The sequence below is a fragment of the Ambystoma mexicanum genome, chromosome 9 (genome assembly GCF_040938575.1).
Source record: "Ambystoma mexicanum isolate Mex_15411 chromosome 9, UKY_AmexF1_1, whole genome shotgun sequence".
Taxonomy (NCBI): Eukaryota; Metazoa; Chordata; class Amphibia; order Caudata; family Ambystomatidae; genus Ambystoma; species Ambystoma mexicanum.
The window spans coordinates 270,875,190-271,019,368 of NC_090931.1; positions in this window are offsets into that span (position 1 = coordinate 270,875,190).

A 144,179-nucleotide genomic window follows, 5' to 3' on the forward strand; every position below is an offset into this window, starting at 1 on the left:
CACCGATACCCATTCGGGAAAGAACATCGGCCTTTCCGTTTTTGACTCCTGGTCAAAACGTGATCACATAATCATATTCAGTGAAGAAAAGGGCCCTGCATAGTGGCTGTGAAGATTGAGCCTTTGCTGTTTTTAAGTACTGTAAATTTCGATGGTCCGTTATTAGGGTGATTGTGTGTCTGGCGCCTAAGAGATAATGTCGCCAGGCCTTAAAGGGTGACTTGATGGCTAGGAGTTCTTTGTCCCTTATAGCGTAATTGAGCTCAGGTGGTGTAAATTTACGCGACCAGAAGGTGACAGGGTGTAATTGACCCGTTTCTGGGTCCTTCTGCGAGAGAACACCTCCCATTGCCATACTTGAAGCATCCGTCTTCCTCACGTATGGGAGGTCTGGGCGAGGATGCTGTAGAATCGGGGCAGAAGTTAACCTCACCTTCAGTTCCCGGAAGGCTTTTTCTGCTTCTTCTGTCCATTGGAACTTCTTGTTGCATTTTCTTAGCAATGATGTAATTGGATGTACTATTTGCGAAAACCCCAGGATGAATCGGCGGTAAAAGTTGGCAAAACCTAACATGCTCTAGACTCCTTTGAATTAATTTGGTGATGGCCAAATTAGGATAGCATCTACCTTGTGTACATCCATTCAAATTCCTTTTGGGGTGAGGACGAAACCAAGAAACTCCACTATGGAGACATGAAATGAGCATTTTTAGAGTTTGGCATAGAGTTGATGTTGGCAGAGTTTTGCCAGGATGGATCGAACATGCCTGACGTCGTCCTGTTTTGAGGCGGAGTATACCAGGATACCGTCTATATAAACTAGGGCACAGACGCCGATTAACTCTCTTAAGACATCGTTCATGAAGTATTGAAATGCAGCGGGAGAGTTGCAAAGGCCAAAGGGCATTACCTGATATTCATACAGGCCATACTTGGTACAAAAGGCGGTTTTCCATTTGTCTCCCTTTGTCACTCAAACAAGATTGTACACTCCTCTAAGGTCTAATTTTGTGTAGATTTGGGCGTCTTTAACCTGATCTAGTAATTCTGGAATATGTGGTAGTGGGTAGCGATTTTTTATGGTGATTTGGCTTAATGCACGATAGTCGATGCACGTCCTCAAGTTCCCTTCCTTCTTCGGCACGAAGAATAGAGAGGAGGCTGCTGGTGACCTCGAGGGGCGAATGAATCATTTTGCCAGGTACTGCTCTAAATAGGACTTTAAATGCTGGTTTTATGGTTCTGTGAGTGCGTAGATTCGCCCACAAGGGATCTGTGCACCGGGTATCAGGTCGATCTGGCAATCGTATGGTCTGTGTGGTGGTAAGGTGTTAGCTTGTTCTTTCTGAAACACATCTTGAAAGTCCTGGTATTCACTTGGTAGGGTACCGGTTACCCCCAGAGCTGTTGTTGCTGTTCCATGAGCAAGAGTTCTAGTATCAGTTGGCTTCTTCCCTTGGTAACAAGTGTGAGCACAACTTCCGGAAAAGGCCAACTCTTTTGCACGCCAATCTATTTGAGGATTATGAGCTACCAACCAGGGCATTCCTAAAATCAATCGGAACTGGGGTGCCTTGATGAGGTCGAAAGCGATAGATTCCCGGTGTCCATCCTGGCACAGAAGAGTTAACACTGTTGTGCTTTGGGATACTGGACCAGAAGCTATTTCCATACCATCAACAGTGGTGACAGTGTCAGTGGTTGACTTAGGGCATAAGGGAAGCCCCATCTTTGCTGCGAGATCTTGGTCCATATAGTTCCCAACTGCTCCACTGTCAATGTACGCTTTTACGGCATACATCCGAGATGGTTGTTGGTGGTTGATCAAGATCACAGACAATGCAAAATGGGAGGTCTATAGTTCACTTTCTTTGCTCGACAAGTGGACCACTACACTTGCCAGGCTTGGTACTTTTCCGACTCTTTGATAGTATCTTCTTTGTCCGTGGCAACTACGGTTCTCCTTGGTGGTTTGACTGGACACTCTTTAAGGATATGATCTGACTTTCCACAGTACAAACATAACTGCTGCTGCCTTCTCTTGTCCCTTTCAGCCTTAGTCAAGGGGGCCCTAACCCCTCCGATATGCATTGGTTCCCCTGAACTTTCTGTTGTTCGTGAAACATTGTCCTTTGATCGCACCTACATAGGGCGAGTGTCCAGTCTGATTCGATCTGCTCTTCAGTCTTGCAACCTATGATCTAATTGACCCACCAGGTTAATGAACTCTGCACAGTCTTTTGGGGATCCACCACTTGTGCAAGAACATCTTTTAGCTCCCCTCGTAGGCCCCGATGAAATAATGTGGTTCTCTTCTCCTCCGGCCATCCGGCTTCGACCACGAGCCTATTGAAGGTTGCTATATAAGTTAATAGATCTTGGATTCCTTGACGAAGGGACAAAAGTTTGTTGTCTAATGCCTGTCCATGGGTACAACGAGCGAAGAGTTTCTCCATCTCCTGCTGAAAACCCCTGAAGTCATGTAGCAAAGGATCATCCTGACTGACAAAGGGTCCAGACCAATCTGCAGCACTGCCGTTCAGATAGGATAGAACGAAACCGACCCGTGACTGGTCATTTGGAAAGGCCCCAGGCCTACAAAGGAAATTCAGATGGTATTGGTTCATAAATGTTGCATACTTCTTGGGATCTCCCGTGAATTGCTCAGGTGGGGCCAAAGGAACTGCCCCAGGAAGGGTTATCTGTACAGGATTGGCTGATGTTACTGGCATCGCTGAAGCGTTACCGGGCAACGGTGCATGTCCCGCCTGTGACTGGAGAAGTTGCTGTCCTAAGTCATCAGTGCGTTCTTTAGCGACTATCAACTGTCTCCTCAGGGTATTGGTCTCCTCCCTGGCTGCATGTACTTCAGCACGTAAGTGCCCCAGCAGTTGGGCCAACTGGTCGGTTTCTGACGTTTCCATGATGTCCAGGTGGGTTATGGTATGGGGCTTTGCATTCTGTAACGCTCACCTGATATCCACAGGGACGCCACTCAGCCTGCTCGGACCAACCACAATCTCAAACCCTTCCCTGGAATCCATTCAACTGGGAACTGGGTCTAAAATACAGGATTTCTAGATTTTAGCTTTATAGTCTCAAGTTATTTGACCCCCACTTCCCTTGAGGACCAATCCTTCCCCTATGTCCTCTCCTCACCTTGTTTTCTTATGTAGTGTGCTCTCCGTCCTGCTCTTCGGTGCAGGGTTGCGTCGGTTGATGTGGGTGCTGCGCGACCTTGTTGCTCCACTGGTGCGGCCCCAATGAGTCTGGGCTTGTTGTAACTCCAGCCTGATAAGGCAGGTTTGTTGTTCTTATGATGACCTATGTCTCTCTTTGTCCCTTGCCAACCACTACCATGTCCCAGTACGGCTGCCGGTTGAGAGAATAAGATGCGGTGAGTAAGCGCGATGTGCAGCGCCTTATTGTCCTTTATGTGCTAAACTGTGTTGTCTTTTCCTTTTGTAGGTCGATGGCATGCTCCGAAGCTGAAGTTACCAAGAGCGACTTGAGTTCAGGTAAGCGTTTGACTCTTCTTGTTGTCGAGATAAGAGAATGCTTACTAATGTCTTTTCTCTCGTTCCTTTTCTTCTCAGGATGCAGCATTCCGGGATGAAGATGATGAGGCCGAAATGCTGTCCGCAGGAATGGAGGAGCGCTGGATAGAAGCAGGATTCTCCTCGGTAAGTATGATATTAATGCTGTTCTTGTTCTTGCAGGTGCACGGGATACGGAGGAAAGGCGATGGCCTCCAGGAGAGCGATCCGAACACAGTGAGTGTCACGCTGCAGGCGCAGAGTAACGCAAAGCGTGTTTCTCTGTCCGGGCGTGGTTTATATAGCCTCCAGGTATCACAAGCATCCCTAGGTCAGACCACACCCAAAAAGCTAGACCGCATAACTCAGTTCATGGAACTGAGTTATGTGGGGGCATCCATATTGCCCCAAGTGCAATGCCAAGTCCAGTTCCAAGTCAGTCTTCTGCATCATGTATGAGCCTGGCGCCACAGGCGCAAGGTCTGGCTCTAAGTGAGTTTCTGAGGAGATAGGGAGGCCCTCATGGTCCATGTGTGGGATCGTGGCCTGGCTCCAGTGTTTTGCCTAAGGGGGCTAGGAACAGGGATCATGACAGCGTGTGGACTAAGATCCCACCACACACCTCTAAATAATAAACTATGCAAAAAATATATACAAGGGATTTACAACACAATCACAATCACTCTTTCAAAAACATCCCCTTTTCCATTCCCCGCAACCTCAACTACTTTCACACCCACACTCCAAGTCTACCCTTATAAAAAAAACTTAAATCAAAGAAACCCTTTTTTACCACTATTTTCCCTCTTGCTTTACACTCGAAGTGTGCACTCACATGAACCCAAGGCGCTCTGATGTGGTGCTCCATCAAGTCATCCTCCACAGCTAGGCCATGGCACCACGACTCTGGGAAGCAGACAGACCTTTAACCAAAATGCTGACCACAGACCTAATTTTCACTGTGCATAAAGACCGGTCTCTGCAGTGAGGTGTCGCAGCTAAGTGGTGTGGACAGAAGACCACCAATGTCTCGGAAAGCCTGGGCTCCTGGCTGGCTTGCAACATTTGTGGGGGCAGACCCCTAATCACCTCAGCCCAAATCAGGTCCACCACCTGATGATCAAATGTACGCTTTGTACAAAATGCACATTTTTTTATTGTACAATTATCCGGGAGCAGTTAGAAGGTGTTATAGGACCAATCTAATGTAAGTCTCAACAAACCGCATCAGTTCACATCTTATATACATTTTTGCAACAGTTAAAACAATCCCATTTGGTATTTACTTTATTACCATCCATCCCCCATCTATGAATGGAAAACATCATCTTCAAACAAACCCCATCTTTTCCCAATTACTACATTTTTATTGGCCAGTTTTTTTGTATTTGTCATCTTCAGATCAGATGTAAAACACAACTCTTCTTAGGATTTGGCTTGGCCGTGGTAGGTCATGACATCTGCACATGGTTAAACATTGGTATTGAAACATAATTCATTACTAGCAATAACTGGCCTAAGCTCTTTAACCTTAAGTGTGATTTGCACAAAATCCACTCAGATATTGTAGCAATACGAGGAAGGCCTGAACAAACAGGTTCTTCTTTGAACTACTGATTGCTATCTCATACACCCCAGACTCCTGGCTCCTTCTAAAACATTAAAATTTATGTGAGCACTACTCCAGCACGTACAGCCTCTAGTTTCACCCTGTGAAAACAATTGAACATTGGAAACCCTGGCTTCGGGCCCAATCATTATTGTCAGCCCAAATAAATAGTCAATCACTTCTACGCAAGTCCAATGAAACAAGCAAGATTACATATGCTCCTTCCTAAACTGTTAAACCATAAACCTTTGTCCGGCTCGCAAGCTGACCTTCTACTGAATGACTCATTCATCCTTCTTCAGCCCAATGGACCCAAAAAAAATCAAATGTCCCAGCTGCCTAAAAATGAACCGTGTAACTGCTAACTGCAAAGTTCGAATAAACTCACAAAGCCCCAGCATGCAGATTTATATAAACTCCTTATTTAACGTTTTCCATATGCTTCTCTGTGTGATCAAAATCTCCTTTTATATATTCCCCTGTGTGTATATTTTATAAATGTTATTCCTTCTTTACCTTGGGATCTGTGGACAGGCCGTATCATGCATGTACATTGAGATACTCTCCCTTTTCCAGTTTCCATGTTCTTCAGAGCACACTGCGTGTAAATCGTGTTCATGTTGCTTTTGTGGTTTTAACATTGTATCTTTCTAACCATTTGTAACTCCAATATTTATTGTTTCTAGACAACAGTAACAGTAAAAAATAACACACCCATCCACAATTAACTACGTGCTATACATATGACAGTGCAACAGCGCACCTAGTTCGCCGCCACTCCAAGTCATAAATATGGCATGCACAACATCAGGGGTGTTGCTAGGTCTGTAAAAGATCCGGAGCTATGCTAATGTCGAGACTGTCGGGACTTGGGGCTAGCTAACCTTTTGGTTGTAGCCCCTGAGATTCTATCCGGGGCTACAACCAAAAGTCCAGGGACTATAGCCCCGTGAGCCCCCCCCCCTAGCAACGCCTCTACACAACATGAACCCCTTGTAATCATGGGGACCCTTCCTGACCACCCCAACAAACCTTATTTTCCTCTAGGAACTGGGATAATTCAACAAGCTGCTATATTATTTCAAAGTGAAGAGCATTAATAGTTTTGTGGACATTTGTCATGTCCAATTAACTGAAGTTTTCTTTATAAGCAATTACTGATTTAAAGGAGAAGACAGAAACATTTTCCTTGACAGAACCATGCGTGCATTAAACAAGATTTTATACTCTCCCTTAACACGTAGGGGGCGTTATACCAATAGCTATTTGCAGAAGGTAGACTCACTAGCTATTATGGTGGGAGCCATGTTCTGCAGATTTTGTGGTCTTTATTTTATCATTTTTGTTGCATTAAGACAATTGATCATTTATAACATAGCTAAACCAGTAAACCTATTGCAGCTCCGGTGGTCATGACAGTCAAGCTAACTCCAGAAGAATCCCCTTCAATGACCACACAGAATATAAGATTGAAAAGAAGTGTACTAGATGACTCAAGTCAATTGAGCAAGTATATGGATGATTCTCTCCATGCCACCAATAACTTGTGGTACCAGCATATGAGCAAAGTGGGAAGAGAGACTTCTTCTGAGAGATGTTTCGTATGTTCACTCATCCCCTATGCCATAAGTGCCTCCAGAATGTTCACAGCAAAAGAAATACCTGCACACACAGAACATTATTTAATTTAAATGTTTTCCATTTGTAGAACGCACTAACAGCCCATGGGCATCGAGGCGCTGTTGCATGAGATTGTCTTAGTTACAGTAGGGTTACATTGATCATGGTTACATTGAGCGTTCAAAGCAAGATTTTAGAAATAGAAGGTTACAACATAGGTGTTTACAGGTAAGTGTATCAAATCGAGAGCAATTGTATCAAACACAGAGCAATTGGGACCATTGCATAATACAACTAGAACTATGTATAACCCTAGGGCCAAACAGCTTCCATAGTACGGGTAACAAAGGCAGATTCCCAAAGGGTGGATGATTTTATAAAAACATCGACTATGATGATAAGCGCAAAAATATAAAACAAGGTGATGAAATACGCACTACTAGAGACCAGTGGGGGGGGGGATTAAAAAAGAAGATCACAAAATGCTGCAATGTAACGATGTACAAGGAAAAGAAATATGTGGGTGTTGGAATAGATGCCAGTTACAAATAAAAGGAAATGTACTTACTGATGACGGTTGGGAGGAAGGATTGATAGGATCCAATGCATTGCCACTTATAGGGCAGAATAAAGAGGTTGTGCAGAACACAAATGCCTAGTGCCTTCGACACTGGCCTGTCTATATGAAACAGTTCACATCGTTGGAAGATGAGAGGGGACCAGTGCCAATATGACCACTGAAAAATGCAACCCTGTGTTTTTTAAATGAAGGGGCAGTAAAGGTGGGAAATAATAAGTTATGGGAATGCATCTTTGACGTACCTGGCATGAAAGTAGGTACAGCAGTAGTAATTGACCACTATATGAAATAGGATAGCTCAGGGGCACCACATTTGTCTTGGAAGCAAGACAATGCAGGGCAATGCAGGGCAACATAGGTTTGAATGCCAATCCAATGCTTAGAAGCCACTCATTGGTATTAAGCGTTTTATACATGAACAATTAAATTTGGCCTGTGGTTCAAAAGCATACATGCAACTTCCCCCAAATTGGGAACGCCTGTGCTCCTTGGTGGTGATAAGCTCACTAGCGTTAGTAGTGCCCCAGAGTGAGGTGCCGATTGGGGATTTTCTCCTGATGAAACCTAAGAAATAAAAGGTCTTTACCCTTTAAGCGCATGAAAAGAAGCAATTACCTGTCAATAAAATCAATAACGTCACACAGAGACATACCAGATGTGCTTAAATTGCTCAGCAAAATGGAAACGTTTTTCGGGTCCTGCTTTGTCGATGGGTTGCAGGCCCAAGTGAATGCCAGATGGCTGCAAATAACCAGTTGGGAGCTGTTGCAAACTATTAACACAAAAATACGAGGATTTAATGTCATAAAGGAAGAGCTGAGAGCAATAAGGCTTATGACCCTAAAAAATAGGTTATGTCCTCGATCTGATTATGACTATGGAAGGGGGGCATGTGCACAAAAATTGATCCATCTTGCTGCATGTGCACACCCACTAATGATCAGGAAATTGGGACCCTCACAGAAACAATAGCCACATTGACTGAATTGTACGCTAAAATGGAGGAGGAGGTGGGAGACATTGTGGTTTAGCTATATTTCTCCTGGATGATTTGCTGGTTATCTAATGCCTTCACGATTCTATTGGCTATACTAGTACTGATATTAGTGGCCTTCTGTACCCTAAGACAAACAATAAACCAAAGCAAAAAGACTGGTAAAAAGGCAGTAGGGATGAAAATAGTGATAACCCTGGATAGTCACATGCATGAGTACTCCCAAACTGATGGCTTAATCCGTACCCAAACATAGACAGTCGTCTAGCCCCTCAAGTGTCAAAGTTTAAGCACCCTCCAGATACCCAGAATTACACAGATGACTGGGTCAAGGGTGATGTCTCTGGGGTGTGTAACTACCTACCATACAGCCTTGATGAACACATGATATGGAACTAGCTTGAGGGGGGTGAGTAAAATACAGGTACCCAAATAATCCTATCTGGGGGAGAGCAGAAGGAAGAATGTGGTTGATGACTTGACCAGGGGGGAGAGTGTCAGGAGGCAGATGTATACGTCATCTGTAGCTTCTGGCCTGCCCCAATCAAATATCATACAAGTGAGAAGCATTACTCACTAAGACAACTGTATTTCCCTCATCCAAGGCAGGTACAAGACATAGAAACAATCTGAACTTAAGATGGCAAAAGGAATCAAGCTAACGTTGCAACATTAGTAGGTGCACATAGTCGACACGAAGTAGATATGCACTCCACATGAAGAATACGTACACTAGGTCAATTATACATTTATACATGAAGAATAATAACATGGCAACCACAAGACATGAAGAACACTAATATAACCAGTGTATACGTTAAATGCAACATGGACGACACACAAGTATAGCTCATTAACATTTAAACCAGAGTATAACATAACAGCCATTTTCTTTAAAACTGATGTTGCAGCATGCAGAGGCCTGAAGACTCAAAGGACTAGAAATGCTGAATCTGCAGAAATACATTGCTGTGCAGAGCTCAGACAGTAGCCGGCAGTTAGAGCCAAGGTTACAGTGAGATAGGGAGGATGAGAATGGCAGAGCGAAAGCACGAGAGCATTTCCCCAGATGCAAGCAGAATACTCCTAATGGCATTAAAGGTATATATTAATAATACCCTCCTTTGTTTAACAGGTACACTAGAATAGTAAGCCAACAAACTTAATGAAGAATAACTTAAGAGGGTCCCTGGTGGAAGCAGAAAAACTACACACGTTAGAATTAGCTAAAATCCCAATAAAACACATGACTCCTATGTGAACAATACTGGCTATTCATTAGCTGCAAGCACAAGATAGGACACTTGCAAGACTCCCTAAAAGTACACACAGACATAAGCCACCATGGAAGGTCAAGTACAAAGTAATTGCTCAGTCTCATGGCCTGAGGATGAGGGATGGTAACTTCATGGGCCTCTCTCCGCCTACACCCTGTCTAGCTCATATCTTGACAACCTATCAAGTGACCAAGGTTGGTTAGTAAGATGCCAACCAATTAAACTCTGTAGTGTCATGCCGCCCATTGAGTCAAAGGCCAACCAATCCCCTAACCAATAGATGATGTAGTTGTACCTTTATCAAAATTAGGGTGGTCTCCAGGTGGAGCCATCAGATACAATTTACCCAATTAAATGTGTAACTCCTATGTGATCCATATGTAGACATGTCCCTTAACCAATCCCCATTCCCTGTAGGTTTTGTAAAATTGTAATGATGTATGATTCCATATATGACGGGTCCAAGGTACTTAAAGTGTTGTTTTGTATGTATTAGACGAGAACCTCGATGTTTGTATGCTGTCTCTGCTTTATTTGGATGATAATAAAGCTGTGTTTTGCCTTGCAGTTTGTCTATTTCATCTTTGAGTCCGGTTTCGCATGGCTCCAGAACCTCTGGCATACCCGAGGGCATTTAGGGTTGCTAAACATGTGTATGCTAACTGCAAGGTGACTCACAATGTCATTTTACCATATAATAGTCGTTGCTGCATTGCTTGTAGCACATGAACACACCACAATCTCCTTTTAATTCTTCGTTTTTTGATCCTTCTGATTCGAGAATCTGTTTGTGTACAAAAAAAACACTCCAATATGCAGCTTGTAATGTATTTCAAACACATATTGTTAGAATTTTAATAAAAATGCATCTATTTGTGACTTGGTGGTTTAAAGAAAATGATAACACGTAGATGGGTTCCAGCGCCCCTGAACTAAAGTCTAGCACTGAATAAACATACTCTATTGAATTACTCCTCAGGAGGAATCGGAAAAGCTTCTCACAACCTTAAATATTTGGTTTGCTTCTTGAATTCAGCAGAGAGAGCTGTTTTTCACACACTGTGTTGCTTAACTCGCTCATGTATCCTTCACCCACACCAGTCTCTTACCCAGGCACTCACGAAAACATCAGCACAGCAGCAAAGCTATCTTGCATTGTCCCTCTCTCCTTGCTAACCTAACCCACCCCCTCTCGCTCAGATCCACCACAGTGCCTGGAGACTATACAAATGGCAGCTTTGCCCTTCTCCCTTGTCCTGTATTTCCCAACTCCCCACTCACCTTCTGCCTCCCTCTCCTGGACTTTGAAGAGTACTGAAGCGGCTTTAAAAGGCTACCCAAAAAACGTACCTGAAAAGTCTATTTATGGATAGGCTGCTACAAAAAGCTCAAGTTGTGATTTCATGATGGAAACTATTAAGCATGTGGGCCTCATCACGAGTTGGGCGGTAACGCCGGCGATAATAGCGCTGGTACTATCTGCCCTATCGCCAAACCCACCGGCGCTATTAGCGCCGGATCACGGGTTTGGCGGATTTGGAAATCCCCATTCCCCATTGAGCCCATTTGGGAATGCCCCATTCCCCATTGGGCTCAATGGGGAAATTTTGCGCTCATACCGCTGGTGGATTTCCCGCCGGTGGTATGTGCGCGAATTTTCGGCGGATTTCCCCCCAGCTAAGAGCTGGGGAGAAATCCGCCAAAGCCCTGATTTGGCGGACCCTTAAATCCGGCGGTAACAACGCTACCGCCGGATTTAAGGGTTACCTCCAAACTCGTGATGAGGCCCACAATGTTGGATTCATAGTAGGAAAAGGACCAATCAAGTTTGTCTTCGGAGGCCCAGAAAACTCCCAGATCTGTTTTCAAGCCGTGCTCTTGCACACACGAACAGCCTGTGTTTCAGAAGACTCTGCACTGCAGAATGAATACAAAAACAATGAAAGCCTCACATACTGCTACGGCTGTCCAAATTGATATATATGTCTTGCAATATACAGCCATTTTGTTGGATACGGTGAGTATTGTGACAATTGAAAACAGCAGAGTACAACCTCCATTATTCGATCAAAAGGGTTTCTTATTGAATCACAACCAGACATGTTTCAATTTTAAATTTTGTGGCATTCTTATGTTCCCATAACGCTCTTTGCTTTTATGCAAATCGTCACGATTGGGTTCTATGAAGAGCTACTTTCTTCACTGGGTTAATGGGGACCCCTGCGGTGCGGGGGGCCCATGCTACCCAAGCACAGCAGGATGGCCCAGTGTGCGGTGGGGGAGGGGCCCTCAGCAGGGCTTGCAGGGGGCCCTCACATGTTATGTTACGCCACCTACTGTATTGTGTGGCCTGGCGCCACCCCCCCCCCCTTTTGCCCTCCAAGGAGGGGAGGGAGCCCTGAGTACATTTTGTCCATTTCCAGCGCTGGGAGAACTCACAAGCGTTGGCATTAGAGAAGCCGTGTACCACCAAGCTGCCACTGTGGTCTCCAACACCAACATGTCTTTTAGAACAGGAGTGGGGATCCTCCACAAAGTCGCAAATGCCATCTGTTCTAACTTCCCTGGCAAAAATCACCATGTCATCTTTCACGTGATGTCCTTACTCATTAAACCATTAAAGGTGAGTTCATGTCTAAATGAAAGCAACCTCGGCTCATGGGGAAATAAAAATGTAATAATCTTACCTATCCTGGCATAGGTCAACTCACTATAAACAGCAAAATGGAGTCGATTGAAAGTGTTGAGTAAAGCATGCCCAATGGCACTTTATCCGGGAATCGTTCTTTCCCTCATGTGATGAGGTCACGTGTTTATCCGCCCTAAAGCATTTCTGAGGAGTCCTAGGGGCCAGGAAGTGCCACGTGCTCTGTGATGCAACCCCTGGAAGCGGTACACAGAGAATCCTCAGAGCCCCTCCCCCATGGAAACCAGGGTTCAAGAGGGGATTAGGAGGGTGCAAGATCCCTGTGAGGATAGAGGAATTATCCATTCTTTAATTGCCAGTTGGAGGCATGTAGGGCGACCCCCAAGAACTACCACTGCCACCTCATGAGAAAATCTCAAAAAATAGACCTTGGAACAAGGATTTGACATTGACTGTGGTGACAGATCAGTATACGCAGCACACAGATCTCATTTGCAGGTCCATGTTCCAGCCGGAAGCCTAGGCTGAACGTATGCTGGGTGCACCGACTCCGGATCAGGACTCCATTACACTAAAGCCCCAGGCAGCAAACTCTCATGCCTGGCTCAGACATGGCTCCCAAGCCAGATCCATTGGCCACCATTACTTGGCATCCTGACCCCAACATTGCAGACAGTTTGTATCACTTCGGGCGGCGCGGCACAGGCTGATCATTAGTGAATAATCAAGCACCACAGAAGCAGGCAATTATAAACATGGTCAGTAGGGTGGACAAGAGGTGGAGTAATTTACCAGAACTACTCCGAGGACATGAAGCTTGCAGGAAAGCAGACCCATGGTTCAGGAAGCACTGTGAATCAATTACCCAATCAGCCAGAGTATAAAAGGGGGCAGAAGCGGGCTGAATATGTGAGAGATAGGACGACGTCATTCTAGTCGAGTTGTGACTTCAGTGAAAGGCTAGTGAAAGGCTAGTGAGATATGAAGGAGGAGCAGAGCAGTGACAGCCCAAGAGGGCCCAAGAGGGCCTCAGAGAGAGTAATAGTAAGTAGGGGTGGGCGAAAATGGCTAATTCGGTTCAGCAGGAACATTAGAGGAGTCATGTCAAAGGAGCGGAATTGGCCGAAATTCTGGCCGTGAAGAGCACGCTCCATCTCTTTGTTTCGTTTTTCTCCAAAATTTGTTTTTATTGTGTGTTTTCTGAACTCGCAAAAAAAGAAATTTCGAGGAAAAATGAAATTTCCCCTGGAAAAAAATCCCCCAAAAGTGCAGCAGAAAAGGTGCAAAATCTCTCAGCTGGCAGAACTGAATTGTTGGTGAATTTCACCAATTTCGTTTTGACAGCGAGATTTCACCCACCCCTAACAGCGAGAAGGACAATAGGCTGCACCCGTTGTTCACAGTTTAAGGAAAGCCAGGATTAGTATGCACGAGAGCTGGAGAAGTTTGTTCTCTTGGGCTCAGGGATTAGTAAACCACCGTAAGTAAGGGCACGGAAAAGCTAGCTGGGAGGTACAGTCCAGACCCGGGTCAGTATAGCAATCCACCAGGCCAACTAAACTAAGACTTTTTGGTTCAGGGCTAGGAATTCTAATAGGAAGTACCCAAGTAGGTGCAGAATACATAAACATGCTGATCTTTAAAATACACCTAAGGAAAGTGGGTGATCCATGGTGTAATTGCTCATTTTTCCATTAGAAGCGTTCATGTACATTGGGGAGAGGATTAAATAGGTTAAGATATTCTTGGATTTGCCAGACCTTAAAATGCCAAAATATTGGATTCCTTTCTTGTACCATACCTGGACCAATTAATGAGATGTGCATAATATCTGGTGACACAGCAATATATCGTATACAACTAAAGAGTAAGGGTCAGATATCAATATGGAAATTATTAAATCACAACAAACATTAATGTGAATGATTGTTTATGAGTTTCAACATAAGCACATAACTCATAAGGACAGTCGACACATGTTTCAATCCCCCCACCCCCCCAGGTCTTTTGCAAGGCTGAAGTGTTTTGTATCATTAAGAATGCAACTGACAAGACCTGAACACAGTGTTTCAAACCTACCAGGTCTTTTTCAAGGATTTAAGAAATACAATGCATTGCTGAAAACAAAGACAAAGTCACATAACATGCATTAAAAACATAAATTAAAAACACCAATTCACCAGCAGAACAGAGGAGTGCATAGGGATGGGGGCAAGAAAGTAGAGAACAAACAACTGTTTATTCATATAGAGAAAGCATAATGCGTTTTAAAGTAACAGAATATTAGTGTAAACCACCAATTCTTATTGAAACAGTACTTCACACACGCTCAATTTTAGAAGCATACCTATGCGTAACTTATTGGATTAAAACCAACGAACCAATAGTAAAACTGAAAAATAAACCAAAGTGAATTGTAAACTAACTGCATTAGATAACATATTTAATTGCACCCCTTGGCAATGCCAACCCGTGCCACGCTCAACTCATGTGAAACAATCTTTCAACACTTTTAATTCATTGTATGATAATATAATAAATTATCCTTGTTAGCTAATGTGTTTTGGATGATTAAGAATGCAACTGACAAGGACCGGATGTAAACATGCTGCATTAGTGTGCTCTTATACTCGCCTTCAGAAAATGAGATTAAAAATGTGTAAGGCGTCCACCTGCGCCAATGCCCTAATTTCAAGAGTGAGCGTAAACATACAGGGAGAAAGAACTCCTACCAGCGTGAATCAGAAGATTCAACTAAACCACAAGATCATTTGTGTTATGAAAAAGATTCCCAAAAATGTCAAGGAGATCCTAACGAGAGAATTAATGTATGAATTCACGCATCTGAAATATAAACAATGAATACACGACAGAGTTAAAGAGTAAGGGACTCAGCTTGTAAATGATCCGGCGTCATTACGAGTCTGGCAGTAGCTCGCCGGTGCTAGCGGCGGGTTGCTATGGGACTCGTAACACTGTTTCTGCCACCTGAGATCCTGGTGCCACCGGAACATACAACTCCCGGTGGCCCGGGATATCAGGCACCGGAAAGTGTAAGTTTCCATTCCCATCGAATCCAATAGGACTCCATGGGAATGGGGACATGGAAGCACCAGCACCCTTGCTAATGGTGCCAGTGCTTCCGTGACAACTCTGCCTACCAGGGCCGTTGCACCCGGCAGGTCAGACCTGCTGGCTGCAACGGCCCAGGAAGGTTGAGTTGTAGTGTGGTGGTACGGAAAGGGTGCCGCCACGGTGTGACTGGTACCTTATTTCCAGACTGCCACATTTGTAATGAGGCTGCTGCCAGCTGGTAAAACTCACCACAGTTCAAGGGTCTCATTATCCAGGCCGTGTTCGCCATACCATCGGCGTACTCCGACTCGTCGAAACCAGCAGGCTCAATTTTGAATTAATTATATTAGCTGGGATGCAGTCACGTGATACGCGCTACGTGCGATGTGAACTAAATTACGTCATACATCAAAAGACTGCCATGCTATAGGTTAATCGAGAGACATCCTGGCACCTAATGTTGAGAAACACCCAAGAATAATGAATCTTTGAAACAAGAAAAGGACCATGTTTCTGTTTAAAAATGTTATGGCAGAATGTTAGGGAAATTCATTAAAAAAAAATCTCTCAAGGAAAGTGACTGGCATAATGTGAGGAATGATGGAATAATATCAAAGCAGAAACATGCTGCAAAAATGCATATACAATAGTAATATCATGCTAAAACACATGAATTGTAAATCAGCGATTCCAGGCCAACAGGTAAATTAAAGAACCTGACTGGGCTAATTATCAATTACTAATTCAAAAGCGTGTGCAACCCATACATTAAGACTTCACAGCCATCTATATGTTCTAAAGCCAATAAAGAGCCTTTCTAATTTTACAGAATAGTAAAATAACACCTGAATAACCTGCCATAGATACAGCCGCAAAGTGCTATCAAAATTAAAACTGTATTAACATTTCCCAGATCCAAACCATGCACATATTCGAATAAGACTTACAATGCTGGTTAGCATAAACTAATTGAAAGATATCTGTCACCCAGCAGAAGAAAACTCAAAGTCATCTATAGCTTCTCAAAACGTTGGAGATAATGCTCTGATGTTAGAGTGTACGGCTTAATGTCTTCAATTAGTAACAAGCAATGTGATCCTGATTAGTGAGTCCAGTAATCCCTTCATCATAGGAAAACGTTGTATTCATGTTCCTTGTTCAGTCCATGAAGGACAGTCCAAAATGTGCAGATATATTGTGATTTGCGTTGATGGAGTTTCAATTCACAGTCTCCTCCTCGGGCCTCACATGTCATCTGTGCCAGTCTCACGAATTTCAAATTCTGTTTGTCTTCCATCTGGTGGCAAGACTGCCAGTGTGTTGCCAGAGGTAACTTTGGATCCTGGCTGCCAATTAGAGTAAGGAGCTCCTGAATCCTAATTCGCAGTTCACAAATTGTACTACCAATGTACACAAGTTTACGAATGCATAAAATTGCATAAATAACATACTTAGGGGGTCATTCCGAGTTGAGCGGTAAGGGTTTACAGGCACCGGTAAGGATGCCGCTGCCGGTAAACATTTATCGCCCTATTCCGAGGTCCCCTAGCGGGTCCCAGCAGGAATGGCTGGTCTGACCAGCCGTTTTTTGGGTGACTCGTTAAGGGACCCTGGAGCTAATAACGGGCCCGCAATTTGTGGGCCCATTATTAGCCCCTTCCCCATTCCCATTGAGCCCTATGGGGGCTCAAATGGGAATGGGGAATGGTTTACTGAATGGGGACTTACCAGGTCCGCATAGGTCCGCATAGGTCGGAATGTCCCGGTAAGTCCCCATTCAGTGAGACCAGACCCGGACCCGGTTTGGAGGCAGCCATGGCACCATGGCGTGCATGACCACTGAAGCCACCACCCTCGCTAGAGATTTATACACCTGCTTAATAGACATACTTTACAGAGGTTGGGGCTCAGCGGTAACATTTTTACAATGAGATAAACAATTGCTAAGTACCCTACAAAGAACCCAAAGGTTGTAGAATTGTGAAGGATATTTCAGGGTAGGGAACGTAATGAGCTGCAGAGCTCGACATTTTCATTGGATAAGCAGGGGCTAAAAGCAGGTCAAATACATGTCAGTGATTATAACAATGAAAAGCATGCTGTTAATCTGACAAAAGAAACAAACTTGTGTGGTGAGTTACCGGACTTAGAGGGGAGCATATTGCCTAATTCCAACTCATTGAATTCTTCAATGTCAGGCAGTGGTACTGGTAACGAGTCAACAGTGATTGGGCCTGCGGCAATGGAGGATCTGAACAAACATATCAGTCACTCCATCGGCGTGCTGACCCCCTTGCTGCAACGTTCTCGGGGTATTAATGGCCACCTGGAACAAGCTACTTTTCCCCCTATTGGAAATACTGCACAATTTCTACAATATTCTAGTCCCATGTTGAAGAACAATGTTGCCAAGTGCAACGCGGCTGAGGTGAACAACTCATAGTATCTGGATCTGATGCTAGCTGTACTCCCAGTCATAACATCAGCATTGACCCCTGACCCACACGGAGAAGAATGGAATGCAAACCCACTGTCTGCATCCATCACAGAGAGTCCTTATTCCTTCCCTGTCATCATAAGAATACTTGATTTATTGGACAAAGGCCGCAATTTCTCACATCATCAAATTCGTGAGCTAAAGACAGCATCCAATGACATTCTAATGAAATTAAATCGATTGGAAGGATTTATTATGGCAAAAGAATCTAAAAGATTAATTATGGAAAAAAATCTCTGTGATCATTCTAATCACTCCCAGCCTCTACGAAATACCGAACAGGCTTGATGATTGAAACAAAAAGTACACACAGTATGGAGAAACCCCTGATCCTATGGGGTGCCTAGAGGGGAATGTGGATATACTCCAAATACTGCCTGTTCCCCCTGCATTCTCTTTGGGTGTCAACTGGGAAGTTTTTTCCTCTGATATTAACTCCATTAAAAATGATGTAGAGGAAATCAAGACTAATATTCTAGTTCTTAAATCCTCTAGGATAACACCACCTACTCAGCATGATGAAACAACCCCTGACAGTACCTCCACCCTTACGAAAATAATAGAGCAGATGGAAACAAAGAGGACTCAGGGATCCCTTAAAAGAAAAGACAGGCTTTCTTTCACGACGCTCCAAAAAAAAAAGGTCACCAAAGAGCAATCAAAAGAGTGGATAAATGTAGGAAAGACAGCATAGATCCCAGTAAGACCAAAAACATTAAAAAAAATAACAAAAAGGAAAATAAATGAGCTGGGGCTGAGATTCAAATTTTGAAAACCACTGAAAACAAATCAGAAGATCTTCCGGTTGACAGAGATATAATTGATGTTGATCAACTCACTGAGGAGAGTCAGGGCGCTTTTGTTGCCACCCAATGTTGTTGTGGGTTCTGACATCTTGGACCTGCCTGCTAATAAGACAAAAAACAAAGCGAAAACGGCTGCTACACATAAGACAGGGAATGGAAAGGTGATGTGCGATTCGGATAGGAAAGATTTCAGTTCTTTACCTATTGCTGACACTTCTAAAAAACAGATGAATCTGTTGAATTACTTTCCCACCGATTGTAGGAAGAGGTCAATAGTGTCCCGTAACGGCAATATTGATTGCAAACATAGGGATTTGGTGATGAGTAGCCATGCACCTGAATTAAATGTGGGTAATCCTGATGTCTCTCTAGGTGCCACATACGCACAAGCATGTAGCACACTACCCACGCAGCCAAAGTCTAAAAATCTACTAACACAAAAAGAATATGTGATAGTTAGTGGGCCTGGGAAGTCAAGACCTCTTCCTATGCAATATACCGTTTCTACTACTGACATGGAAACGGTTGGGCAAAGCAGTGTCTGGCTATTGGTTCTATTCCATCTGTCCCCTCGACGAGCTGGCGTGATTCTCCGCCCGTCCAGTGCCAATCAGATAGTGGTATCCATAGAGAGAAATTGGTCACAACTTCAAATAATACCTTAGCATGCCCAGCTAACAACTTAGACCCTCACGCCGCATTAATGTGCTCCTTGAAAGCAGCCTTGGAGTGTGGGGTGCTTAAGGCAGAAACATTAATGAAAGAACTCAATTTAGATTGGTCCATAGCGTTAGCACCTCAACTTGAAAATGCGGTAGGCCTTCATGAGTCCCAAAAAAATGATGGTTTGGTATCGGATGGTACTGTTCAGCTTGTCCGTGGAGGCCTGGTTGCTTCCCAAGATGATCACTTTGTTCAAGAACTGTTAACTAAAGGGACTAACCATATGACTTTCGAGATGACACTGCGTCAATTAAAAAGGTGGCCAATGGTCAATCGGACTATAACATTACTGGACTAGAGGGCAATCCGGACACCTTGCAAGGAGCAAGAATTAACTGTGGTTATCTATTAGAGCTGATTGCCCATATTCCTTCCCTTCGAATGTTAATTAGTAGGGACTTTGAATCTTTTCTGCAGGTGGTGGGCCAGTGCTCCAGTAACAGTGTGCCCTACCATTTTGCCATCACACCGGTCCTTCTCCCATGGCTTGTTACATGATATGGTTCCATGTTCTATTTTGATTTGTACAAGATGTGCAGTGATCACAGCTAGTTCGTATTGCATATTGTTTTAAAATAGTCTCCACTTTTTATGTCTATCATAAAAAAAAGAGAAATAATGTATTATTTGCTCCTAACATGTGAACAGTACTGCATGCAACGTGGTTCTTTCTGAAGTGTTTTCTACAGATTGGATTCTCTGTGTCCACGCATCGCTCTTCTACATGTTCCCTCACTTTTTTCTTTCTGCCTGGCATTCCTCTTATGTTTTGGTTCTCAACCTACTCTCAGCCTACTTGGAATGTAACCTCCAGCCTCTGCGTTTGTGGGTAGACCCACAAAACTTTGGACGCCTGTCTGTCTTACCATTGTGCTAACACCAAGCACATTGAAGCAAGCTAACTGCTGCATGCAGCGTGGTTCAAATATCAAATAAGATAACTACAGGATGCTTTGTTACTTGCCAACCGCTAATGTTCTGAAATACATCTGGGGATATCGAGCTGATCTGTTGGAATTGGGCTTTCGATTGCACGCCTTTAACAAAGAGTTGATAGCGAATGAGTTTCTTGCCTTACCTGGTCCTCAGCGAGTAAGCACCACAAGGAGGTTCCGGGGGATCCACATATGAGAAATTACGTATATCACAACTGATCTCAATTGCTTGAGGAAAAACTTGGGTGAAACCGTTATTACGCTCAATATTTGCTAACAAAATAGACAAGCCTTTGAACTAGCAAACAACCAATCAAGGGTTGTCCATTATTTCATGGAACCCATGCGGCCTCCTCAACCTCTATAAATGGATGGCTTCCCTCCCCTCCTCGCAATCGTATACCATCATTTTTTTCCAAGAAACCATGAGTACCATGGAATTAGCGTTGGATGGTTTTACCATCTATTATACCCAGGCAATCAAAGGTAATGAGGGTTGACCAATGGGTGGGTTAGCAATTGTAATAAACAACCACATGAAATGCAAAACGCGATGCATGTATAAGGCTGTAAATATCCTCACTGTAGAACTCGATGTACATGATAAATCACAGTATTTTATTTTGCTGCTAACGTTATACTAGAATCCCTTGAAGGTGTCTATAGATGATAGGTTTGATGAATCAGATCATTGTTTTGAGAGCATATTGTCTCATAACACTAACTATAAAATCATCATAGGTGTGAATTTTAATTCTATGTGTTTGCTTAATAATGTGGACATCGAGAACAAACAATCTGATGGCACAATTAGGGCTATGCAAAGAGGCCAAAGATGGTTGTCATGTCTTGATATTGGGAGATCACCTTTGTAAACTGTGATGTGTCATGCCCCAAATACCCATGGAGCCGGGGACGGTTTGTCTCCGCGATCAACTTTTTTGCAATATCGAACTCTTCAATTCACTGAGCCACCCCAGTAATGGTCCACCCGATTGTCCATGGAGACCATGCTCCCATTCGATTATCAAAGAGAGTAGCGCACTCTGGATTTTCTATTGAGGAGTTTCTACCACTGTGTGAGACTGATCGTCCTAATATTTCCCTCAGATGGAGCTCTGTCCTCTGACATAAACTAGCTGAGAAAGTGCGGATAGAACTTAACAACATTGCCGATCAGATAGTGCACCCTATGATCTGTTGTTACTTGATGGAAAATATTGTAGGCGATATAGTCTCCAATGGAATTAGATCTGTCCAGGTGAAACACAAACCCAAATCTATAACAACAACGTATAAGTTTGATCATGAAGTAAAGCAACTTAAAAGTAAGAAAAACAAGGAGCTCGGATCCCTCAAAAAGGAATTGGTAAATAACGATCAGTACTTATACTTAAAAAAGTGTATTCTTCAACATTATAAAAACAAACTCAGATCCCTTCGAATTACTAAAACAAACAAAAAAAACTGTGATCTGATTAGAGCTATTTGTAACCATGACACAAAATCTATTTGGTCAGTGATACGTAAACCAAATCTAGATGGGATACAATATATTGATAATGCTATTCCAACCGATGTTTTGGAAAAGGGTTCCATGTGATAATATCGCGGCAAAAATATCGCCATACAAAAATATTGCCATATTTTTGCAGGAAAATTCACAAAGGACCCTGCGGGGGACACCCCCGAAACCCCTGCATCACTTTTTAATGTGCGGGGGACTCCCCCGCAACCACCGCTCCCACATAATATCCCCAATAAAAATATCGCCTATGGCGAACCAAACGGCCAAATTTATGGCAATATTTTTGTTGGGGATATTATTACCTGATACAGGGAAAAGTATATATCGGAGACATGTAGCTTGCCTCATTGTTTTACTGCTATCAAACATCATCATGCGACTGATGAGGATAAGGAATGCTTTTCATGGTCCAAACATGATATTGAATGGGCAATTAGCAAGCTCAAGCAGTCCAAAGCCCCCGGCCCTGATGGAATTCCCTCTTGTATATACAAGACAGACCCATCCCTACGGGCTGACATTCTTAAAGATAAATTTCATATAATCTTGCAGACCGGCAACATCCCAGAGAAGTGGGGTACATCAATAATTGTACTCATCAATAAAAAGGGGACCATAAATATCCTAATAATTATCGTCCCATCTCTGTAATAGATATCGTCACAAAAATATTTGCGATTTTAGTACTCCACGATTTGGATAAAATCATAGGACAGCACAACATCCTGTACAAATTCCAAATAGGATTTAGGAGGGAGATGGGTACAACCCTGAACACTACTGTGTCAGCACACATATTGGCAGGAACTAAAAGGGAGCATATCCAGTTTACATAGCTAGTATAGATATGTCCACAGCCTTTGATACTGTAGTGAGAGACCTGCTTTGGATCAAACTGGCGGAAGTAGGCATTCCGGGACCTTTGATCTTCTGGATTGCTATGCTCCACAACTCTACAGCACACAAAGTTAGGATTACTAAGGAGGGGGCGATAACTGGGCCTATAAGAACATACATAGGCCTGAAACAAGGGTGTAATCTAGCTGCAACACTTTTTAACTTGTACTTATGCGACCTGGAGAAACAGTGGCAAAGCATGGGAATAAACCCAGTGAGGTTGGGAGCGTTGCGAATGCACTGGTTAGCATTCGCTGACGACATTATCTTACTGGGCTCGATTCCAGCGGGCCTTCAAGCTAAACTCCATATGTTTGAGATATATCCACATGCTCATAATCTAACTCCGAATGTAACTAAAACTAGTACGATCGTATTTAACGCAGGAAGGAAGTTGAAGGTCTACAAATGGAATATTGGAGGTGAGGTAATTCTCCAAATGCCAGAAATAACATATTTAAGTTATTACTTGAGCAACAATTCTTCCGTTAAATTGTGGAAAGACAGACTTAACCAGAAAGTGCGCACCCTGGCTAGTCAGCTAAAGCTGATTTTTGCCAAATACTGTTGATTTTCCTTAACTCCCCTGCGTGACTTTTTATTAATGAAAGTCCAGGCTGTGTTAATCTACACCTTAGATATGTGTTTGACCTAGGTCAGGTCCTGGACGCGTTACAGGGGTGTTTAATAAAAGGTGCCTTGCACCTAGCACTCTCCATTCCAAACTGCGTAATTCGCTATGAATTAGGCCTAGTCTCGCTTTCATGCAGGGCAGTGTGGCGATCGAAGACGAATTACGCAAAAATCCTGAATCCACCAGATAATTCAGTCTATAAAGATCTGCAGGAGGTAATGGAGTCAAAAGGTGTTGAATCTCTCAATCTATTTCAAAGACGTATGCAGAGGGTACTAGCAGTCCTTTGTGTAACTAACGACGATCTATGTTATCGACCAGCTTTTGTAAAGAAGAAACTGTTTGAGATGGTTTGGTCATCTACATTAGATCGGCTCAGAACTATAGCATGTTCTCAGAGCATGCAAAATGTATGCACATAAGATTGCTGTGTTGCTCATATTTAACTATTTTTCCCTGCATGTATACACAAATGTATTTTATACGTTTTAAATTTAACCAATTTCGTACACGTGAGCGCTGCAAGCACTGGGAAAGCTCTCCGACAAGCTCGCAAGCGGTGAAATGGAGATTTTCTACTTGCTCCAAACCCTTGCAAACCCTTAAACACCTGGTACTAGAATGTCCCCAATTTAGAACACCACGTACAAATCTATTGATATGATTTGTAAACCCAGACTTTGCAGATTGTTTAGAATTTCTGTGGGAAAGGATGATAGGGAATCACAATCCAGTCATTTTCGCTTTGGTGGGTCTATGAAGGATTATTGAGGGCAATCTGGCATTAACTGTATAAATGCGTTTTATCTGGAGGATTGTTATAAACACGTGCTGCGCATAAGTGTACATAGCAATACTGATGACTTATGTATACTATGTATTGTCTTGATGTAAGAGCATCTGATGTGTAGTAATGATCTTTTCTTTTGGTTTTAAGAGGTTTTGTGAACACTCTATGGAATAACACCTTGCAAAAGGCCTGATATCGTAACTGAAATCTGTAAAATGTAAATGGGAACACCTGTTATTATAGAAATGATAAGGAATGATTTTCTTTTTAATGTTGGTTGTTTTATAGGTAGACATTATTTTATTTCGTTGTTTTGAGTATGAAGTCTTAATGAACTAATATGGACGCAAATATATTTAACTTTGTAAAGGTTTTTATTAACCACATACAAATAAAAAAAACAACAAATAAAAAATAAAAAAAAAGCAGCTCCTGGGTATCCAGCATCAACCGGGAGCTACCACTGGGAAACCAGGAGCTAGTACACAGTGTTCCACAAATCTAACTTCCACATAAGCTGGAAACATATCATTTTGTCCATTATTTATGACCACTCATGCTTTTAATGTCTAATAGATATGCTGTGATATTTATTTAACGATTGTCCCAAAAGCACAGACTTAAATTCACACTGGAGTGTTTGTTCGGCATCAGTTGGCCTGGGGGGCCAAAAGGAGCTCCTGGTAGCTGTTGGTGTCAAGCTAACCATGCTCTTCTAGGCTACAAGCAGGAGCTAAATAGCTCCCAGCTCTGCTCGGTTTCGAACTCTGAGCTTCTCAGAGTTGATTGGTAGCTACCCCTTCTGTCATATTCGTAGATTCATGAACTGGCAGATGGCAGTTAAGCATGCCCCCAAAACGTTGCTTCCTATAAAGTATCTTTGAAGTTCATAGCTGAGTTCACCAAATCTCGCTCTTCGCAAAAGAATCTGCCCAAAAATGACTTTAGCTAAATTCACACGAGGGCAAAACAAGGACCCAAGAAAAGTTGCCAGCGAAAGTAGATAAAACTACATTAGAGGTTAAAGCTGAGGAGAAAATGGCCACCTTCTAGGGGGTTGATTATGAGCTGAATTTCGAGCATGCACAAAAGAGAAAAAGTCCAGTGGGAATTTCCCGGTATGATCTGACTGAATGTCAAGAAAGTCTGACCATCTAAGGTCTGCCAAAATCTGCAGCCCTGCTGACATTGCTCTCACACGGAGGCACTGCAGAATGCTGCGTGCAGGCACAATGGAATGGTGTTCTATATTAGCACACAGGGAAGTGGTGTTGGCCAATCAGGAAGCACGGAACGTGGGTTATCTCGCCTGGGAGAAGCCTGAGTTGCATTCTCCCATCTGCATCACTTGACCAAGCCGCCATGTCTGTCGACCGTTCACGCTGCTGTTGCCACCTTTCACACCTCAACCTCCGACTGATAGCAGTGCTCCAGCACTCCTGTTCTACTCACTGTCACTGCGCGCCACCTCCATTTCCCCCACTCCCTCATCTGTCGTCCAGAAGCATTCTCTGCTTCACGGTCATGTCCCGAGGCAGTAGAACTAGCGAAGGAACTTCTGTCATTTTTAGTTTGGGCTATTAGGTGCTTTTGTTTGGTTATTGCACACCCATTGACTGCCCATGGCCATGCTATGGCCATTCCCACACAGTTCCTGCCCCTCCCTGCCCAAAATGCATTCTCATGGAAACTCTTTGAGCTCACTTTACTCAAGCCTTACCTTCAAACCTTGCACTTAAAGTGCCTGGCAGTGTTTACTCAAAGCAGTCTTCTGAGAGTTAATGACTTAATTGGATTTGTAAGCATGATACAGGTCTGATAAAAATATCTTTATCAGGTCTGCCTTCAGTCTGCCTTCAACCATTCGATTTATATGCATTATTCATATCCTCCAATGAAGTCCTGTTAAAAAAAAGCATTGGCAAAGCCAACACTTTTCGCTTGTGTTTAAGTATTAGGTATTTGCCAGGCACTGTTATCAAATGCCCAGTTACTCGCACCATTTTGCACCGGATACCATCAATTGACAGTTAATACCACTAAAGCAGTGCCTGGCAAGTGCCTTTCCCATAACTACACAAAATCCCAAACTGTTGGCATTGCCGATGTTTGATCTACTTCAGTTGCTGGCCATCTTGTAACATCGTTTTTTGTTTTTTTAAGTAATTTGTTTATGCGCAAATTGTGCAGTGCCCATTTTCCTTTACGATAAGTACCCTGGTGAAACAGTGAGAATGCCTGTCCAAGCAGGCAGGCGGGTTATAGTTGCCACCACCGACGTAAGCGTTCCACATAAGCCACCACTCTGTAAAAAAGCCATCCTAATCCTGACTCCATTCCTTTAAGGAACACTCAATTGCATCATCATTTTTTTAAACATAGAGGCAACCACTTGCTGCACCTTGCAGTACAGCAACAGACCCCTTCATTTGAATGCTGTGAAAAGACATTTTAAAGTTATCTTTTTTTCATTTCTTGGTTTGACATAAAAAAAACAAGCATTGTGCCGCAGCTGGGTCCTCGTTAAAATGTTGCAAAAACACACCTTCCGTGCTGGGGGCATTTGTTAAAATCAGAAGCGAAGCAAGTCAGATCTATTTTTGCAACATCATATCGAGAATTCCATTTCGGCTAAGTTTTGTTTTGATACCAAACAAGGAGTCAGAAAAATGAACTGTAAAATCTCTTCTCACAGAATTCAATTTAAAGAGCCTTTTATACCTATTTAGGACAGTTTTAAAAGTATGTTGCTGTTCTCTAAGGTACAGCAGGTGAGTGATTGGAAGTTTCAAAATAAACATGCACCATGCACTCAATTACCCCTTTGATTAATGCTTAAAGATCCAGATGGTCCCTCTGGGTGTCACACTTAAGGGGGAGTAGTGGCCCTCCCACCCATAATGTGAGACTGGACAGTGGCCACCCATTATCAAAGCACTTCCAAGGTCCAGCCATGCAGAACTTCCCCTGCTAAAAAACCTGACGGGGATCTCTGCGCGACAGCGACTCATAATGTCTATGAAGGCAGATGCCCTGTAGACCCTCATCAGGGGAAACAGGTCACACATCCCTTTTGCACTGACTCAATTCACAGTAGCACACAGTACCTGTTGAAAGCTACATCAGTTATCGGCTTTAGCAACAGAGCCTCATTTTGTCCAAAAATATATATTTATTTATCAATTTTCATAAAAACCTTTCATACAAATATCAAAAACTCTTCCTATACTTCTGCATAGACAACATCATTTGTGCCCAGGGGTCAGTATCAGCAATGTGTTTTGTCTTTGCTAAAAATGTCAATCAATACAAAACAGATGTTCAAAATTCTTGAACAAACATACGCCACACATAACACGACTAATACATGGTTCCATGTGTTAAAGTCCCCGCAAAAATATCACCATACAAAAATATCGCCATATTTATGCGGTGATATGAATGCATGGAACATGCGGGGGACACCCCCACAACCCGCATATTATTTTGAAGGGAGCGGGGGACACCCCGACAAACCCCGCTCCCAAAAACCCCAAATATTATCCCCACTAAAAATATCACCTATGGCCGTTCCCGATGACCATATATACGGCAACATTTTTGGTGAGGATAATATTACCTGATGCCTAATACATCAGGCAGAATTTAGTCAATATGACATAACCTCATCCGCTATGACTTTTCTCTTAGTCTAGTAGTGGTTTTGTGATGTACTTCTGTTTAATGTTGTTTAATGTTGTGGAAAGGAGAAATAATTGTCCTTAGTGGAAAAAGACTAGTAAATCGATGGTATCTAGTCAGATGTTGGTTCAGATGGTGTGTTTCGGCCAACCTGTTGAGATACACCTATCACCTGCGTTCTCGCGTTGTTTAGTATCGGGCCTTCATCAGGACAAAATTGCATGCTAGATCTGTGACTCAATCTGGTATACCCTCGTTCATTTGTGCCAAACTATAAGAAATAAATACAGAAACCTATCATTCAAAGAAATGGCTCTGCGCTCTTTGAGGGATTCTCAATGTACAAATGGGCCACCTACTAACCTTTTTCTTGCAGTAACACATGCTGGGAAGTCTCCTAATCTTTACTTAAGGTTTCTGTATTCAATAATCAAGTGTCATTATGTTCCACTGTGTGGATTAACATGAACCATTTATTCAGATACATGTTCAGTTATGTTGTAACTTGTTCTGAAAAGGCAGTACTTTTTATTTCCACTAACCTTTCAGTTGGAATGCCATCATTAGCCACTTGCTGTGAACTTTTTCTTTTCTCTTCTATTTACTTCCAGTACCATTCAGTTTCTTTTTCTGTTCTGGCTGTTCCTATCAAAGAAACCATAAGGCACCAGGAGAGATGATATATTCTGTTCTGTATCTTTCCAGTTTACAGAGATATACATAATTATATCTCTTTTCTAATAGAGCAGGGCTCTATAGTCATTTGTTTCCTGTAAAAACCAAACATTTCTGCATGCAGCCCTTAATATAACATTTCCCCAATGCTATTTCCTACACGCCCATCTACTTAGGCTGTTGGCTTCCTTACTTTTAGCTGCGCTGTCTTCCTCCCACTATTTTCTTGCTGAAAGCTGTTTGCAAACTGAGCGTCTGCACCTGTTAAGAAGGAGGAGAAGCACTGCACGTCATTAGGATGTTGCATCTGCTTATGGTGGCCATCTTGGTGTGGACAAGCTGGAGTGGTGCTTCGTTCTCTTAGATTATTGTCTTAACAACTATTCGCAATGTTTATGTAACAAAGCAAAAGTCCCCTAGATCTTTCTATGGTATTACCCAAATTGACCTTTTACAATTGACGTTTTGCACAATTGACCAAATTATAGTGGTCCTAATTGACCTTCTGCACAATTGACCTTCATATTATTTGAGTTGGTTTTGGATTATAAATAATATAAGGGGATTGGGTGGGGGGTTGCAGGGGCCTTTGAATTGGGAGGGGGGTTGTGGGGGGTTTCCCCCCACATATATGTCCTAATTGACCTCTAAATTAGGTCAATTCTCCTGAGGTCAATTCTCCCGAGGTCAATTGTGAAAAGGTCAATTAGTATACAACCCTTTCTATATATAATTGCTCATATTGGTATAATTTAAGAGGATTCTCAAACATTGTCAAAAAATTGCTGTGTGTTGATTTCGGCACTGTGTTTTCATATGTCAAACACAATTATATCAAGAAGGATTTAGTTTTGCGCTCCTTGAATTGTGGAGCCAAGATGGTCGCCAGAAGCAGTTGGGTTCAACTGGAGCTTATTCTCAAGCATCCACATTCAGATTTATTAGAGAAAAGGTGGGAGAGAAAGTCTGAGATGGGGTGGAGGTGGTGGAGTGGGCAAGAAGACATGAGGTGGGGGAAAAAAGGAGGTGAACAAGGCGGTAGGTCAGGAGGGGGAGGAGGGGAGAAAGAGCAAGCCAGAGAGGTTGGTGCAGAGACTGGAGAGGAGGGGCGTTAGAGAACCAGCTGTAATAAGTGAAGAAGTGGAGAAGTGAAGAGGAAGAATGGCTCAAGGGCGGGCGTGAGAGGAAGAGTGTTTCCAATCATCATGGAGGAAAGGAAGGTGCTTGTCTAAGAGGAAGGGAGGGGACACATAGCATTGCTAGAACAGGATTGCAAAGTGTTCTGCAAGGCAAATTTGTTTCTGGGTGCTCCTTAGCCCATTAAGACATTATAAGTGACCAATCCTTTACAAATGTCAAGGTTTAGCACACAGCAACCTGCATGTGGAGGGTAGGGAAGTCTCCATCAGGAAGGAGCAGGTGGTGACTGAGACAAGGGTCAAGGGCCTGCTTGCAAGCCAGAAGCCCATGTGGCCGAGGAGACTGTAGCAGTGTCTGCCACCAGCACCCAAGGGATTACTCTTGCAAGTCCCTGGGCCCACCAAACTCTGGGAAAGGATCACATGGATCTGACTGTGGCTGACCCACAGCTAGGTGGCCCTAACAACCAGAAGTGGTGGCAGTTGATAGAGAGGAGATTGACATCTTGACAAGATTGACAAACGAGTAAACTCTAATCTGCAAGTGCCAAGTAGGTGGTCCTGGAGCTTAAACATCAAAGAATGTTGTTGTTTTTTTACCATTGGCTATCTGTGCCTGCCTGAAAGAGGGAAGGACTGAGAAACTACAGTCTTCTAGAGAGTTTGCCATCAGTTTGTATAAATTTCTATTGAATCACTGGACACATTTATGTTGTATAATACAGACCCTTGAACCCATAAACCTGGTTTCTTAGTCACCTGTTGATCTCTGGCTGTGACGGTCTTTAGACAATTTTTCACAGTATACAACAGACCTCTCAACTTCCATGCTTTTGACAGGTATTACTCGCCATGGCATCCATCCACTTACTCGTCAACCCCCTAACCCATCCATACATTTCAAAGGACTTTGATTCACTAAAACCAAAATAGTTGTTTTTCCCACTCCCTGGGGAATCAAAAGGTTGGGACGAATGGTGCAACATAAATTACTCTTCACTCTGTCAGTCCTTCTTAAACACTTGCTGAGTCTTTAGACTAGTCTGCCCAGCATGCAGCTCAAATAACTTTGTTTCGGCCATTCAGCCCCTCTTAGATTGCTACTAGGCCTTTGGACTGATTTTCCCAGTGTGCAACTCAAATGGCTCTTTCATACCTCAGTTTGCCACTGGGAATCAGAACTGCTCTTCACATTGTACAAGTTAAATGATTCCTCCATCATTCAGCCCATGATATACAATGGGCCTAATTCTAAGTTTGGTTGTATCTCGCTGGTAAGACTGGCAGGATACCACCAAATGTTAAAACCGTTACCGGCACCTGGTCTGCCGGAATTACCTGCAGATTACAGGTGCCAGTAAGGGTAGGTTCATGCCCATTCCAATTGAGGATTGCCGATATTACTGGGGCCAGTAATACTGGTTGGCAGTACCAGCTGTTTTTTGCCGATGGGGTGCCTGACCTACCTCCAGCATTTGGCTGGAGATAAATCAGGCCACACCACCGGAAAACTTGTACTATGGTGGTCCAGAAACATGCTGGTAAACCGAATTACCTCAAATGGCCCGAGCCCGGACGGTTTGGCAAATACCACATTTAAGTCCAACACTAACCTCTGGGCTGCCATTTTGTATGTTTTATTCACTGAAATTGCTGGGACAAAAATCTTACCTCCATCTTGGAGAAAGGCCAACATTGTTGTAATTTACAAGAAGGTAGATAGCGCTATTCCATCTAACTATCGCCCTATCCCCCTTCTAGATTCTTGAAGTAACATTTTTGGGGCTATTTTTATGGAGCTCTTGCAAAACTGGGCAAACAATAAAAAAGTATGCAATAAATTTCAATCGGGCTTTCGACAAGGTCTAAGCACTGCCCACACCTGTTTTGTAATCAACCTTCTCCAAACACAGGCCAAACATGAATAAAGGTGGTCTATTCTGCCTTCCTGGATATCTCACAGGCTTTTGATCGAATGAATCGACAACACCTATGGGAAAAGCTCAGGGAGATGGAATGCCTGGTGGCCTTGGTTGATATCTTGATGGCTTTACATCCAGACACCAAGGTTGGGGTGCATTTAGACCAACAAGGAAACTATATGAAGTGGGTGCCCAGCCATTGTGGGCTGCGGCAGTGATGTGTGTTGGCTCCCTTTCTGTATAGTCTGTATACCTGTGACTTGGTTAAATCTTTAAAAACATAAGAAATGTTCCTCCTAAGCTAGGGAGCCTATCAAAAGATTATTTGTCATATGCCGATGATATTGTTTTGTTCGATCTGCCACCCATAGGCCTTCAAAGGGCTTTAACAGCGACCAATGAATATTTAGCGACACTGTGCCTGCAATTAAATGATTCTAGTGCTAAATTATGGCAAGAAAAAAAAGCCAAAATTTAAGTGGCCAATAGCAAAAGAAAGTCTGAAAATACTCCAATCTTTCAAATATTTAGGAGGTGAAATTAACTCAAAGGAGATCGAAACAAAGCTATTACAATCGGAGGATGAAAAAAACTAAATTGAACATCTCTGAAACTCTGGTATTTGATAGGAAGTTTGGTAGATTTTCAGCAATTCCAATGATCAAATATTACCACCAAAATATGGTCCCACGTCTTTTGTATGGAGTGGAATCAGATGGCTGGAGCAGTATAGCGTCATTGGTATGGTAATGGGCGCCCATATCAGTGATCAGACATGAGGTAGGCCTAATTTCACTACAAGCACGGGCAGATTGGAAGCATGTTCATTTGTTACGATACGTATTCCTCCGTCCTGTGTTTGTCTTCCAGTTACTCCCTCATTCGTCCCCATTGGCATACTCGTGCTGTTTTCGGTCTGCTTCCCTTCTTTTCTTCTGGCCTGGCCACTGTAACAGCATGCCCGGTTCTCTTTCACCTCTTCCCCTTTTCCTTTGGTTGCAGGGACCCCACCGTTACCACTCTTCCCACCTCTGCGTCCTCAATCCCATTCTCTTCCCTTATTTGTTTCCTGTGGACACTCCTGCCACCTTCACTCCTATGCCTGCAGAGCCGACTCAATGGGAGATCCAATGGTGCGCTCAGGGACGCTCCAGATAAAGGGCGCTGAGAGCTCACACCATGTAAAGTGTCAGTCACTAACTTTCTATTAGTGAATACAGAAAGTCATTGGGCCTCATTATAAGTTTGCCGGTCCAGTAACTACGGCACCGGTAAGCTTGCTGGTACCGTAGTTACCGGACCGGCAAACTACGAGTTCTGCTTGCGGGTGCCTTTTCGCACGCCAGGTCTGACCTGGCGGGCGCACCAGCACCCGCGAGCAGACCATGTCGCATGCACCGGCACCATTTGGATTGGTGCCGGTGCATCTGGCCTCCCCATTCCCATTGAGCACTATGGGGCTCGAATGGGAATGGGGAGAATTTTTTACCGGCTCCCGGGAATGGCCAATTACCGGGTCTGGCGGGGCGCAATGACCCGGTAATTGCCCATTGCCGGGCGCCCCAAAAAATAAATGATACCGGCGGCAGCCGCGCCGATCTTATAACGAGGCCCATTGACTGACACTTTACATGACAGTGAGTGACCAGCACATGTTCGCAGTCATTTCCTGATTTGCGGAAGTGTAGATTGTTGTGTCTCTTTAAAATTCAGCAGCACCCTGCAAACTCTGACCCCAGCGCCCCAGAGAAAGGGGAGCAACTATTCCCATTCCCGCGGTGAACTGTACCTTTTGCCTTCTTTTCATTTTGATTTTTGTTTGTAGTCTACAGAATGTTGAGGGCGGGGTGGCGGGAGGGAGGCGCCCAAAAATCACAGACAGGGTTCTGGTAGACCTGGAGCTGGAACTGCACCCCTACAACTCGTTTTTATTCTTGGGCCTCATTACGACCCAGGCAGAAAACCATGGTGCTAATAGTACCATGGTCCATGCCGGTACCTTACCGACTCCGCCATGGAGAAAGGGGGAATTACCACCCCATTATAAGGTTGGTGGGGCGGTAATTCCCCCTTCCTCCATGGCCCTTCCCCATTCCCATTTTTGCCCCATAGGGCTCTATTGGGAAGGGGGAAGGCGCTAAGTACAGTACCGCAATTTGCGGTACCGTACTTAGCACCAAGGTCCCTTTGCGGGTCCCTAAGGTGGGGTCCGGCAAAGGGACCTCGTAATCAGGCGCTAATGGGTTAACGGCGCCGCAGCCTTTTACGGCGCTGTTAACCCATTAGCGCCAGGGTCCTAATGAGGCCTACATGCAAATCCCCCTTACCCTTTGTAATCCACATGCCCCTCCTCACGGCTCAACCCTAAAAAAAAGTGTTGGCACTCCCACGGGACCATTGGGAAGTGACGTCATAGGAAGGGAACATTTTCTTAAGTTACATATGCAAATTTCATTCAACTTATCTTTCACATTTGAAGAAAGTGCACAGGACATTTGACAATAGAATCTGTTTTTCTATGGCAGTGCTCTTTAATTATAAAACATGCGCAGCTTCCATGTTTAAGAATCACTAACAAAATACGTCCTGAAGAGCAGGATGTCAATATGAGACATTATGGTTCAGTGTCTCGTCTGGCAGCCACACGACCGGGTCCGAATCCCAGCCGCGGCACTGCCCACTTCAATGGGGTGTGTTGTGGGGTCCCCCGTGCCTCGGGGAACCGTCATGCACGCATGCACTCACACACACGCACACGGCAAAGGAGGACACGGGACGCGCTGGTGGTCTGTACGCGTCCCGGCGCGAACTGCCGCACGGGCGCGGTTTATTTCAACTGCGCATGCGTGGCTGGGAACGAGGCCCACGCATGCGCGATAGTGGCGCTGGGACGTCACATCCCTTCTTTTTTTTAACAACAGAACAAAACAAACCTTTGGTGTATGGAACCCTTATAGTGAAACAGAACAGTAACATGACCATGATAACCGGTGACCACAAGTGTAAGTCACCCCTCGCTCAGTCCCCTGAGTCCAGGACATAGTCTTTAAGATGAGCTGGAGGTCTCCTGCTCCCACGCACAGGATATCTCGATGTGACCGTAGGCAAAGGGCGGTCCGCCTCTGGTGCGGGTCCAGGATCCGATGAGGGGACGCCCTCCTGGGCCTCAGATGTTCCTTCCTGGCCCGAAGGGTCATTCAAGACCTGAGTTTCCGCCGGGACATCCACTTTCTTGAAAAAGGATCGATTGCGGGTAACGGTACCCCGTTCACTGGCTGCGGTCACCATCGTGCCCTTCACATGAGTCACTTTCCATGGGCGTGGTTCAAACGGTAAGGACAACTTTCCTTCCGGATGTCGATTCTTGACTAGTACGGAGTCCCCAACTCTCACTTCCTTTTCTTGTAATCCTCTGCGTTCACTCTCCTTCCGGTTGCGCACCGCTCGTTCTTCACGAACTTTATCATTGTCTATGACCCCCGGCCTCCTGTCCTCCGTTTCTGGTAACATCCCCCTCAGGCACTGCCCGAATAGCGCCTCAGCTGGGGCAACCCCTGTGGACTGATGGGGAGTTGAGCGATACACTCGAAGAAACTCCACAACTCTTTTGACAAGATCCTCACCTCTGCTGGCCGAGATCCGCATTACCTTGTTGAGCGTTCTCATCATCCTTTCGGCTTTGCCATTGGCTCGCGGCTATAGCGGGGAGACTCTTCTATGTTGTATCCCCCTCTCTCGTAGATACTGCGCAAACTGGCTGCCAGTAAACGGTGGTCCATTGTCTGAGCAGATGGTATCCGGGAATCCATGCCCAGCGAACATTTTGTCCAACGCCGCCGTGGTGAACTCATTCGCCGTTGACTCAACCACCTCTACCTCCGGGTACCGCGACCATTGATCGACAGCCACCAAAAAGTACATGCCTCGACCTGTCGAACCAAAGTCCACATGGACCGTACCCCACGGCTTCTCACTACGTTCCATCGAGCTAATGGGTGGAGATTTGTCACCCGGTGTCGACGCCTGGCAGACCAGACATCTCTTCACAAAGCTTTCAACTCTCGCCTCCAGATCGGGAAACCAGACTTTGGGCCTTAACCTAGCCTTCGTCTTGACGACACCCTGGTGTCCAATGTGTGCCAGCTCCAGCACACGCAGCCTTAGCTCCCTCGGGATGACGATCTGCTGGCCCCTGAGAAGCAGTCCATCGTCGGAAATCGACAAATCATCTCTCACCCTCCAGAGCGCTTGTAAATCCTTCTGTGCTTCCTCCTGGGGCCTTGAGTTGTTCCGCAGCACTTCTCTCCAGTCCCCGCTTCTCACTGCTGCCTTGATGATGCCGAAGACTTCATCATTGGAGGACTCCGTCGCTACGGTGAGTCTCGATAATGCCATGGGAAGTGCACCTTCTACCACTTGACATAGCAGACCCTTACAGTCCACTTCCCCGTTTTCTACTTCTGCGTTCTCTTTGTTAGGGTGACGCGACAAATAGTCTGCGGGGTTGTTGGTCCCCGGCCTATATACAAGCTTTACCCCATATTCCATTAAGGCCAGCATCCACCTCTCGATTCGGGGTGGCGGCTTCGATGATGCGCCCGCCAGTATCGGCAGCAAAGGCTTGTGGTCGGTGACCACCACAACCGGCTTGCCCAAAATGTACAGGCGGAAGTGCCGACAGCCCCATAGGATGGCCAGTGCTTCCCTTTCTATCTGTGAGTATCTCATCTCTGTACTAGAAAGTGCTTTGCTGGCATAGGCAATGGGTCTCATCTCGCCGCGCTCATCCGGTTGCAGCAACACCACACCTACACCAACGGGGCTGGCATCTACTACCACTTCTGACTCGACGGCCGGGTTGAAGTACGCCATGGTGTCTGCATCTGACAAAGCATTCTTGAGGGCCTGAAATGCCTCTTGTTCTCAGGACTCCCATTTCCACACCGCGTCGTTTCTTGTCAGAGCCCTGAGAGGCTCCGCCATCGAAGCTAGTCCCCTGATAAAACGCCCACAATAGGTCACCATCCCCAAGAAGCTCCTTACCTCCGTGGGGGATTGTGGTGCCGCTGCCTCCTTAATATCTCTGACCTTTGCCGAGTCTGGTGACACTCCTGCAGCCTGAAAGATGAAGCCGAAAAACCCTATCCGGTCTTTAAAAAATTCGCATTTTTGGTGATGTAAAGTGAGACCCAGTTCTTTCAACCTCCTTAGCGTACCTTCCAACCTTCTCAGGTGTTCCGTCTCGGAGTCTGCGAACACTAAGATGTCGTCACTCATGTTTATAACGCCTTGAAGGCCGGCTAGTGCCCCCCTAATAGTGTTCTGAAAAACTTCAGCCGCCGACGAGATGCCGAAGCTCAGGCGCTTAAATTGGTAGAGGCCTTCGTGGGTTGTGAAGGTTGTAATAAATCTGGAGTCCGGGTGGAGTTCCAATTGGTGATAGCCGGCCCGTAGATCCAGCTTTGAGAACACACGTGCCCCTTGAAGTTCCCCCACAATGTCGTCCAGTGTTGGCGTTAAATGTCTCTCCCTCTTAATCGCGGCTTTGGGGAGGCGCATATCAACGCAGATCCTTACCGCTCCTGGCTGCTTTGGTTTGGGAGCGACCACTATAGGTGAAACCCAGGGTGTGGGTCCCTCCACCCTTTCAATAATATCCATGCTGATGAGCGACCTCAGCTCTTCCTCGACCTTCTCCCTGAGATGAAACGGGATCCTCCTATGCTTGAGGGCAACTGGTCTGATGGTGTCGTCAATGTGTAGCCTTATCGGGGGCGCCTTCAACTTCCCGACCCCTTCAAAGATGCCCGCATATTTGTCGAGCAGGCTCTCAATGTCCACTTGATACACCTCCAATGCAAAATGCACCAAGTCGAGGGCTTCTGACGCGGCACAGCTGAGCAACGAATGGGGACTCACGTCTGTGACAAAAAATCGTGCCCTAATGATTCGGTCTCGCTTGGCGACTGGCGTGATAAACACCCCCTTGATGGGCAGTGGGGCATCCCCTCCAAAGGTGAATATCTTTGCTGCCGAACTGTCTAGTGGGGGAGGACCTGGCAACTTCTGATAATGGTCCTCGGCCAACACACATACTGAGGCGCCTGTATCAATCAAGACCTGTGTCGGCACACCTTGAATGTCCACCATGCATTTGGGCTGTCTCTTCTTTCTAGCCCCAGAGGCCAGGTTTGAGATGAAGAACACTTCTTCCTCGTCCTCCTCTTCCTCTTCGGCCAGCTGCAGCCGCTGCATTTCTTGTCCAAGTGCCGCAATGCTCCTTTGCCTTCTGGGTCCACTACCACTACTCCTTGCTGGGCCTCTCGGCACAGAAACGGGAGCTGGAGCACGACACATCTGGGCGTAGTGCCCCGGCTTGCCGCACCGGCCGCACGACCTCGACACGGCTGGGCATTCTTCTGCGTGGGGTAGGTCGTACCCACAAGATGGACACATTGACCCCGACTCGGGAGGATGACGAGTCTCTTGTCTTCTTTGCCCCCACTTGTCCTTTATTCCGGGTCGTTTACTTACGGGAAATGCATCTTCGGACATGCCTGGATGCCTTGCAGCGTCCATTTTGGCGCCTATCAAATCCGCCAGCTCATATATTCTGCCACTGTCCAGGATTTGCAGCAGAGTCCACCCCGGTTCCCTTAGCACTTGCCTTCTTAACTTTCCGGAGTTACAGCCCTGGATGACTTGGTTCCGTATCATTAACTCATCATTTTCCCACCGACACGTGGTGGCCATCAACCTCAACCTGGCGCAGAACTGATCAAGGGATTCTCCTTCTCTCTGCTTCTCGCCACAAAACAGAAACCTCTCGTAGTCAACATTTGAGAGAGGTATGAAATGGTTCTCCAGCGCAGTCTTGACAGTGCTGTACGTCACCACCTGTAGGTTGCATGATTCGAAAATACGTAAGACGTCTAGCCCCGCAGAGTATAGCAGCGTGGCCCTCTTCGCATTATCATCGGTGATGCCGGTTGCTGTAAAGTACATCTCGAGTTTCTTAATCCAAAGCAACCACCTAGGCCCCAATTTGGATGGGGGACCAGACACATCAAACTCTTGCATTGGTAGCAGAGACCCTTGTTGTGGCATCATTGTACCTGTCGCAGTTCCTGCCTCCCCATCGCTGTCTGCCATGATTTCAGGTCGCACAGGCACCTCCTGGTGTCACAGAGGCCGCAAACCTTACTTGGGGGCTCTCTTGTGTTGTTGAAGCTTCTGCCAGATGGTTGCCCACTGTGTCTTGTCTTGGGTTCCTTTCCTGGAAGTGTCAGTTGTCCGGAGAAAAAGGAGTCGTCCCCGGGTTATGGGGAACAACCAAGGTTCCAAAAATTGATTGTAGTATCTGTGCAGCGGCGCACGAGCACCTTTTCAGGCCGCTACTGCTGCACAAGCATCACGGGATCATTCGCGTCGGGTCCGTGTCTCGCTAAGACACGTAGCACTGCCGATTCTACGCTTGCCGTGCGTTCGTGCAAACGTTGCCGTGGCGATATTTCCCCTCGTCGCCAGTTGTTGTGGGGTCCCCCGTGCCTCGGGGAACCGTCATGCACTCATGCACTCACACACACGCAAACGGCAAAGGAGGACACGGGACGCGCTGGTGGTCTGTACGCGTCCCGGCGCGAACTGCCGCACGGGCGCGGTTTATTTCAACTGCGCATGCGTGGCCGGGAACGAGGCCCACGCATGCGCGATAGTGGCGCTGGGACGTCACAGGGTGCAGCAAACTTTTGTTTCTTTTTAAATGCCTTAAACACACGGCTGGCGGGGGGCGGGGGCGAGGGGCGTGGGTGTAGGGGGTGGGGGAGGGTCAGGAGAGAGGGCCGTGGTCTGCCCTCTCAAAAAAGTGAGCGGATACCATACACCGGCATGGTCCCGCCCTGCCCCTCGACATGTGTCTCCAGTGCCCAACCCACCGCCAACTCGCTCCTGACAGTGCACACACCCTACCCACGCTTCCCAAATGAACTACCCACCCTTCGTTCTGGCCCTCTCTATCTTTCTCACTCCCCACGCCCACCCCTCACCCACTCCTGCTTTCACAATTCATGTTTGACTATATGCTATGTTATGTTAAAGATACTTATATAGCGCACCGTCACCAAAGGAATTGGTCCCCAGGCGCTATACTTGTGTACAGAGATATTTCAGGTTCGTTGTAATAACTGATTGCGATTCTTGACACTTATAGCTATGCCCCTTAAATCCAAGTTCCTGCCCTTCCCCCATGTTAATGGCAACTCAATATGACATGGCCTTGCACCCTATATATCCCGAGGAGTTTGATTCTCAAGCAGCGGATGCATGAAACCAAGACTGCTGAAAAAAAGATATATTTTATACAGAAAGCTTAATAAAAATGTTAGAAATGAAAAGAAAGACTGCTAGAATTTCGGCAGGGTGACACAGTGTTCTCAAAGACGTTTGGTTCTGGGTGCTTCTTAGCCCCAGGACACACCCAGAGCCATCACTCATTCCTATTGGCCGTGTTTGACACACAGCAACCCGCATTTGCAGGGAAGCGAAGCCTCGTCATAACATTCCGGCGTGTTTTCGGCTCTCTGCGTAGAGGTCATTTGGCAGTTTAGTGTATTTCAGAATTCGACAGGAAGTGGCTAGACTGCCAACACACTGTGTATGTGTGCACAGTAAACAAAGTGGAGACTGGATCTCCCTTCACGAGACAGGGCAATTGGCACAGTTTGCAAAGTTGCAGAACAAGTTTTGAAAGCTGCTAAATCTGGACACAAAACGCTGAGCCCAGATCATGGGAGTTCTGAGAGTTGAAAGTGCCATGGAGAAGGCTCCCCTTGTTGCACTGTTGATATGCTCTTCAAGGTTATAGTTTTTTCCTCCTGCATGCCAGAAATATGAATCAGAAGGAAGGGACAGATATTTGAATCTTTGCTGGCCAATGGTCCTCACCATGGGGTACAGGGTATTACAAATGGTCATCGCCATGGGGTGCAGGGTATTCCAGATGGTCATCACCATGGGGTGTAGGGTATTCCAGATGGTCATCACCATGGGGTTCAGGGTGTTCTAGATGGTCATCACCATGGGGTGTAAGGTATTCAAAGCAAATTGTGTAAATATCTTTGATGGGATGGATAGCAGAATATTCTTTCTTCACATGCATGTTTGTTGCTGTTTATGAAAAGTTATTTTCCTCCAAGCTCTTAAGTGCTCATAACTCTATCGAAAAAGCCTTCTTAAATTTCAACTGCGCATCATGACCTTTTCCTTCAACACTAAACTGCTTGCTCCTTCACTCCTTCTGCTGGCTGGACCGGGGTTGATGGCACGCTCTAGATAAGGGCTCTGTGGATGCAGGCCCCCTGTCCCTGGAGTGGAGTGGAGCGCAGCGCGCCGCTGCATGCAGCACAAATGTCCATCAGGAAACAGGGTCCTTGGCCAGACTGGCGAGCGGGAAGCCACTCGCCCCTTTTATTAGGACAGTCACATGGTACAACATGTGATACAAACATGTGACACCGCACAAGCCCTGGGCGTGCTGCTTTAAGTCACAACACCTTCTTGCTCTCGACCTTGTAGTACCCCTTGAATCCGACAGTTGTTGAGAACCATGTGCCGCGACCTACATCAAAGGCGGACATCTTGCTGGCCCTTGAAACTGACAGTATTTCATTAGCGAAGACTGCATGCATTGTGGGCAGGGCAGCACGGCAGCCCAGACTACGAATATGCTGCTGCAAGATCCACGCAGAAATGGGAATGGCTTGTAGAAATGAGCAAGACCATAAGGCTGTGCGGCTGCGATGTTAGTGTCTGCCGGGGATTGTGGCCCACCGAGTAACGGAAAGCATGATACGTCATACACGAGGATTAGCTATGCTTGCTTGAGAAATGGAATAGGGGTCACTTGCGGGCCAGTCGCAAGACCTGGGACGGTTACATATGATGGAGAGATCTGCTGCAGCAGAGGCTGTGTGACGTGGGTAGGAATTTTGCAGACCTAGCCTGGTATTGCTAAGCCACGCCCTGAAGGCCAGACGAGGTTCTGCTAAGAAGCTCATTGTTAAAGTTACCGACTGAAAGCATCATGCTGATTTTCTGTATGAACTGCAATATACATAAACCCTATAAAAACACACATCATTCTTTGCTCAACTGTCTCTTTTCTGGAATGGGGATACACAGCTGTTTACTCTATTCCTGCACAGTTATACTCAAATAAACGCGTTCGCTGATTGGATGGTGAAGAGCGTGAAGTGCATCAGATTGTTCCGATGCGCCCGCCATCTTGGATCCGTGTTTGGTGTCCCCGGACATCGCGGTAAAAACATATTAAAAAACACAACATTGCACTTGTCAAACTTATCAAATAATCTCTGGGGAGGTGAGGGGTGATGAGCATGGGATGGGATATGGCTGCAAGAATCAAAAACCTGTGTTTTTTTGTCACGAAATTCACACAGTACATTTGGAGGTGTTCCACAATATGTGCTTAAAGTACAGGCGAAAGAGATTGCATTTTGGCATTCAAGGAATGGAGATGTATAATCATGGAATTGTGGACTTGTAAATATAGATTGTTGCTTCTGCAGTCTGCAACCCCGACCTTACCTTGTGGTAATACAGAGTAATACTACATTCCGAATGCCGTTCCTCTATATTGTTTATATTGGTTGCCCAATATTTATTAATATTAAATAGAAGCAATTTCAGGTTATTTTACACTCTTAATTAAAACACTTGGGGGCCAATTCATAGAATTCGGCGCACAAGTGGCGCACGCGGCTGGCGCACAGTGTGCGCGTGCGAATCCCTGCGCCAGCCCCGTGCGCCAAAACCCATTTCCGCGCACAGCGTATTCATGGATTCCAGCCACCAAAACCAGCCGTGGCGCATAGTGGCGCAGCGACCTTGCAGCAGCGCCAGTTACGCCCCCAAGAACGCCTTCCGCGCAGGGAAAAGCCATCAAAATCCCCAATCCAGCGCAAAGGGCTGCGCTAACCCTGTACCAGCACGGCAAGCGGGCTACGTGTATTCCAGGGGTTCACGTGAAGTCACTCACGCGATCGGGCCTGGGGGAGCGGGCTACGTGTATTTCAGGGGTTCGCGTGAACTTTTCCACGCGATCGGGCCTGGGGGAGCGGGCTACGTGTATTTCAGGGGTTCGCGTGAACTTATTCACGCGATCGGGCCTGGGGGAGCGTGCTACGTGTATTTCAGGGGTTCGCGTGAAGTTCCACACGCGAATAGCCTGGGCGCGTGTATTTCAGGGGTGCGCGAGAAATTCTACACGCGATTTCAGCAGGGTACGTGTATTTCAGGGGTGCGCGAGAAATTCTACACGCGATTTCAGCAGGGTACGTGTATTTCAGGGGTGCGCGAGAAATTCTACACGCGATTGGCCTGGGTACGTGGATTTCAGGGGTGCGCGAGAAATTCTACACGCGATTGGGCCTGTGCGAGTGGGGCAGTGTATTACGTGGGTGTGCGGGAAGTTGAAGAGGTGAATTGCCAGTGTGGGTCCTCCCAGGTCTCCCCTCTACCCCCTCCACGACCTCTTCAGGCAGCCCACACCACAGGGGACTACCCTGCGCCCCTGGTCATGTCCCGCAGGCAGCACATCCACCATGGGCATGCCCCCCAGCCAAGCCACATGTCCCCTTGCACCCCCACCCCCCAGCAGGCCCCCACTCATGTCCCCTTGCACCCCCACCCCCCAGCAGGCCCCCACTCATGTCCCCCTGCACCCCCACCCCCCAGCACTGTGGGGCACCTGCCAGCAGGCCCCCAACCATGTCCCCTTGCACCCCCACCCCCCAGCAGGCCCCCACTCATGTCCCCTTGCACCCCCACCCCCCAGCACTGTGGGGCACCTGCCAGCAGGCCCCCAACCATGTCCCACTCATGTCCCCCTGCATCCCCACCCCCCAGCACTGTGGGGCACCTGCCAGCAGGCCCCCAACCATGTCCCACTCATGTCCCCCTGCACCCCCACCCCCCAGCACTGTGGGGCACCTGCCAGCAGGCCCCCAACCATGTCCCACTCATGTCCCCTTGCACCCCCACCCCCCAGCAGGCCCCCACTCATATCCCCTTGCACCCCCACCCCCCAGCACTGTGGGGCACCTGCCAGCAGGCCCCCAACCATGTCCCACTCATGTCCCCCTGCACCCCCACCCCCCAGCACTGTGGGGAACCTGCCAGCAGGCCCCCAACCATGTCCCACTCATGTCCCCCTGCACCCCCACCCCCCAGCAGGCCCCCACTCATGTCCCCCTGCACCCCCACCCCCCAGCAGGCCCCCACTCATGTCCCCCTGCACCCCCACCCCCCAGCAGGCCCCCACTCATGTCCCCTTGCACCCCCACCCAGCAGCACTGTGGGGCACCTGCCAGCAGGCCCCCAACCATGTCCCACTCATGTCCCCCCGCACCCCCACCCCCAAGCACTGTGGGGCACCTGCCAGCAGGCCCCCAACCATGTCCCACTCATGTCCCCCTGCACCCCCACCCCCCAGCAGGCCCCCACTCATGTCCCCTTGCACCCCCACCCCCCAGCACTGTGGGGCACCTGCCAGCAGGCCCCCAACCATGTCCCACTCATGTCCCCCTGCACCCCCACCCCCCAGCACTGTGGGGCACCTGCCAGCAGGCCCCCAACCATGTCCCACTCATGTCCCCCTGCACCCCCACCCCCCAGCAGGCCCCCACTCATGTCCCCTTGCACCCCCACCCCCCAGCACTGTGGGGCACCTGCCAGCAGGCCCCCAACCATGTCCCACTCATGTCCCCTTGCACCCCCACCCCCCAGCAGGCCCCCACTCATATCCCCTTGCACCCCCACCCCCCAGCACTGTGGGGCACCTGCCAGCAGGCCCCCAACCATGTCCCCCTGCACCCCCACCCCCCAGCACTGTGGAGCACCTGCCAGCAGGCCCCCAACCATGTCCCACTCATGTCCCCCTGCACCCCCACCCCCCAGCAGGCCCCCACTCATGTCCCCTTGCACCCCCACCCCCCAGCACTGTGGGGCACCTGCCAGCAGGCCCCCAATCATGTCCCACTCATGTCCCCTTGCACCCCCACCCCCCAGCAGGCCCCCACTCATATCCCCTTGCACCCCCACCCCCCAGCACTGTGGGGCACCTGCCAGCAGGCCCCCAACCATGTCCCCCTGCACCCCCACCCCCCAGCACTGTGGGGCACCTGCCAGCAGGCCCCCAACCATGTCCCACTCATGTCCCCCTGCACCCCCACCCCCCAGCAGGCCCCCACTCATGTCCCCTTGCACCCCCACCCCCCAGCACTGTGGGGCACCTGCCCGCAGGCACCCAACCATGTCCCACTCATGTCCCCTTGCACCCCCACCCCCCAGCAGGCCCCCACTCATATCCCCTTGCACCCCCACCCCCCAGCACTGTGGGGCACCTGCCAGCAGGCCCCCAACCATGTCCCACTCATGTCCCCCTGCACCCCCACCCCCCAGCACTGTGGGGCACCTGCCAGCAGGCCCCCAACCATGTCCCACTCATGTCCCCCTGCACCCCCACCCCCCAGCAGGCCCCCACTCATGTCCCCTTGCACCCCCACCCCCCAGCACTGTGGGGCACCTGCCAGCAGGCCCCCAACCATGTCCCACTCATGTCCCCCTGCACCCCCACCCCCCAGCACTGTGGGGCACCTGCCAGCAGGCCCCCAACCATGTCCCACTCATGTCCCCCTGCACCCCCACCCCCCAGCAGGCCCCCACTCATGTCCCCTTGCACCCCCACCCCCCAGCACTGTGGGGCACCTGCCAGCAGGCCCCCAACCATGTCCCACTCATGTCCCCCTGCACCCCCACCCCCCAGCACTGTGGGGCACCTGCCAGCAGGCCCCCAACCATGTCCCACTCATATCCCCCTGCACCCCCACCCCCCAGCACTGTGGGGCACCTGCCAGCAAGGCCCCCAACCATGTCCCACTCATGTCCCCCTGCACGCCCACCCCCCAGCAGGCCCCCACTCATGTCCCCCTGCACCCCCACCCCCCAGCAGGCCCCCACTCATGTCCCCCTGCCCCCAGGTCCTGACGAAACGCAATCATGGCAGTAATGGGCAGCATACCCAGCACAAACACCCAGCCAAGGATTGCATCCACCCACATAGTAGATGCAATTACATGATACAACCCCAATGGCAAGTATGTAAATGAACACATGTCCGTCACACACACATACACAATGGGTGCAAGTGAATGTCAAAACCCATATCATGACATGCATGAAACCTATGAGAAAATACCACAAATGTAAGTTATAAATATATGTATTAAAGATGAAAATGAAGTAAAGAAATAAAACACACAACAATGGGGATGACAAAACTAATGGTCCATGTCCGAGAACTAATAGAAAAAACCAAAAAACAAAGGAAACCAAAAACTAATGTAGTCCAAAGAAAAATAATGGGGGGAAAAAATAAGGAAAAACCATTGCCTCATGGTGAACTGAAATATAAATCCAACAAATGTTTTCCAAACATCAAACTATGTACAAGAATATCCCAGGGTCCATGAGCCCAACACCATAAATGAAACCTACTACTACTAACTAATGAAAAAAATATATACAGAAAAGTGGCCATTGTCCGAGCGGTCCAAAAAAAACCTAAAAAATAAAGGAAACCTAACACTAACTAACTAAAGAACTATATACAATGGCAGCGGGCAAGTCCTGCGGCTCACTCTGTGATGTTGCCGGCCAGGGCATCATCGAACTCCATGTCGATGTCCCGGAGGCGGGACTCTGTCCTGGCCCCGAGGTCTCGCAGGGACAACCCCGTGTCCACCTCAAACTCCCTGCGAGCTTCCTCGAGGCACTCAGCCCGCCTCAACGCCCGACGCATGGAGAACTCCGCCCTGACCATGGTGAGCCGCTCCTCTTCCGCCCGCTGCCGCTCCGCACCTATCCGCTGGACCAACTGCTCCCACACGGAAGACACTGCCATCCCAGGGTTCACCTGCCCTCCGGCCGATGCCTGCCCCTCTGATCTTGATGGCCCCGAGCCATGATGCCTCCCACGTCGAGCCTGCTGCTGCCTCCGACGCCACTGCCTCTGCCAGCACGACGGCATCCAGGCTGATGGAATCCACCGATGCCGTCGTGCACGTGCCCTGCCAGATGATGCCGGCACATCCTCCATCTGCAGGGGGACAGTTGCTGGTGTGTCCACCCCTGCTGGACCTTCGACTCCCGACTGTGGCAGGGATGGGGTCCCCACCGAGCTGGCTGCGTTGGTCGGGGCAGGTCCACAGGGGGCCCTGGTGGCATCTGGGCCGGAAGACGGCATGGAGCACGACTGGCGCATAGCCCCCACAGAGGAGGAGAGGGTCGCCAGAAGGCCACACACATGTAGGAAACCCCCGACCATGGCGTCTCCCAAATGGTTCACGTACGCACAGTGCTCTTCGTGATGATGTGCATGCTCCTCCCGGGAAGCATGCACCTCATCACGAATGCCAGCCGTGCGCAACGCGACACCAATCAGGACCCTCTCCACACGGCCAGGGGTCCCCTCGTCCGCAGGTAGAGGAGTGTCAGATGACATGGACATCTCCCCTACCTGCGGACGGGCCTGGGATGGGGCATCCCTGCTGGTGCATGGTGGTGCAGTCACAGTGTCAGGGACAGTGACATGCACAGGCACCTCCACGGCGACCTGTGCTGCCTCCTGCCCCTGACCCTGGACTGCACCACTTGCACCAGCGGGGATGCCCCCACCAGGCCCCATGTGTGGCTCAGTAGCGGCCTCCTCCCCCTCTGTGGAAACCACCAACCTGGATGTCTCCACGCCGTCTTCCGCCGGTGCAAGCCCCTGTGGGGGCTCACCCACCCCTTCCGCTGCAGCCGTGGCGGCATCCCCGCCGCTCTGCTCCACAGCGCCTTCTCCGCCCTCTTCTTCACTTGCCACTGTGTAGAGGGAGACATAGAACACAAGCATCAGGGTACTGTACAATGGTCCCCTAGACAGGAAGCAACAGCAGATGAGTGGCACTGTCATACATCACTCCCATCGTGTCCCTCCACAACACATGGGTCAGTGCAGGCAAAACACATACAGTAACAGGCATGGGGCAGGCCATGGACATTGGCATACATGACCAAGGGACTCATGATTCATACAATGTTGGTTTCAAACTCACATGCATCATGGGTCTTTCCATCACATGCACACACCTCACCGTAGTTCCATCCATCTGGCCTCGTGCACCACAGACGCAGTGGATACAAGGATGACTAGGCTGCATCAGTGAATCTGAACATTGTCACAGACATGTGTCATGCATCCATGGCGGTGACAAGTCACAGACACGCAGGTCAGACACACACACATGGACACCATACGTGTACATGGGACCAGCACCCATCCCTCACCCCCACCCATGTCCAGGAACAGAGACTGCCATGCTTCCATGTGTCCATTCCGCACAGAGCCCCCCATGTTGCAATAGAACACATCACTGTACTCACATGCCTGACCATGATGTCCCTGCACAAACACATATGTACATGGCCTATGTCACACATACAGGCAGGTATCAGACAACCAGCACACTGCAACATGCCCTGTCTCACACAGCAATGCTTGGCCACTTACCGGCCAACTCCAGATGGGTCTGCCTCCGAAGGATCTGGGCGTGGAGCGCTGGGTCTACGCGTTCCAGGACCCTCATCTGGATGTCACTCAGGCGTGCCCGGCCCCCCTCCGCGAGGCGCCGGGCCTTATTGAGGGTCCTGGACCTCAAGTCCTCCCAGCGCTTCTTGATGTGCTTGATGTCGCGGGTTGCCACCCCCTCCGCGTTGATGGCAACCACTACATCGTCCCAGATCCTCTCCCGTCCTTCCTTGTTGGCGCGTGGTCTTCCGAAGAGGGCATCATAATGCCCCAGGACATGCTCCACCAGGACACCAACTTCCTTCTCACTGAAGCTGGTGGCCCTCTGCCTCTCTGGCTGGGGGTCGCCACTGGTCTCAGATGGTGCTTGCCCCGACATGGCGACCCCCGAGGCAGGCGTGGGTGGGCAACTGGGTCCTGGGGCTGGGCTGTGGAGCGATGGTATCCCAGTCGGGAGTCTACTGTTCCAGCAGGGGTGGACACAGCAACTGGACCCCTGCAGATGGCTGATGTGCAGGCACCAAATGGCAGGGCACGGTGGCAGCAGGCAGACAGGCAGGCAGGCAGCAGCAGATGGCACGTGGGAGGCTGCTCGGGGCACTGGGGGGGCAGTGATTCGGCCTTCTGGGCAGGAGCGTGGTCTTCCGTGTGTATTCGCGTGGCCAGCTTGATACGGAGTGATTTGGCACGTGAAAAATCTGCACGTCAGCGTGTAATTCGAGGAAAGGCCCTTAGCGCGTAAGCGCGTCTGCACGCATACGCATTTTCATTGGACCAAAGGCCCTCAGCGCGTGAGCGCGTCTGTGACGTGACGTGCGAGGGTGTATCCCTCATTGCACGTGATGACAGAACACACGTGGATTTCAACCAATCGCGTGTGAAAGTTCACGGCACCCCGGAACACACGTACCCAGGCCAATCGCGTGTAGAATTACTCGCGCACCCCTGTAATACACGTACCCAGCCCAATCGCGTGTAGAATTACTCGCGCACCCCTGGAATACACGTACCCAGCCCAATCGCGTGTAGAATTACTCGCGCACCCCGGTAATACACGTACCCAGCCCAATCGCGTGTAGAATTACTCGCGCACCCCTGTAATACACGTACCCAGCCCAATCGCGTGTAGAATTTCTCGCGCACCCCTGAAATACACGTACCCTGCTGAAATCGCGTGCGGAACTTCACGCGCACCCCTTAAATACACGCGCCCAGGCTATTCGCGTGTGGAACTTCACGCGCACCCCCGTAATACACGTACCCAGCCCATTCGCGTGTAGAATTTCTCGCGCACCCCTGTAATACACGTACCCAGCCCATTCGCGTGTGGAACTTCACGCGCACCCCTGAAATACACGTACCCAGGCCAATCGCGTGTAGAATTTCTCGCGCACCCCTGAGATCCACGTACCCCGCTCAATCGCGTATTTGACTTCCTGCGCGCCACTTTTTTGATGCGCTGGGACTCTACCGCCTGCCTTCGTGTGGCGGCCGTGTTTCAGCTTGTGCGTGTCTTTGCCTGTGCGTGGCTTTGCCCTATTCGATTCCATGAATACGTGTGGTTCGAGTGCGTGTGGGCGTTCCGTCTGCTTCCCTGCAGTACATCCCCAGTTACGCCCTTATTTTCCCGTGTTGTTCCCCATTCCGCGCGTTACGCCCCATGTCCCGCCCACTTTCTGGTGTGTGCGCTGAGGTTGTGCGCTTTCACTGTGCGCGTCGCGCACGCCTTTCGCGATGTTGCAGTGACTTGTGCGCCATGCATGGGTTTGGCGCACATCCCGCGGTGAACACGCGCAGGGACTTCCATGAATCGCACGCGTGCGCGTGCGCCTGTTTTTTTCCGCTTGCGCCTGCTTGCGCCTGCTTGCGCGAAGATTTTCGGCGCACGTTTGTTCCATGAATCGGCCCCTTGATGTTTATAAATTGATGTGCTGGTGGTACACCCAGAGCGTGGCAAATAAAGGGCTAATGTGTCTGTGTTAAAATGTAATTAAAATAATAATGGAGTCAGACTGGCGCCCCCTAGAGCCTGGCACCTCAGGCAGCCACCTGCAGTGCCTGATGGACGTGGGTGAGAATAACAGTTCTCATGGATGCAGTGAGGCAAGTTGTTGCAAAGCAAGAATGTATTTTGATTCTGAGTGAAGGTCACCAGTTTTGAATTTTTGGTTGCGAGCTAAGGAAGCCCACGCATCGGACACACAGTATAAGGTTCAATTGTGATGTCATCTTTGATGTCCTGGGTGTTAGTCTTAGCAGTGCACGGTGGTGGCGCGAGTTATGGTTGCTTAGCTTACCATAACTGGCGAATTTACGTTTTTTTTCTCGGTTTTACTTGGAACCATAACGTCCCTTTAACAAAGTTTGTTTTACTGAATTTCATAGGTTTTTAGTAGCACAACTTAACCATAATTTCCCTTTACCAAAGTTTTTTTACTGATATATATATATATATTGTTTTAAATGTAACCGATGGGTTTGAAGTATGGGAGCAGGCAATAATTTGAATGTTAAAAATATCATGCCCCATATCCACTAAAAAAAAATTTAAGCATAAAACACCAACACATGAATGTGACATCCAGCACTATTCACCTTAAATTGTTTGTACTTGAATTATAAGGAGTAATTTTAACATATAACATCAAGCACCTTAACTCTTTTCAAAACTTTTTTCAAAACTTTTTTCAAAATATGTCCGTACAACAATTTTAGAAGGCAATATTTATTCTTGCATTTGCATTAATTACTTTTTTTACTACCTTGCTAAATATACAGGTTGGCACAGTCACAATATATAGGCGCCTGCAAGGGTAACACACTGCCTATGTGTACATATTAGACCACCTATATGTTTCATTATGAATATTCATAATATATATCATGGATCGTATGTCTCTTCTCAGTATAGTTATGTATAGTGGAATCGACCGATATATGAGGCACCCGCAAGGGTCATATACAGCCTCAAGTCACAGCATCTGGGCGCCCGCGAGGGTAACACACTGCCCATTAATATTAACATTTTTGATACTTATGATATATAGAGATCTGAGTGGGATAGAATACACATTAGAGGCACCCGCAAGGGTTAAGTACCGCCTCTAGATTTAATTCCCAATCACTTGCGATTTTGCAATATGCACTTTATACTATGCACTTTATTGATAGCACTCAGCACTTTATCAATCAACCATCCTTCAATGTTTACAAAGCATGCAGCACTTTATTACCTATAAAACATCTGCATATCTCAATTTTGATGTCTGCAACATGTATGTTGTAAAAAATTTTTTGAGAGCACACTTCGGTCCATGTTGAGACACTGTGTCGGCCCACTTGGGCTGAACTAAACAAACCCAGCACAATAGAAGACGGTGTACGATCGTCTTACCTAATTTTATTGACATTGGCAAATACCAAGATGAAACCACATGATTTAATATCAGTGATTCAATATCAGTAATTTCAGGCTTTCTGTCCACCCCTTACCCACTTAGGACATTTGGTTTGATCAAACAAACATGTTTCGAACCGCTACACTGTTTATGAAAACGCCGTGTCTCTTATAAATGCACTGAGATGTGTTGTTATGCAGGTTCCAACATGGCTGCATTTTTGTCTACCACTTGTTACCTTATTTTAGTGCAAAACATTGAAAAAGGACTCATATACTTGTCTATATAATACCACAGTCCTCTCTCTATGTCACATACCAGACGAAGCCTGAGTAGGGTGAAACGCGTCGTTCCTTTCTTGCACCTAAAACCGTTGCTGCCTCCTTTGTCCATGTATCTTAAACAATAAAGGACACTTTGACTGCACGGAACACAAGTCTGTGTGTGGATTTATTGAAGACATCCAGCCTTTCGCTTTCATCATAGCCGGAGTGCCGGTGTAACCCGGATTGGTTTCCAGTCCTTTTTCTACATATTTTCAACGTGGTCTGGCCGCATCTATCATTGAGCACGCGTGTGGACTTTATCAACTGAATCTACAAGCTGCAGCAGGAGCGTGACACGATCCAGCCAGACACCCTTTTGGAAGTTGTAAACTTCAAGTGAACGCAGCCCTGCTCGTAAATGCAGCTTTGACTCTGAAAGCTTCTGTGTGAAGGATTTCCACTGTGGTCAGAGGTCAGCAGCCTTCTGTGCTGCTCGAGTCGGAGGACCCGCACAACACAGGTAAGGCAGCTGTTTTCCTGACATTTTCATCAATGTTTAAAACATTGATTATTTGCACTTTCTCCATTTAAAACACAGATCGGCATTAACACGCCGTATATTCATAGATTAAAACACACGTGGCAACACTCCTTTTACACCATGGGATACTAAATAAATAAAAAGACTATCGACGTTTCAGTCCCATCTCAATGTAATAAGGAAGAAAGGCGTTAACTCCATCCACAGCAGCAATGTGCATGTGTTTGTTTGTTTATTAAATCAAACGCACTACCACACTACAATAGCAGACAAGGAAGGCAGCAGAGATGCAGAGGCGTCCATTTTATTTAATGAAACCTTGCAATTACTACCAAAACAGACTGAGAAAGCAATGCCTCCACAAATGAAAACGATACAACAGAAGATGTTTAAATTGGAAAAATTGCATAAAAAGGAAACGAATAAATGGTGGGAAATCAAGTCCTTACAAAATTACTTGGATAATCGGAGAATACCTAGAGGCCTTAGAATTTTCACTATACCAACATATGAAGACCCAGACCCGGCAATGCTAAATGAATGGGGGGAAGCCACCAGTGAATGCTCTTTTAAAATGTTGACCATATTAGTTAAATATGCTAAAAGTGATAGAACCAAAGCGCTCAAGGAGATTGAAATACTGGAGCAGGACATATACAATGGTCCAGATGCTGAAGCAGCAATCAAAATAAAGACCCAAATGCAAACTAATGTTAGCAAATATGAAGAAGAAATAAAGGAGCGCAAACAAAGGAAGTTTTTAAGAGACAAAGAAGACTATGCCACAGGTCGTATCTATACATTTGCAAGAAAATATGATAATGTTCGCAAAATTATTCAAAAAAAGGCAGAGGTCAATGATGAAAACACGAGTCTGATAGAATCAGAAATTGAAGAAGATGCCAGCACTTCCACAGATGTCTCAAACTCAAGCAGTGAGGACACTCCCATTAGGTTAAATTTTTTAGAGGAAATGAGACTTTTACACCAAGTGGGAAAAACAACACAAGTGCGAAATACAAACAAAAACAAGCAATTTCAAAAATCAACATCAGCAAAAGGAGGCCAACAAGGGGGCGCCGGGGAAAGAGGAAGAAAAGGGGAGCAACCGACAGGCCGTCTGACACGCTCTGGCAAAACCAAGAAGAATATTTAGTAAAGGATACAATGCAAGTAATTAATTTATCGGACAGACCCTTAACTCAACACGAACAGGAAGTACTAGGAAAGGGTCTGACTTTTTGCCCTACAGCCAACTTCAATTACTCCCAAGCAAGAATTGACTTATATTGCTTTACCCGCAAACTGAGACTGACTAAATTTCATGCCAATCTGAACAACGTATCAATGCCTGGACCCAATATAACTCCCTCACATCTAAACATCAGTGATATACCAGCCTTAAGAGACCTTGCAAACCTGGGAGAGAACGTGACTACTCAGACTTCTCAACATGCAGTACAAGATGAGTGGCAAATCGAATTACCAACAGAAATAGATACCGGTATGGCAGCTCCCAGTGGTATGAAAAATAAGTCCAAATTTAAACCCTCCAATCTATTTTGTCCTACGATAGATCTATTTGAAGATCTTGTTATAGATGACCTCAAAAAAATGATGATCAGACGAAGCACAGTTCAGAATTTGACGAGATTGCAGCATACAGCTATGGAAAAGTTACAAGCGGATACATCGATCATCATTAGATCCTCAGACAAAGGTGTAAATGTGGTAGTCCTTAACACCAAAGACTACCAAGCAGAAGCAGCTCGGCAGTTAAATGACACCAGTAATTATGTTAAACTGCCCTGTAACCCCTACCCAGAGTACAAAGTACAATATGACATCATGTTGGACCGATGGCATGGTTTGGAACTCATTACTACTAAAGAGAAACAATATCTAACCAAAGACCATCCCAAAACACCAATCATACACTTTATACCGAAAATTCACAAATCCCTGATTAGACCACCTGGAAGACCCATTGTGGCATCAATAGACTCCTTATTTGAAAATACCTCCAAATTTGTTGACAACTTTTTGTTCCCCTTTGTGGAAACGTTACCTTCATATACAAAAGATACCACAGCATTTTTGAACCAAATCGCACATATTCCTTGGCAATCCAACTTTCTTTTGGTCACATTAGATGTTGTTTCCCTTTACACATACATTACTCATTCAAAAGGTTTGCAAGCAGTTAAAAGATTCCTGTCAACTAGATCGTTGAGTTTTCGAGAACACTCTATTATGCTCTTGGATATGCTTTCTTTCATCTTAACACACAACACCTTTATGTTTGATTCCAAATATTACAATCAAATCTGTGGCACGGCAATGGGTACAGCAGTGGCTCCTACCTTTGCTAATCTATACATGGGTGCATGGGAAGAAGACCTTTTTCACAATGACAACTATAAAGAACACACAGATAAAGTAATCATGTGGCAAAGATACATTGATGATCTTTTTATTATTTGGAGTGGGACGAACACTGAATGGATAACTTTCTTTCATACTCTGAATCAAAATCAGCAGAATTTACAATTTACGGAACATCATAGTAAAACAGAAATAGTTTTTTTAGATATTAAGGTGAAAATCGTTGGAAACAGCATAAGCACAGAACTGCACAGAAAAGAAACAAGTACTAATACACTATTACATGCAACCAGTGCGCATCCACAAAGTCTCAAAAACAGTATTCCATACGGAGAGTTCTTACGGGTAAAAAGAAACTGTAGTGAGAATGAAACATGGGAAGAAAATGCCAAAAAAACTGCGGCTAGATTCTTAATCCGAGGCTATAAGAAAACAGTTATTAACAAAGCCTACGATCAAACCTGCAAGAAAACCAGAGAGATGATTCTAGCCAAAAGAAATACAATCAAAAATTCAACAAAGGATCTACCGCATGAAGATTGCACACTCAGATTCATTACCACTTTCAATTCTGGAGCAAAAGAAATCAAACAAATCTTAAAGAAACACTGGCATCTCTTGAAAAGAGACCAGGACATTACTCCATACTTGCCAACACATGCCACTGTGACTTATAGAAAACCACCTTCGATAAAAAGTAAACTATCACCGAGTATGTTCCGATCACCCAAACAAAGTACTAACACCTGGCTACCCACCGAAATATCGGGTTTTTTTACTTGTGCTAAATGTAAAGCATGTCGTCATGGAACAAACATGAAAATATTCCTACATCCTCGGACGAAGAAAGAAGTTAAAATCAAACAAGATCTGAGATGTTTCACACAATTTGCCATCTATTTGATTATTTGTTCCTGCAATTTATGGTATGTAGGTAGCACTAAACTAGAAGCTAGGCTAAGAATATTGCAACATCTACTTGCAATCAAAAATCATGATATGTCTTACCCACTTGCTAAACATTTTAAAGAAGTACATCAAAATGACATCAGTTCTTTTAAGTATTTCATTATTGACTCAGCTAAAATTCACCCAAGAGGAGGGGACAGACTGCGAATACTCAGACAAATGGAATCCAGATATATAGTAGATTTTAACACCAAGTATCCAGGAGGTCCCAATCGTGACGAAGAACTATATGCATTTTTGGGATCCTAAACATTTAAAGACTTCAAATCTTAATCATTCATAGACCTGAGCCCTTCCCAATTTTTCCAATTTTTCTGCATTTTTCTGCATTTTTGAAAATTCTATATATATTATTTGCATTTTTTGTATATCTTGTCTATTTGGTGGATATGTACAATGAAATAAGGTTTTTAGGAAATTGAGGCTAATTTGGACGCCTATGCATCCCTACACGGTTTTCCCTGCAAGCACTTTTCACTTTGATTGTGTGTTCTTTTATATCACCAATCATTTTAAATTAGCAACTTAGTTCAGGGAGAGGATGTTTTATCTTTAGCTTTACCAAGTGCTGTTTTTATCAATATGTAAAGTGCATTTATCATTTAGTTGTCAATTGTATTGCAAGTTCCCTCAAAACAATGTGCATCAACCGCAGGATTGTTTTAAATGTAACCGATGGGTTTGAAGTATGGGAGCAGGCAATAATTTGAATGTTAAAAATATCATGCCCCATATCCACTAAAAAAATGTTTAAGCATAAAACACCAACACATGAATGTGACATCCAGCACTATGCACCTTAAATTGTTTGTACTTGAAGTATAAGGAGTAATTTTAACATATAACATCAAGCACCTTAACTCTTTTCAAAACTTTTTTCAAAACTTTTTTCAAAATATGTCCGTACAACAATTTTAGAAGGCAATATTTATTCTTGCATTTGCATTCATTACTTTTTTTACTACCTTGCTAAATATACAGGTTGGCACAGTCACAATTTATAGGCGCCCGCCAGGGTAACACACTGCCTATGTGTACATATTAGACCACCTATATGTTTCATTATGAATATTCATAATATATATCATGGATCGTATGTCTCTTCTCAGTATAGTTATGTATAGTGGAATCGACCGATATATGAGGCACCCGCAAGGGTCATATACAGCCTCAAGTCACAGCATCTGGGCGCCCGCGAGGGTACCACACTGCCCATTAATATTAACATTTTTGATACTTATGATATATAGAGATCTGAGTGGGATAGAATACACATTAGAGGCACCCGCAAGGGTTAAGTACCGCCTCTAGATTTAATTCCCAATCACTTGCGATTTTGCAATATGCACTTTATACTATGCACTTTATTGATAGCACTCAGCACTTTATCAATCAACCGTCCTTCAATGTTTACAAAGCATGCAGCACTTTATTACCTATAAAACATCTGCATATCTCAATTTTGATGTCTGCAACATGTATGTTGTAAAAATATTTTTGAGAGCACACTTCAGTCCATGTTGAGACACTGTGTCGGCCCACTTGGGCTGAACTAAACAAACCCAGCCCAATAGAAGACGGTGTACGATCGTCTTACCTAATTTTATTGACATTGGCAAATACCAAGATGAAACCACATGATTTAATATCAGTGATTCGATATCAGTAATTTCAGGCTTTCTGTCCACCCCTTACCCACTTGGGACATTTGGTTTGATCAAACAAACATGTTTCGAACCGCTACACTGTTTATGAAAACGCAGTGTCTCTTATAAATGCACTGAGATGTGTTGTTATGCAGGTTCCAACATGGCTGCATTTTTGTCTACCACTTGTTACCTTATTTTAGTGCAAAACATTGAAAAAGGACTCATATACTTGTCTATATAATACCACAGTCCTCTCTCTATGTCACATACCAGACGAAGCCCGAGTAGGGTGAAACGCGTTGTTCCTTTCTTGCACCTAAGACCGTTGCTGCCTCCTTTGTCCATGTACCTTAAACAATAAAGGACACTTTGACTGCACGGAACACAAGTCTGTGTGTGGATTTATTGAAGACATCCAGCCTTTCGCTTTCATCATAGCCGGAGTGCCGGTGTAACCCGAATTGGTTTCCAGTCCTTTTTCTACATATATATATATATATTCATATATCATGTTTTTCTGTCCCCATTTGAGAGATGTTTTATTGATGCTTCGACATATAAGCAGGAGACCGCACCTTCAAACAGTGGATGTTATCGCTGTCATGACTGTTGTTTTCTTTTTCAGTTCTTGCCGTCTCTATTTCCTATATTGTTTCAACGCGCAGTTGATTTATGTTGGTAGTATGAATATAGGACAATCGGCCATGATAAAGTATCTGACAGTATAAGAGGTCCTGTACATAGATAACTGTATAAAGGAGAAACACAAGATGGACAAGACTTAAAAGTAAGGCGCTGAAGTGCACGCTATCAGGCCCGATCAGAGGTGATGTCCAGATAGTGGATCTCCAAATATTAAACAGTAGAGATGCCCAGTTAAATCAGATACCTTATTGCTTCAACAGACCTCAATTGCAAATAAAAGGAAAAGTATTCTCCTCAGGGGGATGGGTTGACGGAATAATGGGATACAAAGGAGAGGCAGTAGTATCTGCATCAATAGAAGTGATTAAAAATGCAGATAAAGTGTGCCATGAAGAATGGAAACAAACTGCCAAGTTTTTAACATGGGTGGAAGATGAAGCAGGACCAATACCCATCACTAAAAATCAAGCTCCGGAGTTATGGTTTAGAAAAATTGGTTCAGTGAAAGTTGGTTAAAATGAAGGGTGCAAACACATTATGAATTTACCAGGAATGAAAATTGTCACAGCTGTATTCCTGGACCATTATTGGGCCTGTGGTACAAGAGCAAATATGCAGCTTCCACCTAACTGGGGTGGCATATGTTAATAGTATTACAGAATGCACCAGCATTGGTAATACTGCAAAGTGAAGATCAAATTGGGACTTTTTCTTCAATGGCACTCAACAGGAAGAAAAGATTCCTAGGCCTAAAGCGCACAAAAAGAACTAACTACTTCTCCGAGAATGCCAATACTGCATTCGATGAAATACCAGATGAGCATAAATGATTTGGTAAAACAACAATGTTCTTCACATCCTTTCTTTTGCCAGGCCTGCAAGTGGCAGCTAATGAACAGTGGATCCAAATAATTAGGTAGGAGCTGTTACAAACTATTAATGCCACAGTGAAAGGCTCCAATGCCATCAAGGAGGAGTTAAGAGGGGTCAGACTGATCACCCTAGAGAACAGATATGGTGGGAGGAGCGTGCGCAAAGATCGGCCTAAGTTGCTGTATGTAATTACCCCCATGCAATGAGGAGAATGGGACCTTGACCGAGGCCATATACTCCTTGCAAGAGTTGCACAGTAAAATGGAAGAGGAAGTGAATGATATTGAGGATGAAAACTAGTTCAGTAATCTTTTTTCCTGGATGCCTACCTTGTTGACAGATGCTTTTAAAATACTTTTGGCAATCTTGATACTGGTCCTGAAAGCTTTTTGCATCCTGAGAATAGCAATGAGCCCATTTGAAAAAACCTGGCAAAAAAGGCACTCGAAATGGAAATAACAATTAATGTGGGTGACAATGTACATCAGTACACTCAAACTGACGACAATGATTACAGTCGCTGTACTCATGGATCATCCAGTTGGACTGCCTGAGGCACTGTTTACATGCCCAGAAGATACCCACAACCATATTGAGTGCTGGATGAAGTGTGGCAAGAATGGTGAGTGCTGGTTCATTACATGCGGCCCAGCAGAATATGTGGCACAAGGAGGTAGCGAGTTTGGCATCATTGAAGGAGACACAGACAACAGATTCAATGTAATACAAATACCTTTTTAAACTTAAAAGTCAGGATGGTCTAAGGCCTAACTTGCCCTATGGTAAGGTGGGATTTCCCTACCTAAAAAAATGAAGGATAGTCTGTGTCAGTAAGTTCAATTTAAAGATCTGTCTGTGTCCAAAACCTATGCTTGCCCTCACAACTAACATCAAAACAATGTGTAGGAATGTCAACCATAAATTAAACAGTGGTCCAAAAATAACGTTCTGAGCTTTTTCCAGCTCATGCTTATTCTTCAGCTTCTCGTTCCCAAATATTTACAAGTTCACCAGAGTGTTCGAATGACCTTCTCTTGGGTTTAAGATAATATAGTTCCACACCTTTTTAAATGTCAGGATGCCCATCCCCAATTTCAATACAATTTCATAGCAGGAAGTCTCAGGGTTCCCTTCCCCAAGTTCAATATCAAAGGATGTCACAAAAGAAAGTATCTTGAAGCTTTGTCTTCGAGCTAGGTTTCAACAATTATTCACAGCTCAGGGTTCCCTTCCCCAAGTCTTATATGCATCAATAGTAGTTTTCCTTTTGACACAATAGTTGTTTTTCTTGTTAGCATATAGGGGTTCTCTGGTCTTGGTGCAGTAGTCAGACCAGACAATCCACCCATTACAGGTCAAGCAACCAGGAACCTGTAGTTCTCTTTTAGCAGCTCGATATTCAACATCTAGGAGTTTTCTGGTCTGGGGGCAGTTGTTGGACCACAATATCCACCCATTACAGGGCATGAGACCAGGAATCTTAAGTTCTCTCTGAGCAGTTCAATATTCAACATACAAGCAGTTTCTCAAAGGCAGCTTCAAAGCCAAACAATTTCTCAGACTTGACTTCAACTCTGTAGTCAGAGTGTTTAATTTGGTTTAGTTTCCTATTTTCTTTCAGTACATGATTAAACATTAGCAGGTTCACTATTTCATTCAGTTTGTTATTCAAGATTAGCAGGGGGAATGTAAGGGTACAGATGAATATGCAAGTATGAGCTTTTGGCCCAAGTACTCACAAGTACCGAGCAGGTGAACAATGATACAAGTTGAGACAGCCGTACTCCATTCCTGAGATATTTAAATGACACATGCGCACACGTTCTGAAAAGCAGAATCCATAAACTTACATTTAAACAGGCAATGCATATGTTAACTGCCATAAAGAAGTGGGTAGTTTAAAATGGCATTAGCGTAGAAACTAAAATTGTATAGTAACAGAGTACACAGTGCACTAAACATTTTTGGAGGAGCTAGGTTCTAGCATACACCAGAACAGGGTCTCACTACATTGGTAAAGGGAAATATTTAATATGTGTGCAGGGTCAGATGCAGAATACACTTACAGGGAAACCACATATGGCAGAAAATGCATTTAATCCTAGTAAAATACAGTAGTGAAATGCCATCAACGAATGTACACTCGAGACAGCCATTGCCATCATTAAAGCATTGCAAATAAAAAGCATCCTTTAAAAATGTAACTATGCTTCAGAGCTCAAATGGGCCAGGAAACAAACAAATCTCAAGCAGCCTGTAAGATGCCGCACAGCACAGCAGAATGGAATGCGAAGGCTTGAGTAGGAAGGGGAGATGTTTAAGATAAGCACAGCAAAACTCTGGGAGGTTATTTGCAGACTGGCGACAATTACAATTAATTAACTAACTTCAATGCAAGGTAGATAGTCTATCATGTCCAGGTCCATTGACAAGCAAGGGAAAATAAACTGATCAGCTGACACAATGATGAATGCAGCCAGACGAGCTGTGCATTCAGCTGTAACTACAATCTGAATTAAATATATATATATATCCTAAGATGCAACATGGTTGAGGAACACTTTATTCAGCAGGCAATTAGTCAAAGTGTCAATACCAAGATAGCATACCTGCCATACTAGACAGAGGCAGGGGAGGACTCACAGAGACTAGCCTTGGACATTTGCAGACAAAGCACTGGGATAATGAAGAGCCATTCTGTTATTGTAATTCTAATGTTACACTGATCTCTCTACTCTGATTATAAAAACTCCATATCTCATCACACCTGGTCAGTACAAGGTTGAACACATCCTATGCCAGCCAATGAGGGCGCACATTAGCCTATTAGCTGTAAGAAAAGTGATGTAAGTGTATCGGCCTCATTACGACCCTGGCGGATGGACCATGGTGCTAATAGCACCATGGTCCATGCCGGTAACTCTCCGACTCCGCCATGGCGGAATGGGGAATTACCACCCCATTCCGAGGTTGGCGGAGTGGTAATTCCCCATTCCGCCATGGCCCTTCCCCATTCCCATTTTTGCCCCATAGGGCATAATGGGAATGGGGAAGGCGCTAAGTACGGTGCCGCAAATTGCGGCACCGTAATTAGCACCAAGGTCCCTTTGCGGCATGGTTTTTAACGCCTGCAAAAAGCAGGCGTTAAAATCACCATCCCGCAAAGGGACCTTGTAATCAGGCGTTAAGGGTCGGCGCCGTTTACGGCGCCGTAAAACCCTTAACGCCTGACTCGTAATGAGGCCCTATGTGTTATCTAAAAGTGGGTTGGCCAAAAGATGGGACCCTCCAATCCTGATTGTTGCACCTAAGAACAAGTGTGTTCTTTAAAACAAATTGTTCAGTGGAAAACTGGAAGAAAACCTGGGTGAGGACATGCCTGTGTATCTTGTGTTTCCCCCCCAGCTTTTTATGTATTCTGAACAAAGAGCTGGGATTACCTAGCACTTTGCATATTCCATCCTCTGTCATCTATTTTATTAGCAGTTGCAAGGTAGTGAGCTAAGTTACTTTTTTGGGTCCAAATTACACAAACCTACCTATATGACTCCATAGATACTAAATCCTCCCTCTAAGCTCTCTCCACACCCCATGCCAACTCCATTGACCTTGTATTCATAGGGATTGATGGCAAACATCCCAGACTACAACTATCCTCCTCACTCCTTTACACACTCCCATGCCCTCCCTCTACCTCAGGTCACCCCAGCCATCAAACAACTCAAGACAGCCATGTGCCTCCACCTAGACAGTGGGTGCAAAAAACCATTTCCTACCACACTCACTGCTTAAAAAGAGTCACCCCTTGCCCTCATCATTGCTCTTGACTCTGACAAACCTTCATACTATGCTGGCATCAGGAAGTCTTTTTGTTCACACCCTCAAAAACTCATCATGACCATCCAGGCCAAACTCTCCCTCCCGACCCCCACTAAAACCACTCCTCCTCCTCTCTTCTCTCAACTGGTAGCTTTGCCTATTACTTCTCCTCCAAAATCACAAAGACACACAACACCTTGATAACCCTCCTAGCTCTCCCAACTGCTCCCTCCTCTCCACTTCCTACTACCCTGTGCCCTGCACACTATGTCTATTCTCCCCACCTCTTCAGCCAAACTCATTTCTGCCAACAACTTATCAAACTCAACCTGTTTTTCTATCATTCCCTTTGCCCCTCAAATTCGTAAAGAATTGGAACCAGTCAGTCTTTGCAACTCTCCTTCCTCTTCAACCTCTCTCTCTAGAGGAATCTTCCCTTCATGATATAAAAAAGGTAGAGTCATCCAACCCGTCTCCCTCCTGTCCATCACTTAATAGTTTTTGGATGGATTGTCTTCAATCAAATCATAAGCTACCTGAAGGATCACTCATTATGCGACTGACTCCAAACCAGATTCTGGAGCATACACTTTACTGAAACTGTACTTGCCCACATCACAAATTCTCTCACCACTGCTCAGCACTCCCCCCTCTACTCCATGTTAATCCTACTTGACCTCTGTGAGAAACCAGAAGGTGTCTCACCCGCTAGTCTTGGGGATCTGTCATCCAGGTGGCCAGGACACAGCCATCGCTTTTGGATCCAGCTCCTGGGGGTGGACCAGTGCGGGAGGATCACCTGGATGAGGGGTGTTTGGGGTGCGGGAGGGGGAGTGGGACACCGGATGGTGAGACGCGGTATCCCCTTCCCTATAACACCTTTTACCCATATACTTAGAAACTCAGGCCCCCCACCCCCTTTCCTTACACAAACACTTTATCACAGACAGCTCTCACTGTGAAAGAAAACAGATTAACACCCGAGCCATATAACTGACATGTCCCAACACAAGGGTCAGGCAGAGTCAGTCAATTACTGATAATTACACACACCTCACTTCCATCACACTTCCCCAAATGGATAAAAGGTGGAGCACAAAAGCACACTCTGAGAAAGGCAAAACACAATAGGAAGCAGCAGTTCAGAGATTGCAGTTTAATACGAGGAGAAAGACGGCAATACTCGTGTCTTTCTCAGAGGAGAACTGCCACTTTCAAGAGCCCTCGAGAATAAGAAACATAAGACCGAGAATTAAAGCTGAAGAAAGGTGCATTGTGTGTGGCGAGGAAGACCGATTGGCGCCGTGTTATTGTTCTTGGCTCCTACAACAAAGCAGCGCCAGTAAAGTCAGCACAGCAGGTGAGTCATGGAAACTGACAGCAGATCGGTCTGTGTTAGAACCAAGGTTGCAAGCGGCAACATTGTATGAAGAAATGTGCAAAGAACAGAGTGTGAGGCATGTGTGATGAGCGACATGAATATAACTGAAGATCCAAGGACTGACTGAACTTTTGAAACCAAGATAGACACCATATACAGAGTGGTCCAGCACCACATGAATGCTCATTCGAAGGTCTCTGTTAGGTATACAACTGAGGGTGTAAAATTGTGAACTGTGAAATTGAAGTGGTCCTGCAACAGGTCAAGCTAAACCCTGTGCACATTCAAAAGTCTTTGATAGCTAAGTACGAACGGCAATTGGTCGGAGCCTGGCTGAGGGAGACTAATTGTGTAAAGGGATCTTAGCCCCTGCTGAGGGGGATCCGGGGTGAACCCTGAGTCACCTGAGAAAAGATATTCTATAAGCATTGGAGAAGGGGATCTGAGCCCGGAAGAGAGGGATCCAAACTAAAGATTCTGGTGTCAGAAAGGATCTAAGCTCGGCTGAGGGAGATCCAGGGTGAAGAGTGATTCACCAGACCTAAGTATTTGTAAAGAAACTATTTGTTTCAGGCCCTCTGAATTAAGATACTTTGATAACTTAAAAAACTTTCGGCGCAGAAGGCCCTGATGATGATAATGGAACTGTGTCCTCATGCGAAGAATCCCAAGAGTGTTCTATGCTCAAGTGAACCGCCTTGTCCTGTGCTAAAAACATGGGGAAGGGAGGCCAAAGGCCTGAATACCCTGACTTATCATTTTGTGAATGCTTCTTTATTTTTGATAAACATTATCCCACACTATTTGTTAATTAGCGGTAAGGATTGGCAATAGGTTTTTTAGTATGGGCCCTTTTATTTTGACAAGACTACACTAGGACAGCATTATTATTATTTGATGGTCGAAGCTTGCTCCCATCTGTAGATTTAAGTTTAGATAGGCGTTTATCACATCCTTGATAAAGTTCAATAAACACCCTTGAACCTGTAAGTGACTCCAATCAAGCAATCCCACTAAGTCAGTGTCTTGTCTGGGATGCCCAAGGGAAGCCCTTATTTATATATTTTTATGGCAAGTTGTAATCTGGATGATGAACCCTTGTATAACACCCCTCTCTTAGAATCCCCCTGACCCCACTGAGCCAAGAAGTAGATTTGTTTTGCAAATTTAAAAGGTTTATTTGAAAAATTAAACAATATATATATATATATCACACTTTTATAATAAATTAATAATTGATATCACACTTATGAATATAATGTTGATCAACAATGGATAATCTGACACTAGCGCACCTCTTTACAATCAATGAGGAGTTGGTATAGGATGGATAAGGCAGCGAAAATACTTTTATGGTTTCAAGGGAAAAGCAATGGGGAATGAAATGCAGTACAGAAATAACTTGATATGATTTTAGCAAAAGATAATATAATCACTTTTTCTCTGGCAATTCACCCCCCCCCTATGCAATGTAAGAAATGGAAGGAGGAGCACACAGTTCTCAGGAATGCAATCAGATACAATACGAAATTCAGTTCCCCCCCCCAGCAAGCTTAGAGGAAAACAGGTAGAAGTTTGAAACACAGGCGAATTACTTTAATGTGGTTTGCAAGGAAGTGAAAAGGTGCTAAAATTGCTTTTAATTCCCTCTAGAGGTTCAGGGTAGGTGATGGCTACTTTATATTAGTTCAGGCTCACTTTAGCAATGCTATATGAGTAACTAGCAGGTTAAATGAATTTTAGCAAAGGAAAGCAAGGAGCTGCTGACTTTTTTACTGGAGAAGAAATCAGGCCAAATCGCAAATCGCGGTAAAATTCGCGAGTGCGTGAATCGTGATCGGTGTTAGGTTCGTTGGAAGGCCTGGAATCTTAGCTTTTAAATGAAAGTTAAACCACATTCCTAGGACAAACGGTTCCAGAGATACGGACGATTTAGTAAAGGTAGTTTTTCGGATTTAAAGTAAAACTCAAAATGACAGGTGACAGTTTGCAGTTTTAGAATGACTGTTGACAGCTCGCAGCTTTAGAATGACTGATGACAGGATTACTAGGAGGCAGTTCTACTTAGGTTAAAATAGTTTGCATTAGATTATTTTAACTAAGGGATTGGGTTTCGCATAGTTCTGGCAGTACTCACACTATATTTTTAGAAGGACTGGGCCTCATCACGGATCGGGTCAACTGGACTGGACTTCAGGCGGTTCTGCTCACAGTGTCTGGGTCAGCTCTGCTCTGCTGTCCTGGGTCTGCTAGGCACCGGTTCTCTGGATCAGGGTTCTGCCTTCTCTGGACACAGCACGGCTCCTGGTTCTGGATGTTTCTGTCACAGGGTTCTAGGCCAGAATCAAACAGCTCAGCCCGGCTATTTGAAGAGTTCAGTTGCAAAAGATTTTGAGGATGCTGAGGCCTGCTGAGAAGTGTTCTCAGTTTGTGGGTTTAGGCCCTTGATTTAGGTTCTGAAATAAAGTTCTGGTCTCTGGAGATTGATGGATGTGAAGTCTGGAGTCTCCCGGCAGAGTGTCCCGCAGAAAATGGAATTGAATCCCTATCTGTCCTGCACTGTCTGCTTTTATGTGTTTAGAAAGTGGGTGGAGAGGCTAGCTTCACTAAGCCTGCCCCTCTCTTGATTTGATAGGTCAATAGATTTTTTGGTCCCTGATTTGGGAAGGGATAGTGTGTCAGAGTGATGTCATTTTTATGACCTACAGAAATGACACTCCCCTGGTCAATGTGCACACAAATCTATTTCTGATCCAAATACATATTTTTCCAGGTACACAAGTGGTTGACATTACATGTACATATTAAACATTGCTTCAGGTAGTCTCTGTTCCGACTCTGGCGTTTCTAGGAGCTTGCATTAAAAAATGGCAACTTATTTTCGATTTTAGTGGGTTTTGCAACATTGGTTTCTCATCAAAAATTATACAAAGGTACACCCCCCTTCCACATATATCCCAGTAACTTTCCATGTCTCTATCTTAAACAAAGTGGCCCTCATTAGGACCCAGGCGTTAAGGGGTTTACAGCGCAGTAAACGGCGCCGACCCTTAACGCCTGATTCCAAGGTCCCTTTGCGGGATGGTGATTTTAACTCCTGCTTTTTGCAGGCGTTAAAACCCATGCCGCAAAGGGACCTTGGTGCTAATTACGCCACCGTAATTTACGGTGGCGTAATTAGCGCCTTTCCCCATTCCCATTATGCCCTATGGGGCAAAAATGGGAATGGGGAAGGGTAAAATGGGAAATGGGGATTTACTTCCCCACTCACCTTGGAATGAGGCGGTAAATCCCATTAGCCCGAAACAGCTCCCAGACAGCACAGAGGAGAGCAGATGCCCCCTTCAACAGGTATATTTTTTACCTGCAACCAAGATTCACCGTTTAGATTCCAGCTTATATGCTGGTTTAGAGGAGACACCAAGATCTTCCTTCCGGTTCAGTAACTTACTGAACACTTGGCAAACCCGCCTGCATTCTAAATCACGGTCCTGAAGAAGATGGCCTAAATCTCTTACGCCATTGAAACCGGTCGACCCCTTTCGGTCATGAGGGCTCTCATGACCCACGCTTGATCTCTTACACACCTACCAAAGAGACACAAACCTTTAACCACTACTTACTGTAGCACACTCATCACCACTGAGTGAGCCACATATTTTTATAAGAGCCTTTCTAGCCCCCCAGCCCCCCGGCTGGCCATTTTTTAGTGACCCACCAGTGGCTACTCCACCAGTACTCCTATATTCCTCAACCACAGTGACCTACGGGTATTATTAAATTTGCACACTCTGGATGGAATACAAGTAGTTGACCTGATTTACAGGTTGGATCCACGTTTAAGATCAAGCAGCCTCAAGACCCAATTCATTGTCTTGTTGTACGCTAGTTAACCCTCTGGAGTCTACCACTGTTTTAAATGCCCCCCTTTGCTTTGCTTTGGACGACCCATGTCTGTTTCCAGACATTGCCATTAGTATAGAAGGTTGAGGGACAGTACTCTCCTCTATATCTTTTTAGTAGGCGATACACCACACGCCACCCAGGGACAGGCACCCCCGCTAGGATCAGGGTGTTCTTCCTTAGGGTCAGGTACGCCGAGTCGGGTGGTCCTCCCCCTTTTTTCATGGATGTTGAGTGTGAGCACTCTAATTGATTTAGTTATTTTGCAATCTTTTGATGCACTTCGAATACCTACCTTCCTAAAAAACCGCTTTTGTTGTGTTACCGTAAACGTAGTTTACACCATGGTCGTAAGGGTACGACCCAGGCGGTAACTTACCGCCTGGGTCGTAATGAGGGCCAGTGTCTGGAATATTGATAAATAGCGGCGTTTTGCCCCAGAACATGGTACAAAGTTGAATCTAGTCTTAAATTGAAGGTACATTTCTTAGATTAAGGGTCTCCAAATTGCACATTTCTGTCATCTGGTTACAAAGAGTTATCAGTCTTTTTATGAAACATATATTTGCCTTCAATTCAACTCCCCAAAGTGTTTGGGTTCACCACCAGAAGCTTGGGTGGGCCAGGGAACGTATGTCTCTGCTCACAGGCAGATCTTTGTTGACAGTCAATACTCAAAATTAACATACCCCATTCAAGGGAAAGAGTCTTTTGTGTGGGCTCCAGCAGGCTGCCTGGAAGTCTCTCCTCAATCAATCAATCAACAGGGTCATGTGGTATCCTGCCTCCTGGTGTGAATCTCTGATGTGAGAGGTTTCCTAGCGTCTTGAAGCTGTTTATGAAATCAGCCTGCCTCCTGGGAACAGCAGGTGGCTAAGATTTTTTAATTAACCAACAGGCTTTGAAGTCCAGTTAGCTCAAGATACAGTTCTACTGTCATAGTTTAGACCGCTAGCGCCGGCTTGTGGAATTTGTCGGTACTGCACCCATTTTTGGGATTTGTCTTGAATTAATGTATTTCAAACAGGGGATTTTACTTGAAAGTACTATCCAGGTTCAGAACATGGCACTGGTGTGGTTCTGCAGTAGAATAGTTTTGTGCCCATAATTTTAGCCATATTTGACCTTAGTAAAATGGATTTTTGAACAAAGGTCTCCGGTATTAGCTATCTTGCAATGTTTGAACTTGACATTTGGAGCTTGCCCTCAAAGAAACAAAGGTGATTTAAAAGTGCTTTTGCTCTGACAGGTGCTGCTATTTTTCCTTTGGCACCACCTTTCACCCCTGGCGCTTTTGGTATGCGCACAACTGCGCGGTTCTCCTGGACTCTGGGATGGAATGATGGGCAGCGGCAGCTCATCCCCACATCTACCCAGTCTATTGATTCAGCACTGCGCGGTTCTCCTGGACTCTGGGATGGAATGATGGGCGGCGACAGCTCATCCCCACATCTATCCAGTCTATTGATTCAGCATGGGTCAAAACCCTTCACAAACCCCCCCGCCCGACTACGCTTTGACTCAAGTCGAGGGGAAGTCCGGTGCAAAGGAGGTTTTGAGCCCTTGCGCTGGTATGTCCACATTATCTTCTTCCAATTCTGTAGATGGCACAGTTCAGCATCTTTTCCTCCACCCAGTTGGATCGATCGTTCCTCCTCGCCGGTCCTGATGGGAATATTGGGTGGTACCCCGGGCCCCTCTGATCTTTGCTCCCGGTCCCTGGGCGTCCTCCTTGGCCAGTCTCCAGGTTTTCTTTCTCCTAGGACGACAAAGGAAAGCGGCAATACCTATTCATAGACATTTCTCCCCCACTATTGATATAGTGGTGCGACATATACATTTTATACTTTAATAGACATAGCATTCCGATTTTGAAAAACAAGATATAATTCAGAGACAGTGGCTTACAAGCGTCATAATATTTTAGAGACTATATGTGGGATATTTTAGGGTTGGAACTGAATTAATCTAGAGCGGTCCCCTCTGGTATTGCAGAGGACTCCTCCAGTTGCTGCAGCGTGTGCCTGGGATGGCAACACTTTAGCTGATTTATATGTACCCACTTGTCTTCCCCTTCTGCCAAACCGCCTTTGGGGATGCGGATCTTGTAGGCCACAGGGGAGATTTTGTCTATAATTTCAAACGATCCCTTCCATGTAGGCAAACATTTTCGCTGTTTGGCCTGGTTCCTTTGGAACTTGTATAGATAGATCGGTCTCCCACATCATATTACTTCCTGGTGGTTTTCAGGTCGTAGTGGGTTTTCATGCTCTCAGCTGATTTTCTAGATTCCGCTGAGTATAGGCAAAAGCATGTTGGAGGTGTTTCCTTAAATTCTCCACATACTCATGAGTTGTGGAGGCATTGATCAGTGTCTGCTCTTGGGTCCTGTAGAGCAAATGCTGAGGAAGCACCATCTTGCGTCCAGTCATCAACTTAAATGGTGACATTTTAGTTGCAGATGACGGGGTAGATCTGATGGCCTTTAGGACCAGAGGTAGTCGGATATCCCAACTTGGCCCAGAATCTGCCACAAACTTTTTTAATATGCTCACAATGGTTCGGTTGTATCTCTCTACTGCTCCAGAAGAAGCTGGCCGGTAAGCAATATGTAGCTTCCTTTTAACCCCCAGTATCTCCCACATCTTTCTCATTACTTCGCTGGTGAAATGGCTACCTCTGTCTGACTCAATCCTTTGAGGTAGACCAAACCGAGAGAAGATGTGGTTTATCATCAGGGCAGCTGCAGTTTCTGCCTTGCAGTTTGGGGCTGGGAGACATTCCACCCATTTAGTAAATAAGCATGTCACGGTCAACATGTACTTATTTCCCCTAGACGAGCGAATCACGGAGCCTACAAAGTCGATTTGCAAATCTGACCATGGCAGTGTCATCCCCCTCTTTTGGAGAGGCGCACGGTGTGTGAGGGATGATGGCTGAAATTGTGCACACATAAGACACCCCTTCAAGTATTGGTCGAGGTCCTGCCCCATGTGTGGCCAGTATGCAACCTCTCTTAAGATTTCCAGTGTTGTGTGAAACCCCCTATGACCGGCGGTGGCCGCATCATGGGCGTGACTTAACATCAAGCTTCGGAATGAGGTAGGGACCACCCACTGATCATGGCCTGCTCGGGATTTCCTTACCAACAAACCGTCTTAGATTCGGAACATCTGTGGACATTTCATCAACACTCTAAGGTCTTCCTTCCCAATGTAATCGGTATCCGTCAGGGGAAAGTTCTCAGGGTCCTCAATGTGTTGGTAAAACTTACCAATTATTGGATCCCCCTTCTGAGCTGTAATTAAATCAGCATCAGGGGTCTCCTTACTCCATTGTGCAATTGAAAGATCATTGTGAGCATTTGTCTGGGACCAAGTGATAGCAGTGACCTGGATTTCCCCCAACAGGGACTCAATTTCTATTAGATCCCCTTGGATGGCCCCGGTTTTGGCCAGCTGATCAGCTAAGTCATTTCCAGTTTTGTCTGGTCCCTCTACTTTGGAATGACCCTTGATCTTTTTCCAGTAGATGGTCATCCCATTTGATGTGACCAGATCATCAATGTTTTGGATTAACTTCCCATGTTTCAAGGGTTTGTTATTAGCACATAGCATGCCTCTGGTTTTCCAATTAACCAGGTGCTCCACGAACCCGTTCCGTACATAATCTGAATCTGTGATTATGACCAGTTCGTGGAGTTGATGTTGGACGGCAATGACGATGGCTTGATGCACAGCCATCAACTCTGCCACCTGACTACTTCGGGGACCAATTTTGTACCCAGCGGAGGGTTCTGGAAACTCCTTCACCCATGCATTCCCTACGCCGGCCACCAGTTCTTTTTCCCCGTTGCTGTCAACATGGTAAGAGCATCCATCCACATAGACAGTGGGCATTCCCTCACACTTGTCCTCTTCAAAGACTTGGTGGGGGGAATTAAGGTATGCCTCCATGTTGTCCTTGATTTTTAGACTTTCGTCCTCAAGACAATTTTCTCTGGCACAATCATGCAAGTCAGCCAGACCTTGCGCGAGGGGACTCTTCTTGTTTTGGCCATATCTGACCTCAACAGGAAAGCCTTGCATTGACAGAATCCAGGAAGTAATTCGGGAATTACTCACATTTCCGGCCCGGATTCTGGCACTTTGGAGATATTGCAGAGGCTGGTGTGGAGTCTCCACTATGATGTGTTCCCCCTGGATAAACGGGCGGTAATTCTTCAATGCCCACACCGTTGCCAGGAGTGCCTTCTCACAATCGTTGAATTTTTCCTCCACAAAGGATAATGTTTTGCTCGCATAGGAGATTACTTTATTGACCTTATCATGCTTTTGGTATAATACTGCCGTCAAGCACGTATTAGAGAACCCTGTCTCCAGGAAGAACTCCTTGTTTCTGACATGGTAAGCTAGGCAAGGCGCTTGTGAGAGGCTTCTTTTGAGTTGTCTTACTGCCTCGGATTGTTCTGGACCCCATTCCCACTTGACCCTCCCCCTTCAAGAGATGAATCAGGGGTCTAGTGATCTCTGCGTAGCCCTCAATGAACTTTCTGCTGTAATTAGTCAGTCCAAGGAAGCTCCTTAGTTCCCGCAGAGTTGTGGGATCCTTCAGTTTCTGAAGTGCTTCCACTTTCTTTTCCTGGGGACAGAGACCCTGAGGAGTAATCTCATGCTCCAAGAAATTAACACGGGTTCTACACCACTGTGCTTTCTGAAAGGAAAGTTTTGCTCTGGGGGCCCTCAACTGTGTCAGAACATAAAGGATCTCCGCTATGTGTTCTTCCACAGATGAACCTTTGATGAGGACATCATCTACATAAGCCAGGTTACCCCTCGCACCAAGGTCGGGCATGGCCTTATGTAGGAAAATGTTGAATTAATTGCCGGAGTTGAGGTATCCGAAGGGAATCCGGGTCCATGTGTACTGCTGGCCCCCAAAGGTAAAAGCCAGTTTGTATTGGTCCTCCCTACTGACAGGCACGGTCCAGTATCCATTGGTCAGGTCTATTGCTGTGAATACCTGTGACCCCTGGATCTGGGCCAGCCCTTGGTCAATGTAGGGCAGAGGCCATCGGGAAGTATGGACCCGTTTGTTGAGCTCCCTAAGGTCGGCGCAGAGTCTCCACTGGCCGTTTGGCTTCAATATTCCCAGCACTGGATTATTGAAGGTGCTGTGGACTGGACGGATTATTCCCCGGGACTCCAGGTTCTTAATTATTTCAGTAAGGGACTCCATGGATGCGAGAGGCAAGCAATATTGCTTCACAAACACTGGAGTCATGCCAGGGTCAGTGGGAATTGTTGTTGTGTGGATGTCGGTGCGACCACAGTCATATGAGTCTACCGCAAAGAGATCTTGGAAATCCAAGAAAACTTGTTTCAACTTTTGCTTCTGTTGCAGAGTCACACAGGCATCAGCTAGGTTGACTCTTTCTTCCACCGTCTGCCTGAAGCCTGGAAAGACTTCTGGTTTTGCTATCTCAGCGGCCTCCTCCAGCTGGGTGGAGAAGTCCCTGGTCAGAGTGCTAATTTGGACAGCAGGCTTCAGGTGGGAAAGGCAGCCCTCATGGACCTGGAAAATCACCTCATCCCCTCTGAAGTCACAAGTCACATCTTCCTTACCATAAGGGAAAGAAGTGTACACCAGGAAGTTCCCCCCATGCCGGGTGAAAATCCTGTCTGGTGTTGTATTGTCCGCACTGTCACTGTCAAAACAGTCCTTGGCCATCGGTCCTAACAGTTCATTTCCTAAATCAATGGAGAAATGTCGGTCATCAACCGCCATTCCAATAATGGTGCCTGCGGCTAGAGTAATACTCTTTAAGTCGCTGTTATCCACCTCTATTGGAATGGTCTTATGTTCTATGTTGACTAATGGAGTTGGGTTTACCCCGAACCCCTGCTGTTGGAGAGAAGCATTTAGATGTATGTAAGCATCTGGGTTTTTCAATTTTTGTCCTCTTTTAACTTTCACTTCTAGGGAGAATTGTCGGGTCCTTTCCGGGATGGTGACTTCCTCTTTAAGCTGAATTTCAACTGCATAAGGTAGCAATTGAGCTGACCTAAATGCTTTTTCTGGATCATCAAAGCACATGGGATTATCCGCTAATCAGGACCAAGCTTTGAAGTTTATTAGGTCCAAACTAATGGCAAAGCGATTGAGAATGTCACTGCCTAAGTAAAAGGCGGCAGTGACATCTCGCACGACCCAACAATTATGGACTATGCTCTTGTTGCCAATGGAGATTTTGAGCATACACCTGCTTGGCAGGAGATGTTTGGAATTAGGTGCTTCCAGGTCCATTTCCCATTTATCTATCAGTTTGAATGTGGGAATGGCTGGATCTTTTGGGAGTTGGCGGAACATGGCTTTGCTGATGAAGCGCTTACCGTTGTTCACACACACTCGAGCGAGAACAGAGTCCTTCCCACCATTTAACTGAACAGGGATGAACAACTGCTCTCCAATTTGCTGAATATCAGCCAGGCTCTGAGCTGATTTCACATCTTTCTGGACTATAGGAGTGGGAGTGTCTGATTGTGGATTGGTAAAGAATTTCAGAGTGTTTCCTTCCAGTGTGGAATACCACCTTAAACTGGAAGGAAGGTTGATTTTCAGAAATAGAGAGGACCCCCCATCACCAGTCTGTTGTCCTACTACTATTACTGTCACGTCTGGAATTTGGTTGTTCTGGAAGTGAAATTCTACTTGGTCAGATTGTTGTTCAACCATGTGGCAGGTGCCATTTAAACTAACATGGTTGACACTCAGTTTTAATTTTATTGGTGGGCTAGTCTGGGTCCAGAGGACCTTGTTTACACAATCTATTAGGGGTGACAACCTTCTCAGGAAGTCGTTCCCTAGTAAACAAGGGGTGCCCTCTGGAGTCACTACTATGACCGGGTGTTTCACCTTGTGTCGCCCAATTTTGATGTCCAAATCTCCAGTCCCCTCGACAGGAATTTCCTTCCCGTCAAAGTTCTGCAGTTGTCCAGGAAGAGAGGTGAGAGGAATACGGTAATTCTCCCCCTTCCGGCATTTAGTTCATCAAAGGCCCTTTTGGACAGAAGGGTAGCTTGGGATCCAGTGTCCACCAGTGCCGAAATTGTACCCTGCCCCTGTACTTGTACCGGGGCATAATATCTTCCCTCCTAATCCTCAAGGGGGCACAGAAAATGCACATTTTTGGACAACTGGTGGGCTAACTTTCTGGTTTTGGACATTGCTAGCGAAGAGATTTGGGCAGAATTCTGTGGAGAGCCTGGGGATTCTGAAAGAAAAAGTTGGCAACTGGAAATAGTTTCGGGTTCGGGGCCGCCCCCCCTTTTTGGAGGCAGTCATCAGGATGGGTTTGACCCATGGGATTTTGGTATTGTCGGTTCTGGGATGAGATGATGGCCGGCGGTAGCTCAGTCTCCACATCTCCCCAGTCTGTTGATTCAGTTTTAGGTTCCCCCGGTTCCGGTTCTGGGCCGCCCCTGCCTTTTTGCAGGCAGTCACCAGGATGGGTTTGAACCAGGGGTTTTTGGTTTTGTTGGTTCTGGGATAGGATGATGGGCAGCGACAGCTCAATCCCCACATCTACCCAGTCTGGATTGGAATCTCTTGGGACCCATTTTTCCTTGGGAGGAGTTTCCCCAACTCTCAAGGAGAATATCCTTTTTCCAGAATCCTCTGAAGATCCCTCTCCCTCAAATTGGGAGACCTGTACCTCCTCCAAAAAGTGGGTCTGTTTGGGTCCTTTGTTTCTCCTACCTCCTCTCTGCTCCTTGGGTGGCAGACTTTCAGGGGTAGGAGATTTTGTTTCCGGTTCCTGGTTTTCCAGGGCTGTTTACAAGTTGGGAAGGAAGCTTCCTCCAAGGCTTTACACCCCCCCTTCCCCTTGTGCCTCCTCCCTGGGAACCGGTGGGTTATCGGGGTGCGGCCCCCTTCATTGTTCTGGAGCACCAGGCCCAGAGTTTGGGGCATTCTGCGGTGGCATGCTCATCTGAGGGTTCTGTTGAGCCCTCAGTATGTGACCCAGATCCTGTGCCATATTTTGGACCTGCCGCTCAAGTTGTGAAACCCGCTCAGGCTGATACGGGGCTCTATTTTCTCCCCTGGGCTGATCCTGGGAAGTGTAGCTATCCCTTCTCTGGTAATACCCCAGATTGGGAAGATTTGGGTACCCCTCCACCCTTGGCCTCCCCTCTCCCGGATTAGGTTGTCTGGGCTCAGGGAAGTGGGGAAAGAAGGATGGATGATTTTGGGGCTGGAAATTGGGTGGATACCTGGGGAAAAAGTTCTGCCCAGGATTTGGAGCATTTCTGCCCTCCTGTTGGAAGTGGGAGGGAAGTTCCCTGGGTTAGGTGCTTGGCTGGATCCCCCCCTTGGGCTGGAGGAGTCCACACATAACCCAGGATGGGTCGGTTTCCCTTGTTGCGGGGACTGACATAATCAGGGGAGTGAGTAACCCCATTTGTGGGACTACCTCCTTGGCTCCCTGTCTGTGACTGGCCCGAGGGCCTTCTGGGCTTAGCATTATTAGGTGCAGGTAGGTTTTAAGCCCCCCCCATCTCCAAATCCAAAACGGGGATGACCTTTACCTCTGCCACCTTGGCAGCAGCAGGGGTGCTGTTGGTTTTGGGGTTTTTCTGCGCATTATTTTTATTTTCGATGGGCTTCTGCACCTCATAGATCCGGGTAGCCTGTTCAATGACCCAGTCTAAAGATCTTTTCTGATGAAAATCTCTCACAAGCTGGGTCATTATGTATTTGGGTAAGGCATGGAAAAACGTATTGATAAATTCTCTGCTATCCGTGCGCACCCTTCTGGTGGTCTGCGCAAAAGCACGCTTTAATTCTTGCACAAACTCTTGTGGGGCCTGATCCTCCCCACATTGCAAATTGTAGGCTGCCTTGCGAGCCTCTTGAGGATTTCTGTGCACAGAAAAATGTTTCAAGATGGCCGCCCTGTATGTGGACCACCTTGAATGGTTTTGATCCTCCAGCCCTGCAAAGAAACTGGAGTATTCTGGTGAGAAGGTCCATTTGACGTACTGGATGCAGCTACTGCTGTCCTTCAAATGGAAAGTCTCCATCATTTGCTCATAGAGCTCTAAGTGTTCCCAAACAGAATACTTGGCGTTCTTATGATAAGGCGTGATGACACTCCTTATTACCTTTATTTGTTTCAATCGGTCCTTAAGCAAGGCCCTTTTTGCCTTATTGGCCTTTTTGGTTCGGGTCACCCTGGTCCATTCATCCTCTGACTCCGAAGCACTGCTCCCAGAGGTGCCCGTCTGATCTTCCAGGTTTTCCCGGATTCTGCGAGCCTGGGAATGGGGACCTGGTCTTCTGTGTCCTGTAACGCTCAGAGGAGTCTTCAGATCCCTCCTTGCTGCCAGGATTTGATGGGTACCCCCCCCACGGACCTAACTGGGGCGAGGTTTTCAGGATGCCCTTAATGGGCCTACTCTCCTGGGGTTCCCCACTAATTTGCACTGTGCTTGGGTGCCCATACCCGGATGCCCGCCCCTCCATTCCTGGGTGGTACTAGCCTATGAGCCCCATACTCTTGGCTGGATAGTAATCTGCCATCCCTGTGGCCCTGTGCTCATGTGTGCCAGGGGACATAGGGGTGGCAGAGTCCAGGGACTGAGAGAGATGACGGCCTCCAGTACTGGGGTTCCTGAGGTTATGCTCAGGCGTTTCCCTTTGCCAGCGAACTTCATCTCTGTCAGCCCCTGCTCCCTGTTGCAATGCAAGAGCCTGCGCCTTCAGTTCCTCAGTTAAGGACTTACTATACTCTATCAGTCTCTCCTTCATCGCTACCTGTTGCTGGAGCCTATCATTGTGCTGGCAGAGAGCCTCATTCTCTCTCTGTGCCTCCTGATTGGTCCTGGAGTACTGGGCCAGTCTTTGCTGCAGGAGGGTTACCTCCTGAGCTGTGTCCCTATTGGCCTGCTCCTTTCTTGCCAGAGCATCCTCCACCCTCCTGGTGTGCTCTAACAAGTTCTGGTGTTCTTTTTGGGGGTCACCCAGTCCCTGGAGGGCCAGGTGATTTTCTTCCATTTTCCTTTTTAAGTGGCAGACTTCCTGGCCTAAGGTATCCCTTTCCTGACTAAGAGCTTGCATCTGTGCCGCCAGGTGGTCCCTTTGCCTTTGGAAGGCACCAGCTTTCTGGCGCTCCTGGTCAAACTCTGCCTGGGTATCCAGGTCTTTCAAAATCAGTTTATTGCTCTCTGCCTTCTCCCTATCTAGGTGGATTTGCAGGGTGACTACCTGCTCAGCACATGCCCTATTGAAGTCTAACTGTTGCTCCAGCTTTTTCTGGCTCTGCAGTAGGGAGTCCAAACCTTCTTGGTACTCCTTTTGCAAGGCCAGAAATCTGGTATCCTGGTCAGCCTTTTCCTGTTGCAGCACATCCATATCCTCCTTTATTTTAGTGATGTACTGTCTGCTGTCCTTTTCTGCCTCCTGGCTCCTGAGCAGCCTCTGCTCAGAAGAGTCCAGATCAGATTGGGCCTTCTCTAACGCCATCTGTTGCCTATTTGCCAGATCTTGGCCTTCAGCACATTTGTCCTGCATGACCCCCATATATAGATACAAATATGCCGCTATCCTGGCAATCTTATTATGTTCATCTTTGGCTTTAGGGGCCATATATAGTTCACTCAGGGCCACATGTAGGAGACCCTGATCTCTCCATATATCTGACCCTGTTTCAGTGACCTGTTGAGCAATTGCCTGCAACCAGACCGTTTGGTCCTGATGAGTCCACTCACCTCTCACAAATAGCTTATGTAAGAAGGGCTCTCTGGCTATGTTGATGTCTACCAGTGTCGTCATTCTGGAATTTGAGTTCCTTCCTGACTTACAGAAGTTTGTATTTTATTTTGCAAAACAGACCTTCTCCTTAGAGCGTTCCTTTGAGGAGTGCTTTACAGCGTACCACAGCGTGGTGATCCGACCGGATGTATGTATCCCGTTAGTTAGCACACTGTATTAAGCTGCACAAGTGCTAAATCTAACCCAGAAGATCCCGGCTATGAGCCCCCACTCTGTAAGTGACTCCAATCAAGCAATCCCATTAAGTCAGTGCCTTGTCTGGGATGCCCAAGGGAAGCCCTTATTTATATATTTTTATGGCAAGTTATAATCTGGATGATGAACCCTTGTATAACACCCCTCTCTTAGAATCCCCCTGACCCCACTGAGCCAAGAAGTAGATTTGTTTTGCAAATTTAAAAGGTTTATTTGAAAAATTAAACAATATATATATATATCACACTTTTATAATAAATTAATAATTGATATTACACTTATGAATATAATGTTGATCAACAATGGATAATCTGACACTAGCGCACCTCTTTACAATCAATGAGGAGTTGGTATAGGATGGATAAGGCAGCGAAAATACTTTTATGGTTTCAAGGGAAAAGCAATGGGGAATGAAATGCAGTACAGAAATAACTTGATATGATTTTAGCAAAAGATAATATAATCACTTTTTCTCTGGCAATTCACCCCCCCCCCATGCAATGTAAGAAATGGAAGGAGGAGCACACAGTTCTCAGGAATGCAATCAAATACAATACGAAATTCAGTTCCCCCCCAGCAAGCTTAGAGGAAAACAGGTAGAAGTTTGAAACACAGGCAAATTACTTTAATGTGGTTTGCAAGGAAGTGAAAAGGTGTTAAAATTGCTTTTAATTCCCTCTAGAGGTTCAGGGTAGGTGATGGCTACTTTATATTAGTTCAGGCTCACTTTAGCAATGCTCTATGAGTAACTAGCTGGTTAAATGAATTTTAGCAAAGGAAAGCAAGGAGCTGCTGACTTTTTTACTGGAGAAGAAATCAGGCCAAATCGCAAATCACGGTAAAATTCGCGAGTGCATGAATCATGATTACAGCTAAAGTATAAGTTTCAGGTTTGTTGGAAGGCCTAGAATCTTAGCTTTTAAATGAAAGTTAAACCACGTTCCTAGGACAAACGGTTCCAGAGATACGGACGATTTAGTAAAGGTAGTTTTTCGGATTTAAAGTAAAACTCAAAATGACAGGTGACAGTTTGCAGCTTTAGAATGACAGATGACAGCTTGCAGCTTTAGAATGACAGATGACAGGATTACTAGGAGGCAGTTCTACTTGGGTTAAAATAGTTTGCATTAGATTATTTTAATTAAGGGATTGGGTTTCGCACAGTTCTGCAGTACCCACACTATATTTTTAGAAGGACTGGGCCTCGTCACGGATCGGGTCAACTGGACTGGACTTCGGGCGGTTCTGCTCACAGCGTCTGGGTCAGCTCTGCTCTGCTGTCCTGGGTCTGCTAGGCCGGTTCTCTGGATTGGGTCTGCCTTCTCTGGACCCAGCACGGCTCCTGGTTCTGGATGTTTCTGTCACAGGGTTCTAGGCCAGAATCAAACAGCTCAGCCCGGCTATTTGAAGAGTTCAGTTGCAAAAGATTTTGAGGATGCTGAGGCCTGCTGAGAAGAGTTCTCAGTTTGTGGGTTTAGGCCCTTGCTTTAGGTTCTGAAATAAAGTTCTGGTCTCTGGAGATTGATGGATGTGAAGTCTGGAGTCTCCCGGCAGAGCGTCCCGCAGAAAATGGAATTGAATCCCTATCTGTCCTGCACAGTCTGCTTTTATGTGTTTAGAAAGTGGGTGGAGAGGCTAGCTTCACTAAGCCTGCCGCTCTCTTGATTTGATAGCTCAATAGATTATTTGGTCCCTTATTTGGGAAGGGATAGTGTGTCAGAGTGATGTCATTTTTATGACCTACAGAAATGACACTCCCCTGGTCAATGTGCACACAAATCTATTTCTGATCCAAATACATATTTCCCAGGTACACAAGTGGTTGACATTACATGTACATATTACACATTGCTTCAGGTAGTCTCTGTTCCGACTCTGGCGTTTCTAGGAGCTTGCATTCAAAAATGGCAACTTATTTTCGATTTTAGTGGGTTTTGCAACATTGGTTTTTCATCAAAAATTATACAAAGGTACACCCCCCTTCCACATATATCCCAGTAACTTTCCATGTCTCTAGCTTAAAAACAGTGTCTGGAATATTGATAAATAGTGGGGTTTTGCCCCAGAACATGGTACAAAGTTGAATCTAGTCTTAAATTGAAGGTACATTTCTTAGATTAAGGGTCTCAAAATTGCACATTTCTGTCATCTGGTTACAAAGAGTTATCAGTCTTTTTATGAAACATATATTTGCCTTCAATTCAACTCCCCAAAGTGTTTGGGTCCGCCCCCAGAAGCTTGGGTGGGCCAGAGAACACATGTCTCTACTCATAGGCAGATCTTGTTGACAGTCAATACTCAAAATTAACATACCCCATTCAAGGGAAAGAGTCTTTTGTGTGGGCTCCAGCAGGCTGCCTGGAAGTCTCTCCTCAATCAATCAACAGGGTCATGTGATATCCTGCCCCCTGGTGTGAATCTCTGAGGTAAGAGGTTTCCCAGCCTCTTGAAGCTGTTAATGAAATCAGCCTGCCTCCTGGGAACAGCAGGTGGCTAAGATTTTTTAATTAACCAACAGGCTTTGAAGTCCAGTCAGCTCAAGATACAGTTCTACTGTCATAGTTTAGACCGCTAGCGCCGGCTTGTGGAATTTGTCGGTACTGCACCCATTTTTGGGATTTGTCTTGAATTAATGTATTTCAAACAGGGGATTTTACTTGAAAGTACTATCCAGGTTCAGAACATGGCACTGGTGTGGTTCTGCAGTAGAATAATTTTGTGCCCATAATTTTAGCTATATTTGACCTTAGTAAAACGGATTTTTGAACAAAGGTCTCCGGTATTAGCTATCTTGCAATGTTTGAACTTTACATTTGGAGCTTGCCCTCCAAGAAACAGAGGTGACTTAAAAGTGCTTTTGCTCTGACAGGTGCTGCTATTTTTCCTTTGGCGCCACCATTCACCCCTGGCGCTTTTGGTATGCGCACAACTGCGCGGTTCTCCTGGACTCTGGGATGGAATGATGGGCGGAGGCAGCTCATCCCCACATCTACCCAGTCTATTGATTCAGCACTGCGCGGTTCTCCTGGACTCTGGGATGGAATGATGGGCGGCGACAGCTCATCCCCACATCTACCCAGTCTATTGATTCAGCATGGGTCAAAACCCTTCACAAACCGTCTTACTTTGAAACCATGGGCCTCATTATAAGTTTGCCGGTCCGGAAACAAGGATGCTGGTAAGCTCACTGGCACCCTTGTTTCCGGATTGGCAAACTCCCAGTCTGCCTGTCTTGGCTGCTGTGTCTGACAGGTGTGACCCTCCCAGGCGAAGCAGTCACGGTAGGCAGACCCGTCACGGAAGCACCAGCACCATTAGCAACGTTGCTGGTGCTTCTGTGTCTCCACTCCCAAAGATTCCTATGCGACTCTATGGGAATGGTGACTTACATTGTACCAGCACCTGACTTCCCGGGCCGCCAGACTTGGAATCTCCAAGTGGCACCGGAAATTCAGGTGCTGGTAAAAAGTTTACGAGTCCAGCCGCAATAGGGTTACTGCCGGACTCGTAATGAGGCCTCATGCCTTTCTTACACCTCCCCACAGCCTTTGACACTATGGATCATTCCAACCTCGTCCAAACCCTCTCTTCCCTCTGATTAAAGGACATCACACTCAGCTGAGACGCCTCTTATCACTCATTCTTTTGCCATCTCATGGAACTCTAACACCTCCTTCCTCGCATCCCTCCCCATGGGTGTCCCCCAAGGATCTGTCCTAGGCCCACTCCTCTTTACACTCAGCACCACATCCCTAGGCAAGCACATCTGTTTGTGTAGACTACACTGCCATCTCTTTGCCAATTACACTGCATCTCCCTTTGCTCTCTCTTTTATACTCTGTTTCTTTATCTCCTTAACCTCTACAAATATCCCTGTGCCTATTCCACTTTCTGCGCCTTCTCCCCACTTTCCCCCCTCCACCCACTTGAATGCACTTCTGTTAGGGACATCATTTGAGGTCTCCTTAGTCCCTTGGTACCCCTGGCAGTGCCCTTGCGGCTCCTGATGCAGGGATCACAGGGACAGTGCTAAACCAAAAATAAAGAGGGCTCTATTGATAGCCTTGGTTATTTTCAGTAGTTCCCAACCCTGATCTCTTTCCTAGCATCTCAACAGCTACTAAAGGCTGATAAGGAGCTTGGGGACAAGACAGACAAGGGGCCTCATTACTAGTCAGGCGTTAAGGGTTTTACGGCGCCGTAAACGGCGCCGACCCTTAACGCCTGATTACAAGGTCCCTTTGCGGGATGGTGATTTTAACGCCTGCAGGCGTTAAAAACCATGCCGCAAAGGGACCTTGGTGCTAAGTACAGTGCCGCAATTTGCGGCACCGTACTTAGCGCCTTCCCCATTCCCATTATGCCCTATGGGGCAAAAATGGGAATGGGGAAGGGCCATGGCGGAAGGGGGAATTACCACTCCGCCAACCTCGGAATGGGGTGGTAATTCCCCATTCCGCCATGGCGGAGTCGGAAAGTTACCGGCATGGACCATGGTGCTATTAGCACCATGGTCCATCCGCCAGGGTCGTAATGAGGCCCAAGGGGTGGGAACTCTTCATCTCTACCCTCAATGCATCTTAATATGCCTGGTAAAAGTAAAAAACATGAAGAACGAGCAGAAGTGCGAGTAAAGCACAGCATGATTCTTTCAGCTGGCGGCCTGATCCACAGCCACAAAGCTTCCTTCCAGGTAAGTGCAGGAATGTGAGCAGGCATGGGTTTGGGTAGCAAATGTCAAGCCTTTCCATATGTACAGTGACTGTGCAGTTCGGCAGGCAAGTGTTGCATGAATTACTTGAGGTGCCCCTTGGCATTCAGTATCAGCAGCTGTACATGTGAGCCTGCATGTTAGATGTGATGGCTAGTCCTTGAATATGAAGCCTTAACTGGCATTCAAGAGCATTTCTGGGGAAATGTAAGCTGCCCCTGGCACATGATAGGATGCTTTTCATATGCTAGGTTGTATCTTACATATCATGGCTATAGTTGCCCTGCTTCTCCACTGCCTTCTAGCTAAGATTATCCCTCTCCTCTAACCTGTCTCTCTGTCTCTCACTTTCTCTTCCTCCACTCGAGCATTTCATCCATCATGGTTACATCCCTAACAAAGCTAGCCATATCACCTACCTGCACTTAAACATGTTGGTTGTCCTTAATCTATGTATGTTGTAAGAGTGCAGAAGTAAGGCTCAGACACAATGGTGGCATATTTCTGGGTATAAACATTTATTATATAAGAAAAGGTTGGAAAATGCCCCTCTATCCCTAAAGCTAAGAGGGGTTTCCCTACCTCAAAGGAAACTAATGGAACTGTCTGAAAAAGAAAAGTCTGTCACTGCCGTGTCTCACACCTTACTTCTTTCCCTAGCACTAATGATCTAAGACAACTGTGCAAGTATGGTCTCTTCTTCAAGCAGAAAGTGTTCCTTGTGTTTTGCAAAAAGAAAAGTTCCCGGTCTATCTAGTAATAAAAGGTAACAAAATAAACAATGTTTATAAATGCAGGTTTCCCATGCCAGAGTTGTGCTCCTTTCCCTTAAACTTCTTCTCAGTCAGTTCTTGTATCCTACCAGTTTGGCACGCCCTGCTAGCAAGCGTATGATTCCTTTAACCAGTCTTAGGGCTCTTGACGCTCTTTATTCTCAACCTCTCATGTGGGTGTGGTTCCCAGACTTGCAAAGTGGTTTTGAGCACTCTCCTGCCAAGCCAATGTATTTGCAAGCAGTGTCTCTTCTCCTCACAGGGTCCCCGACCCTCTTCGCTTTGAACTTTGGTTTCTCATATGAGTGTGAGTCCCAGACTCGTTATGTTGTGTTGTATCCACTTGGTTCACTCTCCTGCCAAGTTTAAAATTCTGTTTCATTTGCTTCAGGGTCCCAGACTTTTGGGTGCAGGTCCCAGAATTGCACCTTTGCGTTCTCTCTGTCTGGTTCACTCTCGTGCTAAGTATACAACTTTCTCTTATTGGTCTCCCACCGACTTTCAAAGTGTAGGGTCCCAGACCCTCCTATTCTTGGTTTCTCATTTGCTTCAGGGTCCCAGACCCTCTTCCTCTAGCCTCTGTTTTCACCCAGCTGCTTCCCTGGACCTCTAGCACCTCCTGGGCGACCCAGGTACCAGTATGAGACTTCCTCGTAGGTACCGGTGGTTCCAAGGCAGTTGTGTCCCATCTCGAGGCTCAGGTAGCATTCAGGTATTTGTTTTCTCAGAGGACCGTTCTCTCTGGTCTCAGTCCCAGCTGGATGGCGATCTCTTCCTCTGTTGGGCCAGTCCAACATACAGTGAGCCCCAGCCTTCCTGCTCAGCTGGGTGGCTGTCTCTCCTTCTGCTGGGCCAGTCTCTCCTCCATGGATATGCCAGGATTCCACTGTGTCTGGGTTAGCGTCCCGGTCGTCCCTTTTCTGGCTTCTCTGGACTGACTTCACTCCTTCCACATGGTTTACCCAAAGAAGGCTCATCTTGCACTTCCTGATTCTTTCTTCTCTTTTATACTGACTATGGCCAATAGGATTTGAGGAAACACTGGACTGCTCAACCAGGTTCCTTTTGTTAATTGCCATGCCTCTGCACTTCTCCCTCATCACAGTGCTGATCTTTTGACTCCCTTGTGAGTCACTGCGAATCTTCTTTGTCACAGTACTGGGAAAAGGATTTTCTCTTAGGTAACTACCATTCTTCCTCATCCTAGTACTTTCTAGAGGAAGGGTAAGATGATAACAACTCATGAGCTTATTAGGGAAGGGGTTGTTCTTAGGGTTGTAGAAATGGGGTCTAGGGTCAGGTGATTGGCGGGGATACTGAGTTCTCTGGGCAGGGCTGTACCAATCCCATAAGTGGCTTCGACTCCCATGTGATCCTCCCTCGGTGCACCACCCTCAGGGGGGTTATTGTACTGTGGACGCACCACCCTGGCCCCATGGGAAAGACCACCCCCCCCAGGGAGAATGGACGACATCCTCAGATTCATCACAATGTCCACCCTTGTATTGTCCCCGGTGAGTGTTCCATTTACTCCTCTCCACAACCTGGTAAGAAGGCCACTCAAATTCACTCCACTTTAGGACACTTGCTGTCAAATCTGATTTTGTATCTATTGCACATACTTTTGTGATCAAAAGAGCATTGTTCCTCCCTGCACACAAATGAATAAATAAATACCTGTCATGCATAGCTATAAAAGGCATACAATGACCCTAGCTGCATGATTTAGATGGCACTTACCATATGGCAATACCTTGACATGTCAGGCTGCAACCTATTTTAATTATGCCAACCATAAGAGGATATAATAGGCAAAGGGGGGCAGTATCGGCATATGGGGGTTACAGTTGGTATATTCTGGCACAACGTTGGTATGTGGGGCTGCATTTGGCATTGAACTATACATGGCATCTAAGGCTACAAATGTCATATGTTGGCAGTAACTGGACATATGTAGCTGTATGGGCACATGAAAGCAATCCTGCTTGTCTATGTTTTTTATGTCACCTGTACATTCAAAAATAAACCTGGATAGTGATATGTTGTATCTTTTAAGGAGTAGGCAACACAACAGAGTTTCGAGTTGAGTGTAACAAGTGTATTTTATTTGTGGAGCTGACATGTGTTTTGACCCTCAGGGGTCATTTTCAAGGCGAGTTGGGATACTAGGAACAGGATAATCCTTGGTTGGGTTCTGGGGAGGAGCCTCATCTACTCGATGCATGGGTATTCCACTGATTGAGCCAAAGGGGGCCTGATGGCCTCTGGTCAGAGGCTCCTGTATCCAGTGCGGCCACCAGGAACCTCTGACCAGAGCCTTTCATGCCTAGTGTATTAATTACCCATAACTCTTGAATTTCTTCAATTTAGAGTTTTAACTCACTAATTTTCAGAGGGAACATCTTCAAAAAGTCATTTGTTTCAGGGGATTGATCAATACCATTCCATGTTCCAACCACCTCTTGGAGATATTTCACTTCTGTATAGTCATCTTAATATCATATTCTCACACTGAACATTTCCAGTATTTCCACTATATAGTTTTTTTGTCACAATTTCACCTACAAGGGTAATATATGACTCAATTAGTCTGGGAACAAGGAGATGCCCTTTCAAGCCTCCCTTTTTTATTTAAAAAACCCCAGCCACACTCAGAAGCTTGAGATCATGAAGAACGATGTCAAACTTAAGGAAGTTAGTCCTGTGATCCTGCCACAACCGCAGGGGATGTCAGAAGTTGTAGTCCATGCCATCTGAGGATAGTGTACTTGCCATACAAAATCTCAGAAAAATCAAGAATTAGCTCTAGGTTTGGTTTCCCCTTGGGCAGAGACTAGATTCACTTATTGTACCTCCATGATGATAGTGTGCGCTATTTACAGGGTAATTCATAGAATTTCGCACAAAAGTGGCGCACGCGGCTGGCGCACAGTGTGCGCGTGCGAATGTCTGCGCCAGCCGCGTGTGCTAAAATCGATATCCGCGCACAGCGTATTCTTGGATTTTAGCTTATAAAACCAACCGTGGCGCTGAGTGGCGCAGCGACCCTGCAGCAGCGCCAGTTACGCCCCCAAGAACACCCTTGCGCAAGGAAAAGCCATCAAAATTCCCAATTCAGTGCAAAGGGCTGCGCTAACCCTGGACCAGTATACAGGGCTGGCAAACAGCAAACGCCGAGCGGGGAACGTGTATTACTGGGGTGCGCTGGAAGTTCCACATGCGATTTCAGCAGGGTACGTGTATTTCTCGGGTGCGGGGAAGTTCTACACGCAATTACAGCAAGGTACATGTATTACAGGGGTGCGCGGGAAGTTCCACACACGATTTCAGCAGGGTACGTGTATTTCTGGGGTGCGGGGAAGTTCTACACGTGATTTCAGCTGGGTCGTGTATTACAGGGGTGCGTGGGAAGTTCCACACGCGATTTCAGCAGGGTACGTGTATTTCTGGGGTGCGGGGAAGTTTTACATGCGATTCCAGCAGGGTACGTGTATTACAGGGGTGCGCGGGAAGTTCCACACGCGATTCCAGCAGGGTACGTGTATTTCTGGGGTGCGGGGAAGTTCTACATGCGATTTCAGCAGGGTATGTGTATTACAGGGGTGTGCAGGAAGTTCCACACGAGATTTCAGCAGGGTACGGATATTTCTGGGGTGTGGGGAAGTTTTACACGCAATTCCAGCAGGGTACGTGTATTACAGGGGTGCGCGGGAAGTTCCACACGCGATTCCAGCAGGGTACGTGTATTTCTGGGGTGCGGGGAAGTTCTACATGCGATTTCAGCAGGGTATGTGTATTACAGGGGTGTGCAGGAAGTTCCACACGCGATTTCAGCAGGGTACGGATATTTCTGGGGTATGGGGAAGTTTTACACGCAATTCCAGCAGGGTACGTGTATTACAGGGGTGTGCGGGAAGTTCCACATGCAATTTCAGCAGGGTACGTGTATTTTGGGGGTGCAGGGAAGTTTAACACGCGATTTCAGCAGGGTACGTGTATTACAGGGGTGCGCGGGAAGTTCCACACGCGATTTCAGCAGGGTACGTGTATTTCTGGGATGCGGGGAAGTTCTACACGCGATTTCAGCAGGGTACGTGTATTACAGGGGTGTGCGGGAAGTTCCACACGCGATTTCAGTAGGGTACGTGTATTTCTGGGGTGCGGGGAAGTTTAACACGCAATTTCAGCAGGGTACTTGTATTACAGGGGTGTGCGGGAAGTTCCACACACGATTTCAGCAGGGTACGTGTATTTCTGGTGTGCGGGGAAGTTTTACACGCGATTTCAGCAGGGTACGTGTATTACAGGGGTGCGCGGGAAGTTCCACACGCAATTTCAGCAGGGTACGTGTATTTCGTGGGTGCGGGGAAGGTTTACACGTGATTTCAGCAGGGTATGTGTATTACAGGGGTGCGTGGGAAGGTCCACAAGCGATTTCAGCAGGGTATGTGTATTTCTGGGGTGCGGGGAAGTTTTACACGCTATTTCAGCAGGATACATGTATTACTGGGGTGCGTGGGAAGTTCCAGACGCGATTTCAGCAGGATATGTGTATTACTGGGGTGCGGGCAAGTTTCACACGCGATAGGCCCTGTGCGAGTGGGGTACGTGTATTTCGGGGGTGCAGGGGAGTCCTACACGTGAATTGGCAGTGTGGGTCCTCCCAGGTGTTCCCTCTAAACCCTCCGTGGCACCTGCAGGCAGACCACACCACAGGGGACTACCCTGCACCCCTGGTCATGTCCTGCAGGTAGCCCATCCACCATGGGCATGCCCCCCCAGCCAAGCCACATGTCACCTTGCACTAGTGATCACCAACGCATTACTCCCTTGCACCCCCACCCCACAGCAGTGCAGGGCACCTGCCAGCAGGCCCCCACTCATGTCCCCCAGCACCCCCACCCCCCAAACAGTGCAGGGCACCTGCCAGCAGGCCCCCACTCATGTCCCCTTGCACCCCCACCCCCCCAAGCAGTGCGGGGTACCTGCCAGCAGGCCCCCACTCATGTCCCCTAGCACCCCCACCCCCCAGCTCTGAGGGGCACCTGCCAGCAGGCCCCCACTCATGTCCCCCAGCACCCCCACCCCCCAAACAGTGCAGGGCACCTGCCAGCAGGCCCCCACTCATGTCCCCTTGCACACCCACCCCTCAGCAGTGCGGGGCACCTGCCAGCAGGCCCCCACTCATGTCCCCTTGCACCCCCACCCCCCAGCACTGAGGGGCACCTGCCAGCAGGCCCCCACTCATGTCCCCTTTCACACCCACCCCCCAGCAGTGCGGGGCACCTGCCAGCAGGCCCCCACTCATGTCCCCTGCACCCCCACCCCCCAGCACTGAGGGGCACCTGTCAACAGGCCCCCACACATGTCCCCTGCACCCCTACCCCCCAGCAGTGCGGGGCACCTGCCAGCAGGCCCCGACACATGTTCCCCAGCCAACACGTCATCACAATCTAGATCCCTGGCCCTTATGGCCAGCCTACACATGCCAAAGACCCACCCAAGTATTGCATCCACCCACATAGAAATGCAAATTACATGATACAACCCCAATGGCAAGTATGTAAATGAACACATGTCCATCACATACACACAATGGCCCTCATTACGACCCTGGCGGAATTCGCGGTGCTAAATGCACCGCGGAGCATGGCGGAAAGCCGCCGATAGCGCCATGGGGGTTGGCGGATTTACCACCCCATGCCGACCTTGGCGGAGCGGTAAATCCCCAATCCCCATTTTACCCTTCCCCATTCCCATTCTTGCCCCATAGGGTATAATGGGAGTGGGGAAGGAGTTAATTACGCCGCCGTAAAGTACGGCGGCGTAATTAACAACGAGGTCCCTTAGCGCCATGGTTTTCTCCGCCCGGTAAAACCAGGCGGAGAAAACCTCCATGGCGCTAAGGGAACTCGTAGTAGGGCGGACGGGTCCGCCGCGATTACCGCTGGCGGTATCCCACTCCGCCAGGGTCGTAATGAGGGCCAATGTGTGCAAGTAAATGTCAAAACCCATATCATGACATGCATGAAACCAATGAGATGATACCACAAATGGAAGTATAAAAACATATATTAAAGTTAACATGAACGTAAATCAAATTAAACACACAACAATGGGAACAACAAAATAAATGGTCCATGTCCGATAAATAATGAAAATCAAGAAAACATAAGCAAAAGAAATCCAAAAAGAAATGTTGTCCAAAGTCACAGTTCAAAAAATCAAATCCAAGGGAAAATAAAAAGTAAAAACCATTGCTCCATGGTGAACACAAAAAAAATATCAAAAAAGATGAATCCAATGTAAAACTATGTACAATTGAAGAATCCAGGGTCCATGAGCCCAACTTAAGAAATGAAACCTACCAAAAACTACTACCTAATAAAAAAACTATGTACAAAAATGTGGTCCATTGAACAAGCAGTCCAAAATAAAGAAAAAACCAAAGGAAACCTAATACTAACTAACTAACAATTTACAAGGGCAGCGGGCAAGTCCAACGGCTCACATGTTGCTGTTCCGGGCCAGGGCATCATCGAACTCCTGCTCTATGTCCCAGAGGCGGTCCTCTTCCATGGCCCGAGGGTTCGCAGGGACGATGACATCTGGAACTCCAGGTCCCTGCAAATGGCCTCGAGGCACTCGGCCCGCCTCAGGGCCCTACGCATGGAGTTCTCCGCCCTGACCATCGTGAGCCGTGCCTCTTCCGCCCGCTGCCGCTCCGCATCTATCGCATGACCCAACCGCTGCCACACGGAAGACACTTCCCGTCCAGGGTCCTCCTGCCCTCTGGCCAATGCCTGCCCCTCCGATGTTGATGGCCCAGAGCCATCATTGCTCCCACCTACAGCCTGCTCCTGCTGCTGCTGCTGCTGTCCATGTGCCCTGTCCGGTGGTGCCTGCACATCCTCCATCTGCTGGTCTCCAGTTGTGGTGTCCACCCCTGCTGGACCGCCAACTCCCGACTGTGGCAGGGATGGGATCTCCACCAAGCTGGCTGTGTTGGTCAGGCCAGGTCCACAGGGGGCCCTGGTGGAATCTGGGCTGGAAGATGATGTGGAGAATGACCGGCGCATAGCCTCCACAGAGGAGGAGAGGTCCGCCAGAGTGTGCGTCACATGTAGGAACCCACCGACCAGGGCCCCTCCCAGCAGTGCCACGTCATGACGCTGCTCTTCGTGATGGCATGCGTTCTCCGCCCAGGAAGAACGCACGTCATCACGAATGACATGTGTGCGCAACGCGACACCCACCAGGACGGATCCCATATGGTCGCGGGACCCCTTGCCCACAGGTAGTGGAGAGGCAGGTGATATGGCACTCTCCCCTACCTGCGGACGGGCCAGGGACGGGGCCTCCCTGCTGGTGCATGATGGTGCAGTCACAGGGTCAAAGACAGCGACATGCACAGGCCCCTCCGCGGTGTCCTGTGCTGCCTCCTGACCCTGGCCTGCACCACTTGCACCAGTGGTACTACCCCCACCAGGCCCCATGTGCGGCTGAGTAGCGGGCTCCTCCTCATCTGTGGAGACCACCAACCTGGATGTCTCCACACCGTCTTCCGTCATTGGAAGCCCCTGTGGGGGCTCAACCGGCCCTTCCGCCACAACCGTTGTGGCAGATGCAGCACCAGCCCCCTCGCTCCCAGATGATGTTAATTCCTGGGAGGGTGGCTGGGCCTTGCGTCGCCACCCAGTGGAGGCATCCCCGCCGCTTGGCTCCACAGCGCCGTCTCCGCCCTCTTCTTCACTTGACGCTGCGTAGAGGGAGACATAGAACACAAGCATCAGGGTACTGTACAAAATACCCTAGACAGGAAGCAATAACACATGAGTGGCACTGTCAAATGTCACTTCCATCCTGTCATTCCACAACACATGGGGGAATGCACACAACACACATGCAGAAACAGTCCTGACGCCTGCAATAAACATCAACATCCATGTAGAAGGGCCCCTGTAAACCAAGATGTTGCCTTCAAAGTCATATGCATCCATGGCGTTTCAAAGTCACACACACACTTCTCAGGCACACACACACATGTGCACTATACATGTACATGACATCAGCACCCATTCCTCACCCCCCCTCCATGTCCAGGAACAGAGACAGCCATGCTTTCATGTGTGCATCCCACATAGAGCTCCCCATGTTGCATTAAAACACATGCACCAACCATGTGGTTCACACATAACTGGTCTCACATGCATGACCATGATGTCCCTGCACACACACATCCATACATGGCCTATGTCACACATACAGGCAAGCATCAGACTGCCAGCACACTGCAACATGCCCTGTCTCACAGAGCAATGCTTGGTCACTTACCGCTCAACTCCAGACGGGTCTGCCTCCGAAGGATCTGGGCGTGGAGCGCTGGGCCTACGCGTTCCAGGACCCTCATCTAGATGGTACTCAGGCGTGCCCGGCCCTCCTCCGCGAGGCACCGGGCCTTGTGGAGGGTCCTGGACCTGAAGTCCTCCCAGCGCTTCTTGACGTGCTTGATGTCGCGGCTTGCCACCCCCTCCGCGTTGATGGCAACCACTACGTCATCCCAGACCCTCTCCCGTCCTTCCTTGTTGGCGCGTGATGTTCCGAAGAGGGCATCATAATGCCCCAGGACATGCTCCACCAGGACACCAACTTCGGTGGCAGTGAAGCTGGTGGCCCTCTGCCTCTCTGGCTGGGGGTTGCCAATGGTGCCAGATGGAGATGTGCCCGACATGGCAACCCCATAGGCAGGAGTGGGTGGGCAACTGGGTCCTGGGGCTGGGCTGTGGAGCGATGGAATCCCAGTCAGGAGTCTTCTGTTCCAGCATGGGTGGACACAGCAACTGGACCCCATCAGATGGCTGACGTGCAGGCACCAAATAGCAGGGCATGTGGGCAGCAGGCAGACAGGCAGCAGCAGATGGCTGGTGGGAGCGTGCTCGGGGCTCTGGGGGGCAGGAAAATGGCCTTCTGGGCAGGAGCGTGGTCTTCCTTGTGTGTATGCGTGGCCAGCTTGATACGGAGTGATTTGGCACGTGAAAATCCTGCACGCCAGCGTGTAATCGAGGAAAGGCCCATAGCGCGTAAGCACGTCAGCACACATACGTGATATCATTGGACCAAAGGCCCTTAGCGCGTAAGCGCGTCTGTGACGTATTGTGCACGGGCGTTGCCCTTTCGCGTGTAAAACTTGCCGCGCACCTCTGAAATTCACCTACTCCCTCGACCAGGGCCCTTTCATGTGTGAAACTCCACGCGAACGCCGTAATACACGTACCCTGCTGAAATCACAGGTGAAACTTCACGCGAACCACAGGAATACATGTACCCTGCTGAAATCGCGCGTGAAACTTCACGCGAACCCCGTAATACACGTACCCTGCTGAAATCGCGGGTGAAACTTCACGCGAACCCCAGGAATACACGTACCCTGCTGAAATCGCAGGTGAAACTTCATGCGAACCCCGCAATACACGTACCCTGCTGAAATCGCGGGGGAAACTTCACGCGTACCCCAGGAATACATTTACCCCGCTCGCTCGCACAGGGCCAATATTCCTGGGGTTCGCGTGATGTTTTCCATGCGATAGGCCATGTGCGAGTGGGGTATGTGTATTACTGGTGTTCGCGAGAAGTTTCACCCGCGATAGGCCCTGTGCGAGTGGGGTACGTGTGTTTCTGGGGTTCGTGGGAAATTTCACACGCGATTTAGCTGTCAGAGCGGGGTATGTGAATTTCAAGGGTGCACGGGGAGTGCTACACATGAATTGGCAGTGTGGGTCCTCCCAGGTGTTCCCTCTACACCCTCCATGGCCCCTGCAGGCAGACGACATCACAGGGGACTACTCCGCACCCCTGGTCATGTCCCGCAGGCAGCCCATCCACCAGGGCCATGCACCCCAGACAAGCCACCTGTCTGCTTGCACCACTGATCACCAACTCATGTCCCCCTGCTCCCCCACCCGCCCAGCAGTCAGGGGCACCTGCCAGCAGGCCCCCACTCATGTCCCACTCATGTCCCCTTGCACCCCCACCCCCCAGCAGTGCAGGGCACCGGCCACCAGGCCCCCACTCATGTCCCCTTGCACCCCCACCCCCCAGCAGTGCAGGGCACCTGCCAGCAGGCCCCCACTCATGTCCCCTTGCACCCCCACCCCCAGCAGTACAGGGCACCTGCCAGCAGGCCCACACTCATGTCCCCCTGCACCTGCATCCCCACCCCCCAGCAGTGTAGGGCACCTGCCAGCAGGCCCCCACTCATGTCCCATCCATGTCCCCTTGCACCCCCACCCCCCAGCAGTGCAGGGCACCTGCCAGCAGGCCCCCACTCATGTCCCCCTGCACCCCCACCCCCCAGCAGTGCAGGGCACCTGCCAGCAGACCCCCACTCATGTCCCACTCATGTCCCCCTGCACCCCTACCCCCCAGCCGTGCGAGGCACCTGCCAGCAGGCCCCGACACATGTCCCCCAGCCAACACGTCATCACAATCTAGATCCCTGGCCCTTATGGCCAGCCTCCACATCCCAAAGACCCACCCAAGTATTGCATCCACCCACATAGAAATGCCAATTACATGATACAACCCCAATGGCAAGTATGTAAATGAACACATGTCCATCACACACACAATGGGTGCAAGTGAATGTCAAAACCCATATCATGACATGCATGAAACCAATGAGATAATACCACACATGGAAGTATGAAGAAAAAAATGTATTAAAAGCAACATGAATGGAATTAAAATCAAACAAACAACAATGGGAATAAGAAAAGAAAAGCTGCATGTCCGTAAATAAATGAAAAACAAGAAATCATAATCCAAAGGAAAGGTGTCCAAAGTCACAGTCCAACAAAGCAAATCCAAGGGAAAAACAAAAGTGAAAACCATTGCTCCATGGGGAAATCCAAAAAAAGAAAGATGAATCCAATAGTGAACTATATACAGATGAACAATCCAGGGTCCATGATCCCAACTGAAGAAATGAAACCTATCAAAAATACTACCTAATGAAAAACTATATACAGAAACGTGGTGCATTGTCCAAGCGTAACCAAATTAAAGAAAAAACCAAAGGAAACCTAACACTATCTAACTGTTTACAAGGGCAGCGGGCAAGTCCAACGGCTCACATGTTGATGTCCCGGGCCAGGGCATCATTGAACTCCTGCTCGATGTCCCGGAGGCGGTCCTCTTCCATGGCCCAGAGGGTTCGCAGGGACGATGACATCTAGAACTCCAGGTCCCTGCGAATGGCCTCAAGGCACTCGGCCCGCCTCAGGGCCCTACGCATGGAGTTCTCCGCCCTGACCATCGTTAGCCGTGCCTCTTCCGCCCTCTGCCGCTCCGCATCTATCGCATGGCCCAACCGCTGCCACACGGAAGACACTTCCCATCCAGGGTCCTCCTGCCCTCCGGCCGATGCCTGCCCCTCCGATGATGAAGGCCCCAAGCCATCATGGCTCCCACCTTGTCGCTGCTGCTGCTGTGCCACTGCCTGTGCCCTGGCTCCTGCTGCCTGCACATCCTCCTCCAGCTGGGGTGCAGTTGTTGAGGTGGCCACCCCTGCTGGACGTCCAACTCCCGACTGTGGCAGGGATGTGTCCTCCACCAGCCTGGCCGCAGGGTCAGAGGCAGCTCCACAGGGTACCCAGGTGACACATGGGTGGGAGAGATGGCACGGAGGACGACTGGAGCATAGGGGGTTCAGTTGAGGAGGGGGTCGGAACAAGGTCCAGAAAACGGAGGAATCCAGCCCTGGTGAGCTGTCCCAGTGGATCAACGTGGTCAACGAGCCATGCGAGAAGACGTGCAGTCTCCTCATGAAAAGACTGCAGGTCAGCTCGTATGGCACGTTGACGCAACGCCACCCCACCCAGGACAGGCTCAACCCGGTGCCGGATAGCCACATCCGCAGGGAGAGGGAGGCCAGTTGGTGTAAGCCAATCCCTTCCCTGAGAACGGGGCTGGACGTAGGTATCCCTGCTGGTGCAAGATGATGCAGTCACAGGATCGGGGACAGGATTACACACAGGCACCTCCGCGGTGGCCTGTGATGCCTCCTGTCCCTGCCCCTGCACTGCACCACTAGCACCAGTGGAATCCCCACCTCCAGACCCTGTCTCTGTCCCTTGCATGGCCTCCTCCTCCACCAAACCCCCCACCAACCTGGATGACTCCGTGCCATCTTCCTCCATCAGGCCCTGTGGGGTCTCAGCTGCCCCTTCAATACCGAGGAGTCCAACTCAAACCTCCGCCTCTTGGACCTCCCCTCGGCAGCAGCGACCTGGGACACGGCACCGGACTCCTCACTCCCCGACGAGATGACAACCTGGGAGGGGAGCCGGGCCTTGCGTCTCTGGCTGGCGGTGCGATCCCTGCCGCTGTGCTCCACAGCACCTTCTCTGCCCTCTTCATCAGTTGACGCTGCAGACAGGGAGAGATAGGAGATAGGCATCAGGGCACTGTACAATGGACTCATACACACATGACAGTTGTACATGAGTGGCATTGTCAAACTTCAGACATGGCATCACAATCCCCAACACACATGTCATTGCAACTCACACAGATGAGCTATTCCACAGCCATATTTCAACAGCCAGCACCATCCATTCACATACAACAGCATGAGCAGCCAAAGGTGAGCCAGACATCACATGAAACACAGAGAGTGCACTAGACATGCACACACGCCACCACAATTGCATGCATGTGTACACCTCCGCCAACTGTTGCAGTGATGAGATTGGCATCCATGTCACATCTGGCAATCAGTCTTCTACATATCAGTCTCACATGCATCCATCTTGCATCACTGTTGCACCCATGTCAAATACACACACATGCACATGTACACGGTGCAGATACATGCAGCTGGAACCAACATCCATGTGTGACACCACAACCATGCCAACTTACATACACAGTAATCCAAACATGTGTCCTCACACATCTGCATTTGGCCTGCTTGCGTACCCACACATAAACCATCCATGTGTCTCACACATGAAAGGACTTGCATGTGTCAGCCTCACAGCCCTGTACATACACATCCATACATGGCCCTACAAAACCACATGTGCAACCTGCACACTACTGGCACACCACCACACGCACAGCTTCCAATCAGTATGCATGTACACTGACCGCTCGACTCCAGATGGGTCTGCCTCTCAAGGACCTGGACGTGGAGCGCTGGGCATATGCGTTCCAGGACCCTCATCTGATGTTCCGACAGGTAGCCCTGGTGCCCCTTAGCATCCGCTGCCTTCAAGAGGCGCCAGGTCTTGTTGAGGGTCCTGGACCTGAAGTCCTCCCAGCGCTTCTTGACATGTTGGAAGTAGCGGACTGCCACCCCCTCCACGTTGATGGCCGTCACGATGTCCGTCCAGATCCGAGTCCGTCCTTCCTTGTCGGCGGCCGACCTTCCGAAGAGGGCATCATACTGCCCCAGGACTTGCTCCACCAGGACACCAACTTCGGTGGCAGTGAAGCTGGTGGCCCTCTGCCTCTCTGGCTGGGGGTTGCCAGTGGTGCCAGATAGTGTAGTGCCCGACATGGCAACCCCAGAGGCAGGTGTGGGTGGGCAACTGGGTCCTGGGGCTGGGCTGTGGAGCGATGGAATAGCAGTCGGGAGTCTTCGGTTCCAGCAGGGGTGGTCACAGCAACAGCACCCCGGGCTGACGTGCAGGCAGTAAATGGCAGGGCACCTGGGCAGCAGGCAATCAGGCAGCAGCAGATGGCAGGTGGGAGCGTGCTCGGGGCTCTGGGGGGCAGTAATTCGGCCTTCTGGGCAGGAGCGTGGTCTTCCGTGTGCGAAAGCGCGGCCAGCTTGATACGCAGTGATTTGGCACGTGAAAATCTTGCACGTCAGCGTGTAATTCGAGTAAAGGCCCTTAGCGCGTAAGCACGTCAGCACGTGTACGCGATTTCATTGGACCAAAGGCCCTTAGCGCGTAAGCGCGTCTGTGACATGCGCGCGCGGGCGTTTCCCTGAACCCGTGTGCATGTTACACGTCCAAGAACTGCACGTCCGAGTGTCAGCTCGTGTAATTGGAGGATAGGGCCTTAGCGCGTATACGCGGAAGTGACGTTGGACATCTGGGCCGGCTCAAAAGGTACGTGTAGGACGTCATTTCCTTGTATGTGCTTTTCATGGAGAGCGAGTGGGTGAATTCTGTACTTCTTGTCGGTTCACACGCAATTTACTTCACAGCGTTTCTAGTTCGTACTCCCTATTACCTCTGACAGTTTTTTTCTGATTTTCTGTTTCCTCAAACAGCGTTCACTTCTTCTTTTGTCCTGCCTCCTCAGACAGCGTACAATTCTTCTTTTGGCAGGGGTGTTGCCAACGCGCACACGTGCATATTTTTCACGCTCTTTTTACAGGCAGACGGTGAGTCGCGCACATATTTACCAACTGTGCTTGCCCCGTGTGTCGCGAACCCCTTCAGAGGTCATTGTAGGCTACGTGTAACACGCGTACATTCATTTTTGTGTTTCTGGGTGCCACAGCGTAGTGCGGGTACATTTTTCCACGCACGTGGTCTACGAGGGGTTGCGTGCATGTTATTTTCTGTTTTTGGGGTGCCTGTGCGTTGCGTGACCCATCATCTTTCCCCAGGGGTCACATACAGCCTTGCTAGAGCACTAGGGTACGAATTCCATCTAGTACCCTACCCCTTTGACCCCCAATTGTCCAGGACAATAGTTTACTGCCACTCCCATACGCACAACAACATCAGTGCCATGGTTGGGAGGCGACCAAGCGGTAAGGGTGGCAAAGGTGGCCGAGCCTCAAGAGGTGGGCGTGGTGGGCGCGGTAGGGGATGTGGCTGGGATTTGCAGGGTACCCCTAGCCCCCCATGTGTGGAGGACCAGTCAGGGACACCCATGCCCCCCCCCATGGTTGAGGGAAACGTGGCTGACACCATCTCTGCTCAACCCTGTTGGACTGGCCCATTGTGGCACCTGACCAGGCACAGGGTGACTCCCAGGCTGACTTCCAGGTCCCCAAGTCTAGGCCACGTGTGGCGTTGCAAGTTGGTGTCACCAGGCCACGTGGATCAGGGGCAGCTATGTCATTTGCTGCCCCGAGTAGGCAGGGTGGGGAGGCTGCAGGGGCGGCTGCAGCTCCATCCACCCCAGCTCTGACTCTCCCAGCCAGGGCAGTGTTGGTCCCAGTCCATCTTGCTAACGTTCCCCCTGACTACGTCACACTTCAGCCAATGCCTGCACCAAGTCCCATGCTCAGTGTGCATTCCCACACTCCAACTACCCAGTCCACCGGTGCTCCTGCCCCTAGTGGCCAGAGCGGCGTAGGCCACTCAGGATCCCCACCACCTTCCAAAAGAAAGAGGAAGAGTGCTCGTCCACTACAGGCTGATACCCCAGACACGGCTACGCAGTCCGGCACGCCAAGGAAGACTAGCTTCAATGATGCCGAACGTGATGCACTTGTGCAGTATGTGTCTGCACATGACAGCGAAATTTTGATCACTTCAGGGTGCAAGACCACACCTGCTCGACGTCAGACACACTGGCAGACCGTCGCGGACATCATAAGTGCCCTTGGATTTGTGAGGCGCACAGCTGGTGAGTGCTACAAGCGCTGGAATGACCTTAAGCGCAGGGCAAAGAAAAAGCTGCCCTCAAGTCATGCCGCTACTCTGGTGACTGGAGGTGGGTCTCCCCAAGAGGACATTGAACTCACTGTACATGAGTCTGTTGCTGGGACCTACGTCACAGAGGAACAGATCCAAGGTGTGGGAGAACTGCCAGATTACGAGGCATTGTTCGGTGAGTGCACATGCATGTGTGTGTGATCTATGTGTATGTTGTGTGTGTGAGGGGTTCTGATTGAGTGCCAGGTGAGGGTGTGTGTGCCTGAGTGGTTCACCCAAAACATTCTGCACCCCTGGATTTGGGTATCACAGTATCCCTTCTGCCCACAGTAGACATTTTGTGCAACATCACGCCAGTTGCCCTTGAAGTGGCATCTTGCAAGATCATTGTTCCGTATTTTTCAGTGTTCATTCAGGCTGATTGTTTCAATTCCCACACTTTCACTACGCATTTCTCAGCCCTATTGTCAAACAATATGTGACATGCCTATGGTATATGCCATCTGTGCGATGGCATGTGTCATGTATGTGGATTGGACATGCCACTCACAGGCCAATGTGTGATGGCGCTGCTAGCCAGCATGCAGCTAATGTGTTGCTCTTCCATCTTGGTGTCATCAATGTCTGACATTTTCCTCCCCTTCAAACTCAGTGACAGTGCATGCATGGGAGGGTTATAGTCATGTGGGACATGTGTCAATCAAGTACTGGTTCTGTAGCTTGTCAGGCCTAATTGTGTGCCATGATGCTAATGCCTGTTTCCATTTTTTGTCTTTCATGTTTTTGCAGGGGATGACGCACTTGATGCTGTTGAGGGTGAGGAGATGCTGCAGACCCAGGAGGGATCTCAGGCACGACCGGGCACCAGTGGGGGACGGGGTGTGGTGGTGGGTGAGAACCCACTCTTGCTGCAGACCGTTCTCTCCAGGGGTGTCTCTGGGTGCACCTGCCCAGACCTCTATTCATGTGTTGATTCGGATGATGAGTGTCATGATCTCTGCTTCCAAAAGGTCAGGGTTTTCCCAACTCCCTTGGAAGCAGATCCATAACCCAGGTTCCGAGTGCCAACCAGTCCCAATTGGGACCTTTTGGACCCAGTCCTGGCGCCAGTGGCACCAGGCTCATAAATATGCCCAGTCCCAGCGCTGGAAGCGCCGGGCTCATAATGCTTGGGTGGACTTACCTGCAGCAGACCATGCTGCTTACTTGCCTGCCAGTTGAGCCTCTGATCCTCTTCTGTTTGGAACTACTTTTCCTGTTGGGTGGGGCTGGAGCCACTCCCTAGATTCAGAACACTGGAACTCTTCTGGGAGGCAGGAACTCTTTTCTTACCAGGAACTCTTTTCTTACTTAGGCGTGGCTGTGGAAGGAGACACCTAAGCACTACAGGAGGCTATTTAAACCACACCCGGTGGATGAATCTTGCTTTGCGTTATTCTGCACCCTCTGCAGCAGAACGCTCATCGTGTCTTCTGCATCCGGTCCTGGGCCTAAGGAAAAAGGCTTACCATCCTGAATCCAGTCTTCAGCAACACCTATAAAGACAAGAAGGAACAGGTTAGCATTCCGGCATCTGAAAGGCAAAGGCTTACCTACTCTTCGTGCTCTCCGGAGGTCTTCACACTGCATTCCGGCATCTGAAAGACAAAAGCTTACCAACTCTTCGCAAGCTCCGGAGGCCGTCGGCGCTGCATCCCGCATCTGAAAGACAAAACAAGGTGCGTTTAAAGACATTGGGGAACTTTAATACTCACGTGCCATTACTCCTTTCCACATCTAACCCAGTGGGTATCCCGGCACCCTGCAGCCGCTCCGAACTTGTACCTGCAAAATAAAAAGACAGTTAGAGCGCATCGTGAAGCTGGCAACAAGCGCTTACTTACGTGCTTCCAGGCGCTTCTATTCATCACACGGGCTCCATCTTCAACTCACTTCAGCCCGTCATCCGCCATCGCCGGAACCCTGCAAAACAAGAGACATCATTATTAAAGACTTTAAAGACATTGAGTTACTCGAAACTTACCGTTCGTGCAGTAAACGACAGACAGCAGTCCTCTGAAGTCAAGAGGCCTGCGCTACCTCTCCAGTGAAGAAACTGGTTACAGCACCCTGCCCCGAGGCAGATGGAGAGCTCGGCATTCACTTACCTAAGGTGAGAGCGTTAACCTGTGGGGGTCTACAGGAGAGGAGAAGAGGAAAGAGATAGGGACACCCCAATAACCCCAGTTCATTAACCCCGTATTTTCTATCTGCAGACATCTTACTCTGCACGTCAGGCATACAGGGCACAGAGGTCCAGCCCAAAGAGCCAACCGGGTGCTGCACATCACCTTTGAAGATACGGTAGTCGCCCAGTCAAGACCGGCGCCTCTGCGAGAATCAGGTGAGCGTTACAGAACGCAAAGCCTACCGCAAAACTCTCGCCCAGGCGCTATGGAAACCTCGGATACTGACCACCTAGCCCGGTTACTTGGGGAACTAAGGGCAGAAGTGCATGCAGCTCGTCAGGAAACGAACGCTCTAAGAAGGGAGCTAATTATTTCCAAGGAGAGAACAGATGATCTTGCTAGACAATTGCTACAGTCACAAGCCGGACAGACCCCGCTACCCGCATCAGGGGCAAATCTTCCTTCAACATCCTCTATGAATCCAGTGCAGATCAACCTACCTGGGAATGTACCTCTGGCTCCGCCCGAACGATTTTCTGGTGACCCAAAGAGGTTTGCGGTATTTATCAATCAGTGCCGGTTGCACTTCTTATGCCGGCCAGCAGCCTTTCCAACTGATCAAGCTAAAGTAGCTTTTGTACTTTCATACCTTAGTGGCAATGCGGCAGACTGGTCGATCCCTCTAGTTAATCAAGATGATCCGGTTCTCCATGATTTTCAAGCCTTTCAGCTTAGTATGGAAAAACTGTTCGCAAGACATGCACAGGGGCAGGCCTTGGACAATGAGCTTCTTTCGTTGCGACAAGGTAATCAAGACCTTTTGGCTTATATTGCATCTTTCAATAGACTAATAGTGGAAACTCAATGGCCTGAGGACAAAAGGATTACGCTGTTTTATAGAGGTCTACGTGGAGAGCTCAAAGACGTTTTAGCCCAAGTAGTGAATCCCCCACAAGACTGTTAGGATTATATAGACTTGGTCGTTCAAATAGATCACAGACTGCAGAACAGGAAGGCCGATCGTTCCAAGTTTGATGCTCGAGTATTTTCCAAACCGCCAACTCCTTCCAAAGGAGTAGACTCCGGGGAACCCATGCAAATAGGGGGTCTGAAAGGTCCTCTAACACAAAGGGAGCGGGAAAGGAGAAAACAGTTGCAATTATGCCTATATTGCGGAAACTCAGGGCACTTTCTTCGAGACTGTCCGGTGAAACCTGCCAAGAAGGCAGTAGGAGCTGCAGTTACCACAGTTACAAACTCTGAGCAGGGAAACGACCTCACCCGACAAGAATAGAGGTCCTCTTGCCGAGCGTGAAAACCAGTTCCGTGACCTCGCATTTCGTGATACTTATGGTCCTCATTAGCCCTGATAATCCGGATCGATTACATGCAATTGAAGCTTACGTCGACAGCGGTGCCATCGGCAATTATGTGGATCATGAAATGGTTTTGAGGATGAATCTAACTCTTTGTCCCAAGGCTGTAAAGGACGTCATTACTACGGTGGATGGTACGGAGATAGCCTCCGGGCCAGTAACGCATACCACTCAAGAGGTGACGCTAGTAAGTCAAGATGGACACCATGAGAAGATCGTGTTCGATGTGATCAAGGCCCCTCAGTTCCAGATTATTCTAGGAATACCTTGGTTAGAGAAACACAATCCTCTGATCGATTGGCGAGCAAGAACGGTCCAGTTTCCAGAATGTGTCTCTACTTGTCATCCTCCACCTGGTGTTGCACTGGCAGCAATTTCTACAGAGACTCCCCAGTTACCTCCCGAATACCTAGAATACCAAGATGTTTTCCGGAAGGAGCAGGCTAACTCTCTACCCCCTCATAGGTCTTATGACTGCCAGATAGACCTGATACCTGGATCTACTCCTCCTTGTAGTAGAATTTATGCCCTCACCGAGCCTGAGAACCTTCACCTTCGACAATACCTGGATCAATACCTGGCAAATGGGTTTATTCGTCCTTCCAAGTCCCCTGCCTCTTCAGCTTTGTTCCTCGTTCCAAAAAAGGAAGGAGACCTTAGAACTTGTATCGATTATCGCTCCCTGAACCAGATCACCGTTAAGAATAGATATCCGTTACCTTTGATCCCTGAACTCCTGGACCAAGTCAGAAAAGCATGCATATATACAAAGCTGGATCTTAGAGGAGCTTACCACTTGGTACGAGTAAAAGAGGGCGATGAATGGAAGACGGCCTTCCGCACCAAGTATGGGCTATTTGAATATCAGGTCATGCCCTTCGGACTTTGCAATGCCCCGGCCGCCTTTCAATATTTTATGAACAATGTCCTCAGAGAGCTCATAGATGTGTGTGTTGTTGTTTACATCGACGACATTCTCGTTTATTCTTCATCGGAATCTGAACATCGGAAACAGGTGAAAATGGTCCTCGAAAGATTGCGTCAACACAAACTTTTCGCTAAGTTGGAAAAATGTGTTTTCAACGTGACTGAAGTTAAATTCTTGGGATTCATATTATCACCTGGCGGAGTGCGTATGGATTCAAAGAATGTCGATGCAGTTCTGAAATGGCCATCACCATCCTCCGTAAAAGGTGTGCAAAGCATGTTAGGCTTCGCTAACTTTTACCGCAGGTTTATCCCCGAGTTCTCTCGAATAGTCCAGCCCATCACTGCCTTGTTAAAGAAAAACAAACGTTTTGAATGGTCTACCGAGGCGGAACAAGCTTTCCAGGATTTGAAGACTAAATTTATCTCTGCACCAATCTTAAAACACCCTCGCCCCGAACTCCCCTACATCGTGGAAACTGATGCTTCAAGCCTTGCCATGGGGGCAGTTCTATCACAAAAGGACCCGGTAACCAATCAGTTGCATCCCGTGGCATTTTGGTCCCGCAAATTCTCGCCTCCTGAAGTCAATTACACGATTACTGACAAGGAACTTCTGGCTATCAAGTCTGCCTTTAAGGCTTGGCGGCATTATCTGCTGGGGGCCCGACACACCGTTACTGTGATTACGGATCACCGAAACCTGCAATATTTGAAAACCGCAAAAGCCCAATCCTCTAGACAACTCCGTTGGGCATTATTCTTTGCCGAGTTTGACTTCATAATTACCTATCGACCTGGTACAAAGAACGGTAAAGCCGATGCCCTTTCTCGGATGGGAGTGGAAGAACACTTGATCAACCCTAAACCTGTACCAATCATTCCCGAACAAAGAATTCTGGGTGTAATCGCCACAGAATCCATAGAGGAAGTTAAGGATAAAGCCAGGCAACTTGTAACTCCAGCAGACATACAGAATTGGCATCTGCAGGGAAAGGACTTTGCAGTAAAGGACAACTTATTGTATTTCCAAGAACGATTATACCTACCCAGCACAGATTTACAGGAAAAAGTAATCTCTTGTTATCACAACTCTTTAATGGAAGGTCATCCCGGTATAGCCAAGACCTCAGAAAAGATCAAGCGCTACTTCTGGTGGCGTATGGAGTATGTCCTGTGGAGTATGCGCCCAAAACAAGAGTCAAAAGGAAAGACCAGCAGGCCTCTTACGCCCTATTGACATCCCACCTCGCCCTTGGCATACGCTTTCTATGGACTTCATCACCGATCTACCTCCATGCTCCGGATACAATACGATTCTAGTAATCGTGGACTTATTCTCCAAGATGGCGCATTTCATTCCGCTCAAAGGCTTGCCAACAGCAGCAACTCTGGCCCGAGAATTTCTCGAAAACATCGTCCGACTGCACGGTTTTCCTTCGGTTCTAATTTCGGATCGAGGTAGTCAATTTATTTCTCATTTTTGGCGAAGTTGCTGTCGGTCGGCTCAAATTGATGTGAGACTATCGACCAGTCACCACCCTCAGACCGACGGACAAACCGAGAGGACTAATCAAACTCTGGAACAGTATTTACGCTGCATGCTGCAACAAACTGAAAAAACTTGGAAAGATATCCTTTGGATAGCCGAGTATGCCTACAATAACTCTGTCCATTCGGGAACTGGGAAAACCCTGTTTTTTCTTTTGTACGGCAGTCACCCTCGAACCTCGGAGTTGGATCCCCTCCAAGATCTTGAAACACCAGCAGTAGACTACCTGCATTCTACAATCACCCAAGCCTTTAAGGAAGCTGTTTCTCACCTTCAAAGGGCTAAAGAACAATACAAGAAAGGAGCAGATCAACATCGGAAGGAAGCCCCTCACTATCAAGTAGGGGATCAAGTCTGGTTATCCACCAAATATCTATCTCTAAAAGGGCCACGCACATTCAACCCAAGATACCTTGGTCCCTATTCCATCACTACCATAGTAAACCCAGTAGCGGTCAAGTTGGACTTGCCCCCGCACATGAAGATACATCCGGTCTTCCACGTCTCTCTATTAAAACCCGTGCAACCTCAAACCCGACTAACCAAATCTCCAAAACCTATCCTAGTTGATGGAGAACTCGAGTTTGAAGTCAAAAGCATTCTGGACTCCAAGATCTCCAAATCTAAACTATTCTACCTAATTGACTGGAAAGGCTACGGCCCCCAAGAGAGATCCTGGGAACCTGCTGAATATGTCCACGCTCCTCGCCTAATCAAAAGATTTCACCGAACATTTCCTGACAAGCCAAAACCCGCGGAGAAGCCCGGTTTAGGAGGGGCCTTGAGGGGGGGTACTGTCATGATCTCTGCTTCCAAAAGGTCAGGGTTTTCCCAACTCCCTTGGAAGCAGATCCATAACCCAGGTTCCGAGTGCCAACCAGTCCCAATTGGGACCTTTTGGACCCAGTCCTGGCGCCAGTGGCACCAGGCTCATAAATATGCCCAGTCCCAGCGCTGGAAGCGCCGGGCTCATAATGCTTGGGTGGACTTACCTGCAGCAGACCATGCTGCTTACTTGCCTGCCAGTTGAGCCTCTGATCCTCTTCTGTTTGGAACTACTTTTCCTGTTGGGTGGGGCTGGAGCCACTCCCTAGATTCAGAACACTGGAACTCTTCTGGAAGGCAGGAACTCTTTTCTTATCAGGAACTCTTTTCTTACTTAGGCGTGGCTGTGGAAGGAGACACCTAAGCACTACAGGAGGCTATTTAAACCACACCCGGTGGATGAATCTTGCTTTGCGTTATTCTGCACCCTCTGCAGCAGAACGCTCATCGTGTCTTCTGCATCCGGTCCTGGGCCTAAGGAAAAAGGCTTACCATCCTGAATCCAGTCTTCAGCAACACCTATAAAGACAAGAAGGAACAGGTTAGCATTCCGGCATCTGAAAGGCAAAGGCTTACCTACTCTTCGTGCGCTCCGGAGGTCTTCACACTGCATTCCGGCATCTGAAAGACAAAAGCTTACCAACTCTTCGCAAGCTCCGGAGGCCGTCGGCGCTGCATCCCGCATCTGAAAGACAAAACAAGGTGCGTTTAAAGACATTGGGGAACTTTAATACTCACGTGCCATTACTCCTTTCCACATCTAACCCAGTGGGTATCCCGGCACCCTGCAGCCGCTCCGAACTTGTACCTGCAAAATAAAAAGACAGTTAGAGCGCATCGTGAAGCTGGCAACAAGCGCTTACTTACGTGCTTCCAGGCGCTTCTATTCATCACACGGGCTCCATCTTCAACTCACTTCAGCCTGTCATCCGCCATCGCCGGAACCCTGCAAAACAAGAGACATCATTATTAAAGACTTTAAAGACATTGAGTTACTCGAAACTTACCGTTCGTGCAGTAAACGACGGACAGCAGTCCTCTGAAGTCAAGAGGCCTGCGCTACCTCTCCAGTGAAGAAACTGGTTACAGCACCCTGCCCCGAGGCAGATGGAGAGCTCGGCATTCACTTACCTAAGGTGAGAGCGTTAACCTGTGGGGGTCTACAGGAGAGGAGAAGAGGAAAGAGATAGGGACACCCCAATAACCCCAGTTCATTAACCCCGTATTTTCTATCTGCAGACATCTTACTCTGCACGTCAGGCATACAGGGCACAGAGGTCCAGCCCAAAGAGCCAACCGGGTGCTGCACATCACCTTTGAAGATACGGTAGTCGCCCAGTCAAGACCGGCGCCTCTGCGAGAATCAGGTGAGCGTTACAATGAGACCTATGTGGCTTCGCAGGTAGGTGTTTCTGGAAGGGATTCTGTTCTGTACGACCCACTTGCACCAGGGGTACAGCCCACTATGGGGATGTCAGTGTTGGTAGGTCCGCCTTTGGTGGTTACGGATGCAGGGCCACACTCCGCAACATCTGATCCTGTTCCTGGGCCAGCAGATCAGAGGGGGAATGCAGTCCTGCAGCCTCAGGCACTGCCGACACAGCAAGGCACAGTTCGCCTTGCCCCAGACAGGTGTGGCGCCCGCCAACGCGGTGGCCGTACGCCACCAGGCAATACCGCATGGGAGCAATCCATATACGGTATGGCAAGCCAACAGGCAGCATCATCTGAGATGATGGCTCAAGCAATGGAGAGGGTGGCCACTTCCATTGTCCCCCCAGAAAGGCAGATGGAGCAACTACAGCAGGCAACAGACTCCATTTGCCATTCACTCAGGGAGGACATGTTGGCGTCCAACAGGGACAGACGGGCGGCCCTGGACACTCTGCGGGAAGCCATTTCTTTAGAGTCCCAGGGCCAGAGGGAAGCCCTGAGGGTAGAAGTCCATCACCTCAGGCAGACTCTTGTGGACCTTGAGGCTTCCACTGTCACAAGGACAGAACAGCTGCTGGAGCGGGTCACACATACACTCTCAGCAGAGATGCAGGCAACTCAGGAGGAGGTCCGGGCATCATGTCAGGTGGTGCATGGGGATCTCCGCACCATATTCCTCCAGAACGAGACCTTCCACACCCGCATGCTTGCTGCCATGGAGGACCACCAGACTAGGGCTTTGCGTGGGCTGCCTCCCATAGCACCACCACCTCCTGTGGCGGCAGCAGCACAGAGTGATGAGAGCAACCACAGCGATTCTGAATCTCTCACGATAGCGTAGCCGTGCAGGCCATGAGCCCATGGAGGTGTTTTTTTTTCGCAACATCCACACAGGTTGCTGTTGGTGTGCACCCTGTCCTCGGACCTCCTGGGTGGCCTCCCCCACCCCCTTGCCGCCACATGGCCATTTTTGATTTTTGATTTTTGATTTTTGATTTTTGATTTTTGATTTTTGATTTTTTGTTACAGTGTGTTGCCTTGTGTGACTCCCATGGGCACCCACTGTATTCCGGCTGGGCACATGCAGGTTTGTCCTGAGTTTGGGTTAGATGCTTGGGTTCGTGAGACACACACCCCTCCTGCTTCCCGTTTCCATGGGCTTGCAAAGGGTGTGCCCAAGTGACAGTGACTTACACAGTGACGTTGGACTCCCATGACATGTGTGGGCAGTCTGTAGTCAATACTGTGTATACATTCCTAGTGCATATTGTTGTAGTATGGTACACTGCATGGTGTATTGATGTGTGCTTGTGCATCCGTGTCTCAATCCTAATTTGCAAGTTCATTCCTCATGTCTTCACAAGGCCGTCTACTTTGGAGATGGAGTTCATGTTGTAAGCAGTGCACTTCCATATTTGCGTGGCACCAACACTGTACAGTTGGAAGTGGTCGATGTCCTAGCATCACCAGGTTGTAAGACTACGTATCCTTTAACTTAGTACTGTCATGTGAATGCTATGTTTGGGGTTGGGTAGCTGCATTGTAGTGTGGTAAGTATTTGGTCATGCGTGGTGTCAGTTCTACATTAATGGGAGCATATTGTGTGTGGCCAGTTTCCATTCGGGACACTGTACTTTGTGACACTTGTGTCATGTTTTGGGGATTCGTTTGTTTGCTCTCACATAGCATGACATGCCATGGTGTGTTGGGTGGCGGTGCTGGGGAGGGGTTGGGTGACATGGCACTGTTGTCATGTTGTATCTTGCAAGGGGGTAATGATTTTAGCAGCATAGAAGTGTGTCTTTTGATGACACAGCATTGGTGGTGTTTGTGTAGGTAGGGATGCACACAATGGAACACTTCCAGGTGAACAATGTCGGGCTGGTATGGTTGTGACAGTTGACTGTCACTTGACTCATCATCATTGATAGTCAGCTGGTATGTGCCAGGGCTTTGTGCACTCCACAGGGGTGTGATTTTAGGTGAAGTAATTATCCAGCAGCTGCATACGGGCTGCCTCACCCCGTGCCCTTTCCCCTCCTATGCGCAGCGGGCGTGCATGTGGTTGGGGATGTGGGGGCACCACCATGTCCACAGCCAGGCCCCGGCGTGTTGCAATGTTGTGCAGGACACATGCTGCCACTATGATCCTGCACACTACTGGGGGAGCGTATAACAGCTGCCCGCCAGAACGGTCAAGGGAGCGAAAGTGTGCCTTGAGCACTCGAATGTGCGCTCCACTATGCCCCGGGTTGCAATGTGGGCTGTGTTGTATCTTACCTGGGGTGGCGCGGTGGGATTCCGAATTGGCGTCATCATGTGGGTACTCAGAGGGTAGGCACTGTCCCCTGGGGAGGTGGTTATGGGTATCATTAGTGGGGTTGTGACATTACTCAGTATCTGACATGCATGCATGTGCAGTGGCATTTATACTCACCAAGCAGCCATGTATCGCCATGCCACCCAGCTTCTAGGTCTCGGTTTAGGGTTGACATTCTGTAAATGAAACTGTCGTGGGTGGACCCTGGATAGTTGGCATCTACTGAGGTGATGATTCCCTTGGCATCACATACTACCTGGATGTTGATGGAATGCCAGTGCTTGCGGTTTCTATGGATGTGCTCAGATGCCCTGGGGGGATGTAGAGCCACATGGGTGCAATCAATGGCACCTAGCACTTTGAGGAATTGTGCCACCCCGTAGAAATCCTGGGTGGCAGCCTGCCTTGCTGCAGGTGTTCTGGGCAGGTATATGTGTCTGCGGACTGATGGGCGTGTAGTGATGATGGCCAAGACCTGGTGTAGGCAGCGTGACTGCGTGGCCTGTGACACCCCCCTCCCCCACTATGGAACTTGTCTGCTGAAATAATCCAGTGGCCAAGAAGTGCAGTACATTAAGGACCGTCTCCAGGGGGCTGAGTGCTTGGTAGCACAGGGTGGGTGATGTGAGGTCATCCTCCCACTCACTGACCAGGTTGATTATTATGTGAGTGGAAACCTGTACCTCCCATACACGTCGTCATACACGTGGTCATCAGGCATCCCAAAAAGGCTGGTTCTGGGTGTAAAAATTCTGGCCCTGACTATCCTCCTCCTCCTGCGGTATCCCACGGCCACTGCTGCTAGGAACGGTATATTCATCCTGGCGTCTGAGCTTGTTTGTTGTTTGCGCGCACTTTTATAATGCGTGTCGACGTACGCCTGCTTCCTGCTGGCGTACGTGTTTCCGGATTGGCCCGTCTTTTTGGGCGCATGCCTTAGCCACGTTTGATTCCATGAATACGTGTTGTAGGCGAGCGTGTGAAACTTCCCGCGCACCCCAGTAATACACGTACCCCGCTCACCCAGCCCCGATCACGTGTGAAACTTCCCGTGCATCCCTGGAATACACGTACCCTGCTCCCCCAGGCCCGATCACGTGTAGAACTTCACGCGCACCCCTGAAATACACGTACCCCGCTCCCCCAGGCCTGATCGTATGTAAAACTTCCCGCGCACACCCGGAATACACGCACATGCTATTTTTCACACAGTGGGTGTCGCTGTTTGTCGCGTACCCCTTTCATTTGTCCTAGGGGGCCACAGTATGGGACATTCTTCAGAGCTGTATATTCATGCTTTTTGTTAGCGCACATTTTGGCGCTAATTTTTTTCCAGCGCACGGACGCTACCGCCTGCCTTCGTGTGGCGGACGGGTTTGGGTCTGTGCACGTCTTTGCCCGTGCGCTGGTTTGCCCTATTCGATTCCATGAATAGGTGTTGTTGGCGAGCGTGTCGGCATTCCGCGCACTTGCCTCCTGTACTTCCCCGTGACGCCCACATTTTCACGAGTTGTTCCCCATTCCGAGTGTTACGCCCCGTGTTCCGCCTACTTTTGTTATGTGCACCGCGCTATGTGCGCTTTCGCTGTGGCCTTAGCACACGCCGTTAGATGACCTGTGCGCCGGCGTGCGCCGCGCACTTTTTCAGCGCACATCCCTGATTTTACTTGCGCACAGACTTCCATGAATAGTTGTGCGCTGGTTTCCCTGCGATATTCGCACTTGCAATGCAATTTTTGGTCTTTCAATGCGAATCGCACGTTTTCGCACGCTTGCGCCGATAATTTCAGCGCACATTAATTCCATGAATCGGCCAGCTAATGTCCATAAAAAAAAATATATAGAGAGCAGACAGAAGGAAAATGAAAATGAGAATTTTCTGAACACAAAAGCTGTATGAAAACAAAATGCTTAATGCTCCATTGGTGCAGCATCATACTGAAAAAGAACACTGATGTGATAGCCTTACGTGGATTGTGCTTTAAGCAATGGGTAAAGTGAGAAACTATGAGGTGAATCGTATCACATTGTTGAGAAAGGAACAAAAATGAATATTTCCCAAACAAAGTCATGTACGGATGAAGGAATTGAGTGGCATAAAATTAGAGGTTTCTGGTTAATTATGTTGGTATATAATATGTTGCCTGCTAGTTTTCAACATATTTTCTTCTGTTTTGGAATGTGACATCCTTTTATGGGAATATTTAGTTTTGTGATTAAGCAGCATCTTAGGGAGCAGTGAATTGCTCAGTGTATTTTGCGTGATAGTTAGTCGCCAGTATCGTCGCTTGGGAGATTAGAGTACAGTTTTGAGTCATGAAAATATCAATATCACGGCATGCTACTATTGAGGATGCATTGTTGTTTTCTTGTCCCTGTATTGACGCAGAATTGTTTTGGTTCTCAATTTAGAGTAAAGCACCTCTTGGTGTGGGTTTACACATATACCTAGAACATGGAAATATCAATTTCACCAATTGCATGCACAAGTGTTTTTCAATTGGACATCAAGTGATGGGTGTGCCCCCTGGGCGTGTGTTTCACTATCGCAAATGCTGTGGATAAGCCCATTTTGCAGTTAATTGAAGTAAGTTTAATGTTAGTGTGGTAAAAATGCAAATTCAGCATGGTAAAGAGGCACAAACATACCAGCTGCAGGATTAGCCCACTAAAAGGGGAGAGGGCTTGATTGATAGCCACACTGTTATATGCAGTAGGCTGGAGAAGGCCCTTATTACTTGTGTTTTAAGCTAAGAACATATAGGCAATAGAGTTAAAGGAATGGTTCGGCCAAAAAATGTTATTTAAAAAATAGATAGGCAATATAAAAAAAAACAATTGGCATTTTTTTTTTTCGAAGTCCCTATGTCAAATTTTGAGCAATTCAAGCTCAAAGATAGCACATGGGGGCATCCATTTTGTGAAATGGATGCCCGCCGCTGTGCTCGCTTTGGCTTTTGCGGCACTAATGAAGGAAAAGCCAGCCAGCTATAGTAAACAAAAGCTACCACTGGGTGGCTTTTCCTTCATTGGTGCTGTACGCGGAGGACGGGGACCGGAGACTACGGGCAGAAAAGCTGCAGCTGCATCTCGCTAAGTGCTATTTTTTTTATGAAAATAAACACTAGCTGCGGTTTTTTTTCTAAGTTTTCCGGGCTGAAGGAGCCCGGAAAAATTAGAAATAAAACCGTAGCTTTAAAAACGTATTTATGTTTGCAGAGAAAGACTGACAGGCTAATCCTACTAAAGAATGCAGACCAGGCTTCCAGCACAGACACCGTACACAGCCTCTTCAAGGACACTGAGAGAAGAAAGGTTTCAAGTTAACAGAAGAGATAGGACACCTACAGGGAAAGCAAGCTGAAACCCATCATAACTGCAAGTTTGAGAGATTAATGTTGTGGTCCCTACACACGTGATCTGAACCTACAAGACAGAACCTATTCATTTGAACCAGACTGAGGTGTCTGTGCCCATCGAACGAAAGGCAGGAGGTACAAAAGTAATATAGGTTCAAAGCCGAATGTTCTGTCTCAAGGCATAGGTAATTGTCCAAAGCGCCAAAGCTCCAAAGCTGAGAAGACCCTTTCTACCCAATCCCTAATCACCTTCCATGCTAAGCCTACACTATGTTGCATTGGCCAATCACCTTAAGCTAACCTGTAACTTTGTATTCGTAACACATATAGTTGGTCCCAGGAGGAGCCCCCACATATGGAATTATAGAATGTGTACATAATTCACCTCACTAACCAATCCCTTCCCCTGTTGGGGTTTTGTGATGTAACCCCATTGTGACTCATGGGTAAACAAAACTGGACTACAGGCACCTGGAGACCAAGCGTGCTTGGAGAATGTTGCATTGTTCATGCTGCAATCCCTGTCATTGAATTGTTAATAACGGCAGTGAACTTTGTCCCATGGCTGGGTCTTCCGTTCTTCTGGCAGGGGATTTCCAGGACCCAGTTCCTCTTGCATGTAACCAGGTAGACTGACAATAATTCCCTTGCCACTATTACAAGTGGCAGCAGAGCATGGTTGCTAAGACCTCTCAGCAATTAAGACCGTCTTTTTCCCAACACGTGCACGAAGGAATGAGTGGCGAGCCGTGAGGACCAGAGTGAAAACCATGGTTGGAAGTTCAGAAGGCTGTAAGAAGTCACCTTGGAGAAATTCCTGCCCGCTCTCTGTGGGACGCCAAGCAGACCAGACGGCAGAGTGGGAGATTGTGTGAGAGGTGATGCCCAAAGGCTTCAGCAGATTCATGGAGTGTAAGTATACACTCAGCCATATTACAAATATTGGAGAGGTGAAATTGTTGTTTGTTGTTTGCTCTGTGTCATTGTGAAAAATCCCTGTTGCAAGGCGTTTCAGCTAGGTTACGGATGAAAAAAGAAAAAACACAAAAATGGGTATACCTGTTTCTAGGCACTAGTTTAGTTTACAGATGAAAAAAACAAAAGACAAAAGGATACTAGGTCGTGGAAGGTGGTTTCTTAGTTTTTCTCATGTAGATGTATTCCTATGCAACGGTATAGAAGAATGACCACATGTTTTTGGTATTCCCTGTGATTTGAAAGCAGGAAGATGGCCATATGTTATGTCATTTGTGTTGTTGTGTCTTGGGATGTCTTAATAATTGAGAGTGCAGTCAAGTATCGGGATTCTTATTCAAAGTATTGGGATTTTCACCTTAAGCTTGTGACATCACATACAAGGTTGTGGAATAGGACATTGTATGTTGATATGAGAGCGAAGGCCTGTAATGAGGCACAGACGTGAAGGTGAGAGAAAACAGAAAAGAAGAGAGAAACAGCAAGTGTTTAGAAACAGAAGACAATGGTTTTTAATTTGATGAAATGATGTTTAGGTTGTCAAAGAGTATTACGCCGTTTAGGCTGAGCTCGAAGAACATGTGAAGGAATTGTGGCTTGGCCTTTAAGGACAGAGAATACAGTGTGGCCCATGTGCGGAGCATGCTCTTGTTGACAGTGGTGAGCCAGAGAGGCTGGTGGAAAGAATTGTTACAGTTTTGGAGAAGTTGATTGAGAACTGACTATAATAATGAAATATGCAGATTGGCAAAGGGTTCAAATGTGTCAAAAGTCCCAACTTGAGGTCAAGTAAGTCAAGTAAATACGCAACTAAGACAAAAAAAAAACAATGACGCAATTAAAAAATACAGGCTGTGTGAGCGCTTTAAAAATGCAAAAATAAATCAAATAAAATAAATAAATAAATCATTAGTCAGAAACTGGCATGCGCCATGGAAGATACATCCCTTAAACATTTTTGCATGTCCCTTCTCCGATATCAAAACAAAATATGCAAGTGTAGCGCGGAATGGACTTGCGATACAGTGGGCAAAATGGCAAAGCCATGGCCCAGGGAGGGCAGTCTTTCCAAATATGTGCTGCAACACAGGACCACATATTTGCAAGCTGCCTACAAAGGGAAGAAATTGAGTAACAGATTAGCTATGGAAAATGTTTCAGGATGGGGAAGAGGACCCACCCAAGATGGATGCTGAGCCAGTGCGATGTGGGGGGCGAAGTGCCCATGGCTCCTCCTCCCCATCTCAAAGCTCAGACCCCACAACAGAAAGCCAGGGAATTTATCCCTTGAAAGAATTAAGAGCAGCAGCAGGATATACCAATCCCGTTTATGCAGCACCCGTGTTTAGCAGCAGGGACACGCTAAGTGGTGCAAAGCAGGCGAATAAAGAAATATAGGCTATAAATGATGAACGCAAGGAGCGCATCGATCTTCAAGCAACACTGGTAGGAGACCACAAAGGGATATGGGGACATAGTGGGGATAACGAAGTGACAATCCCACTAAACGAGTGGATAAGGGCACAGATACTGTTCACATGGGACGGAAGAGATGCAGCCTAGCATAGAAGTACGGAGGAGGAAGTTCAGAAACGTAAGGGGACAGAAGAAGAGGACTGATAATGGAGGAAGTGAAGAGAAGAGAGAGGGAAGAGAAAGCGGAACATGAGTGGCTGAAAAGGGAAAAGGAGAAGGCATAAGAAAAGGAAAGGAAGGAAAGAGAGGAAAAGACAGAAGGAGATGGAAAGAAAAGCAATGAGAGAGGGGAGGAAGAAAAGAGAGGCAACTGCAAGTGAAGATAGAGAAGAGGAAGTTAGAAATTGAAAGACTCGTTAAAGAGCATCGACGCAGAGAAGATGAAGAGAGGGATAGGAATGGGAAAGAGAGAGAAGTAGAGAGAGATGCCTCAGAAAGATAGCAGACATCATTACAGGACCAACACATTCAAATGACAATGAGGAAGAGGGAATACAAAGAACAATAGGGATACTGTACAGGAGGGATAGCGCCTCTGCCCCAAAGACAAGCAGGAGTACAGCAGGGTCTCCATTGAGGGGGTGGGCGGCAACTCAGTGGACAGAGTAACCGGGAAATGACTGGGGAAACGCATGTTAAGGAGATTTATTTTTAAAGATGAAGGCAAAGAGGACAGCGACAACAGCATAGGGACCATGGATGAGGACCAAGGGGAAAGTGACGATGATGAATGGGGGAGATGTAGTCGCCCAAACAGGGAAGTAAGCCTCGAAATGAAGACACTGTAGGGTGTAGGGGAAGATACTGAGAAAGTCAAGCAATGATCATAAGGACGCCTTGAGCATCCCAAAGGTAGATTGGATAGTGCAGACAAATTTATCCCACATGCACAGAGGTTAAGAGCCTTACCGGGCCGGAAAAGAGTGAGTATGACGAGAGCATTTACAGCTACAAAAGACAGAGAGGCACGACAGGGGAGTACAATTGACACAGGTCCTGTTGCTAAAAAAGGGTGTCGGACAACCACAATATATACCATGGCAACAGATGGACAAAGATAACCTGAGGTGCAAGTTGCCCTTGTTGACCGCAAGAGCAGGGAAACGGATACATAATTTAAAATGTACGGCAGGGATGGCACGCGCAGTGGACGACATGAAGAGCTTGCTCTCAGCCATTCTTGGGGAGACAGCTGATGACATTTGGAAACTGGCAGGGTATCCCAGAGTGACGGCACAGAACATGGCGCACAACAGCGCACCTTTTAATAACTGCAGGGCATCTGTATGGCTGGCTCTGAGAGTACAGTACCCAGAAACATCTGACATAAGCGCAATTATGGTACGCAAAATGTGTGATGACCCACTTTAATATATTCAGGAGATACAAGAACATTGGCATCTCGAAAAGAGAGAGCCATGAGATAAAACAGTCAGATTATTCTATCACATATTAAGCCATGGTCTACCAGAGCAGGTGCAGAAGCAACTAAAGAAACCAATGAGGATGGAAGCAAAGCCATGGTCTAAAATCCTGATGACTATAGTGCATTATTGCTGACTAATGCAGGAGAACGTGAGAAAGAAAGGCGAGGAGAGGAAAGAGGAAGAAGCAAAATTCACACGGACAGGGATGACTCTATACCCACAATAGGACAGCCCACAGATGGACCTGATGTGTTCAATTCTATCCGTTATGCCGACCCAAACAAGGATCCACATGTAGGGGTGACCATAGGTGACAAGACATTCTCTTTTCTCGTTGATACAGGGGCGACCAGATCCTGTATTAGGGAAGGGAAGATACCCATTGTCAGGCATTGCCATGAATGTGCAGGGATTTTCTGGGGCTACAGACTTAGTTTCTTTCATTAACGAGCTTCTGATTTCTGTAGGGGAGTATGACCTTCCCATGCCAATGTTATATTCCCAACAGACACCCATCAAGATCATGGGTAGGAACATGATGAGCTGACTTAACATGACCATTTCATTCACCGAGCAGGATATAGTATGTTCAAGTCCAGGAATACACTACATGAATGTATGAGAATTCAGTCAGGCATTTTGCAGTCAGATCCTACAGATGGGGGTGCCAGTGAATCCTGAGTTATTCCAATGTGGAGTGTAAGTACTGTTAGCATGGCTTCCAGGGATAAAGGGCAAACTGCTTTGTTTACCCAATTAATTTCTGTTCAGACCAGAGATCCCCTTAGACGAGAGGGAGGGGCAAGTGTTTCTCTAGAACTAGAGACGGTTATAGTGAGGGACAAGAGGATAGTACTGCATGGGACTGATGATACAGGATGGGCGTGGAGAACAGAACAGTAATCATGGTAGGAGAAGGGCACAGACTGACTGACTTGACAGACAAAGATGTTTTGAGACGATTATTCAGACCTTGAGACAGTGTTCTTTATGAGTATCACCTATTGGCATTACATGGAAGTACCACAGATACCCAGCATATTATGGACCAACAACCCTGTGTGATGCTGGCCTGCTAAAGGGAGTCAGAGCTGTTAAAACCAAGCTTATGCCAGGGGCGATCTTACGAAGGGCAAAACAATATTACCTTTGTCCAAGGAGGCAGACAAAGGCCTTTTTAAGACAATGGGCCTCATTACAAGTATGGAGGTAGCCATGCCGCGTTTAGCGGCATGGCTACCCCCAAACCGGATACTGGATACCGGATACCGGATACCGGGTTCGGGTTCCCTGAATTGGGAAATACCGGACCATTTCGACCTTGGAGGGCCCGGTATTTCCCAACTCAAGGAACCCGGACCCGTTACAACTCCATTTGAGCCCCCAAAGGGCTCAATGGGAATGGGGAGGATGCTAACAATGGGCCCATTAATGACGGACCTGTTGTTAGCATCCTGGTCTGCTCGCGGGACCCGCTAAGCAGACCTCGTAATGAAGCGGTAGGGGATTAACGGCAAAGGCAGCTATACTGGTGCAATTAACCCCCTACCGCCTGGGTCTTAATTAGGCTCAATGTCTGCATTAGTGCAGAAAGGGATTTTGGTGCCATCAGAATCACCTTGTAACACAGCTGTGTACAGCTGGTGAAGAAGGCGACGGGGGGACTGTGGCGTTTTATTCAGGACTTGAGCCCTTTCAACCACATTGTTGAAGCTGTCAGTTTCCTGTCAGTTTCCAATCCAGTAACACTGCTATGTAGAATTCCATTGGAAGCTACCAATTTGAAGGTGATAGATTTGAAGAATGCTTCTTCTCTATACCACTTCATGAGGAAGCACAGGATCTGACATTGTCTCTATTTAGAAATAAAACATAGAAACATACAAGGCTTCCTTAGGGGTACTGTGAATCACCCTATGTATTTAATAGGGTCCTCCAAATGGACCTAGGGAACATACATCTGGACAGCACAGACATTCATTATGTAGATGATATCTTTGTCTGTAGCAGATCAGAGGAACAGTGTCAAAAGATTCAGTACTATTGATGACAGTGTTAGCAGAAAAGGGTTACAAGGTGGACAAGGTGAAACTGCAATATTGCCAAAGCGAGGTGTTGTACTTTGGACAGTTAATATCACAGGAAAGTAGGAAAGTAAAGCCAGAAAGAGCAGAGGCGATCTTTAGAACGCCACCACCACGGACGCTAAGGGAAATTCAGCAATTCTTAGGTCTCTGTAATTATTGCAGGGCCTGGGTGTTCGATTACAGCACATGTACAAGATCCCTTTTAAGTGGGCTCCAGGAGGCCCAGAGGGGGGACGGTAACCTAACATGGACACAGGCTTTATGACCGAAGCATTTCATGAATTGAAAGGGTAAATATGCACAGCCCCAATGTTAGGAATTCCCAATTACAGTGAGGAATTCTATTTGGTTTCAAACTCCAACGGAATAGTGATAACAGCGGTGCTCACGCAGAAAATGACCTTACGGCACAAACCAATGGCTTACTATAGTAGACATTTAGACCCAGTAATTAGAAGACACTACCCTTGCGAACAAGCATTGGCTGCTGTATTTGCAGTGGAGAAATCTGCAAATGTCACAATGGGTTGTAGTACCACACATTAAGTGGACCATGCCATTTTTGATATTCTCGAAAAGCCCAAGAGCACATTGATCACGCATAGAGCATCTGGATACCAGGTAATCAACTTGAATACCGTGATAAAAATGGTGAGGTGCAGAATTGTAAACCCAGCAACATTTATAGCTGAACCAATAGAGGACCGAGACTATGTTCACGGCTGTACCACGTACACAGAACACTATGATGACCATCCCCAGGGCAGGAAAGAATGCTGTTGAAGGGGGGGAAGTACTCTTTATTGACGGGTCTTTAACTATAGATCAGACAACAGGGGAGAGACATACTGGGACGGCAGTAATAAAAATAAAACCGAACGTGACAGTTGAAGTAGTGGCAAGCACAAGATTGCCTTCAAATTTTTCAGTGCAAGCGGCAGAACTAGTAGCTCTTATAAGGGCATTAGAAGCACATGGGGATGAGGAGATCACTGGGTATTCAGACTCTGACAATGTGACATCTACAGTACACGTCGAACTGTCACGTTGGAAAAGGAGGGGTTATCAATGTGCTGACAGCACACCAGTGCAGCACGCACCCCTATTGGCTAGACTCATAGACGCACTGCAAATCCCATCAGTCACATCGGTTGTAAAGTGCCAGGCACACATGAGGGGGAAGACACGATTTCCCACTGCAACAAAGCCGCAGAAGTAGAAGCGAAGCAAGCAGCATACTTTATGGAAATAAATGAGTTTGACACCCCATCTAGCACATGCCTACGCATGCGTATCATGAAATTGAGAGAATGTTGTAGTTCATTGCCTGTTACCCAAAAAGTTTCAGCAGTGAGCATGCATAAAAGAGAAGGAGTTGTGGGTCAAGAGGAGATTTTCAATATCCCCTGAAAATGCATTGTGGTGTACAGCACATGAAAGCTGATGATTCCCACAACATTGTTTCAGATTGCGCTTACGCAGTTGCACTACCCCACTAACCTTAGTAAGGATGTTCTTGCTGCACATATTGAGGAAGATTGGTTCTGTCCCAATCTGGCAAAATACATTTCCACTTTTATGGAAAGTTGCAAAGTATGTAAAAAATGTAATCCAGTTCACATGTTGCACGTAGTGCAAGAAGCAATATTGCACCCTAATGGGCCTTTCCAACATCTCCACATAGATTATGTGGGCATGATTCAAATGTGTCAAAAGTATAACTATATGATAGTGGTAGTATGGCCTTTTTCTCGCTGGATTGAAGCTGCTCTATACTCACACCCGGATGCCCTCTGTGCAGTGATATTCCTCATCAGGGAGGTGTTCCCACGATGTAGGGTGTGCGAGGTCCTGCATTCAGATAATGGGCCTCACTTTGTATAGTAAACATTTGACAACATCTGCTGGGGATTAAGCATATGTTTTCCTGCACTTATCACCCACAAGCGAATGGGATTTGTTAACACCTCAATGGCTTGATGCAGGAAAAAAATCCAAAATAAAAACAATGTTAAAAAAGCGATGGCTGCACTGTCTGCCATTAGCCTTGTTCGCATTGCACAATCAACCTGGATCTGATCACCATTTAAACCCGACTGAAATGGTGACAGGATGATGCATGCGACTCCCGCTTGCTGCTCCCACTAGAGCGTTGACAGATGCCCAAAGTACGACCACTGTCCTAGGTGATGAAATTTGCGTATATCTCGCTTCAATGATGGCTATTGCTTCTTTTATCTCTCGACAGCTTCACGGGGAGGTCAAAGAAAAATGAGGAAGATAATGCACGGGTAACAGACTATGAACTGCTTAAGCAAACACCTATTTATCCATGGGACCAAGTGTACCTGTGTAATTTTGGCATGTCGTGGTACAAGCCCAGGTTCGAGGAACCCTATTCTGTAGAAAAAGCAACAGACAAAGCAGTCAAGCTTGTGGAAAGAAGGCATGAAACTATCTTGGAGACGGCAAGCCCTGCAGAGGTGAGACCCCCTTCATCCAACACGTAGATGATTTGATGAAAGAAAAAGATTAATAAGAAGCACTTCAGCAGATACAAACCCGGCCAAGGACTAGAGCTAGACAAGAACAAAATAAAAGTTAGACAAGGCACACTATCCTTTCCTTAGACTAGGCACTCATCCTGAAAGTGTAAACTGATTTTGACTAATGATTCTATACCTGCACACACATTTAGAAGCACTTTCCAAACTGGTAGCCACACCCAGACAAATCATACCACATAAGGTGTTCTTCTATGCATTTCTTCTTTATGTGGTACACACTTAACCCATCTTAACTCAAGGCGATACACCTGTTATCGCATTGCTTAAAAGTGCCGAAGTACGGTTTCTCTGGGAGCGATTGTTTTTTGCTGCACTGGCTCAGTATTATCGCAAGAGAGCTTGACCAATGCCACAAAATAGTAGTGATGCATTTCAAAGACTTTTTCAAGTGGTCTCATGAACTCTATGGACAATATAAAAGATATCTGGCATCACAGAAAATGGAAGTTGTGGTGAGATCAATTGTGTTGATACGTTTTGCTTTCTGCTGTCTCTATTTGTTTACCCTCCGTCTTATGCACACGCTTTGTTACCTGTTAGCACAACCCCAATCACTGCTCTTACCGAAGCCATATCTGAGCGGGCAACCAGGGCTGGTTGAGAAGTAAAAAGATTCAGGTGAAGCGCAGATATAGATTTTGAACACGTAAACTCATACCTAGCTGATTCGGCCCACATGTCTAATAATGTGTGGTATCAGCACATGGCCAAGCTGGGGAGAGAGAAAGCGAAGGGGAGCGGCTATGTCTGCTCTCTCATCCCCTATGCCATGAGAACTTCCAAAACATTTATAGCCACAGAAATACCAACAGCCAGAGCACAATGACTCATGAACCTATTGCTCTGCATGGTATTCAAATAGTGGTCATGTCAAGCGGAACAATGCAAATTAGCACATGAGGAAAAAACAGACTATAATGGAAAAAAAAACAAAAAAGACACCACAGATCAACCCAGAGAAGAAATGATAAAACAAAATAGAAACTGTTTTCATGTTATTATTATTACAGCAATGATAAAAGATACATATTAAATCTGTATGGGCCCATACTGAATATTGGCCAATTTATGATAAAGTAAAGTGCATTGCAATTAAAGTGCTTGTCATACCCTAAAGCTGCCCATCTAGACGGTCCACACTGCTTGCGCACAGCTGAAACACCTAGGACCCCGAATGAGTGAAGGGGATCACTCAGAAGGGGTCTGGTGCCTGCATGTTACTAACTGAAATCTCAATAACAAACATTCTAAAAATAGTGATGTGCACAGATGATGGCTCTGCATAACAAGAGGTCGATTCCAAGGAAGATGGGCCACACTAAGATGGATGTCGTAGAAGACATTCCCATATTAAGATAGCTGTATCAAACCTCAGGAAATGATAGATTAATTTTGGAGCACTGACATGACAATAGAGTGCATTCCTGACAGCCCAAACAAAGGAGAGGCCAGAATAGTGACACAGAAGGAGTTGAAATGCCCGAAACAGGACAAAGAGAGATACAGGGATGCCAGGATCCTGAGAAAGGCCTCAGCTACTGGTATATGGACAGATATTCACAGGAGAAGGGTGGAAAGAAGGAATGGTAGAGTACAAAGCACACACACTCCTGACAGTTCCGGTAGAAGTGGTACAGAAGGAAAATGATGATTGCCTCAGGTTGTGGGCAGCAAGTGCAAAACTGCTCACATGGGTGGAAAATGAAGCAGGTCCCATGCCAATCATACCACTCAAGAATTCTTCCTTACATTTACAGGATGATGGTCCAAAAAAGGGTGGAGAGAACAAAGAATGCAACCGAATATCAAAGATACCAGGTATGAGGGTCAGTACCACAGTACGAATGGATAACTAATGGGCCTGTGGGTCAAAGGCATATGTTGTAAGGTGAATCAGTGCTAATTAATCCTGACACTGATATGTAGAAATTATCATTTATTCAGGAACATACATTACAGACTGTGGCAAGACTCTCCAGAGTCTATCAACTGATAGAATGTAAACAAACCACAAACAATTCCACAAAGAACCTTACAAGAGAAACATTCCATAATGACCTAACTATGTACAGAATATATATGCACGAGAAAACATATGAAAGACATAACAACTAACTCTGAAACCCCAATAAACTTTAGTAAGATCACAACAGCATACATGCAATTACTGCCATACTGATGAGGAATATGCTCTATAGTGCAACTGAACACACCAGATTTGGTAGTGCCTCGAAAAGATATACAAGGAGATGGATTCTCCAAAATCAATACACACAAGAGAAGGAAAAGACCTGTGGAGCTAGTAAGATTAAAGAGAGGAAACTATGTTTTGACAAAGATGGAAGATGCACTAGACGCAATACCACCAGAACACAGATTGCTCAGTAGGACGAAGATGTTCTTTGCATCAGTGGTTCCAGGGGTTCAGGCCAATGTGAACAGCAAATGGCTCAGGATCACCAGATGCGAAGTGCTGCAGACGATAAACTCGACCATCAAGGAGTTTAATGCAGTCAAAGAAGAGTTGAAAGCTGTCAGATTGATGACCTTACATAACAGATATGTTCTGGATCTCCTCATGGCTATGGAAGGAGGCCTTTGCACCAAGATCAGGCCTTCTTGCTGCATGTGCGTGCCTTCCCACGACAGAGAGAATGGGAAACTAACAGAGGCCTTCATACATTTATCAGACCTGCATGCAAAAATGGAGGCAGTGACAAAACCAATAGAAGAAGATGAAGATTTGCTGACGTACGTCTTTTCCTAAATACCATCATGGATGGCTAGTGGACTGAAAGTGCTGCTATCAGGCTTAGTGCTAGTATTATTTGCCTTCTGGTTATGAGAGTAGCTATCGCACAATGCAAGAAGACTACTGAAAAGACGATAGGGATGAAAATATGACTGAATGTAGAGACGGAAGCTGATGGAGAGACACAGACTCTTTGGGTGTTGTAATCACACTTGAAGCAGTGTCCTCTGTTCCCACCAGGTACAAGATTCTCCTTTCACCCAGATCCACACAACTATTGGGGAAGATGGGTGTGCTGCAAACCCGATGGAGACTGCTGCTATATGACCTGGAGCTTAGACAAGCAAGTGAGATACCATGGAAATCTGGGAGGAGTGGCAAAATTATGGATCCCAAGGCAGCACATGAAAAAAGAAGGTTGACAAGGAAGTGTGGTTGGCTTATCGACCAGAGGGGCGATTAAAGAGGGACACCAAAATGTGGCCCTTGTTACACCCATCCCACTCTCAGCCCGGCGAAAGAGAAACGAGAGATATACATTGCTTCTGTGCCTTTATCACTGATGTATCGCAGGCGTGAGAAGCGCTACTCACTCAGACAACCTTTTAGACCATATCTGGATGAAACTATTGAATCAATACAGCTGCCATCAATTGAACAAGTTGACTGACTGCAACCTCGAAGAATGCTGATGATGTCACAACCGACATCATGACATAGATACGTTAGACATGAAGCACATGACATCCCTGCATGTAGTATTGCAGACATTTAGTTTTATTGCTGATAGAAACAAAGAATATGCTTATTACTCTCATAGTTAGGGGACTGACACACATACCTCTAGCGACATGGAAACCGCAAGATGGTTAATTGCAAGCAAGAGAAATCCATTTAGTGGTCCCTACACACATGATCTGAACCTACAAGACAGAATCTATTCATTCGAGCCAGACTGAAGTGTCTGTTCCCATTGTACCAAAGGCAGGAGGACACAGAAGTAACACAGGTTCAAAGCCAAATGTTCTGTCTCAAAGCCTAGGAGATCGGAGCTGGTAACTTATTGGGAACATGCAGCAGCTTTGGGGTCGTTCCCGCTACCTTGAAAAGTTGCACTTAGCCTCGTAACTGTCCAAAGCTCCAAAGCTGAGAAGACACTTTCTCCCCAATCCCTAATCACCTTCCACACTAAGCCTACACTATGTTGCATTGGCCAATCACTTTAAGCAAACCTGTAACTTTGTATTCGCAACACACAGAGGTGGTTCAGGAGGAGCCACCAGATATGGCTGGCACAATAATCACACTAACCCATTATAGAATGTGTATGTAGTTCACCCCACTAACCAATCCCTTCCCATGTTAGGTTTTTGGGGTGACCCCATTTTAGTGAAGTCATAGGTTAACATAACTGGACGGCAGGCACCTGGAGACTGAGAACGATTGGAGAATGTTGCATTGTTCATGTTGCAATCCCTGTCATTGAATTTTTAATAATTACAGTGAACTTTGTCCTATGGCTCTGTCTTCCATTCTTGGGGCAGGGGATTTCCAGGGCCCAGTTCCCCTTCCATGTAATCAGGGAGAATAATAATAGTTCCCTTGCCACTATTACATTGTGATCTCACTTAATCTCTTCTCTGGCTTTGGCAATGTGGGTTTTCAACAGCTTTGTTTATGTACATATTTATAGATGGGCAACAAACACTACAAATTATTGGATTCCTTTTTGCCCCCTCTTGACTTTGGCAATATGATCAAGTTAAAAAATGCTGTGTTCTAACTTAGTCTTGGCTTGGGCAATGGATGTTTGTACGAGGCTCTCAGATTATTGTCACCTCTTGATGCTGGATCTCACACAACCCTGTATGCTTAAAGACACAGTCAGTTTGTTTTACAAAATAATGCTTTTTCGCTTTTCGTCAATTCGGTATTCAAATTTGCCTTCTTTCAGGGTTTTCTCTCTACACGGTTGCTTTTTATCATTCAAGTACCTGTTCTGAACATGCAAGCGGTTATGGTGTGCTCTGAGATCACAATTGCCTAGTGAACTCACTGGGTATGGCGTGCGCGTCCGCTTACCTTGCTGCTCCCAGGTCCTCCTCCTCAGTGGCTTCTCACAGTGCGTCAATCTGCAACGTCCTGTCCGCCTCTGCATGTGCGACTCACACACAGAGCTTCCTCCACTCCAACGGCTCTCCGGTGCCCGCCTGCACCAGAGACCGCCTTACCATGAGGAAAGTGCTTCAGAATTTCACTTCCTGCTGCGCAGGCTCTGCAATTCAGGTCCCCAAGGGGCAAGCTTCCCTCTCCGATGCTTCCTGCGCGTGACCTCTGCAATTCAGGTTTCTGGAGAGGAAGACCCTCTCAGGACCGGCTACTGTTGGGCACTCGACAGTGGTCCTGGCGTTTTCCTTCTCCTCCAGTCTCTGCTTCTGCTGTAACACACAGGGTTCAGAACTCCTCTACCTTCAACTACTGCTCTGCGTCTTCCTTCTCATGGCCTGAACCTGAGGGCAGTGACGTCTTTCTGGGAGGGCAAACGGGGCTCGTGCCCTGGGCCCCCATCCTGGGATCCTTTGGAGGGGTTTCTGGGACGGGGAGAGATGTAGTGTGTTTGTGTTCAGACTGAGACATTAGAGCTGCTGCCACAGTGCGCACATCGTGTGCTGATCCATTCAAGAGACTAGACTGAGACACGTGCCGGCAGGCTGCAGGCACCTGTACATGCTCTGCTCAGCGAGAACAAAAAAGCTTCAATAAATGATATTAAGCAAGTGCGAAGTCCCTGATGATTCTATCTGCTCTGTGCTCCCCCATGCCATTTCAAACGTACCCAATCACAGCTTGTAATTATAGATCATGTGATCACTCCTAGTGCCAGTGTGTCTGGAGGAGCCTGGAACAATGACAAGAAAAAAACAGTTTTGATTGATGCGCCTCATGAGTCATGTCATCAGTGCTGGCTCTGCCCATCTACCAATCAGGAACATCAACCAATCAGGAACCATACAGCCTCTGCCAGCTTCTGTCAGCCTATGTTATGAGCTTCTGACTTGTTCTGGGCTGGGCGTATCTTAGAGGCCCTTCTTTCTATTGACTGTGACTACATGCAAAAGAGTCAAGATGCACGAGGCATCATGTGCTTGGCCTCTCTCTCTCGATTCAAGTTCAACTATTATTATATCATTGGTCCCTGGCTGCCTGTCTCGAGTTCAACTATAATCATACACTGGGTCCCTGGCTGTCTAACCACCACCTCAGGGTCCTAGCCTAGCTGAGGAAGTTCTACCTGATCCCAGAGCTCTGCTGCCAGACTGCCAGCAGCATCAGGGCCAGCGTCCGGCCGCCCTGGGTGACAAACCGGTAAGTGAGTCAATGCTAGTGCAGCATGAGGTGGGCAGCGGCACTCATGATGTGTGCGTGTTTAGTGGGCTGGTCCTGATCCAGAGCCATACTATTCCTCCATCTGCAGAGCGATGATGATCCGGTGACCAGTGCAATCCCTTTTATCCAAGCATGATGTACATGTTAAGGTCATTTCTAGCCAAAGTTATCACCAACGTGGATGGTTGCAACTTGCAAAGGAAAACGGGTGCATGTGAATTATGCGCTCTGGAAGGCACACGCCACCACCCTAACGAGGCACCAGAGAGGGTATCCCTGTGCATAATACCAAAGAATGAAAAGCAGAGCGGACTGGCCGCTGCTGCTAGCCAACAACGCCAAAGCACAGCTTCATGCATTCCCTTTATTACTAACTGCAAGAAATGAAATCGATATTTACAGGGTAATTCATAGAATCCAGCGCACAAGTAGCGCACGCGGCTGGCGCACAGCGTGCGCCTGCGATAGTCTGCGCCAGGCACGTGCGCTAAAACTGATTTCCGCGCACAGCGTATTCATGGATTTCATGCTCCCAAACCAGCCGTGGCGCAGAGAATCGCAGCGAGCCTGCAGCAGCGCCAGTAACGCCCCCAAGAACGCCCTCGCGCAAGGAAAAGCCATCAAAATCGCTAAATCATCGCTAAGGGCTGCGCTAACCCTGGACCACTTCACAGGGCAGGCAAACAAGGAAAGCAAAGCGGGCAATCTTCAAATCAGGAGTACGCGGGAAGTTCTACACGCGACTAGGCAGGGTACGTGTATTACAGGGGTACGCGTGAAGTACAACACGCGATTGCCCAGGGAATGTGTATTACAGGGGTACGCGTGAAGTAGAACACGCGAACAGCCAGGGTGCGTGTATTACAGGGGTAGCGGGAAGTTCAACACGCGATTGGCCAGGGAACGTGTATTACAGGGGTACGCGTGAAGTAGAACACGCGATAGGCCAGGGAACGTGTATTACAGGGGTACGCGGGAATTATCACACGCGAACAGCCAGGGTGCGTGTATTACAGGGGTAGCGGGAAGTTCAACATGCGATTGGCCAGGGTACGTGTATTACAGGGGTACGCGTGAAGTAGAACACGCGATAGGCCAGGGAACGTGTATTACAGGGGTACGCGGGAATTATCACACGCGAACAGCCAGGGTGCGTGTATTACAGGGGTAGCGGGAAGTTCAACACGCGATTGGCCAGGGAACGTGTATTACAGGGGTACGCGTGAAGTAGAACACGCGATAGGCCAGGGAACGTGTATTACAGGGGTACGTGGGAATTATCACACGCGAACAGCCAGGGTGCGTGTATTACAGGGGTAGCGGGAAGTTCAACACGCGATTGGCCAGGGTACGTGTATTACAGGGGTGCGTGGGAATTATCACACGCGAATAGGCTGGGTGGGCCCTCACAGGTGTACCCTGTACACCCTCCACGGCCCCTGCAGGCAGCCCACAAAACAGGGGACTACCCTGCACACCTGATCATGTCCCCCTGCACCCCCATCCACCAGGGGCACCCTCCACCAGGCCCCCACCCATGTCTCCCACCACCCCCACCCCCCAGCAGTGCAGGGGCACCTGCCAGCAGGCCCCCACCCATGTCTCCCACCACCCCCACCCCACATCCACCAGGGGCACCCTCCACCAGGCCCCCACCCATGTCTCCCACCACCCCCACCCCCCAGCAGTGCAGGGGCACCTGCCAGCAGGCCCCCACCCATGTCTCCCACCACCCCCACCCCCCATCCACCAGGGGCACCCTCCACCAGGCCCCCACCCATGTCTCCCACCACCCCCACCCCCCAGCAGTGCAGGGGCACCTGCCAGCAGGCCCCCACCCATGTCTCCCACCACCCCCACCCACCAGCACTGTGGGGCACGTGGCCAGCAGGCAGTCAGGCAGCAGCAGATGGCAGGTGGGAGCGTGCTCAGGGCTCTGGGGGACTGTAATTTGGCCTCCTGGCCAGGAGCGTGGTCTTTCGTGTTTGAACGCGTGGACAGCCTGATAGGGAGTGATTTTGCACGTGAAAATCCCACACTCAGCGAATCGCGTGAAAACCCGTCACCAGCATATGTGCGTCTATAGTTACCTGCACGTGCAGTGTCAAAGCGTGTGATTGGTGAAAATGGATCTACACGCAGGAGTGACAAAGCGTGTGATTGGTGAAAAAGGATCTACACGCAGGAGTGACAAAGCGTGTGATTGGTGAAAAGTGAGCTACATGCAGGAGTGTCAAAGCGTGTGATTGGTGAAAAAGGATCCACACGCAGAAGTGACAAAGCGTGTGATTGGTGAACATGGGCCAAGCACGTACACGCCGTAAGTGACGCTGTACGTGTGGGCCTGTATATAAGGTAGTGTAGAACACCATTTCCTTGTACGTGCTTTTCGTGGAGAGCGAGTGGGTGAATTCTGTACTTCTTGTCGTTTCACACGCGATTTACTTCACGGCGTTTCCAGTTCGTACTCCCTGTTACCTCTGACAGCTTTTTCTCTTTTTCCTCTTGTACTGGTTTACCTGGGCCTGTTCCCTCAAACAGTGTCCCCTTCTACTGTTGTCCTGTCTCCTCAGACAGCGTACACATCTTCTTTTGGCGGGGGTGTTGCCAACCAAACGCGCTCATTTTTCACGCTCTTTTACCTGGCAGAAGGTGAGTCACGCACGTATCTAACTTCTGTGCTTGCCCCGTGTGTAGCCTACCCCTTCAGAGGTCATTCTAGGCTGCGTGTGACACGCATACGTTCATTTTTGTGTTACTGGATGCCACAGCGTAGTGCAGGGTTTTCCATCAGCACACGTGGTCTAGGAGGGGTATTGTGCACGTTCCTTAACTTTTTTGGGGTGCCTGTGCGTTGCGTGACCCGTCATCTTTCCCCAGGGGTGTCATATAGCCTTGCCACTGCAGTAGGGTACGAATACCATCTGGTACCCAACCCCTTTGACACCCAATTGCCCAGGACAATTGTGCACACCGACTCCCATACGCACAATAACATCAGTGCCATGGTTGGGAGGCGTGCAAGCCGTAAGGGTGGCAAAGGTGGCCGAGCCACACGTGGTGGCCGTGGAGGATCCACTAGGGGACGTGGTTGTGACTTGCAGGGTGCCCCTGTCCCCCCCAGTCTGGAGGACCAGTCAGGGACACCCATGCCCCCCCCCCCCAGTTGAGGGTCATGTGGCTGATACCAACCCTGATCAGCCCTTGTCGGACCAGCCCATTGTGGCACCAGACCTGTCCGAGGGTGATCCCATCACTGACATCCAGGTCAGCAGGTCCACTGCACGTGCACCGGTGCACATTGGTGTCATCAGGGCACGCGCATCTATGCCAGATAGGTAATCTGCTGGCCCCCGTAGCCAGGGTGTGGCTCCATCCACCCCACCTCTCATACACCCTGCCAAGACTGTGTCGGTCCTAGTTCATGCACCTCAGATCAGGCCTGACCCCATCCCTCTACCCCCAATGCCTGCACCTACTCCCATGCTGAGTGTGCAATCCCACACACCCAGTACTGAGTCCACCACAGCTCCTGCCCCTAGTGTCCACAGCGGCGTAGGACACTCTGGATCCCCACCCCCTTCCAAGCGCAAGAGGAAGAGTGCACGTCCGGCACAGGCTGATACCCCAGGCACGGCTGCACAGTCCGGCCCATCAAGGAAGCCAAGCTTCACAGACGCCGAACTGAATGCACTTGTTCAGTATGTGTCAGATCATGATAGGGAAATGGTCATCGTTGCAGGGTCCAAGACCACACATGCCAGACGCCAGGCACACTGGCAGACCATTGCTGACAGAATAAGTGCCCTTGGAGTAGTGAGGCGCACAGCTAGTGATTGCCAGAAGCGCTGGAATGACCTTAAGCGCAGGGCAAAGGATAAGCTGGCCTCAAGTCATGCCGCAACCTTGGTGACTGGAGGTGGGTCCCCAGCACAGGAAATAGAACTCACCCCACACGAGTCCGTAGCTGGATCCTACGTCACCGAGGGACAACTCCAAGGTGTGGGAGATCTCCCTGATTACGAGGCATCATCCGGTGAGTGCACATGCATGTGTGTATTATCCATGTGCATGGTGTGTGTGTGAAGCATTCATGTTGGGTGCCTGTCAAGGGGGTGTGTGGCAGAGTTGATAGTGGCACCCATGTGCCTCATCCAGTATGTTCAGTGCAACACCATCTGCCCACAGCACTATCCCTACTGGCAACAGTGCACATATGGCCCTACACCATGGAAGTTGCCCTTGAATTGTCATTTTGTCACTACATTGTTGCTCATACTCCCCTGTCTATTCATCTGATGTCTTACATACCATTCCTATACTTTCCCCCAGCCATTCAAGTTTCATCTTCACATGCCTGACATGCAATGATACCACATGCTAATGCGTCCTCTGTATATAAATGCCAACCAACATGCTGTCATACTGTGGATGTTGCCTTGACATCCACCTCCTACCTGTGTGCTTTGGTACCGTCTGGTTTCGAGCCCCATTCCCTCACACTCCATGCTGCTCTTCATGGTCTATCTTCCCTGACTTCTACAGTTCAGACCATCGTGCCCTACTCACGACACCTGCTTGCTAACAGTCAAATGAGGGCACCCTGCCCTCCAATGCGACCCACCCTATTGCTGACAAGTGCATCTGAGCCTACTCAAAGCTAACTCTCACTGACATCTGCTCATACATGCCTTTGCCTGTCCCATAGACCCTTCACATGGTCCCTGTCCTCTCTCCTTGCTCCTCTTCCACCATCAATGGTGGGACCCGTTGGGGTGTACTCCTGGCCTCCTTCCAATCCTCAGAGGCCACAATTGATGTGTATGGTAATGGGAGCATCTCAGTCCAAGGCCCTTAGGCCAACCTCATTCTCCTTGAGAAATGCTACCCACATCTCAACAACTTCCTTTCCTCTCCTGCTGTCCCCCCTCCTCTCTCCTCATCAATCCTGCACTGCCTCCCTGCACCCTCCCATGATCCTTCTCCGCCTCCCACTCCAACTCCTACACATGCTGCACCTCTGATCTCTAGCACTCCCCGTAAGTCCTACAAGGCTGTCAACCTCCTCCACAATTACACTCCTTTCACTGCGGCTGCATCAGGCATTCCTCCGATATCTGTCACTTACATGAGGTCATGCACCTTGACATCCTTGGTCTCATGGAAACATGTCTGACGGCCAGCTCTGTCTGCATCCTTCACACACTCCTACCTGATGTTCAGGAGATCCTCTCCTTGGCCCGCCACTACTGTGCAGGGGGGGTGTGCCCTTGGCTTCCCTGAGGGTATTCCTGCCACTGTCACTCCTACTTAGACCTACTCCACTCTGGAATGGCTTGTGTGACGTCTCTCCCTACCACACCTTGACATTCACTAACTGTGCGTACTGTGTCTGGGAAAACTGGTCAAATGTACTACTTCCTTTCTGAGTGTCCTCACCTCTCCTCCTCACTCATGTCCCCAGACACAGAAATCCTCTTCCTTGGTGCTGTACGCATCCACCTGCATGCTTGTTGACCCCCCCACGTGACCTTTCTGTGACCTCAGCAACTCCCTCTCACCCTCTAGACTCCCGTCTGTCCCTACTCATTCTGCAGGGCACACTCTTGATGCTCTGATCTCATCTGACTTTCCCCTCTCCGTCCATCTCTGCACTCCTCTCTCCTGGAGTGATCACATTCTCCTCTCCTCCCAGCTCACCCTCACCACCCCACAGGCAAAGCCACCCTCACCACTGTCACACACCTTCTTGGTATTCCAACCCATGAAGTGTGTGTCAGTCGAGGCTTATGCTGCCAAAATCTCCCCCCCATCCAGCTCCCCCTTAGGCTCACTCCCATCCTGACAGGGCCCACTCCATGCTCCACTCTATGTCAGGTACACTGGATGTCTTTGCCACGGTCATGACCACCTGTCTGAAGCCCCATGCCAATGCAGAGTCCTGGCATGACTCGGATCTTGTGAACCCAAACCACAGGTGCCGGGTGGCAGAGAGGGAATGTCCTGCATCATGCACATCCTCTGGCAAACTGGCCTGCCACATGCTCCAAAGGCAACAGCGCCTCACCCTTTTCACCAAGATGAGATCCCCAATCCAAGGGCACATATCTGCGGCATGTGACAACTCTGCAGGACACATGGAAATCTGCAAGGACCTTGCCGAGCCAGATGCAGTGTGTACCTCCCCTGTCCCCTCCGAGCCCACAGCACTGCATGATTGTCTCTGTACCCCTATAGGCCACCCCCCCCAGCACTTGTCTGCGCCTAACACCATCTGCCCTTGACGTTAAGTCCTACTTACCTTGTACAGCACTTCCAGCCGCCACTTCCCCTTGCACTTCATTGTGCCACCCACCCCTGCACTTGCGTGACATGAATGACACCAGCACCAGTAGGATTGTTGACTGGCATCCCCTTCTGCCCCACCACCCCTCAGTGCTCCGCTGTACCTTCATACATTTCTGGACCGGTGCTTCACGAATGCTATATGATTCCTTTACAGGTGATGGGGAGGTGGAATCTCATTGTTTACTGCATTTTGTTGATGTAGACAAGGCACTGTGCATCGTGGCCAATTGGGACTAGCAGATCCATGTACAACATGTTAACTTATTGATGTGATGATGCAATGTCAGGACCAGAGTGGTTGAAATCCAAAAAAGTTGCCCTCCTCTCCCTCTTCACTTGGTGGCTATGTCACATGCCATGTGTGTGATGGCATGTGCCTTTGACATGGCAATCACCGGCCAATGTGTGATGGCAGTGCTAGGCAGCATGGTGAGCAGGCGTTGCTCTCCAATCTGTACATTGTATGCCCTGAGCCTCCCCTACAGACCCAGTGATGGTGAATGCATAGGAGGTCTCCCAGTCATGTGGGACATGTGTCGTAGAACTACTGCCTCTGTTGTTCATCAGCCCTTGTTGTATGCCATGGTGCTAATGCCTGTTTCCATTTTTCTCTTTCATGTCTTTGCAGGGGACGAAGCACTTGTTGATGCTGGGGATGTGGTGGTTGAGCCGTCCCAGGAGGGCAACCCGGGCCGACCTTCCACAAGTGAGGGACGTGGTGTGTTTGTGGGTGAAAACCCACAAGTGCTGCAGGTCGTGCTGTCGAGGGGTGTCTCTGGGGGTTCCTCCCCCGAGCAGTATTCAGGTGTAGACTCGGAGGATGACACCTATGTGCAGTCGCAGGTGAGTGTTCTTGGGAGAGAATCTCCTCTGTCCGACCCACCTGCAGCCGGGCCATTGCCCTCAATGGGGATGTCAGTGTCGGCAGCTCAGCCTCCGGTGGTTACGGATGCAGGGCCACACCACACAATCTCTGATCCTGTTCCTGGGGCTGCAGATCAGAGAGGGAATGCAGTCCTGCAGCCTGAGGCCTTGCCGGCAAAGCAAGGCGCAGTCCGCCTTGCCCCAGGCAGGTGTGGTGCCCGTCAACGTGGTGGCCGTATGCCACCTGGCAATACCGCTTGGGAGCAATCCATCTACGGTATGGCCACCCAACAGGCAGCATCATCCGAGATGATTGCACAGGCCATGGATAGGGTGGCCACTTCCATTGTCCCCCCAGAAAGGCTGATGGAGCGACTGGAGCAGGCTACAGAGTCCATCTGCCAGGCACACAGGGAGGACATGTTGGCGTCCAACATGGACAGGCGGGCGGCACTGGCGACTCTGCGGGAATCACTTTCCATGGAGTCCCAGCGCCACAGGGAAGGCCTGAGGGAAGAATTCCATCACCTCAGGTCGACCCTGTTAGAGCTTGAGGCTTCATCCCATAGAAGGACAGAGGAGCAGCTGGAGCGTCTGACACGGACGCTCTCGGCCGAGATGCAGGCAACTCGTGCGGAGGTCAGGTCATCCCGGAAGTTACTGCATGGGGACCTCCACATGATTATAACCCAGAACCAGAACTACCAGACCCGCCTGCTTGCAGCCATGGAGGAGCAAACTCGTGCTTTGCGTGGGCTGCCTCCCATTGTCACACCATCTTCTGAGGCAGCTCCCCCACCTCCTGAGTCAGCTGCAGGGTCTGGCCAGAGCGATAGCGACTCATCTTCCACAACAGAGTAGCCGTGTGGGCCACGAGCCTATGGGGTGTTTCATTTTCCCATGATCCACACAGGTGGATTGTGGCGTGCATCCTGTCCTCGGACCTCATAGGTGGCCCCCCCCCCCCGCCGGCCCTTTCATGGCCATTTTTTCTCAATTTTTTTTTCTTTTTCAAGAGTGTTGCCTTGTGTGGGTACCTGGGCATACACTGTATTGTGGCTGGGCACATGCAGGCTTGTCCTGAGTTTTGTTTCGATGCTTGGGTACCAGACATCCACACCCCTCCTGCTTCCGTTTCCATGGGCTTGCAAAGGGTGTGCCCAAGTGACAGCAAATTACACGGTGACATTGGACTCCCATGAGCTGTTGGCCAGTCCATAGTCAATACTGTGTAGACATTCATAGTGTACATTGTTGTTGCACCTAACTATGCATGATGGTTTGATATGTGCCTCTACTTACATATGTTGCTCATGTTTTGCAGGTATTTCACACAGTTCTTCACACGGGCATACTCTCTGGAGTCAGATTACATGTCGGTAGATGTGCACTGACACTTTTGCGTGGCGCCATCACTGTACATCTGGACGGTGAGGACATACCAGCAGAATCAGGTAATGAGACTACCATTGATTACATGCATTGTGTCTTGTTTGGGTGGGCTTCAGGGTGGGTTGGTGTGTAATTTGATTGAAATTACTCTTACACAGGTGTGTAGTAGTGGCTCCAGCGCGGTTAGCTGTTCAAGTGCGGCTATGTTCCATTTGGGGCACTGCTATTTGTGACACCGGTGTCATGTTGTGATGGCCAGTTTGTTTGCTCTCACATACCATGACATGGTGTCCTCAGTGGCGGGACTGTGAAAGGAATGGGTGACATGGCAATGTTGTCATGTAGTGAATCGCCTGTGGCAATGCATATTTGATTGATGGAGTTGTGTCTTTTCGTTGTGATGCATTGCTGGTGTATGTGTAGGTAGGGGTGCACACATAGTGACACTTCCATGTTAACAATCTCAGGCTGATGTGTATCTGACAGTTTATTGTCAAGTAATTTTGTGACATTGTCAGGTAGTGTCATCATTGATTGTCAGATGGTATGTGCCAGAGCAGTGTGCACTAGCCAGCACTGTGATTCCTAGGTGAAGAAGTTGGCCACCAGTTGCGTACGGGCTGCCTCCCCCCGTGCCCTTTCCCCTCCCATGCGCAGCGGGCGTGCATGTGGTTGTGGATGTGGGGGCACCACCATGTCCACGGGCAGGCCCCGGCGTGTTGCAACGTTGTGCAGGACACATGCTGCCACTATGATCCTGCACACTATTCGGGGAGCATATAACAGCTGCCCGCCAGAACGGTCAAGGGAGCGAAAGCGTGACTTCAGCACTCCGAATGTGCGCTCCACTATGCCCCGTGTTGCAATGTGGGCTGTGTTGTACCTTACCTCGGGTGGCGTGGTGGGGTTCCGGATTGGGGTCATCATGTGGGGGCTGATAGGGTAGGCACTGTCCCCTGCGGAGGTGGTGATGGGTATCATTAGTGGTGTTGTGTCATGACCCAGTATCTGACATGCATGCATGTGCAGTGGCATTCATGCTCACCAAGCAGCCATGTATCTCCATGCTGGCCAGCCTCTAGGTCCCGGCATAGGGTAGACATTCTGTAGATGAAGCTGTCGTGGGTGGACCCGGGATAGTTGGCATATACTGATGTGATTATTCCCTTGGCATTGCATACAACTTGCACGTTGATGGAATGCCAGTGCTTGCGGTTTCTATAGATGTGCTCTGTTGCCCTGGGTGGACGTAGAGCCACATGTGTGCAGTCAATTGCACCAAGCACTTTGGGGAATTGAGCCACACCATAGAATTCCTGTATGCACGTCCGCCTTTCTGCATGAGTCCTGGGGAGATATATGTGCCTGCGGACTGATGGCCGTGCAGTGATGATGTTCAAGACCTGGTGTAGGCAGCGTGACTGCGTGGCCTGTGACACACCACCCACTATGGCACTTGTCCGCTGAAAGGATCCAGTGGCCAAGAAGTGCAGTACATTCAGGACCTTCTGCAGGGGGCTGAGTGCTTGGGAGCACAGGGTGGGTGATGTGAGGTCATCCTCCCACTCACTGACCAGGTCCAGTATGATGTGTGCTGGAAACCTGTACCTCCCATACACCTGGTCATCAGGCATCCCGAATAGGCTGGTTCTGGGTGTGAATATTCTGGCCCTGACTCTCCTCCTCCTCCTCCTTTGGTAGCCCACTGCCACTGCTGCTAGGAACGGTATGTTCATCGTGGCATCTGGCTTGTTTATTGAAAAGTGCGCAAATTAATGCTTTGCGCGTGTTCTAGGCGAGCGTGTGACCCTCGCACCCCTGGAATCTAGTTCCCACTCCAATAGCGTGTGGAAATTCCCACGCAGCAGGCATACAGGTGCGCTGACGTACTTGCGTGTGTAAGTGCCCGCGCACCACTGAAATACACGTACATAGGCCAATGGCGTGTACGCGCACTTTTGGCCAATTACACGCTATGAAATACACGTACATAGGCCAATCGCGTGTACGCGCACTTTTGACCAATTACACGCGATGAAATACACGTACATAGGCCAATCGCGTGTACGCGCACTTTTGACCAATTACACGCGATGAAATACACGTACATAGGCCAATCGCGTGTACGCGCACTTTTGACCAATTACACGCGATGACACTCTGACGTGCAGTATTTCCACGTGTGCTCCGTCATCACGTGCTGAGTGGGGAACGCCCGTGCGGATCACGTCAGACACGCTTACGCGCTGAGGGACTCTGGTCCAATAGAATCGCGTATGCGTGCTGACGCACTTACGCGCTAAGGGCCTTTCCTCGGATTTCACGCTGACGTGCAGGAATTTCACGTGCCAAATCACTCCGTATCAAGCTGGCCACCCGAAAACACACGGAACACCACGCTCCTGCCCAGAATGCCGAGTTACTGCCCCCCCAGTGCCCTGAGCAGCCTCCCACGTGCTATCTGCTGCTGCCTGCCTGCCTGCCTGCCTGCTGCCACCGTGCCCTGCCATTTGGTGCCTGCACATCAGCCATCTGCAGGGGTCCAGTTGCTGTGTCCACCCCTGCTGGAACTGAAGACTCCCAACTGGGATCACATCGCTCCACAGCCCAGCCCCAGGACCCAGTTGCCCACCCACACCTGCCTCTGGGGTTGCCATGTCGGGCACTTCCACATCTGGCACCAGTGGCAACCCCAGGCCAGAGGGGCAGAGGGGCACCAGCTTCACTGCCACCGAAGTTGGTGTCCTGGTGGAGCATGTCCTGGGGCAGTATGATGCCCTCTTTGGATCGTCCCGCGCCAGCAAGGAAGGACGGGAGAGGATCTGGGCCGACTGTGTGGTTGCCATCAACGCGGAGGGGGTGGCAACCCGCAACGTCCAGAAGATCAAGAAGCGCTGGGAGGACTTGAGGTCCAGGACCCTTGTGAAGGCCCGGCGCCTCGTGGAGGGGGGCCGGGGCCGCATGAGTTCCATCCAGAAGAGGGTCCTGGAACGCGTACGCCCAGCGCTCCACGCCCAGGTCCTTGAGAGGGAGGCCCGTCTGGAGTTGAGCGGTAAGTGTGCAAGCATTACTGTGTGAGACAGGGCATGTTGCGGTGTGCTGGTTCTATGATACTTGCCTGTATGTGTGCCATGGGCCATGTATGCATGTATGTGTGCAGGGACATCATGGTAATGCATGTGCGACCAGTGATGTGTGACCCACATGGTTGTTGCATGTGTTGAAATGCGGCATGGGGAGCCCTATGCAGATTTAGGACATGAGAGCATGCCAGTCTCTGTACCTGGACATGGATGGGGGTGAAGGATGGGTGCTGATGCCAGGTACATATATGGTAGCCATGTCTGTGTGCCTGACCTGCGTGTCTGTGACTTGTGCATGCCATGGCTGCTTGACACATGTGTGTGACAATGCACAGATTCAGTGACGCACCCAACTTACCCTTGTTTCGCCTGTGTTCGGTGTGTTTGGGGCCAGATGGATGTGACTGAGGTGAAGTGTGTGCATGTGATATGCATGAGCCATGATGCATGTGAGTTACATTTCATTGAATGTTTCAAGAGTCAATTGGACATGCATGGAAATGTGCATGGCATGCACCATGCCTGTTACTGTGTGTGTTTTGCCTGGACTGACCCATGTGTTGTGGAGGGACATGATGGAAGTGTACTTTGACAGTGGTGCTCATCTGCTATTGCTTCCTGTCTAGGGGACCATTGTACAGTAGCCTGATGCTTGTGTCCTTTGTCTCCCTCTACGCAGCGGCTAGTGAAGAAGAGGGCGGAGACGGCGCTGTGGAGCAAGGCGGCGGGGATGCCCCCACGGCTGCAGCGGAAGGGGTGGGTGAGCCCCCACAGGGGCCTGCTACGGCGGGAGACGGTGAGGAGCCATCCAGGTTGGTGGTTTGCACAGAGGAGGAGGAGGCCGACACTGGTGCACACATGGGGCCTGGTGGGAGCATCCCTGCTGGTGCAAGTGGTGCAGTCCAGGGCCAGGGGCAGGAGGCAGCACAGGTCACCGTGGAGGTGCCTGTGCATGTCGCTGTCCCTGACCCTGTGAGTGCACCACCATGCACCAGCAGGGATGCCCCGTCCCAGGCCCGTCCGCAGGTAGAGGGGATGTCCATGTCAACTGACTCCCCTCCACCTGCGGCCGTGGGAACCCCTGGCCGTGTGGAGCAGGTCCTGATTGGGGTCGCGATGCGCACGGCTGTGATTCGTGATGACGTGCGTGCTTCCCGGGAGGAGCACGCACGTCATCACGAAGTGCACCGTGCCGACGTGGCCCAATTGGGATCGGCCATGTTCGGGGGGTTCCTGCATGTGTTGGCCAATCTGACGGCCCTCTCCTCCTCTGTGCAGGCTATCCACCGGTCGTTCTCCTTGCCGTCTTCCGGCCCAGATGCCACCATGGCCCCCTGTGGACCTGCCCCGACCAATGCAGCCAGCTCGGTGGGGATCCCATCCCTGCCACAGTTGGGAGTCGGAGGTCCAGCAGGGGTGGACAACACAGCAAGTGGACCCCAGCAGATGGAAGATGTGCCGGCATCATCGGGCAGGGCACGTGCACGACGGCGTCGGTGGTTACCATCAGCCTGGATGCCGTCGTGCTGGCAGAGGCAGTGGCGTCGGAGGCAGCAGCGGGCTCGACGTGGGAGGCATCATGGCTCAGGGCCATCAAGATCAGAGGGGCAGGCATCGGCCGGAGGGCAGGGCAACCCTGGCATGGCGGTGTGTTCCGTGTGGGAGGAGTTTGGCCAGCGGATAGGTGCGGAGCGGCAGCGGGCGGAAGAGGAGCGGCTCGCCATGGCTAGGGCGGAGATCTCCATGCGTCGGGCATTGAGGCGGGCTGAGTGCCTCGAGGAGGCTCGCAGGGATTTTGGTGAGCACATGGGGTTGTCCCTGCGAGACCTCGGGGCCAGGACAGAGTCCCGCCTCCAGGACATTGACATGGAGTTCGAGGATGCCCTGGCCAGCATCACCAAGTGAGCCGCAGGACTTGCCCGCTGCCGATGTATATAGTTTTTTAGTTAGTTAGTGCTAGGTTTCCTTTATTTATTTTTATTATTTTGGACCGCTCGGACAATGGCCACTTTTTTGTACATATTTATTTTATTAGTTAGTATTAGGTTTCATTTGTGGTGTTGGGCTCATGGACCCTGGAACATTCCTGTATATATTGTTATTTTTTGGGAGATACATTTTTTTATTTTCTTATTGTTTACACCATGACGTAATGGTTTTTCTTTGATTTCCTACTACATGGTTTTGCTTCGGACAAATTCTATTAATTTTTTAATCCTTTGTTTTTTGGTTTATCATTTTTGTTCTCGGACATGGACCTTTTATTTACTTTGCCACATAGTTGTATGTTTTATTAGTTTACTTATTTTTTGTTTTTAATACATTTTTATATTTTCTTACACTTGTGTTATTTTCTCTTTGGTTTCTTACATGTCATGATATGGGTTTTGACATTCACTTGCACCCATTGTGTATGTGTGTGTGACGGACATGTGTTCTTTTGCATACTTGCCTTTGGGGTTGTGTCATGTGATTGCATTCACTATGTGGGTGCATGCAATCCTTGCCTGGGTGTTTGTGCTGGGTATGCTGGCCATTACTGCCATGATTGTGTATCGTCAGGACCTGGGGCCAGGGGGACATGGGTGGGGGCCTGCTGGCAGGTTCCCCACAGTGCTGGGGGTGGTGGGAGACATGGGTGGGGGCCTGGTGGAGGGTGTCCCTGGTGGATGGGGGGTGGGGGTGGTGGGAGACATGGGTTGGACATGGGTGGGGGCCTGCTGGCAGGTTCCCCACAGTGCTGGGGGTGGTGGGAGACATGGGTGGGGGCCTGGCGGAGGGTGTCCCTGGTGGATGGGGGGTGGGGGTGGTGGGAGACATGGGTGGGGGCCTGCTGGCAGGTTCCCCACAGTGCTGGGGGTGGTGGGAGACATGGGTGGGGGCCTGGTGGAGGGTGTCCCTGGTGGATGGGGGGTGGGGGTGGTGGGAGACATGGGTGGGGGCATGGTGGAGGGTGCCCCTGGTGGATGGGGGGTGGGGGTGGTGGGAGACATGGGTGGGGGCCTGGTGGAGGGTGTCCCTGGTGGATGTGGGGTGGGGGTGGTGGGAGACATGGGTGGGGGCATGGTGGAGGGTGCCCCTGGTGGATGGGGGGTGGGGGTGGTGGGAGACATGGGTTGGACATGGGTGGGGGCCTGCTGGCAGGTTCCCCACAGTGCTGGGGGTGGGGGTGGTGGGAGACATGGGTGGGGGCCTGGTGGAGGGTGTCCCTGGTGGATGGGGGGTGGGGGTGGTGGGAGACATGGGTGGGGGCCTGGTGGAGGGTGTCCCTGGTGGATGGGGGGTGGGGGTGGTGAGAGACATGGGTGGGGGCCTGCTGGCAGGTTCCCCACAGTGCTGGGGGTGGTGGGAGACATGGGTGGGGGTCTGGTGGAGGGTGTCCCTGGTGGATGGGGGGTGGGGGTGGTGGGAGACATGGGTTGGACATGGGTGGGGGCCTGCTGGCAGGTTCCCCACAGTGCTGGGGGTGGTGGGAGACATGGGTGGGGGCCTGGCGGAGGGTGTCCCTGGTGGATGGGGGGTGGGGGTGGTGGGAGACATGGGTGGGGGCCTGCTGGCAGGTTCCCCACAGTGCTGGGGGTGGTGGGAGACATGGGTGGGGGCCTGGTGGAGGGTGTCCCTGGTGGATGGGGGGTGGGGGTGGTGGGAGACATGGGTTGGACATGGGTGGGGGCCTGCTG